Source organism: Atractosteus spatula, chromosome 12 (genome assembly GCF_055471065.1).
Source record: "Atractosteus spatula isolate fAtrSpa1 chromosome 12, fAtrSpa1.hap1, whole genome shotgun sequence".
NCBI lineage: Eukaryota > Metazoa > Chordata > Actinopteri > Semionotiformes > Lepisosteidae > Atractosteus > Atractosteus spatula.
Genome location: NC_142717.1, coordinates 26,353,146 through 26,497,324, shown reverse-complemented (window position 1 = coordinate 26,497,324; position 144,179 = coordinate 26,353,146). Strand labels below are relative to the sequence as shown.

At 37.2% G+C, this 144,179-nt stretch overlaps 1 protein-coding gene across 1 annotated transcript; it reads left to right on the top strand.

Moving 5' to 3' along the window:
- Positions 1-38,419: 38,419 nt before the first annotated feature.
- adgrb1a (adhesion G protein-coupled receptor B1a) lies at positions 38,420-123,606 on the top strand. The gene is made up of 32 exons (XM_088929070.1): positions 38,420-39,297; positions 54,664-54,822; positions 56,101-56,205; positions 58,398-58,562; positions 60,474-60,653; positions 62,646-62,810; positions 63,215-63,379; positions 64,057-64,158; positions 64,684-64,790; positions 65,676-65,870; positions 66,496-66,564; positions 67,567-67,675; positions 70,488-70,631; positions 73,476-73,551; positions 74,168-74,270; positions 75,020-75,063; positions 85,328-85,454; positions 90,221-90,324; positions 92,791-92,893; positions 93,061-93,211; positions 93,645-93,714; positions 94,447-94,513; positions 94,936-95,021; positions 103,408-103,506; positions 109,819-109,990; positions 111,179-111,274; positions 111,671-111,710; positions 112,691-113,319; positions 119,822-119,857; positions 120,152-120,256; positions 120,568-120,621; positions 121,494-123,606. The coding sequence occupies exons 1-32, from the start codon at positions 38,553-38,555 to the stop codon at positions 121,686-121,688; spliced, it is 4,767 nt and encodes a 1,588-aa protein (XP_088785196.1). The 5' UTR covers positions 38,420-38,552; the 3' UTR covers positions 121,689-123,606.
- The last annotated feature ends 20,573 nt before the right edge of the window (positions 123,607-144,179 follow it).

Genomic DNA, 144,179 nt, shown 5'->3' with positions numbered 1-144,179 from the left:
TCATGATGTCATCCCCAGGTGACATGTTCCTCACTGGTGGATCACTCTAGACTGTCACGGATGTCGGAAAGGGCATGCCATGAAATGACCAGGAGAGCAAAAAAGACCCTATGCGTAGCGGTATCCGTATGTGGATCTCAGGAAGGCATACCACTAAATGACCCACTCACAGGCACAGAAGTCGGAAGTATCCTTCCGGGAACAAGAATAGAAGAGCCAGCTCAACATTCAATCACGGATGCTCAGGTATTGGTACGCAGATGTCAGGAAGGCATACCGCTGAATGACCTGCTCACAGGCATGGATGTCAGGAGAGGCATCCCATGATTAGAATAGGAGAACTGATAAAAAAAGGCCCAAAACGATGCAGGGAAACAAAAAATGCCACTCGCTGGGTCAAAGTATATCTCAGCATTCTGTCTCAGATGTCGGAAAGGGCATGTCATGGAATGGCCAGGAGAGCAAAAAACACCCTATGCATAGCAGCAAAACAGGGGTTAGCCTGGGCTCAGGAGGTCAGACGACGTCAGGTAGAAACCTATGCCCTCAGGTCGCGGAGGAGGCGGCTCTCAAGACATCTGAACCCTCAATGCTGAGCGAGGAGGAAAGGGTGACCCTGAAATATATAGCCCCCAACAAAGACACACCAGAAGGACAAGCAAAGCACAGGGAAACTAGGAACAGAACAGAGTAGTAGCACCCTCTAGCTTTAGAGGGTGTGACAAAGACATGCGTGTTGACATCCAGTCATGACTTAGTCCAGATGTGCTTCCCTTTCATGGACTAAAAAACATTGTTTTTGCTAGCTGCTCTGTCACTGACCGTGACTGGATGGGTCCAATTTATGATAATCTAAATTTGCAATAGAGATCCAGGACATCCTGCTCGACAAAGTCACATTTCAGCAGGATTCTTAAGAAGCTGACTCAAAGGAGTTAGCAGTTCCAGTAGGTTAGTTTTTTAGTTCAAGGTAAGAGAAAGATTATTATTCTAATCTTTCCACACTTAAATTCTAAGCATGGGTATAGGTACAAGGGTCCTGAACTACGCTTCGCAGCCGTAGCTCCCGTTACAGCTGTGTTGTATTTCTGAACTTTCACTCTATGAGAAGTATTGTGAATGAGAATAAGCTTAAGACTTTGAATGAGCAAGACCCTCTCTGATGATTCTTTTCTTTGTTTGTGTATTTGCACTAGTGTAGATGTACAGTCCTGTGAGGCTGAAAAGTTACTGTTTTCTTTCCACCTGAGCCATCAATTATTTAATTCAACTCATTATTTGCTTAAGTGGACAAATGGTAGTCTGTCCTTTTTCTTAGGAAGGTGGATATTTAGAGAGACCTGCTGGGTGGCAGGCCTTGAAGACTGGAGCTCCACTCCAGTCTTCCCCTAAACCCGTGTGTTACTGTACATTTTAGATGTTTTCCCTAAGATTAAACACACTGCTTTTTATTATTTACCCCTAAAATACATCACTTGTTTGTCAATTCTAGAAAGCTCAAACAAGGAAATGAAATGATTGAAAGAAATTGTTCATTCAGAAGCTCTTCTCATGGAAATAGCTTTCAAATTGTCTTACCAGCTCAACATTCAGCTGCTGTCCTCACTCCCCAATGCTTTGCTGCTCTTGAGAATAATAACTACTCTTATTGGCCTAGTAGCACTTTGTAGTATACAAGTGATTGTTCTTAGATTGTGCTCAGTAATAGCAGCTGAATGGCACTTCTTGCAAAGCTGCTTGATTCTTGATTTTTAACATCACAGACTCATGCATGTATGTGTATATGTCAGGAACCTGGCTAAGATAAATGACAGTAATTCCAGTCATCTCTTCCAAAGCTTCTTTGAAAATCTTGCATGACCACAAAATATCCCCTAAATTACTATATAGCTCTTCATTTGGTATAACAAACCACACGTTTACTAAACAACATCACAAAGTGTGTGATGGCAATAGTTAAATACTGTACATGTCTTTCATTGGACTGCTATTAATCGTACCAGTTGCAATGGGGGAGGGGGTTGGTGTGTAATATTTTGCCTCAATTCCCTGAGTATGTACAAAAAGGATTCAGCAAACACATAATTCTTGCAAAAAATTATCAATCATTTATAGTTAGATATAAAATACTAGTTAGCCATAGGAATAAAAGGATGGTTTAATATTAAAATGAGATTACTGTTACTCATTAATACAAAGAAGCAACTCAGCTTTATTTATTTTTATGTCAAGAGACAATACTTTGTTCTGCACAGTAAAATGCTGCAAGATTATTCACCTTGAAGAAATGCACAAAACAGGAGGTGAAAAACAGTCAGATACCAGCATATGTTCCTTAGCTATCACATTCCTTCCCTCTTAGAACCATATCCAGTTACCTATATGTTATTTGTAACATGTACAGTATGTTAAATCTAAACACCTACACTCTCATCCCCACTGCCAATGTACACAAAGGAAAAAAATCCTACAAACTTCCCTAGATGGGCTCAAAAAGAAATAATGTACTTCAAGATTCTCTACGAAAGATGGCAAAACATCTGCCCAATATGTGTTTATTTAACATGTACTGTATGTTTTCTATCTATCAGAGGAAAGAAAGGGGGCATTATCCACAAAGGCAATAAACCAGATAATAGAGTCTTCTATTACTTGCTCCATTGATGATTGTTTCTCCCCACCACCACCACCAATTAGTGCAGAATAATGAAAAGGTCCCACATTCTGCATCACAACCTCTTGGGGTTACCATAGGCACACAATGCAGAGTAGATGGAAGTAAAAAAGATGGGAAACCAAGGAGATAATAATAAGATTGTAGACCATGGAACAAACAAGACCATCCTAATAGAACAGATCAGCCAATCTACTGTAAATGAATGCTTACATTTCATAGCACTCTTACCAGATATGTTGTATCTGCATTATAAATTCAAGAGCTCTTTAGTTTTAAGGGGAAAAAAAGGTTAACTTTGATGTCCACACATGCTTTGATGTCTCTGTCTTTGGTTTTAATAACCCTTTCATTCCCAGTTGTATCCCCTTTACAAAGACCTCAACTTACTGGATTTAATAACTCATAAGCTCACTTATGAAAGCTGCTTGTGATAACACTAGCAATACAAAGTTCATTAAAAGTTGTTTTCTTTCTTTTGGATGTGCTTTTCATAGGTTTAATTTTGGAAGAAATATGGTGATGATCTTTTTGCTGGTGTGCTGCTTAACAATCTTGTTCTGGGAAGGCTTGAATTTCGAATTGTGATTACCGTGGGAATTTCTCTGCATTCCTTTCAGAATTTACAGATCCACAGTAGAACTGACACTATGAGAATGTGTGGACCTAATCCCGGAGCAGAAAAAGTTATTCCACCCCCAGGAAGGGAGAAAGGCAGTGCTCAACAGCATTATTAACGCCTGAGCCTTACTTTTATACTCATTTTTTTCTCTGTTTCTCCCTTTCTCAGCAGAAAATCTGTTGAGGCACTTTAAAGATATGATGTACTGTGAGATTGCGCTCTTGATTTATAACAGATTAGGCAGTGCCACATTTAAATTGCAGGAGATGGGTTTGGCATGAAGCCAAAGCAAGCTTTAAAGTAGAAACGAGGAAGCTAAAATGCAGATTACTGTGCATCTTTTAAGTCAGATATTACCCTGGGATCACAGTTTAAACACACATTAAAAATAAAGCATTAAAGACTTTTAGCAAATGTTTTAAAGACTTGTTAAGTTAATATGGGTATCCTATAGATACAGTATATTTTAACCTTTAAAATTTTTGCTCCTTTTTTTGTAGGGGGTGTGTGAAACAGGTAGTATGTAGGGGAGTATCAAATGTAAAAATTGTCTTCAATCATGTCTCTTGAGTAGTATGACACAACACTTTTTATCATTATCTTACCTGTTATACAGTATGTGTATTTAAACTTTTTAAGTAGGTCCTATGCCTGTACTATATACTAATATTAGTGTAAAGTACTAGTAAATACTAGTACTAGTAAAAATACTAGTAAAGTACATACTAGTATTAGTATGAAGTACTATACTAGTATACTATTATATACTAGAATACTAGAATATTAGTATATAGTATCTATATTAGACACTAATCATCTGGGTACTATATATATATAGAGGTTTTCCCCCATTTCCCAACCAATTAGGAGTTCACAGGAAAGAAAAATCATCACATTTTTGATCTGAGAGCTTGAATGTCTTTTATTCTACACTTCATAGTGATTTTGTCTGCCTTTTCTGGTACTCTCACTAAAGTTGATATCTGATTCCCAAATTTTATTTTAGACTTCATTTGTCTTTATTAGATTCTTTTTTATGGTCATGCCAGTCAGTTCTAAATGACAATAAAGTAATACCAGCCTTATTTTATGAAGAGCTTTATTTTGTGTCACTATGGTATAAACTGTGCGTGATAGTCTGTAATATAGATTTTTCCTGTGTTTGCTGGTTAGAGATTTAGGAGATGATCACTTGCCTAAGCTATCCTTTGATATCCTAACTGAAGCTGATTTATGCTTTAATTACTGCTTTGGAGGGTGAGCACATTGACCTTACAATGCACCATCTTAATTCCGCAGTGGCAAAATGAAGACACCACACGCTACATTTATTGTCGTGTGCTTTATGCTCTCCACTGTCCTCTGGCATGGGGATACAGACTTTGTTAGACAAAATGAAAGTTATGAACAGCAGTGCCTTAAAGTATTTTCATAATCAGTACTCAACATACTGCCAACCCATTGATGTCATACATGAAATATGAACAAAAGAAAATCCCAAAAAGTGCAAATGCCTTGCAGATGCCAGTATTCATTTGATGCATAAAGAGAACAATGGAACACCATCAATTCTAACACCCATTTAACATTAAAGGAAGAGATAACTGTAAGGAGGAATGCCTGGTCAACGGGCAATTAAATTCAGTATCCCTCACCAGAAAAAATGCATACAGTATAAGCACCCTGCATCTAAAGGGAATGGAGAACTAGTGAAACATTTTGCAGAGGCAATAGTTGACAAGACTCAACATAAAACAAAGTTTTTCAATTTCTAGAAGCTCACATGGAGACTAGGTGAAGGCATTATGCACAACCTTAAAGCACCATGTGTTACGATCACTACTCCTCCTCTTAAGGACGCTCCAGCCCTTCCTTGTTCTACCTCATGCCCCACACCTGTTCCTTATTCCAGCCCCTCCTTAGTTCCACCTTAAAAGCCAGACGTAGACATCACCCGAGGTTCCTCATTGAATCCCGTTTCGTGAGAACCCAGGGTCCTGCTGTGTCTGGCTCCATTATGGTTTTAACCCTTCGTTCCTGATCCCCCCACAGGTCCCGACCCGGCTCCTGGTTTTTAATTCCTTCGGATGGATCGTCTGGCATTGGACTACTCTTCTGTTTTGGATTCCCCCTTTTGGATTTCGTCTTTGATTGTTTGCCCCGGACTCACTTCCCCCGGACACCTGCTCACCTTGGACATGCCCCCCTGTCTCCATACCCTTCTTCTGCATGATTTTCTCCCTACTGTGTCCTCACCAACCAGATCGTTTTGTCTGCATAGGGCCCAGAAAGAACTGTAGGTGAGACCATGCTTCAGGAGCAGGCATCTGACACAAGGTGAAGGAATCTCTATCCTTTAAATATGTAACCAAGAAATACAGTAGATCACTGGAGACTGCCAATTCATACTTACATAACTCAAAGAAATGGCAGACAAGTACATTTTCAAGGTGAATGGTGACTATGCTTCATCCAAAATAACAGCAACTTTGCAATCAGGTCTTGACTGCAGTCCACTGATGAGAGCTGGTAAATTGGCCACTTATATGAATATACAGTAGTTGCCCTGTGGAAAGTAGTCCACCACTCTGGATAACACAAACAGTAGTGGTAAAAATGTTTGATCCATCAAATGTTCAGATTCAAAGCATATAGTTGCTAGAGCTTGTGACTTGACAGGCCATCCAGAATCTGCCACAGTTCTGCAAACTGAGACCTGAAAGACCAGGGTGAATACCAGGAACATTACCAGCTCCCTGATGTTATCCCCCAAGAAGATTGGAAGAAAGACTGCCAGAGGAAAGTTACAGTATATAGCTAACTACAAAATCAATTGTTTGCTAGGGAATCAGCACCCACCAGGCTGTTTAAGTCCTTTGTCAAGAACCAAAATGGACTTTGCATGATTAGGAACAAGAGATCCACTAATTAATTAGGGATCTATGGTTAAAGCAAAGTAGGGTTACAGTATGTGCCAGTCCTACAGTATATTCCCTCTGGAGAAGGGGCAGAGACAGAGTGTTGATATAAGATGCTCTGTACGCCACCATGGGGTGAAAATATCCTATTAAGAGGTAGCAACTCTTGAAAATGAAGAGTGGAATGAAATGGGACTTTCACACATTCTTCAGGTTATCAAAAACAAATCCTGTAGAAGAAGGAGAAAAGACATCTAAATTATACTTCTTAATAAGTTATTAAGTTCCTGTTGTTTGTGCAGTGTGAAACTGTCTGGTAGGTTCTGTTGTTCTCTTTGAGTCTCCTTTTTAAACTGTAAACTAGGGAACAGAACTTTTAAAATGTCCTGGAATAACATCTTTGCCTTGTGAAAAGAATGGCATTTGCCCATCAGGTCCAGACAGAAGTCAAACTATTCAATCTCTGCTGGTCCCCAGATAACCCAGAATCCACAAAGGAACCCAATGCAAAATAAAAGCTATTTAAACAAACTTTTTACTAGCATTTTCACATAAAAGTCACCTACAGTTTAAGCACTTATCACCAAACGATAATGTCTTTCACCCCTTCTCTTAATCTCAGAGCTCTAACCACTAGTCCATTGAGTTACATTTCTCTCTGCCATCTCACTCTTTTTCTCCAATTTCATATCACTTCAACCTCTAGCTGTTCCACAAAGGTAAATTCCTATCTTTTGTTATTTTACATAATCTTGCTTTGATCATATGAGTGTTTTACACTGTCTTTGGTAGACAGACTCTTGCTTAAGAGCAATATATTTTAACAACTCTTGGAACCTTGCTGTTCACATCAGTTGTAGTTTATTTCTTTTTGTTATGATGGGAACCCTTATCTTTGATAATCCAATTAGCCCTGTTTTCAAATCACACTCTTTTAGGTGATGCAGAAAACCTATTTCAGATGAGTTTATTAATTAAGATACAGAATCCCTTGGCTGTATTAGCTGGATAACTTGTCAAAATGACAAGTTATCACAGCTGACATGAAGGTGGAGATACTGGCCCAATTGCAGACATTGTTACTGCTGGCAAAAACGAAAATGCAGACTTTTAATTAAGGAGTTACATTGCCATAATTAAGTGGCTTTTTCCAACCTTAGACCGGAAGGATGACACTTGGCAGACATTATTAAATTGAGTATATTCTCCGCTTTAGCCTGTTTATAGATTGGGTTCTACCCCAGCCCAATTTAAATGACACAGAGGAGTATATATGAGTGCCAGTATTAATCTCAACAATGGGGCTTATTTTACACATTCATTTTTTCCACTTAAAATGGCACATGGAAAGTCCAGTCTTGCGTTCTCTTAATGTGTCTCATTGAACATACAATAGAGCCACATAGTCATCACATCTGTTTTCAGACTCTCAAGCATGCATTTTCCATCATGCCTGTCAGAGTCACACTTCCTGCCACTTTGTACTATGGAGGTAGCAAGGAGTACAAAAAGTGATGTGAACTTTAATACTTTCTTTAGGCATATTATTTCTCCTCACAAAATCATATGCAAATAGGCTCATACTGTAGGTTACTCTGCCATGATTAATAATTGGAAGGGCAGCTACATGCTGCTTTTTTGAGTTGCTTTGAAAACAGACTTTACTTTTGCTTAAAAACTATTTTCCATACTATTATGACACTTCTTTGTGACATATATTCTAGGGTGAGCTAATTGAAAATATGAACACAAGAGTACCAGACTTTAATGAAGTTCTGCCCCCCCAGTGGGGAAATGGTGATAATAGCTGGAAAACCTTTTTTCAAATTCTGTATTACGCAAAGGTGCTTGCTTAGTATGCCAGTATGCCTACAACTACAGCCATTCCTACAGTATATACAGTATTTCAAACAGCAGGCAGTAACTGGAGGAACATACATTCAAGGAAGAATTAATACATGTTCATGCCTGAATAGAAGTGGTTGGTTTTTCTGGTAAATTAAGTAATTAGACCAATTAAGCAGGGCTAAATTTGTGGAACAAAACCCAGTTCATCCAACCCTTCAGCAACTGAAGTTGAAATCCTTGAGATTAAATTAGATTAATTAGTTTGAGATACATTAGGTAATATCTAGATATATGAACAAATATCAAGGAACTTGTTTGTACAAAGTTGAGTCGTTTTATTTATAGAATTGACTATACTTTGTCTGGCTTCTGGCTAGTCCCATAGACAAACAGACTCTCTACTACTGTGGGTAGCTGTAGCACTTACAAATTCTTTTTAGTGTAAAAATTACTTTTTTGTGTTCTTGACACTTTTCCATGTTAATTTTTATATACATCTGTACACATGTCCCTTCTTTTTTTAATCTAATGGTTTCAATGCTTTTTCCTGCACACTAGCAAAGCAAACTACATCACCACAATTAGCTCTGAGAACACTCTAATATAATACATTTTTAATGAGGCAATAAGACTTATGACAACTGGCCTTTGCCTTAGGCATGTTATCCAAAACACATCCCACATAAAGAATGGGAATTTGGGAGTGTATATCAATAGGGCTGCAAAATGAGGGCTTGTTTTCTGCAGTGTTGTTGTTTCCAGACTGGTAGGAAGGCCTTTAGAACTCCCCAGGATTCAGATATAAAGGTTTGCCTAATGAAGAATTGCACAGCTTTACAGCCTCACCATGATATTCTAAAAACAGTTCCATTGAACTCTCTTTCTATCCAAATTAGACTGCCAGTGACAGGGCCATTTAAAGTGGAGGCGAAGGTAGGGAGCCCTAGGCTAATACTGTATCATGAAGGACTTGTTTTAGATTTAAAGACATTCACAAGGCAGAATGTGTGAGATATGAATATTGTCTATTAATGTAATCCGGAAAGCACTAATTATAGGACCAAATGAAAATCTGTTCCCTTTTCTTTATCACTTTCATGTGTCCCTCCTGTTTCAAGCAGGTGAGACTAGACAGTGCCTAGGCATATTTAGTAAAGAGTTTAGCAAACCAAAAGAGTTTAGATAATACCAAAAATGGGAGAATAAGTAAACATTGTGGAAACTGAAAAGGAAATTAAAAAATATGTTTATAATAATATAACATAATAAAAATAATCATTATTATTATCATTATTATTGTTGTTATTATTGTTGTTGTTGTTGTTGTTGTTGCTGTTGTTCATGATAATGATGTTGTTATTATTATATTAAGATAATAAAATGATATAATATAAAAATAATATAATTTATTTTATTAGGTTTTGTTGGAATGAGTGTTTGTGTAGCTGAGCTTGTGCTTATTGACTTATTTTACTTGCACTGACGACACCCAGGCTGAGAAAATTGCGGTGCTCCGTTATCCTGTTTAACAAATGGATTCAATGCAATGCAGATGAATTAATAAATTCATGTATTAATAGATGACGTCACAGAAATGGGCAAATGTGGTGTTAAAGCAGTCAAAACCTTATCACTTCTCATGTGAGTTTATTATAACAAAAGTTCCAACATCTCTCTCACGCAGTGCTTCCTCCGAAGTAATTTCGCCAAGAGGCCTCCCACTCCCCGCCTCCGCCGGGCTCCCCCTCTCACGCGCAACCTAGCCACAGCGGAGAGCACGCTACAGGCTCGCAGCATTCATATGGCCACCCACAGAACGGAAGCGGGAATGCTTCCCTGGCAGGTGCTGGTGTATATGACACAACTGCTTGTCTACCTGCCGATTCGTTAGAACGCACGGCGTTGGAAAATATACGAAGAAAGGTGTTGATTTTGCAAATAGTGGACATCTAAACTTCCTTGCTATGCTATAGCTAGGGTGGTTCCCTTACAGCACCTGTTGTGGTACTAAACTTAAACTGTGCAAGCAGAAAAAAGAGTATACAGTATGTCGGGGAAAGCAAGCATAGTCAGTTACAAGTCAGCAATGCCTTAAGGCATATAATGCAAAATGTGACTGTTTCAAAGGGGCGCTTTTAATAAAACCTAGTAAGTGGCTGATCATCTAGTGATTGATATGGCAGTACAATTGCGATGGCTCTCGTTACACATAACTTATTTTTTAATGTTTTTAATGAAAGGTTAGAACTTACCGGTGCCTGAGAAATAAAGACACGCGTATTGTAGCTATTTATCAGTCCCCGGTTAAATGTCTTAGAGAATCTTAGGAATTTACAGAACACGCATTACCAAATACGCGATCCTGATTTACTGATTTACCTGTTTTGTAATGTTTTTTAGTAGCATGATTCTGTTTAACTGCTCAGCCTTCTCTGCCTGCCTGTGGGTCTAGCTGGCTTTCCTGCAAACTCGGTAATTTCGTGTACGATCGAAGATGTTCCCGTTACCTTTGTCTTTGAATGCGCTCTCGGCTGCCATTGCAATTAGAAACGTACGTACAGTAGGTATTCCGTTCAGCTGAACCTGTCTTTCTATAATTCGGAAAAGAAACAACTCAAAAAGAAAATAAAGCGAAACAGCATAGAATAATCATACGGAGAAAAACGGTAATACAGAGAAAGTAGAAACTAATAAACTATTTGTAATACCCGCAAACAGCAACCGATGGAAACAGTACAAAGCCCCAGTAGCTCGTCTCTTCTTTTTAATGTTCTTTCTAATCTATCGCCTGTTTTATCCGAGTTTCCTTAGAAATACCCTATCCTAATTCTAAGCATCCTCCGAGTCGCGTGCAGTAATCGCTGAGGTCTTCTCCTCAGCTGTCTGCCTATGTATGTGAGGATCTGTGCGTGCTTACGCGTTTACATCCCTCTCTACCTCTCTCGTTCCCTCCCTCAACACACTTCTCCCCCGCTCCCCCTCCTTCTAAACCCCCCTTCTTCGCTGTGTCTCATTGACTTCAGTGTGTGATCCACACTCCTCTCCGACTCAGAGAAGGGGGGGGGGCTGCTGGATATATGCTTTTCTGATGAAGCCGCTGGCTACAAAGACTGAATCCAGTTTCAGCGCAAAGACACACAGCAAGGAGTCTCCGGAGCCGGGAGTAAAGTATCTCCAAAAAGTGCGCAAAGCGAACAGAGAAGCTCGAAGAGCAGAGAAGCTCGCCTTTGGTTCCTTCAGCCGTTCTGGACGTTCGACCACCTAAACCAGAAGAACTGCAAATTGCGAAAGAAAAGAGCATTAGTGCTGAAGTCTGTGGATTTTTGAAAATAATAGACATTCATTTAAAAAAAAGTATTATTTTCTGTCTTAGAGAAGATTTTAAAGACAATCGTTTCGGATCTGAGTGATTTTATTGCCGAGTATTTTGTGGATGTTGATGCTACAATTTATCTTGGAAATATTTAGCTAAAGATTCTTCTTTTATTTTCTTTATTTTTCCACATTTCTGCGATAAGTCTCCTTTTTTCTTCAGCATTTTTTCCATTACTCCTGTTTGTTCTTGGTGTAAAATGAAAACTTTGAACTTATTTGAATCTCGCCCGTGGAATTGCTGATCCTCTATCGAAGACGTTTTGATGGAGTACTTTAGCAGAGTATTTATGGAACACCCAACTTTTCCGAGGTAAGATTTTTAAAGCGTATTTTTTTGCGTATTAGCCTCCTTTAATTTGAAATATCCAAAAGCTTTAAGGTATCTATTGCATACACATCATTACAGTATAAACCATCCTTCTAATCTGCTAGGGTACTGCATATAGGGATTGTAGCCTACACGTGATTAGGAACAATATTTTGAGATTGAATAAAACCAAGCAGAGTGCACAACCATTCAGGGCTCAAATGCTTCATGATACATAACCCGCAAATGATCATAAGGTCAATTTTACCAGAAGTAAATTTGAAGAATTTACCATACCAACTTATTTCCAACAAAAAAAAAATCAGTTGTTGTGCAATTCTGTTATATGAATGCATAACAATGCAGTGATAAAACTTGCAACTAGCGGATTCTGTCATCTTTTGGAATGACACCGCTGGGAATAGGAAAAACATCAGTGTAGTTTCAGAGTCTGAGTATTTTAGTATGACATTTTGCTTTCATTGTATATTTATTATGCATTTCATGTGATAGTGAGGAGCTTGACTCCTGTGGTATTATCAGCTGCCTTTCATCCCCTGTCAAAATCGTTTAACGACTTCCCGTACACCGACTGCCCATTTCATTCGCCTCATTGAGGGCAGCAAGGGTAGAGCTGCGCAGTGCAAGGATAAAAGTGTTAAAAATGTAGTAGTGTCGAAAGGTACACTTCCCATGCGAGTTTCTTTTATTTTATAGACAGGGAGGAGATGGAAGATAAGGCGCTTCACTATTCGCATTTAACTGAAAGGTTATAATTGCACAAAATATTTCAAGTCAATTACGCAGAATTAAATTGTTCTTTTAATAAGAAATCCCGTCAGCACGTATTGTATGCACATACATGCAGTAATTGGCTTTTAACAGCAGTCCATTGTTTTCCTTGTTTTAGTGGAGCCCGTATTCTGAAAGTAAAAAGCTCAGTTTTGTCCTCTAAGTGTCGGAGTTGCTCTGCCCTGGGGTTGAGTCTAGTCTTAGCCCTCACTAGCATTGGGCTCTCTCGGTACACCAATGCTCTACGAACGTGTTTTCGAGTGTGCTATATTAGTGCTGTGAAATGAATAGAGCTTTCAATAAGAAAGTAGGCGAAAGTGCGCCTTGTGTTGTCATTTAGTATCCGATTTGCTGGCACTGTTGTTTAATACGATTTCTATTGTTAAAATACAAATAATTTTAACAAAATTACACTAACTGCATGTTTTAATGTTATCGTTCAGTGTGTTACAGTAGAACTGTAGTGTCAATAATAATAATATTAATAATTTACCTGGCTCTTCCTTCGTCAGGTTTCTTGAAACCTGCGGATAACTTGCAGTGGTAGCTGCAGAATTTCTGTAAGTCACCCTTACCTGCAGTGAGCCGTTAGCCCCGGGTGTTTTTAGCATGGTGAGGGACCGAAACGAATTTGACACTGTCATCTTAATGAAACGGACATCATTCCGTCACTTTAATTTCGTGTCTAAATTCTAACATCTTTATTGAATATACATGAATTAAATTAATTTACATTCAAGTGTAAAGTGTATCGACAAATACCGCTGAAACGCAACAGTGAAGTAACAAGTCTGTTAAGAAAATATTTAGAGATTTTACAATTTGTTAACACAAATCTGTTTTCTGTACTTTAATCCCAAATTGTATCGTTTTTACAGTACATTGTTCTTACCTGTTTCACACATAGGTGCAATCTCTGAATCCCATCACTGTTTTACATGTGTTAATCACATGTGTAGGAGGTTTGTACTACGTTTTTTTCTACTTTTCTTTTCAAGTGCAGTTGCTGTGCAGCGCACCAGCGTGTAGAAAAGTACTGAAGTACTGCTGCTAATCCGGTGTGTAGGAGGTCTCTGATGCATTAACATCGCGAACAATACATTGGTATAATCTAAGTGAGAAAACTGAAAATTCGGTAATAACATTTATCTTATTTAGTTCATTGCACAGTTGACATAGAGGGATGGATTAATGTCATTAAAGATAAAAAGCTGATGAAAAGCAAATAATTTATTAATAAAATAATGTTCAAAAACACGAAGTTACTATTCAGAAAAGTTAAACGTTTTTAACGTGCAGTATCTACAGCATACTCTGTAATAGTAATAGACATGAGGAAAATGATGCTAATTTATGAAGGTTTAAGGCACAGCGAAAAAAGACGAAATATTAGAAAGCTAATAGCCAATGCAAGTAAAAGAATAATATAAAACCTATAATTCATTAAAAGGAATTTGGCTCCATATAAGACTATGTCAAGTGAAAAAAAACGATGTTTCGATGAAAAGAAATTGCTTTATTAAAAGGTTATCTCGAACTGATGCAAAAGAGGGTTCTAATGAAGGAAATAAATCGGAGTTTGAATGTTTCTTTCGGGGTACGACAGGCTCTTCATTGTCAATTTTAATTATCCTTCTTAAAAAGCGAAGTGGGAATAACAAGAACGCTTGTGGTTAGTTGGGCAACAGCTATTCGGTTTATTAAAAATAATAAATTGTCCTTAAACAAATGAATACAAACATTGTACATAAAACAATATGCCATTTCAAGTAATAAGATTTGAGACTGCTAAGTCTTGATGCCTTGAGCTTCCAGAGCAAAGAAAGGAAGAGCTTCCCCTTTCTTACTGTAGGGGGGAGTCTGCAAACGTACAACTCCCTTCATGGCAAAAAGGGGCTGGAACGGAAGAGAGCGTCGCATGAGATGTCTCTGTGCGCACTGCTTACAACAGAAACGCGGAGAAACCAACCAACTCGGTGCTTTTTTTTCTGTGTAGAACGCATTCATTCCTCTGGCGTCTATTTCGCATTAAAAAAAAAAGAAAGGAGGGAGGGGAGACTGGGCACCTGAAAACACGCAGAGAAAAAGATGATATTCAACAAGTTGTATACGGCTAGTCTATTACAGTACCTTCACTGTTTCAAACTGCTTCAAACACACGTTTCTGGTAAACAATGCAAAACTCTAGTATCTAATCAGTCAGTCTACGTGATGCTATGCTTTTCATGTAAATTTCAGAATTATAAAATGTATTTTATTTTTTGTATCAAGTAATAACGACGTTCATGTGAACAATAGGGCGCAATCCGTTCACTAAGAAGTGGTTCTTAGACTATTGTTATCTGCTCGCTGCACGGGCGGGCAAAGAGCGTTAAAGTGTTAGTGTTCAGTTATCTTTTCTGTCTGTACTGATGTATAATGTACAGTAGGTGACTACCGTGTTCCAGCTACCCTTTTATGACAAAGAACAAAAAGGAACAATGTTTTTTTTTCGGTTGCTACATTGTAGATACAGTAACCAACCCAGAGAATTGAAACCTGCGTATTACTCCTTTCAATGGTGAGCTGCTGCACAGTGACCTAATGCTGACAAGAGAATGCAGTATAAGAAGTAATAAAGTAATAACAAACTCCACCTGTAGGCTTCTGCATGAGAGTGAAGCTTTAAAACATAGGATAGATAGGATAGTTGTTTGGCGCATAGCAGCTTTTAATGTGTCGTTCAATACACTTGTTCTCTTTTGTTTCTGGATATTTCCATCCTTATTTGCCAGTACTTTTCTGCAGCTTAGCAGATCTAGCCCACTTGCTTTTTTCCATGGATTCTTACAGCTACATTCATTTTGTGGGATTCTTTTGAATGCATTTCCATTCTGAGCCGATGACTTACAAAATAAAACTAGATAAACACTCCAGTTTTCATGAGTCCACATTAATCAGTTTGAATCTCTCCACATATTGACACAAAGGATAATGTACTTCTCTTTGTTCATCATTCATTCATAGATGTTGTTATAACAACCATTAATTGATTGGGGCAAATCTTAGAATTGATGTTGCTTTTTGTATTCTAAGCTAGCTTTGAAGTCAGTCCTGTAGCTAGATGGGCAGAAGACAGTGAGAGCATTCTGCTGCAGTAGTAGTCATGCTGCTATCTTTGTCTGCCAACACTCGCACTGTGTAGGAAGTCTGGTTTGTTATTTCTTACTCCATTGGCATTGACACTATCTGTTGAACATGCCTGAATAAAATAATATGTTCTTCATTATCCTTTATCATAAAACTGTTCAAAATTGCTATTATTTTGTGCTTTAGTGCTTCATAGAGGAGGAGCAATATCTAAAATTCTGCAAACAGCAAACAACAATTTGTGTAAGTGATGTATCACTTTGACTTTAGAAATCTTCTGTGCTAAAGTTCTTTGGGATATGTTTGATATAGAATGCTACTATAAAGCCCTTTTTTCTATATGTGACATACAGACCATTGTACTGTCAATAAGAAACTCTGCAATGATGTAGCATATTACTGTATATTCTTTGACCATAGTTCAGTTTCAGCAATGTTTGCTTTCTGTTTTTATGCAACAGTCCAGAGCTGACAGTCCAATACTTTCACAAAATTAAATCAAAATCTGTTATAGTAAGGAGAACATCATTAATCTTGCTATTTCTATGTTGTTCTTAGCACTCAGAAGACAAACGTGATATAAGGAAACATTCCAAAGCTTCAAAATGATATTTCTGCTACATATCTACTGTAAGCTGTTTCCTGTAAACTCTCAACAGTGGTAACTCAAAAACAGTGAACAAGCTGTCAATAAAGTCAAGCTTTGTACTCAGCAAGGTAATGCTGAGCAGAGACAGCAAACTCAAGAAAATAACATAAGACATATAAATTGGATATGAAAAATTAACCTTCTCAAGGTGATCCTGCACTTTAGAATGTCTGTCATTGGTTTTGAAAGCTTTAATCTGTTTTTTTTTTGTGCCTGTACTTCCAATCACTGCCTACTTGTTGCTACCAGCAGAATGAGAATCACTCAATCCATTTTATTAAGTGCTATTTCATGCCTTGTGTCTCGTGGAACTGTACCAGATTACATTAAAACTAAAGATAATACAAAAATATGAATTTTTGAAAATAAGAATATACCTTTGCATGAAGGTCAAACTGCACTGTTGTTCTCTGTCACAGCAGATGTCTTTTATTTCCTTACTTAATGGAAGTTTCACCAATTCCACAGCACATCACTGCCTAGGACTGTACAGACTTTACTGCACTGAGCTCCAGGCTACACTTAGGAGGCTTTGCCTCTTCCTTATTTTGACCTTTGTTGGAGGTATACAATTTGTGATACCCACACAATTCCGAACAGCCAATTGAGTGTTTTTACGTATCAGCTAAAATTTATGAACCATCTAAACCTAGGGTGAATTAGGAAGAATGAAAAAAACTTCTCAGATTTACCAACTTTATAGCCACTTTAAAATAAAATAGGCAATATACAGTACCAATTGTAGGAGAAGCATGTCCCTTACAGGCAGCTTTGAATGTCTGCAGACACTTGGGAGGTGTTGCTGAGACCCAGGAGAGTCAAGTAATACTACCCTACCCTTAGTGAGCCCGACTAATTCTGTGCTACAGCTTAGGCATTTTGACATCTTATATTCATTTATTTCAATGTTTATGTTCTTTTGTATTTGTTACACTTCTCTTTCATTTCAACTTGCAAACAAAATTTCCTGCTATATCACCTTGGATCACAATAAACATACAGTATATACTATATTTTAATTGTAAGTGGTTGTGCACACTGCAGATATGATTTTCACTGTACTAGTGAAGTCATCATTTATGTTCTATATTTCTTGTAAGTAATTCAGCCTTTACTAAGAACCAGAATTTCTTCTATCATAAAACAGTCTGCTTTTTGTTAATGTTCAACATTACTTGTGCTAAAGATATTCATTTTTCAGCTATTAGGAAGATAAATGTATGGTGATGTCAATTGCAAACTGCAGACAGTCCTATAATTATAACCTTTGCTGTTCATTAGAGACAAGCACCAATAAAAAATAACTTTATTAGGAAACACATTTTTTTTCTGAGATGTCCTGTGGCTCCAGGTTGTCTGGCTGAATGATATAGCTATGGAATAGTTAGGTCCTATAGCAGGGCGTATGCTGATTCATTAGTTAGATTGAAGTTAGATTCATTAAAGTGTTTTTGTCATTCTCCCCCCAGTACCAGAAAATGAGATTTACTTATTTAAAAAGCGAAGGAAGAGGTTCTCAGTGTTTCATAAAGCACACACAGCAATACATTAACAATATAGCAACTCACATGCTGAAATCTTCATTGCTTTCCTTTACTTTCAGCTTATTTAATCTTTTAGAACAAAATGTCTCTATACAGTACAATGGCCATTCCTGTTATTTCCCTCTTATAGTGAAAAAGCTTCTGTCCATAAGATCTGTAACTACTCTTGATTTTTCAGACAGGTCATTGTACATTTATTCAATGCAATAAGCAGATGAAAGTTAAAGTATGAGCTCTTATGCCCCCACATCCATAAAAGTGATGTGAAAGATTAGAGACGCCATACTAGGGTGTGAGATCATCCTTGGAATGTTCTTTCAGGTTTACATAATTTTTTTCTGTTATTATAAGCCTCAGTGGCTCTCACCTCTCTGTTTGAATATTTGACTTCAGTAACAATTTACTAACCCAAGATGGGATGATGATGTACAGGAAGACAAAAAAGCTAGAGAAATATGCAAATCCACACCCGTTTTCTGATATTTAGCTATTGCCTCCTCATAAATGCATCTATGGTCAGGGTCTCTGTTATCAGACTTCAGCATGTCTAGCTAAAGAGAAACGGTGTGGAGACAGCTCAGAGGAGGCAGCAGGTCACAGACAGCATCTGCCTTGTGGCCTGACTTTGTAAGTGCTCTGTGCTGTGGTGGGAGTGTGAAGATGTGATTGTGGGCCCATGGGGGTTAGGCAGTGTAGTGCATCAGACTGAGCAACGTTATGGATGATGTGATAGAATTGGGAGTGGGCTTCAACAGGCACAAACAGCATTGGCTCTGCCTTCCTGTCTAGCTCTTGTTCCCTTGTGAAAAAGGAAAACTGCAGCATTTAACTCTCATCAATAATGAAGAAGCTGTGGAGTTCTACTGTGAATGGTTCTTCTGCTGCTGCAGGTCAGAGTGATGTGTGATGCTTTTGGATGCTCTGCTGTTTTGAGCGTTACTTGTTTTTTCTGCTTGATGGTTGTTACTGTGTTTTACTTAGTCATATTGAAACTGAGGCAGTCTAGTTTATAAAAACCATTGTGATTCTTCATAGACTTTATCCTTGTTCATTTCTTTTCCTTTTTATAATAAGAAAGGACTGTAAATGTAAAGAAAAAAACTTGAATTTCTTAAAGTTGGTTGCACAGCAGTGTTCAAAATGACAGCAAAAGAAAAGGAAGGTTTTATGTTGTACACAAGGTTTATATGATTAAAAAAATCATTTGTGTTAGCACGTTTTAGAAATGCATCAACAATTTATTGTTCTAAGGAAAGTTTTATGTGGATCTTTATGTAATAATCACCTGGCTATAGTTTTTAAAAATATAGATAATGATTATATACTGAATAATGACTATAAAGTACATCACAGACCATAAGCATATACTGTATTATTGTGTAGTCTTTTGTTCGTGGATTTACAGTATGATGTACTTGCCAAATTGAATTTAGTGCTTTTTTTAAAAGATCAGGTATTCCTAGGTTTCACTAAGAAAACCTCATGGCAAAGGATTTGCTGGATGTCAGAATCTCTGGTGGGATAGATTGTTATCTCTAGGACCAACTCCTGTCTGTGTAAATGTATGAGGTTCATTACAGACTGTCTGTAGTCAGGGAGTTTTCTGAAATCTCCTGCCTTCAATAGTCACACCTTTAATTATCTGTCAGTAAACCATGTACATACAAAAGGGAGTTTTCATCTCGTTTCTTTGTGTTGTTTTGACGGTTTAGCAGGTTAATAAAACCCATGCTTCCTTAACTTGATTTTCCCAGTTCTTACATGGCTCAGGAGACGTCCTGTCTAACCCTCATATTAAATTGGTTCTCCACACTCCCCAACAGGGATTTCATTCCTAGAGTTCCACACATACGAAAATTTGCAGTGTCTGAGAATATGTTGCCCCTTCTTTATTTTTGATAATTAAATTCTTGATGAAGCTCCCTACGAGCACACACAAGCTGCAAGGTCTGGAAATTTCTTTCCCTCTCAATTCATTTTAATTATAAACTAATTTGCTTTTAAAGTCGCATTGGGGTACTTTCTGTTCCTGACAATATTCTCCCCAATTCCATTTTTGGTGTTTTTTTGTATTTCTTTAGCACTATCATTGCTCCCTTTCATTTTCTCCAGCTAGCTACAGTACATCCTCTGTACCTCTTTTAGAATACAGGATATTTTATGCACTGTAACACGTTTGCCTTTCCTTTTCTTTGAAAAGAGAATTTACATTTTCAGTTTTACAAGGAATTTGTAGGGGTTTTGCAGATGTTTCTGATCTAAACAAGGGACAGTGGAGGTGAACTTCATGACCCCTGGGTTTGATAGGGTTTAAAGTTTGATAGCAGGTAGAGAGGAGAGATGACGTGAAGAGAGTAATGAGACACACTCATGTATCTAAAATCCCCAAGCCAATGAAAATTGGAAGTATAGCTGCCACACGTTAGTTCCTTCTTTTCTCTTCATGGCTGTGACCTTATACTGCATTTACAGTGAAAGACGTAAATGTACATCCAGGTAGAACCTTTTAACATTCCAGAGAATCTGATGGTCTGATGGCATGATTTGCTCTAGTTAAAGTGGGCAATTATGCACAGGAGCCATTATGATCCATTTAATGTGCTGATAAGCCTGAAAGAAAAATGAGAGACTCTACAAACAGTAGAGAGAAGTTGGTAATTTGAGGTTTCCATTTTAACAACTGTTTTCATTAATATATATTTTTAAATCCCCATTGTCTTACCTTCAAATGTATGATCACCTACATTTTCAAAAACTTTGCTGGGACAAACCTGTAATGAGTTTGTGTTTCTTTGTTCATGGAGTACCTGCTACTAAATTCCCCAATAAAACTATACATTAAACCTTATTGTAAAAATAAGAAGTTGGATACATGATGTCAGCATGATTGTTTATATGGTCTAGTACATTTTCAATAGCCAGATTCTGCGGAGTCAGCGGCCACTTTTGCAGTCTTGGAGCTCTGGATTTGATCTTCTCCATTTCCTGTTTTCAATTATATGCATGAAATAATGCCTAAGGGAACATCTGCTTTCCTTTTTAAATTACCTATAGGCTTTATGAGCTTATTTCACAGCATCACAGTTCATGCTATAGATCTTGGTTGCTTGTTTCCTTTTGCTGAAACATTTTTTATAAACGTTTTTAAGGAAATGAGAAATGGAGCCTGTAACTTTTATAAGTACCTTATTCAGCAGCAGAATAATGGAGATTTACATGGTAGCCTTTCCTTTCCCTCCTATCTGTTAAAGATAATACAGTACATTTACTATTAATTTAACCACCTTTCAGTGACAGTGTCCAGTTTCCATTTGTGGCTTAATGCCAACTCTTTGTCCTTTGGGCATTGACTTGGAAGATTAGATCTATTTTATAAACTGCAGCAGGAATTTGGAAGCACTGTGTCTTACCTGTCACCCATCAGTGGCCACCCCAGAGCACATGTAGCACAGTACTGGGAGTGACATCTGCTTCCTTATCTCAGCTTGTTCATTCAGAATCTAATATGATTAATAATAATGAAATCACCTGTATCTAGTTTTCAAGGACAGAACATTTATTCCACAGAACATCTGAGGTAAGGTGTCTGCTCAGTCCTCAGAGGCCCAGGGTGACTGCTGGAGAATTTTTCACTGATTTATAGATCCAATGAGGTAGCTAGAGTAAGCAAAGAGTTAACTGTGAATGCAGCTGTGTTTGAACCCTGTGTATAGCTCTGCTCTTCTGTTAGTCATGCTGGCTGATGCTTTTCCATCTCTGAGTTTGCTTGAAGGCAATTTGTTTTCAGTGTACTTGCTGCAGAGCTTAAACCATGGGACATGCAAATTAACTGTTAAATGTTGTTTTTATTTTAAGTAGAAATTCCTTCTTGATTTAGCTTTTTTAGGTAAATCTATGAAACTTTATTTTTTAAAATATGTATGCCTATTGAATTTAATATGTGTCTATTCTGTTTCAGTGAATGATGTGTGCCCACTGCCTGCACACAATTCACTGCACAATAAATGCTCTAAAACAATTAGAACCTTATTTTTGTGGTGTAAAGCTTTTTGATATCCTCTTATGGATATTATTGATGTAGCCAAAACTAAAACATATACTCTGTTGTACAATTCAGTAAATACATCATGATGGTAATGTTTATTTCCTTTTTTTAGTTATTTTGTCCCTGAATTCTAAAGTCTTTTTTAGAATTAGTTTCCATAACAACTATGGCTCTAATCTACTGTTGCCAGCTTGTTGAAAATGCACATGAAAAAAAAAGCTTTGCAATTGATAGTCAGACCTTTTTAGTTTATGTGTATTTACCGCTTTAGGAATGCACAAGCAGCTGTTTGCTTTGTTTAGTGAATATGCCTGGATTTTCTAGCTTGGTTGTTGAGACCAGTATCGAGGCCTTGACCATCAATATTGTTTTATATATCTAAAACATTAGTGGGAGCCCATGAATTGTTTAGATAAAAGTGTTGATTCTGAAAACAAAAGGTAGAAAACAGAGAGACATGGCGATTTAAAGGACCCCATAGCCTGTCAGACAGTATTTCAGAAAAGCCCAGTAGTCACACTACAGTGCCACAATTCAGTACTCTTGCACCACACACACAACAGCCCCACTGGTGCCAATGCTAAAAATGTTATTTTAATTAAATGCTCCAACTGAATCCAGGAGCATTTGGATCGCAGCTCCAGTGGTGGTTAGTGCCCTTTTTGTTCTTCCTCAAGGTGAATTACTGGCACTCGCTTTGACTCAAAGTGGGATGTCAGCTCATCCTCCACCAATATTACCGCTCCACATGTGTGAACATCATTGATAGCAGTGTGGAGCTGAGGTCTGTGACTTTCTTTGATTGAGACTTATCATTTTCATCACATTTCTTTGGGATTAGCCACTCTTTCCCTGTTTTCAGCTTCCAGCTGAGCTCTTAGTACTGATCAGCCCTGCTGCTGAGAGTACTGAGAGGCAGAAAGAGAGAGAGAGATAATGACAGTGATGTCACCAAGCTTCCTGTCTTCCCAAACACAGCTGAAATGGAGTAATAGTGGTCCTTTCAGCTACTTAAAATATGAGCACAGTATAATCAGACACAGTAGAAGAGGAAAAACAATTGCTAACATTTAAAGTACTCCAAAGGTAATGGGGGACACATCCCATTTTTACCTTCAGCTGCTTATTCAAAAGCTCTGAAGCATAAATGGGTCAACAATAATTCTTCCTGTCTAATGCCGAAGAAAATTCACATGCTAACGTTTTGTGGATTTATATATAGCAAACATAATAGGTTATAGGCAGTGCTACAAAAACTATAGTTCTTCGTGTACTGCAACATAGAATATGACGCAATAGAGTATATGAAGGAAGAAAGGGGAATAAAAGAGAATACAAGATAGAGTATTGCTTCTGCAAGACATTTTAATGGGGATTCCAGTGGTGCACTAGGTACTGTTCAGCAGGATGGATGGATGGATATGCTGAGGGTTTTGAAGAGACAGCAAACGGAGGATATTTTGCACCACAAAACAAACAGTTTTATTACTTGTAATGAATAAAACCAAATTTGTAAAGAAAGCAATTTGCAATTATGAAGATTTGACTCACCGCTTCTGAGTGAAAAGATTTGTTTGTTTTTGTCATGATTCTTAATTTTTTATGAGTACTTTACTGTTGTATCTAGTAGTAGAATAGTTACACAGAAATGAGTAAGAGTTCACAGGGATCACTCAAATATATATAAAAAACAAAATCACACTAAATTTACATGAACATTTGTGTACACGAATTACCTGATTTAGCAGCTGAGCAGACAGAAGGCATGTCACTGTACTGAAGATGAAAGGTTACAGATGCTAGCTGCAGACAGTGCCCTCTAGAGGTCAGAAGAGTAATTGCCATTTTCTTTAGTAGGTGTTCAGCAGGTGTTGTGTAGCAGTACTGGGTGACAAAAGTGGAACCAGAGGTGTGCCCTTTTAATTAGGACTAACTTGTGGAATATGTTGTTTCTGTCCAAGCAGCCACAGGGGAAAACTTCAAAATAGTGTCTTATAGCTTGCGGCTTACTTTGGTTGTGGTCAAGTTAGTAGTTTAGGTTTATTGAAATGCATAACAGAACAGAGAGTATAAACTGATTTGCACCCCCACTTGTTTAGTGGTAATTAGAGTGATGTTAAATTTCAAGCTGTGTGCAGTTTGTAAGCAAATACCAAACAGCAGTAACCTCATTAGCACAGCTCCCCTAACGCGTTGCAGCCCTGCCATCTTCTCTCTTCTTGTTCTGCCATTTTTCTGATTGTTAAGGTTTGTTTACATCAATGCGCTCTTTCATTGTGGCTGTGCAGGTTCGCACAGCACCATAAAGTTTAAAAGCCACCCAGCATCATCTCAGATCTGCTCATGGCCTTGAATGATAATTGATAATAGCTGATAACATTTTCAGAGAGCCGCAGACATCATACATTTCTTGTCAGCCTGGATGAATCCCCTCTGCAAACAAACCCAAGAGGGAGACATTTATTTCTGCATTGTTTTTCTGTTCTGATCCCTTAATCCTCTTCATCTTGGAAATCCCAAAAAAAATGCTTACTTTCCATACTTCCATATAATTATTTTAAAATATCATTTTTTTAACATCAAATGCAAACGCCACATTTTTAAAAGGTTATGTGTGGTGTGTTTCAAGTACCTTCAGATTCAATGGGATATTGATGATCCCCACACACACTCTCTCCATCTTAGTCTTAGTATAAATGACCTTTTCTCCTACCCGCTGCACCTTGAGGTCTCATATTGTCAGACTAAAGAGCTCATTGTTAGATGTGAGACAGGTAAATAGCTTGCTTGAGCATTTAATGGCTACATTTGTCTTGCGCATCACATTCCACATCCTCTTTTTTTAATTAGCTCATGGTGTGGGTGAGGAGCCAATTCCCATCAAACACAAAGAAGAATGAACTGCTTTGGTGACCAGTGAACAGACAGTTTGCTGTTCCCACTAACAGGGTTAGATATAAGAGGTCTACAGTGTTTGTATTCAGCTCTTCATTACCATTACTGTGTGATTCCTGTTTCAATAGTGTGGTGAAGGAAGCCTAATTCTGTGTCCATACAACATTCATTTTCTAGGCATTTAACAGCACCCACCCTTTAGGTGTGTGTAATACATAGTCAAACGATTGATTGGAGATATGGATTTTTTAAGCTTTGGACAAAATAAGCTTTGTTTGATGAGTCAGTGCTGTAAGTTTATCTATGGCATTTTGATACCAAGAAGTATATCTTAGAGGCAAATATCATTAAACGAGCAGAAGATTAAAATGCCACTCAAGCTGTTATCATAAAATTAACCTACAATTTAATATTCAGTAGCAGGGTTTGAGCAGGAGTTTCTTAAATGTTTTTTAAGAAAAAAGGAGTAACTTGGGCCTTGACTATCGTTGTGCAATAGATGACTTTGTAAATAAGCAAATCACACATATTTAACTTGTCAAGGCAGAATGTCAACAATTCTCTCCATCTGTATGGTAATGAGAATCTGCTTCTGTGGTCAGACTTTTATCAATGGGTTCCTTCATTCTAGCTCAGCAAAGTCTTTATAAACTCACTTTAGGGCTTAACTGTTTGCACAAGATAGCTGATTTGAATTTGTGAACCTGTAACTGTGCCCCAGAATCTTGTAATAAGTGTGTGTCTTTTCCTTCTGGGAATGTAGTAATCATTCTTTGTTGTAGATAACCTCTATATATTATCTGTGGATGTCATGATGTTATAATCCTATTTATCCGGTGTTCCTTGTTGCCACTTCTTCAGACAGTTGCATGGTGACTTACTGTAAGCCACATTTGAGACTCCACCCTAATGCCCTTCATAACTAAACAAAGGTTTCCTCATATAGCTCAAGAAGCAAATTTTCACATATTCTGCTCTTATAGTCCAAACCTTAAATATCAGGACAAGCGAGAAAAGACATTTCTTTGCAGAGATGAATTTTGACATTTCTACAAATTGCGTCCATATAGAGGGAGGCTGACACTGAGCTCAAAAAGACAGTGTAGCCTGGCACTGGGTTTTGTGCCTGCAGCCTGCAAGCATTTCATGCTCAGATAGGTTCATAACAAGACAACAGCACATGACAGCGCCCACCCTGTCATTTATAGTCTAACTGCTTCAGTGTGCACTGCATTCACATGATAGGGTCACACAATCCCACACACTCCTCTCTCTCTGTAGGTCTAATGAACTTAGCATTGATTGTGTTCACTAATCAAGAGAGATAATACATCACCCCACTCCAACAGATTTGATGTGGGTGTTGGGCATGCATCAGTATTAAAGTTAAATGTTTGAAATGAAAATAACAGAATTCTATTTTTTCATGCTAAATCATGGACATTTCTCACGTGGCTGTAACAAATGGTCAGTTTTCCTTCTCACAGCTCACATAACATAATTAATTTTAACCTTAAATAGGATACATTGTATTTTTGTATATCTAGGAAATTTATTTTATGCATGCATTTCTGGCAGGGACAAAATAGGACCACTATTTAATAACTACTTTAATAACAGAAACTCATTTTATGTTGCATTTATATTGTACAAAAGTGTAAATGATAATTATGTGTGATTGTGATTGAAAGCCATCTACAGTATAATCTTTTATAAGACTACACTCCACCCCACCCCCCCAATAGCCTTAGTATATCATTTCTATAAAATCTTTTGGAAAGAAGAACATTTTCTGCTAAAGAATTAATCTGTTGTGAGTTGTAACAGTTTTGTGTTTCTTTGTTAGCCATCATTGGTAGCCACTGTGTTCTTCACAGAAGATCCTCTGTTTCTGAATTCACTGCCAAAAGACCTGATGAGTTAATGCCATTAATTGATTATTTTTTAAAGCATCCTTTACAGACCATGACTGTTGCAATAGTGTGCAGGCACAATACTTCTAGACTCTGCTCCCTTTCTCTCGGTGGACATACCACTCTGTCACTGGATCAGAAAAGGGTCAGACTGTATTGAGCACTGCCTTCACAGATCAATGACAAACCAAGCGAAAAAATCATCAAAGAAAGAAAATGCCTTTGCATCTGGAAACAGTAGAGCAGCCTGACCTCTGAGACAATCTAAATCTATAAAATAAATCTGTAAGTTATGTTAACTAACGTGCAAGTGGTGGAAGAAGAAAAGTAGCCAATATTTTATTTAGCAGTTGTTTTCTGGAACTGTTAAGCTCTTGGTTTAGTAAATGAAAATAGCCATTGAGCGACACAGAATGCAGTCACAAGGCAGTGACAGCATGCCTGGTATATTTTAAATCTTATAGGCCATGGCATCTTTCAGGTCAGCTTAATCAGCAGGAGCAGCACTGCTTCATCAGCTTTGTTGTGCTCCAGTAACTGCAAGCTGGAGTCCGCACTATAATGACGCTGGCTTGGACAGCATCACCCTCACACTCATCACCTCATTCTATTCAGCCGCCAATGGGTAGTAGGGACACTGAAATTGCTCCTGCTCTCCAGTCCCGTGCTGAAGGTTTCCCAGCAAACTCACTCTCTTCTCTGCTTGACTCACACAGTCGTAGGCGGAAGAGGTAGAGGACTATGTGAGAGAGTGAAGTCGTTGCACTGAAAAGTCCACCAAAATTTATAGAAAAGCACAAATGGGCGATAGAATTGTTAATTTCATGCCTTTCATTATAGCTCGGCAGTGTGCTGTTTTATGATAGAATTAAACCATAGCTGTCACTGTAATTCCTCACAAAAGCTAATGTCAGACTCTGTCATTTTCAGGAAGGACTGGGCTTCTGGACTGAATAAAGAGCTACATTAATTTGACATTACTGTGTCATCATGTGGCCTTTTAAATTGAAATAAAAAACTTAACAATACTTGGAAATACTGTACTGTCCTCAAAGGCTTTTTGTCTGGTACTGATATTCAAGATTAGGTGTGCCTTGGTATTAACTAGGTTATATTAGTACACAGCAACTAGAACACAATAACTAGACAACCTTGAAATACTCTCGATGTAGTTTTATGGAGACACTATTTTTGAAGTTGTTTTAATGTTATAAACTTATACACTATTCCATCAGACCATGGAAAAGAATAATTGCTGCTGCCTGATTATTCTGGTAATTAGTTACCAATAGGCAGTTAAATTAAGTACTACCATTATGTATTACTTAAACTTATTTTTAAAACCAGGGTTGAACCTTTTAATAAAAGTAGTCTCTTAAGTAAAAGCAAGTCACATTCTGTATCTTTCAGGTTTTGAGTCTTCTGAGAGGAAGATAAATGAGTTACAGGCAAGATCGCAAAAAGGTGCAACATCATTGATCTCTCCATTTTAAACAAATACTGTACGTCCGTTAAACTTGGGTGACTGATGGTCCTGGAGTCATCCTCACAGAAGGTCTTGCTGAGAGATGGGCATAGATGTGAACCCTGGCTCAACCTCCTCTCCCTTCTATCTGCTCTAGAACTAAGAGAAGAGGAGATACAGACCCCTGGCATTTATCCAAAATTGTCATTTAATAATGAGTATACAAGCAGCTTTACATACTGTACAATCCATGCAAATAATGTCTATCACAGCCATTCTTGGAAGATTCCCCTTCTTTGAGTTGGATTTGTTACTGCATTGCAATCAGTAAAAAGCTACATTTTCTATATATTAAAGGTCAGTTCAAGTGTTTTCTTCAGGATTATGTCCTGGGCTTAAATTATCTGACTGATACTTGAGCTAATTCAGGTTTCTTCAGATCAGTTAAAGATATACTGTAGACTGTCAAGAGGTTTTGTCTTTCTCAGAAATTAAAGTTTTATTTATTTAGCCACTTATGTATTATAATAACTGTTACATGAATTTCTTAAATATATTTGAGTTGTGACCCCAGGGACAGTGAATAAACTTCAGAGTAGCAACTCAATTAATCTGATTGTCAGGGAGCCTGTGTAAGAGCCTACAAAGTGTTTTCAAAGCAGCTTTTGTAATCTTCTTAGAAGATAGTACCCTTCATTATGGGGCATTATATATTCAGACAAAGAAACACTAAGAAATTTAGCTTAAATACTAAAGATGTAATTTTTGGGTTAAACTAAGGTATTGCAATTCTGATATTTTGTTACCAACAGGCATTGTTTTCTTATGGCTGTGGTTTTAAATACTGTTAAATACATGTAAGAACATTTAAAATGTGTAAGTGTGATCAGACAATCACATAAGTATGCCACAGAGTTAAAATTAGTAGCTTTTTTCTATTATAGAGAAAACAAGTTAGCTCATATTGAATTCCATTTCCATTCACAATGAAATCACCTAAATGAAATTCATATTTAACAAACTGATTTAATACCCTGATGCCCTGAAGTAATAGCCTCTCAAATTGACTTAAATCTATTTCTGAAATGAAGTTCAGCTCTTTCCCATGAACAGAATTATCAGGAGCATATCTTTAGTTATATTTTTTTTAGTTTCACGTTACAGTTTTTAATTTACAATAAAAAGGCTTGAATGTTTATGGCAATATTTGTTTCAAATATTGATTAATTGCTATTGTCAGGATAAATGTAATATTACGAACCTTCTTTACATGCATTCCATTGGTATCCTCAAGAGTTTGTTTTCAATGAGTGGCAACCAATAATAGTTCATATTCTACAAATCTCAAGAGTCCATGTGGTATCCCATTTACTAGCAAATGAGTAATTTATGTTGTTGTGAACAGTCTCCTGCTGTAGATCCTGGAAAGCAGCAGTAAGCCTATGAGATCTGACCTTTCCTTGCGTGCTTTGACCCAGCAGGGTTACAGGGGGATTGGTGTGAAGCAGACAGGAGGTGTGCTACACTGTGGGCTCTCTGTGCCCTGCAGGTTCAGTTGAGGTGATGAGACATCCGCTTTGCCCATGAGGTGGCTCAACTCTACTGCCCTGCTGAAGGAAAAGTCATAGGTTCACACTGCTCTTCTATTTCATTTCCCAGTACTCTATTCCTAGATTCCCCTGACCGACCCCCTGGCCATACTGGGCAGGGTTTCCACTTACATAAATCCCTTGAATCCTTGAAATCAACCAAAACATTTGTTTTAGCCTCCAACACCTTGATAGCTGTAAACAAGTGGCAAATAAACAAAAAGAAAGGTTAAGGGATCTGAGGAGTGTTAGCTCATAGCAGAGCATAACTTTAGTAAGGTTAATGTAAACTGTTCTGTAAATGAGCACTTGACAGAGAAATGATGATGAGATTACATTATAAACGTACAGTATAATTTGACAATAATTTTTAATTATTAACAGCACACTCTTAATCATCCTCTTCTCCTTCACAGTTATAGTGCCTCAGATAAATTAACTAATTTATGTTCCTCAACAAATACATCTTAAATTGGAATTAACTATAGTCTACACCCAGATAAACACTTGATTGTGTTGTATTTTCTTAGAAATGTAGGTGTTTGTGTTTACTAATCAGAACAAATAGCTCCTTCCATGGTCTGATAACTCCCTTCCTCTTTCACTTTACCTTGAACTATGAAGCTGGACTACACAGTGAAACAGAACTAGAAGAATCCTAGAAAAAACCTGCACAGAAGGAACAAGGTTGAAACATGTTGAAAAAAACCTGCCATGGTTTATTTTAGTCACTGGCAAAAATCATGACAGAAGCTTTGAGAGCTAAACAGACAACAGAGTAATAGAAGTAGCTGGCAACATAATTTTAGAAAAATACATCATTTTTTATGGTTTTTTATTTTTATTTTATTTTTCAAGGTTTATGTATTTTTACTATACAAATGTGTATCTGGCAACCATTTAAAATGGCTTATTCTATTCAACTTCTAGTCACAAAGCCTGTCTTTTTGTAATGTTAAAGGCATGTATTGTATACTATTACATTTATAGCATAGAATTCCTTTAGTTTTGTTAAAGAGTATTTGATGTTTCAGAAGATCTCAAGTTCATTTAGACCCTACATCGTTCAGCAGTGCAACTTCATTTGATATTCTTATGAATAATGTACCATTTATAGTCTCGTAAACTAAAATTATAATTTTTGATGACCTGTGGGATGGTCTGTAGTCTGTGAAAAATTGTATTGTATTGTTGTTTTTTCCATGCCCGCATCTCTAATATGTCTTTCTGTCCTTTCATTTAATTTTCTGTGTTTGCATTATCTTAGATTTTCTGGGGTAAAGATAAAGGATAAATTGCTTTCATCTGTTTTGTGTTTTGTGTTTTGAAATGAGGATGCCTTCCATTCTTTATTGAAAGAGGTTTCCAACTTCTGAACATCCACTGACTTTCAAAACAACAAACACATTTGTCATCAAAGACAGATAATTATTATCATAACTGTGCTGGTATATAGGAGTCTCCAGAGCATGCCTGGAAAATCATGGCTCCTACAACAAACTGCAGTGCATAAGTAATGTGTTAAAAAAGGAAAACAACCTTTTATTTATGAGAGCCACAATGCTCGAGTTAACAGTGGAGGCCAAGAATATAATAAACTTAAACGACCTAATAGCAAAAAGATTAAAAATCAATTAGCAGTATTATTGTCTTTTGTAAGAGAAGAAAACAGCTTAGACCTGATCACAAGCACAGAAATGTTTTAAAAAATTAAAGCCCTGTGTTCTCACAAATCCTCAGGGTGAAGAAAAGTAAGTAAGTTGTGGTGATGTTGGGTGGAGGACTAAACCAATGTACAGCCCTGTGTTGCACAGTGATGGTGATTTTGTGTCATGGATTGAAGAGGCTCTTGGTCCAGCCCTGCAGTGATGATAATGTAAGATGATGTGCTGCAACCAAGTGTCGTAGCCCATCTGTGCTTTACAGAGTGTGGCTCTATGGGGGTGCTGACACTTCTTTTCACATCCATTTCCTTATCAGAGCCTCAACTTGGGGGTCTGAGGTAGGGCAAGTTTTGTGGGTTATACAGTACAGTCATAGCACAATGTAGCCAATTGCTATTGCTATTTAAAGAAACAATAGCTACTATCCATTGGTCCAACAAAATATTTTAACAAAACTTTTCCAGCAGATACTCAACACAGAGGTATTGAGTCCAGTAAATGGCTATTGTTGCACTCATCTATATACAGTATGTGGTGACAGTCATGAGACAAGCAGGACAATAAGTATCCTCAGTTACAGTTGACCCAAGGATGAACTGTTTGGCAATAACGTTGTAGGGGATAGTGAGCATGGATTTTGAAAATGCAGGTTTCACTTTGCTAGTTTTTCTTGAGTTTTTTCAATGGCAATGGCAATAATTTGATATCTAAAGGTGGCAGGGCTTCAAGTTAGTGTGTGCACTTACATTTTGAACTACTGTAACTAATGGATAGAAGTCCAAATAACACTTGACTACTCAGATTGTGGTAAGAGTTAGTGTTGTAAAATTAGTAGAGTACCACAGGGATCGGAATTAGGATCACTTCTCCTAATTTATATAATTTATCTATATATATATCTATATAATTTATTTATATAGTTTTCAAGTGATCCTAAAATAAAAAGTTTGGATATGAACTTGAAAAAGATACTTGTGAAAATTATTTTAGTGTTTTAGTTTGATGCTGGGGAAGCAATAGAGAAAGCAAACTGCACATTATGATATACAGTTAAAACTGTATAATTTAAATAAAGAGATGTAATGATAAAATGTAGCTATGCACTAGTATGATTTTACATTATTATAGTATTAATCCGATCTTGAAGATCTCATTTTGTTGTTTCTTAAAAGTATCCAGGCTACTGACAACATGAATGGGTAGCTTCTACCAGACTCCCAAAACCTTTGTAAAAAAGAAGAGGTCTGAGTTTTTTAAAAGGTCTCAGTTTTAACTTCCTCAAAGTTTTCATAAGTCCACTGGTTTATTTTTCAGAAGTACAAAATAATCAGTTTGTTATATGTCCCTCTAAAGAGTCAGAACAGCTTTATCTGTTGTAAATGTAAAATAATATTATTAGCAATATCATTTAGTGGTATAGGATGGAAGCTCTGTGTGTAGCATTGCTGTCACATCACCATGTTTGTATGGTTTTCCTAATGGAGTTAAGGTTTTCTCCCACAGTCTAAAGACATACTGGTTAGTTAGTTGGTTACTGGGAAAACTGGTCCTGGTATGTGTGTGTCTATGTATCCCGTTCGACTGGACTCCTGGGTGTACCCTGCCTTGTGCCCATTGCTTGCCGGAATAGGCTCCAGCTCCCCTGTGACCCTACTGTATATTGGATAAAGTAGTTAGAAAATTGATGGAAGGAGTTGCATCAACTCCATGATTTGGTAATGCATTTAATTATTTCTTTTTAAACAACTTGTTTTTTCCCTCTGCCAAAATCTCTTGCATGGCCTGTTTTGCTCATGCACTGAGTATCAGTGCTTCACTTTTTGTTAAGGAGCTAGTTTGGATGTGTACATTGGAGGTGTACAAACCATACAGTATGGTGCAAAGTCCTTGCTGAAGCTTAAGCTTGCCTAATATGAGAGATCTCATGTGCCTAAGATTAATCATTCTACCTACGATATCAGGAAATAAAGACATAATATGTGCAATTTACCTTCCAGCTAATTGGAAATGTCAGGACCACAGACAGCAACAATAACAATTCAGATGTGTGGCCTAAATACTTAAAAGGGCTATGATCTCCTCTCTGTCTTTCCTGCGCTTCCCTACCTCCTGCATTAGGCCCTACCTGTGAAAACAACTTCAAAGCTGGCTAGTACTAACTGCAATGTCATCAGACAATCTTTTCTCATCAAGGTATCTGGAGTTTGGAACACATTGCATAAATTCCCCCCTTTGCTCAAGGATGTCTTTGAATAAAAGAATTGGCCCATTGATCAGCTTGTCCTTTTGAGGAAATGTCTTTTAGTAGGAAACTAGTGGGAAGTGGAGTGCTTGCAGACACTGGGTTAACACACCGTGTAAGCTCTCTCTCGACAAGTGCTATGGGAATACTGCGCACCTTGAACTCTTCCTCAGCTTGCAATGACTCATCACAGACCTGCTGGGGCATTTGGCAGCTTCACAATGCTTGCTCCTAAATGGTCTGCTGCTTTTTGTGTCGATCCTTATCTCAGTGCTCTTGTTTGTGTATCTAACAAACAACAAGAATATTTAATACATTATCTATGTATCTGCCAAATGTGTCAGGCAGGATCTCATTCAATGATTTCCTAAAGACCCATGACTTCAACCCAATATTCAAAGTATTTGACTTGGTTTTCAGTGAGTAGTAAAAAGTAGTATAAAAAGTAATATTTCTGTCTCATTCCAGGGTATAAAGTGTAAAGTGTATAAAGTGAGGCATAATGAGTATCAGTGCTTCACTGTGTGCTGTCTGTTGCTGCATCTTCACCTGGAATCCAAAATAAAAACAATGGCACAGTGGTTCAGCAATTAAAAATTTGAGCCTTTTGGTGGTAGAATATATGTAGTCTTCATCTGACAACAACAACAATAATAATCAGCATAACTTACAAAAGCTTTAGTTGTAATTTAAATTGTACTACCTTTGAAGCATATATAATCATCACATCACATTTTTACTGTATCATTAATCTTTTAATCAACTTTAAGTTGCTCCCATAATTAAATTTTAATCTTGGAATCTTGGCCACTGCCAATGAAATATAAATGTTGTGTCATTACTTCATCATTGACTTTGCAATGTACTTTGCACTGGGATTTGTAAAGCAGGACACCTAATGTTATATGTCAAAGCCAATTGTCATTGCATTTAGAAGAACAGGTGCTTCAACTGTATATCAATGTGACAAGCATTAATGCAGTCTTTCTCAGATAAGATACAAAGATACAAGACATGCAAAGAAAGATAAAATAGCTTAACATGGTGTTATCACCCTGTAATGTGATCTTATCTGACCTTAGAAGCCAAGCAAGACTGGTCCTGGTCAGTACTGGTAAGGGAGACCTTTGAGGAAACCCAGTGTGCTGTTGTACATAAAGAAGGTGGACTGGCAAGTGGTACCTATGACACCGTTCACTATTTACCAGAATTTCTTAAAAACAATGCCCAAGTATGGTAACCAGGGACACTGTTCTGTAAGAGGTGCCTTCCTTCAGATTAGAAGCCAAACCAATATCCTCACTGCTTTGTCATTAAATATCTGTCAGAATTGTTAACCCTGGTGTTCTAACTAGATTCAACTCTGGGTTCCACTATTTGACCTTACTAAAATTCACACTTCATTCAATCAGTGAAGCAATTTCACACTTTTCAACCTGCTCTACTGTAGATGCATAATGGCTAGTAGGTGCTGTAGCTCAGTAGCAGATGATGTGGATCACATCTTATATGGTATGTAAAGCACAAGTACTATGCACTGTAAATAAAATAATTATTATTTGTTATTTTCAACAAACAGGTCAGGTAGCATAAGAAAAGTGGAAAGGGTATGAATGTGAGGCCAGTGGGCATTTGATCCATTGAGATTTCAGGAACAAAGATGAACTATAAGACAGTTAATGGGATATAAAAGCTGATTTTCCTTTGTTGGAGAAAGCAGACAGTGTAATGGGAGGTGTGTAAAGCTAACTGGTGTATTTACAAATATTTTCAGTCTTCCACTTTTCAGCATGTTGCATTAAATATCAAGTGTTTCTTTTATTGAGACTTCCAGTTGCAAGTTATAAAATGATGCACTTAATCAATAACATTGAGAAATAAATAGTTTTAATTATTGCACATGTGCAAGAGATCTTGTGAAATAAGGCTTTATGTAATGGCTATCATACTAAAGATACCTCCACCAGAGTGACTGGAATGGCAGAGTATATTAGATATCTAAGCCAGCTTCTCACATCAAGCCTAATTCAGGTTCTGGTGAAGGAGCCAGCAACAGTGCACTGTTGATCACGTGTGTTTCCAATTATCCATGCAACATGAGTTTAGACTCACCAAGGTTATTCTAACAAGAGAGACACATTCTTACCCTCCTGTCACAATGCACAGCTGCCAGGTGAAAAAATAAGGAATCAAGAATCAAGGGCAGCACTTATAGCACATTGGGAGCTAATTTCTCACAGCAGCCTTTTGCCAAAGTAAAACTTATATGGTATAAGAAAGTAAATATTATTCACAATTTTACCTGAAAGCACTGTCAAAGGTATTTTCAATTAATAAGGAAAGTTATATCATTATACAGTGTGTAGAAATGAAATCTTTTGCACCGCATTGTTCTGCTCTTCATTTCACATGAGCTTTCCATTGTTGGATTCTTTTAAATTATTTAATTAATGTGACAATGGGAGATTTTTTTTCAAACTCCCAGGCAAGCAGCTCCCTTGGATTGAAATGTTGAACATTTAGTAATTGCTTTAAAGAATATAAAAATTCAATTTTATCAATAGGTAGTCAGCTGCAGTATATTTGGAAACTGTAAACTGTAAAGTTTTGAAACTTTATCTGAAAATGGGAATTGAACCAGGACTGACTAGTCTCCTGTCTGACTTACTAGTCCTTGCTGGAATGATAAGTAAAGGCAATGTAGCTCTGGAGAGGAGTAACCACGTATATACTGGACAGCATGTTACTATGTCATCTATATTGTTTTGATTCAGAGAATAACTAGCTGTTATTGTTCTTTAATACATGATTCAGAGCATTGAACAAAGAGTTTTCCATTTCAAAGACAGTTTCACAAAAATTGCATTGATTATGCAGCAGGCTTGTGTGAGTCCAGCTCAGTTATACCAAAGTTCAAAGACTCTCATGGAAAGAGGAAATAAAAAAAGACAAATAGAAATCTTTAATTTAGGTTTAATGAACCTCACATAACCTAGGCTTTAGCAGTTCTAGCAACTGAGCATGTAACTAATGAAGGCATCCACAACAATGCTACCTGCAATGAAACTGGTCTCTTATATGGATCAGAAATATACAGTAGCTGAGCTACAAAGTTAGGTTGGTAAACACGGGCAGCACATTGAAATGCTATCTTGTGAAACAACAGATCTCCTTTAAATGACAAAATTAGATTTAGATAGGTTAGCATGCTGTACAGCATTGGGGCCCTGGGTTCAATTCCTGGGGTGCTATCTGCATGGAGGTTGTTTGTTCTCCCCATGTTCCTGTGCGTTTCCTACGGGTGTTCCTGCTTCCTCCCGCAATCCAAAGGCATACTGGTAGGTTAATTGGCTTCTGGAAAAATTGGCCCTGCTGTGAGTGTGTGCCCTGCGATGGGCTGGTGTCCCATACAGGGTGTATCCTGTCTTGATCCCTTGCGACCCTGTATTGGATGAAGCGGTTAGAAAATGGATAGATGTACAGTATAGATCATCACTACTATCACCTTAGGAGTGTAAGAAGTGCCCAGTTAAGGAAACCTCTTGTTCTTGTCTCCAAACAATGCCAGACATGCATCTCTATTACCCATTCTCAACATTGGTATACTACAGAGCTGAGTTTGATCTAAAGTCCAATTTATAGAATTTCCTCAGTACTATGTCAGTTTCTGTTTATATAATCCACACTTTCTGCAATGTTGCTGCTAGGATGCTTTTTTTTTTCTCTGACATTGAACACTCCTCCCTCTGCAGCAGGTCTGTACAGTACTATGTTAGAAAATTGATTATGTGCTAGTTCCTTTCATGTCAAAAGAAAATTAAAGAAATGAGAAACTCTGAAATAGAATGTTTAGATTAGGATAATTGATGAAGAGCATTTTTTTATTCTGCTGATATGTAGATTGTGCCTCTTCTAGTTTTGCTCATGATCTAAAAATCATATGCTGTAGTCAGTGAAACAGGCTGTTTAATGTCACCTCCTGATTAATTATTGAATATTAAAGAGGGGGTCATAACTGTGCAATATAGATTTTACATCAGAACTGTGTTAGGAAATATCAATACTCACAAATAAAGTAAAAGAAAACGTACAGAAAATCAGAAAGAATGAGCTGCACAAGGATTTTTAAAAATATTTGCTGTATTACAGTGTTCTAAAACTCAGCATGTGTTAAGGTTCACAGGACCTCCCAAAAAAAGTACTTTTTAAACTAAAAGTGAAAGTAAATTTAATGGAACAAATTAGAAAAAATAAACCCATCTTAACTTCTCAGTATTTCAAAAGCATCAGTATTATTATGTAATACTGTATATTCTTTTAGCAAATAGCAATTGTATTAGCTTTGTATTATTATATTAGTTTTGTGATCTGCTTCATATTTCCAGGGATTACTTTTTTTCTTCATCATTGTAGTTTGTGTTGTTGTACTATTTTACTACACTGAAGTTTTAATTTTTGTAGTCTATTTTAATATATTATGTACCTTAGTTTATGTTTTAAATCATTTTCATTATTAAAAATGGTGTTAAAAAACATATCTCACTTAACAGGGTGGCTGCAGGTACAGGTTATCTACAACAGGGCCTTAGAAATCTTGTGTAATATGTAATTTTTCATAAAAGCTATTTTTTTAACCCACAGATACATCTAATCACCCAAGAAATCCTTTTCAAGGACATGGACAGGTATCATCACCAGTAAAAGATACAAGGTTTCTTGCTGGTTCTTTTCCATCTCCAAGAAAAACGATCATTTTGCACTACTGAAGCAGACACACAAAAGTAAAGGGACAAAAGGTAAATCAAGCAGAGAGAAAAGAAAGAGGAAACAGCTACAAAAGGTGTGGTGTATTCCTCACCTCTCCTCTTGCCTTTGCCATTTATGAAAATGCCTTCAAGTTTCTACGGAAACGGGCCAAGGATGAATGCAGGCGCTGTCCTGTCGCTGTGGCTGGCGTTAGCCCGTCCAGCGCTGCTGCTCCTCACCGTCACATCTGCTGCACCTTCAGGCCCGGCCTCTGACACCTGCGTCACCCTGGTCCAGGGGCGTTTCTTCGGGTTCTTCTCTTCGTCTTCAGTCTTTCCATCGCTGCCCTGCTCCTGGACCCTGCAGAATCCCGATCCTCGCCGCTACACTATCTTCATGAAGGTCACCAAGCCCACTGACGCCTGCGTGCCACGCCAACTGAAGACCTTCCAATTCGACTCTTTCTTGGAGACCACCCGCACCTACCTGGGCATGGAGAGCTTTGATGAGGTGCTGAAGGTCTGTGACTCCTCCACCCGCGTGGCCTTCCTCCAGGCTGGGAAGCAGTTCCTGCAGATGCGCAAGATGGCACCAAGAGAGGGCACCTCAGGGAGCCTGGAGGATGACGGAGAGTTCAAGGCTGAATACTTGGTTGTAGGCAACAGAAACCCCAGCATGCCAGCTTGCCAGATGTTGTGCCAGTGGCTAGAAGATTGCCTAACCTCCAGCACACCCACCCGTCCCTGTGGCATCATGCATACCCCCTGCCAGTGCTGGGAGCCTGCTCCACGAAAAGCTGATGGCTGCTTCCGAGGTGGAATCTTCCTGGAGAACTGCATAACGAGCCTGAAGGAGATTACCAGAGATGCAGAGATCATGGGTGAGTCTATGTTAAACAACAACCTTTATTTCTCTCATTTCTTTTTTTCCTGTATATTCTAGTTACACTAGAAACATTTAGTATAAGAGAAAATAAAACACTTATTTATTCAAGTATGTTTAGACTTTGTTATGTTTAGGTTTCTTAAAGCCCAACCCCTTTTCAATTTACCACAAAAGCTGAATGATATGAACACAATTTAAGATCTGGATAAGTTCTGTGGACAAACATGGAAGCAGAGAGGATAGTGGATAATGATTTACTGGATGGCAAGGAAGACATTTTACTTGTTATAAATGAGCCTTGTTAGAATTAAGGGTCTGGAGGGGACTGTTGTCTAATTTTTTTGGTCTGAGGCAAGATGATTTAGTGGTTTGCTAAATGACTAGCAGGGGAGTTAGGTTTCTAACACTTTCTACAAAAACCTATAAGGCAGGAAAATGAGGTGTTGAATTTCAGCTCATTTTTATTGATTACGTGACCTTGCAAAACTTTCTCTTAGTCAAAATGTCTCCATCAGCAGGGCTTCACATCAGGGATATTTGATAGCCATGCTACTGTGTCGCTTGGTCTGCATTTCCGTTGAAGTGGTTTATCATCATTCCCAATGGCCCTGCAGCTTCTCTCTTGTAATTTAACCCCCAGATGAAGTATCTGCTACCCTAGCCATGGGCCAGCTCAGCCAGTGCTTGGCTGCTGAGATAGGGAAGCTACACTCCAGTATGCAACCACAGAAGCTCCTTTGCACCCTGCTCCCTAACCTACAGTATGATGCACAGTACATCTCTGTTCCTACAAGTACCAGACACACTCCTGCTTTTTTCTCGGTCATTCCTCTTTACTTTCAGCCACACTGCAACTATAAATTTGCAACATCGCTGTAGAAAAACCATTGTGGCCAAAACTCTGCCCATTCAGTGCAGGTAATGAGAATATGTGATAATAATGAAGGATAGTGTTGAATGATAATTTGGAATATCTTAAATTGAAGAAAAACAGTAAAGAAATAAATATTTGAGAAATACACAAAAATCACAGAATTGGATTTCAGAATCATCAGAATCATGTTCAGGATATTTTGTTCTCATTGATAATAATACAGTCCATGATTGAGGCTGATAATGGTTTAATGAGCTGAGAATGAGGCACTCTCATCATGGTTTCATACAGATACCCCTCTGTACACAAATCCAAGTGACTGAAAACGATAGAATTCAGACTAATAGTGCAACATTTTAATTCTGTTTGCTTTATCGATAAATTACTCTTTCACATGTGTTCTAGAATTTTGTTTGCATTGATTGGGCACAATTTATTTTTGTAACTAACAGGCCTAGAGGAAGGGGATGATTTCTTTCTACAACCCCAAGCTGCAGACACAAAGAATCAAATCATTTTAATGAGTCATATAAAAGACTGGTGGTTAATTTGCCTCCTGAAACTCTTAAGCAGAAATTTCAGCTGTAATTTGGGGAATTTTGGTTGATGGAATCTCAGATATTAGTTTCAGCATTGATTTTCAGTGACAACCTGTTTTATCTCTGGATCCGAGCCACGTTTCACGTATAGTTTGTTTCCTACATAAACACAGCCTACAGGATTCTGTCAGGGAGAAAAGAGAAATTCCTATCATCTGCAACATAAAACAATTGCTGCTAAAACTGCTTTTAAATCACATGTAATTCCATCAACAATAGGGGCTTTCCATCACACTGTGACCCAGTATGGTTTCTAATTTAGCATTGCCCATGAAGAAAATGGAGATATTCCATCAACACAGTGAAAATTGCAATAAAATCCCTCAATCCTTTTTCTGCTTCAATAGCTAGTCTGGGTCTTTCTTTCAGTTCCTGCATATGGCTGTTTAACTTGGTTATTTTAAATCTGTCTGCATATTTGGAGCAGCAAATATTGGAAACTCGTCTACTAGAAAAAAGTAGATTTTTTTAGTAAATCTGATGTCCGGTAGACAACTCTTGATGTAAAGGTCACTGAATGTGGAACTTCTTTTTCACTAAAAGAAGAAATTCACCACCTGTGAATCAAATCTGTGAATATCTGATTATCTGTCACTTTACATAGTGTCAGTTTGTATAGTGACTTTCACTGTAGAATTTTAAATTACTTCCCCCTTTATTTTGAAGAGATTCAGAGACATGAAAAATGGAAAACTCCTCATCAAACATGAACAGATTAATTTTAAGACAGATGTGATTTTGTATGCTTAGTGATATAAAAATGAAACTGTCTACACAAAGCATAACATAATCAGTTAATGCATGTAAAAGGCCATTTACATTTATTAAATTTAATATAAGCTGATATTCAATGTGGAATAATTTAAACTCTACAGTGACTGAAGAAATGGGAAGAAAGATCACAGCAGGAGTGGACAGGTACTATGTTGCACTCAGTGCTCACTTTAAAAAAATAGTAGGAAAATTTAGATGGTGCTGAAATACTGTAAAAGATGGCTTTTGGGAAGGCAATGTGTTATAGGATTATTTAGTAGAAGTTGCTTTCTCTGTTCAAACATTTATAGATTTATGGATTTTTGTCTGTCTCAGACACACTTTGTCTCTAGGCGCAGCTCACAGTCACTTCTAATACCCATTATGTGAGTAGGAGCACTGAACTTCATTGAAGTTTGCAGCTGTAGATCCACTTAAACAAGCAGATAATAAAACCATGCATATGTCAAGAGAAGTTTATCTTCAGATTCATGTAAATGTTCAAATGCTATTTCTTTTAACTTCTCAGTGTCCCACTGCTAAGAATGAGCAATGATGATTTTAGCTGAACTGATTCATTTTTCCAAATATTCTGCTTCACTAGAGGATAGAATCTTTGTAATACTGAGACAAATTCAGGCTCCTGTCTGTACAGTATGTCTGGAACACAGATAGGGGAACAAGGGACAGGGCAGGGCAGAGGAATCAATCCGGACAGGAGGGACCAGCTCTGACAGAACACTGCAGCTGAGAAGTGACACTGAGATTGAAAGCAAAGCCCATGATAAAGCAGCGTTACATAGTCAAGTGACTTACAAAAGGTCACCAAGAGAGCTTAATATGCACTGTTTCTTACAATAGTCTTTAAAAAGGCAGAAAAGGGCAAAACATTCACTTCTGACACCAAAGGGTTTTCTGATACATCTAGGACTTTCTAACCATGTACTGCCTGAATGCAGGGAGCACAGTAGCATTCAGAGATGATAATTTTGCTTGTCCCTAATGCATGTGGTGTTTCTGTGTCATTGGGCAGACAACCTAGTTGACTCAGTAATTTTAAAGAAATTAACAGAAAGTAAGTACCCAAGACTGCAATTTATAAAGGAAAACTAGATATTCTGTGTGGGTGGTGCAGTGGTTAGAATTGAACATCACAGCACTGGAGCCATGTGTTCAATTGCAGACCTAGGGTGCTATTTGCATGGAATTTGCATATTCTCCCATTGTTCTCATGGGTTTCCTCTGGGTGCTCCTTTTCCTCCCACAGTCCAAAGACATATTGATAGGTTAATTGGCTTCTGGGAAAAAATGGCCCTGGTGTTTGTGTGTGTCTGTGTGTACCCTCCTATGGACTGGCATCCTGTGCAGGGTGTATTCTGTCTGGCTGATTCAGTCCTGGTTGATTTCAACAATGTTCAAGAAAAAGAAAAACTACATGTAAAAAAAACACAATTTGCATTGTATCCCACCCATAATTCAAGGACATGGCTTCAATTGTAAAAATATGAAAAGTTATGGAAGATTTTGCTATAGTATAAAATGTCTCATCTTTACATACAGTCACTCCCTGCTAATTGTTGATTCTTTATCTGCTGTTTAGTTTCAGCGCTGACATGCTTAAATCTCATTATTCGTCAGTAATGCTTCTCAAAAAGTTCATATCGATGCTGCACAATTAAAGTCTGACAGCATGCAGACAATAGTAAGGAACTACCATAATTCAAATTGTACAGTCAGTGCATTCTGCATTTTACAAACCTATAATACTTTTAATATATCTTTAAACATATTCTACAGATTAAATAAATGTGCATATGCAGTACTAGAATCTAAACAAATATTTATAATATATCTCAAATATTTTAACAATATAATTGGTTACTGTACAGATCACACTGTTTTCCTACACAACAATATCCAATGTCCAACTCTTTCCCTCCTAACTATCTGTTGTTCATATGTCATTGTAGCATCACAGGTAATGAACTGTATCTCATAATATCTGTGTATATGCACTTTAGCACAATGGGAAAGTGTTCTTAAAGCATTAGTGACAAACCTAGTGTGAGGAAAAAGCAATGCAAAAGCTGCAGCTCAGAGTTTAAAGTAGATGTGTTTCAGTGGTACACTGCAGCTAATTCAAAGTGCCAAAAATGGATGTTTATTGGATTACCAAAAAGTCCAACGCTAGACATAATCCTCTGGTGGGCACATCCTTGCTAATAATTACTTCATTATCTGTCATTTTGTTACCTGTTGCACTTTTCAAGAATGTAACAAATAACAGTGTTATAATCAAACTGTGACCAAATACCCTCCAGAACTGCAGAGAATACAAATACACTTTGCTTTGCATCATACAAAGTCATATAATGCATATATCATATAATGCATAAGGTCTCCAGCAGGAAGCTGGTATTTATACCATGGGTACAGAAGTAATTGGGAATGATTGGCCATCAGTGTTAAATTGAGTTAGTTGGCAGATTTCTGCAGTTAACCTATACAGATATACCCATAACATATGACACTCCCAGTGATCTAGATGTGCAGGACATGATGTTCGATGGAACAGGTTCTTTGAGCACAATCAATGACACCAGAAGGCAAATTCTTCATACATCTGTACAAGAATATTACTATGAGGGATCATATACTACATGTCACTGCTCATAAAGCAGTGTTAAGAAGGAATTTAAAGATATTCTTAAATATATTAATGCTATGTTGCCTGTAGAAAAAGTAATGCATGCCAATGGTACTAATCTTCAAATGAAGCTACCAGTAACTGAATGGCCATTCTTTTCTGTGTAAAGCAGTAACGTGGAAGAAGAAAAATAAGCTGAATTGTTTTCCAGGGCCCTGGAGTGAGAGCTTTAAATACACCAGAGTTCTCCCTCCATCCTAATCTATTCTCTTCTGCAGATTTTAATTAGAATGAAGGTTACTCTTCTCCTCACTGCCTCCCTCTCTCTGTCACTGCTACAGTGAAACATCTAGTGTAAACTTGGAGATGTGAAACTCTTTGGTCCAATTAAATAATCGAGATAGTTTCAAAGGGAAATGAGTGGTCTCCAGCCAGTAGACCTGTTGGAAATACCCAGCCAATCCCGTGCTTTATCAAGGTGCTGGCAGGCTGATTAAAAATTCATGTTTTAATTAAGCTGTTTTATTATACCTACTTTATGAGCGATAATAAAAGACTGCTTGGAGTAGGAGATACATTAATTTCAGCGATAAAGACTCGAAGGAAAAAGATTTCAACTTCCATTTTTTTACTTTTTTTCTCAAGTAGTTCATAATTCACCTTTGATTTACGGTAGCTTTGCAGCTGTTGTCATACAGACCTGTGTTTCAGTGGATGTGCCAGTGTCATAGCGTAAAGACTAAGTGAGAATACTTCTTGTGGAAGCAGCCTCTCATTTTAATTCTGCCCAGTTATCTGAACTTCATCCCTTCCTCCACTGTTTCAGACAAGTTTTCAGAAGGCAAGATTTTAACTTCTTTTAAAGTGAGGGAAATATTTAAAGTAGCATTACTTTAAGAAAGAAATAGAAATAGTAGATGTCCTTATTGTAGGGCAGCATGGTGCACAATGGTTAGCATTGCTGCCTTGCAGTGCTGGGGCCATGTGTTCAACTCCTAGAGTGCTTTCTGTTTGCATTTTGTATGTTTTTCCCTCATTTGCATTGGTTTCCTCCAGGTGCTCTGGTTTTCTCCCACAGTCCAAAGACACACTGGTATGAGCTTCTGGGAAAATTGGCTCTGGAAATAGTGTGTGTGTGTTTGTGTCTGTGTGTGCCCTGCGATGGATTGGTATGCCTTGTGACTGTTGGTGGTCAGGATAAAACGGTTAGCAAACAAATGGATGTTCTTATTGTAAAATGATGTAGAGAGTACCTCAGTACCCTCCCTCCCAATGCCAAGCAATATTATTCTGCACCGGCCTTTTTATTATTTCCTTATAAATAAAACAGACTAATGAAGAGAATATCAAAATGTGCTGTAACTCAGTTACTCACTCCATTCTATGTTTAATACTCATGCAAGTCTTGTTCTAAAAATGCTGTATGACTGTGACTTTTACATTTACACAGATTGCACACCACTGCACATTCACTTAAAAAGATAAAAAACAAAACTGGCAACAACAAATAGGAATAGCAATTTAGCTCATAGTCTTTTCAGTCCTGTCTTTTTCTGTGTGCCTTCTCTATTTCACAATGTACAGTATTTATTTTATTAACAGTAAAACTGGTGCACATTATTTTCTGATCTCAAATGTAGTGTATTATTCTTAATGTTGTATCTCTGCCTATTCCAAACGGACATATTTCAAGTTCAAAATAGTTTAATTTAATTAAACCCAGAAATGATATACGGTCCCATGCATTTTTATTCACGTAGATTTAAAATATGACATTCCTGAAAATTAGGTTATACAAAGCCTTGCTTTTCAAAGCTTCATTAACCAAAAGGGGCAATTGTTGAACATTCTGAGAACATTGAATTATCCTGAATTAGTTAAATATCTGTGAATTGATTTAGTTACTGAATAGGTAAAAAAAACACATTACATTTAGGTATCAATACAGAACCCTATAACATATTACAATATTTAAAAAAGGCTGTGTAGCCTTAATTATAATCATACATTATCGGCATTTAGCATCTGAAATAACTATAATTAATAGACAGCATATTGAAAAAAATCATATCCATTATTTATCATCTATTATTAGGGAAAGCCAAGAGCCATTTTTCACAACAACAAAGAAATGTAACATTTTCTGAACTGTAACATTTATTGTTCCTCTAATTCCTTACATTCCTTACATACATGTATGTTTGATCGTTTGGGATTGATAGGGAAAGAGTTAAATCAGTGCATCTGTCATGTGATGTGGAGGTCTGTAAACAGCACTCATGAAGGAACCTTCAGCACACTAACTGCAGTGTGTCTTACTCTCTCAGCATCCATTGCTGGGAATGGTCTTGGCTCTTGGGGGTGGAGGTGGGGTTTGTCAGAGGGGGGTGGTAGAATGAGGGTTTGGAGGGTCTCTCCTCCCAGGCTGGGGAACACAAAGGGCCCTCACAGAGGACGGTGCACAGTGGGAGGCTCCAGCCAGATGCCATGACAGTGAGGTATTGGTGGGAAGGAAACAGCCTTCTTGGAAATAGAAACACAGCTATTGTAGTTACTATAGGAACACATTCACCTAACAGCCTGTCAGGAGGCATGAAACATTCTGCTTGCAAGAAAGTAAAGAGCTGGTTTTCTCTCACATGGAAAATTCTTTTTAACTACTTGAAGGAGAGCCATTCAACATGAAGTATACATTTACCTTCCCTCTACTTATTTGTTCATGTAACAGTGCAATTTCTGATTTAATGTGTAACTGAGACTGATAAACTGCACTGTTGCACTATTTATCAAACACTTAGGTTGTACTAATAAAGCAACATACAAATAATTTGTTTTCTCAATGTAGAATTATAGAGATATTATGTTGCAATTTATGTTGTTTTTCAATGTGGTGATTTTAATTTAAATGCTGATGTATGATCTATCAATGTTCAATAACCTTTTCATCTCTTCAGCCGTCTAATGTTGCAGATCCTAAAGTCCAGAAGACTCAGTCGCTGTATCCTAACAGCCGCTTCCTTTTCTATACAGTGCTCCCTGCAGGGACAGAGTCTATGAATACAGTACCGTTCACACTTGTGGCTTTAAAACAATAATGCTCCAATACTTATTCTTTTGTGGAAGGTGAATCAATCAATAGGCCCAGATAGTCGATGTGTGGCTGGTAAAATATTTATTCAGTATGAAATATTGACTGCCAGCTGTCGTCAGGCAAGCAGTGGATTAGCTCTGTTGGTTTAAGCGCACAGGATTTTTTCACTCAGTAAGATAATGGCTAATGCAAATGCACAGCTGAGCCGCACAGAACTCCTTGAAGAACTGGAGTGACTTCAGACATGTGAAGCAATCCTTTGTGCTCAAGTCAAATTGCAAAGAACGGTACTTTCAATATTCTCAGGAGTCTTCTGTCAGTTTGGAAGAATTCCCGAGATATTCTCATCTGCTTTAGATTATATGCCATTTCAACTTTCTAATTCTAACTAAAACACATCTGACTGCCAAAAATGAAGAGCAAACTCTTTTTTTTCACAAATATGGTATTAAAATATACCTGATCAGTTTTTGCTAAAGTTTTACAAATCTTTCCTCTATTGCTATTAGAGATATTGATATATTTTCTTGATATTTTGTCTCTCCATTAACGTTTTCACATTTTTCACATTTTTCACATTTTTGAAGTGAGATAGAATATGTTGTGTTTTATTTACCATGCCAGAATTCCATATTCACTCATACATTTTGGTGAGTCATGAAATTCTGAGCATAGTAAAATTTTAGAGCTCTTTAACAAAATACAGAAGATATAATGAAAATGTTTTTAATCAGCAAACAAATCTGTAAAGTATCATAAAACTACTATAGATGGCTTAATATTTTTTCTGACACTGGATTAATCCGTTATTTTTTTCCATCTCTCATACTGCTGAAAATCATTCAATTGACTTCATCTGTCCTCTGGGTGTCAGCACTAACATGTTATGGAGAGTGCTGTTTAGTCATGAAATCATAGCCAGAAACTTATGGGCATTCATTGGGGCTAATTTGGTCAGTGCAGCTGTCCCTTTAATGCAGCCATCATCTCTGGTCAATGAATGGTAAACCATGGAGGATAACTACAGTATCTTGGCAAGTTCTTTCAGGAAAAAAACAATGCAAAGAAAAAGATTCAGAAACTGATTCAGAATGGACATTGGATATACAGTACTGTATAGTTACTCTCTATCACAGTGCAGTACAGTGGAGGAATTTGTAACTGAATTTCAGTCTTTGCACAAAGACTAGGCAAAATTAAGAACTCACTGTAATCGGTATCCTCTCATGCATGCCTAGTAAGAATGACCAGGGAAGTCTTTCTAAGGGCAAGAGCATTTGGATTGACAAGTACATGAGAGCTGGGGGAAGGAAGGGGCTGCTGAATAATGTAGGAGAGAGAGAAAGGAGTTTGTGTGTGTTTATGGTACAGAACATCTGTGCCTCATAGAGGAGTGGCACAGTGAGAGAAAGAGGCATGCAGAAGAGCCACAGTCGAAAGCGTAAGCAAAGTAGCACCTGGGAATCTAGCAGGACAACAAGCTACCTGCTGAATCTGCCCAGCCGTCAGCTGGCTTTTTGAGGTGCTGAGATGTTGCAGTTCATTACATTTCATTATATTTTAATCAGCTCTGCAAAAAATAAATAAAATAATAAGCTCTTATCAACAATTACATTTTCCACTCAAAATGAATCTATGATATTGACGGGTAATGAAGCAGCATGTGGGCAAGATTGTGCAGGTGTGAGGGGATCCCAAGTGGCTCAATCAGTAAAGGTGCTTGCCTGGGCAAAGGTGGACCTCTGTGGCACTCCAGGATGATAGGACTAATTAACCCAGGTGGCTATATGCTGTATAATTGACTGAGCACCAAAGGAAGAATTGGGTTTAGGTATCAGGGCTTTGTCAGAGTCCGTTGACACCAGGGCCTCTGCAGGTGTTTGTATGCTTTCAGTGATGTCTGTGAAGTAAAGAGCCTCTCCTCTGGTTACTGCTACTGCTGGATTATCATTGACCTTGTAAAGAGATTTAAAAGAAAGCAAAGGCCACTCACGGGACTCGACAAGATTTTAAGTAGTTATTATTTGGGAGGAGATAACAAAATGTACAAAGTGAGATGAGATGAAGGGAGAAAGGAGTTCCGTGCTCAGTAATGAGAAATTAACCACATGGGACAGAAGTCCCTTCCTTTGTTTGTACCCTAGTCTGTTTGTTGACCTCTGTCCTTGCAACTGCTCTTATCAATATCAGAGAGAGCACTGTCAGTAACTGCCACAAGCACATTCAGACAGGCCAATGTTTCCCTCCTCAAATCCCACAGTGAGATCATCCAAAACACATTGAGTGCTGGTCAAAGGTGCTGTAATTCCCAGATAATGGCAGGCCTACATTGGCTGAACAATTGTTTTCTCTCAGACATCTTGTGTCATATTGTTATCTATGCTGTTTCGCCTTCATACCCACCTCTTAACAGCAGACAGCCCAGAGGGCAAGAGTAATCACTGAGGCTACATTAATCAAGAGACTTTATATATTACTATATTTTAAACTGCAGGAGTAAATAATGGACAAGTTAAGGCACTAAACTTCCTTCATCTAAGCTTTTCTACCCTAGGGTACAATTTTTAGTGCTACATTGGTTTTCTTGTAAAAAGCCTCCCATTGACTTTCTGGTTCACATTTGAAGCCTGTATTAGATTAGATTAAAAAGGAAATATCAGAAAAACAGCTGCAATAATACAATTGATCTTGCAAGGAAGTTATATCTATCTATTATAAAAATACATAATAATTAGTTCTTGTTGTCTCACAATGATGAGGGAGGGTATTGTTGACTCTGTTTAAAATGTTTCTCTCAATCATCATTTTTGTCTTTTAACTGTTTATTTTTTATTAAACTTTTTATTATACTTGGATCTATCGGCCTCATCGTTGAAATGTGAAGTGTAACAGACCCACAGACATTGGGAAAACGCTGTGATACAGTTCCTTCTGACTGAGTGCAACCACTGTGACTCATCTACCGTTCACTGCAGTTAGGGTGCTTTTAATCTCAGTGCACTCTGTTGAGCACACTCACTTTCTGTCACTGCAGTTTAATGAAAACAAACTTTTGAAAGACATGCATGCTGACTACACCATCCCTCCTTTTTCCCCTTGATCTAATCTCCTCCTTGTCCATAGTGCAGCAAGAATGAATTCATAGGGTGCTTCTCATAAAAAATATCTTTAAATAAGCTAATTACTCAAGCCACCCCATGCTCCATTAGTGCCAGAGGTTGTGTTCTCTGTTGAAATGTAATCTAAAGCAGACAAGAGACAGGACTTTTCAAACGCCTTGCCTTTCCATCTCATGTGCTGTTAATTAAACCCTGCGGTCTCTCTGGTTACTCAGAGCCCATGACCGTTGAATCTGCCTTGTTTCTTCAGCTGTATTAATAGAGCAGTAAAAGGAGCCAGGAGTGATGAAAGACATACTGTCTTCTGCCTGGGGTCCAGTTACGGACACCCAATCGATTGCGGCGAGGTGACGGTTGGGTGGGGGTAGGAGCATTCTGCTGGTTGTCGATTGCTTCAGAGCTGCCTGAAATACAATACATCACCAGAGATTCAGCTCCCCATTACTGCATCCTTTTAGAGAGGAGCAAGGTGACTTTCCTCAAGTAAACTTCAGCAAGGTCACAAACTGGGGCTGAGAAGTACACTCACCAGCACAAATTGGGTCCCTCTTCAGTAATTCCAGCACCTGGTTGTCAGAATCTTTAACATCACAAGAACACTGTTTACCACTACAGTGGAGAGACAGTGAAACATTGTGATATTTAAAATGGCACCTTTGTTTTGTCTCCTACAAAGGAAGAAGCACATATTTAAGAACAATGTGTTCATTAAAACAAAGTAAGACAGAGCCAGGGGTTGGAGTCTGAAACATCCTCATGAGCCTGTTTCTTCAATTACTGGAGTGCTCTTTGGGTAGCTTTCTTATTTAAAGCAGTAGAATCATAAGGAATCAGTCAGAAGGGTCATAAATGGGTAGTAGTAGAAATTGACAGAACACAGGCTATACATGAATAACTAGGTTTCTTCTGGTTGTGATGAGGAACTGGCAGAGAGCTAAGGCTATGTCAGTTTGAGATATAGTCTTCGAAACACTGGAACAATAGAAGCATCCTGAATTATTGAAAACATTGTAAAATGTCCTTGGGGGAGAAAAAGAAAACACTGCATTATTCTTTTTTTCATTCAGGCCATGACCATTGAGTGGAAGAAGTTAATACACCCGTTTCATTTTTAAAAGGGAAAGGATGTTATCTGTAAATTGATTTTCCACTGGGCTTACTTTACTTGATTTTCGTGCCTTGTGTGGATATATTTATCCAGCTTAACCTTTCTAAGACCTTGTGTTTTAGCAGACATTCTATGGATGAATTCAAAATATGTCTTAAATTGTTTTAAGAATGATATCAATTAATAATGTATTATTTGAATGTAAGACACATGTTAGTCTTATAAATATCTCTATTGAGTGTTAAAGGCTTTCATGATCTACTGTGTCAAGACCAGAAGATCAGGGCTCAAAGTAGCTATGGACTAAAAGAGCCCGTCTTGTCTTCTACTGTAAGCTTTGCCTTTAACATAAGTGATTACTGGTGCAGTTGGGTTTTTTTAAATACAATTTAAAATATATTAAATTCAAAGGTAAAATTCATGACAAAAGCCATAAAATGTTTTAGAGTCTGCTAAGTATTGGGGGTTCATAATTAATTGTATAGATTAATGTTCTGTTGAACATCCAATTATTTTATGGTGCATATCTCAAAGACTTCAGTGGAGGCAAATTCACAATTAATATTTATCAACTATCACTAAATAGAACTTTAAAACAGTAATTAATATTGATTCTGTTTATTCGTGCTTGTTAAATATGTTTTTATTAAATACCAAATGGGACAATAAAATCATATTACATCTGAAAAACGGTTGCAGAAGTTGAAGCAATTTCAGTTCTTTGTAACTTGTGCTGTGGCCTTGTGTTTTGCTGCAATACTCAACATAAATCACATTTGAGTGTTTTTAAAAATGTTTATTAAGGTTTATTAAGTTTAATCATTGAACATGTCATGACTCATACAATAATGTTATTAAATGAGTCAAGTCAAAGGACGAAACTTTAAATGTTAACCAAATAAGTCTTTAATTGTGTTTAAGACAATAAGTCTTTCGAATGGTCTCATGTGATGTGGGGAAACAGATAATGAGATTATGTACACAATAAATAGTGTTATTTATTGGCTACCTAAAGATTCCTTCTTAAAAGATTTAAAACATTAATTGTATAAATGGTGTGATGTACAGGACTTCAGGACCTTGGACAGCACCCAGTAGTTCACTAGAGAGGGGCCTCACAGTTCTGAAATATCTACTTGTCATTCAGATTTTCTGGATTGCTTTGAAGCATGTTTTCTAGCTTTGATTATCTGGACTTTGTTTTTTTCTGATTTTCATTCCATATGAGCATGCAATCATTTCATTCAGCTCTCAATCAACGTAATAATTTGCCTCGTTAGGGCTCTTTAGTTGTTCCCTGTCCCTAATAGGTGAATGATTTGAAGATCCTCACAAAAAAAGCAGTAGGATGACATTTGCAACAGTTTTTGAAGTGAAAGCACCAAAAACAATCAGTCCGTTGAAGACATATCTAAGCTGAATCAAGGTGTCAATAAAAAAAAACCTTGAGAGAAAAATCTAACAAAACATATTGTTGCCAGGGATTAAATCCTCCAAACCTCAGTCAGTATTCTGACAGCTCTGGAGATGGGGAGAAAAGTTGGGGGGAGTTAGGAGGCTATTTCTATGAATGTTGTGTGTTTCCGACTATAATATTATTATTTCATATTATTATAGGACAACATTATAGCACTACTGTCCTGTGACAGTGAAGAGTAGAGTAGTCTTTTTAGCTCCATTACTGAAGCACTAAGGTAATTTGTACATGTGTTTTAAACTGTTACTGTTACAACTCAATGTTCAGGCTCAGAATCACAACCCAAATCAGTCTGGTTTTCAGCAGTCCTCTGTAAGTCCTACTCAGGCCCCAGTGATTTTTTTTTGGTTCCTCGTCTTTCAAATGTTGCACATACCCAACTAGAATTATTGTAGAAAACCCATTAAAACATGCTGGCCCTGTCTGACTGTGTTTAGAAATAATTATTTACAATAATAAACTCTTTAACAATTAATTACTACAAATCCTGGAATGAAGCAAGGGAAGTATATACTGCATTTGACCAGAGCAGTTAATGTCCTTACAACCACAGGGTTTCGCACAGCATTTTTAAGCTCTAATATACATTTTCATATATGTTTCTCTGTCACACTAATTTTAGTGTGTTTTGGAAAAGCAAACTGCTATTCTTACAAACTAGCACAGTTATATTTAAACTGCTTACTACCTAATAGAAACATATTGAAGTAACACTTTAAGTACTTCACTGTTAGGAAGAATCATGGATACTATGTTTTCATCATGGTAGTAAATGTTTTATGAAAATGGCTTAAGTGTCCTGTTGGTGATTAGAGAAAATCATTATTTTTCTTTTGAACAACAACAAAACTACAGTCTTATAGTCCAGCTGTCAGGTAAGATTTGTATCACTTAGTAATTGCTTTACAGTAATTAAAACATAAGTCCCTGGGTAGAAGCCATCCTAATGTTCTGCTCCTGCAGATTAACACATATTTGTCTGTGCCTTTGGGTTGAGATTGTCCTTTTATACTCACATTAAACATTCATGAGTGAAGAACTGAAGAGTAAAAGATCACATTCAAACATTATTTGGGATCTGATTTCCATTCCATTTCCAGATCATTCTTCCAAATATGTGGGTTTTATTACACCATATCTAATGTTATATAATTATTGTGTTTACATTCTAGTCTGTTAGTTAATCCTATATGCCATTTCTTTCCCAAATGGATGGAACCTCATCACTTCTTCCTCATTGTCGGTCTATTATCTTACCAGCTTTCCTTCCAAAATAACAATAAAATGAAACAGCAGATGCTGATTTCAGGATGTCTTTGGCTTACACCTAACCAAGCATTCTTTCCCCTTTTACTCTATAAATGACAAGCAACAGCTGAGTCATTTTTTGAAGCTCATAAGCTCAAAGTTTAAGAGACATGTTTTATTTAAACAGTGTAGGAGGGATACACATATTCTTCCTCATTAATGCATTTTTATCACATTTTCAGCTTGCCGGCTGGAAAAACATCACAGAAGTAACTATAATGCTAACTCTGAGCCAAACACTAACCCTAAGATGACATTTGCGAGTTGGTATGCTAAGGTTCAGCGAGGCAAGGATTTGTCTGGAGACTTTATGAGAGGATACACATGTGTATGAGGGAGGATGTCATTCCTTGCCCTTCTAACCCCAGTTCTGTCTGTTGTGCAGGAGGCTGGAGTGGCTGGGGGCGCTGGGCGGAGTGTACCAGTGAGTGCGGAGGAGGGATTCAGACACGCAGCCGCACCTGTCACTCCCCCCCAGAGGAAGCCTTCCTGTGTGAAGGTGTGCTGGAAGAAGGCCGGCCCTGCAACCAGCAGCCTTGTATTGGTAAGTCAACCATGGAGTGCATGCAGAGAAAGACCCAGCATGATATTCTGGATTTTCTTTTTTTTTTTCTTGCTTCTACACAGAAACAACATCTCTTTATTATGCTCTAACAATGCATGTATGGGTGAATCATTGCATGCTCCATTTACTCAATGGTGTCTACAAAAAAATAGGCTTGCTACAGTACATCACAAAAAGTGGCATATAAACCTTTTCCCAACAATACCACTTTAATGTACCTGATGATTTACTTAAATATTGTTCTAACCGTATGGTTTTTGAAATGTAGAATGAGAAAAGCAGAGCTTGAAGGAGGCATAATGTGAGTCTTCATTTCCCTTTCTAGACCAAATGTGAAATTAATACTTCACATTGCAGCTTTAAGGGCCTCCACATAGAGTGAATTTGACTTCTTTAGGGCACAGTAGTTTATTTCACAATGTGGCTGAACTACTAACTGTATTTTATCTATACAAAATCATCTTACTTCACAACATAACCCTGAAAAAACAGATTGAAGCTTGATTATTATTGTTGTTTATTTAGAATATCATTACGTTTTCTGAGATGAAGGCAAAAGATCATCATAATTTTGGTGTGTGGTTGTTGGGAAAACCTCTTTTGCTAATTGTATAGTCTGGTTAGCTTACTGTGGAATTTCAGCACTTGCTGACTAAATGTATGCTGTCGATTTTCTTACCAAACAATATTATCGCTTTCTGCATTGTACAGTTTCTCCTGATACACAGTATAAGCCATCTTTCCTATAGCACAAATCTCAGGTTTGGTAGCCCCTGAACATGCTGTGCATCTCCAGCTAATTCCAGCCTCGGTCCCTGCCTCTCAATGCAAATCACTCTGCATGTCTCACTTTTTGTTTATCTTTGGTACCATCTCAGGAAGTAGCTACAGTACTTTGTAAATCAACCTTCCTTCACCACTGCTAGCACACAAGCTAGCATATGGTGAGCTGACATACAGTACAAACGTCTACATGAACATAAACACTTTCACAAATGAAATATAATGTGAGTAAAAGCTAGCGCTTGAAGATTTAACAATGGGATTGTTGTTTTAGCAGATTTCTTCATTCACAAGAATGCAGTAAATTGCGACTGAAAGCAGCCTCATTCCACAAACATGACTGTTTGGTGTCTGGTGCAGTTTCCCTGAGACAATTCTAGTGCGGTACACAGCTGTTTCTTAGCTGTTGGAATGCAGCATTTTAAAGTCAAGTAGAACATGAGGTTGCTAACTCTGGATCTTATCCCGCTGTAGGTAAAGTGCGCTATACCTCCCGAAGCCAGTCACTGCGCTCCATTGACAGCCGCAGGAGAGATGACAATGAACAGCCCCGCTATGGGAACCTCTCCCCACAGACAGGTAAGCAATGGGTTGACTGTCTGTTCCTCCCAGGGAGGCATTGAACCGCATGATGATGATGTTGATGGTCAGGGACTCGGGTGCGCCAGAGTTTTCTTTACAAGAGACATTTTATACTGGATTTCTTTGAAAAACAGGGTTTTCAAAAAAAGTAGACATTAATTTTCTTCTTCCAATGGCACCATTGGTATAGTGAGATAATAGGCACACCCTAAGGTCAATGCTAATTGGAGATTCAGCATCCTTGCTAGTTTTTCAAGAGACAGAATGTTCTTAATTTTCTTAATAGCAGAAATAGTGTAATCATGCCATTGTGGGGTGGGCTGAAGACAAATAGAGCTTGCATGATAGATGTGAATTCATTGTGTACACATGGCTTCCCTGCCTGGGCATCTGGTTATGCATAAATACCTTCACATGGGTTCAGGTGCTTTGGTTTGAGTCTCAGTCTCAGAAAAATAAGAAGTACCTCAACCTGCATAACTTGTGTGACACTCAAATACAAATTACATTTAGGTTTTCAATTGCTTTGCCTTTGTTGATTTGGGCTCTCTGTTCAAAAATGTTTTTGACAAGAGTGTTTATCAGAGTGTGAGGATATAATTTGGGAGAACACTGTGTTGAAAATTTTCTATACAAAGACTGGCACGTTACCTTGGATGATGCCCCAAACTACTCCAGAATTTGAGACAACCAGCCACTCACAGAAAAGGGTCAAATGTGTGTTCACTGAGGATAAGCTGTTGAATTAGACACCCATGGTACTCCATTGGCAAGTCTTAGTAGAGCCTGACCAGATATTTGGAAAATATAGTTTTGGACTTATATGGACAAAATAATGCCTTCGCCTATTCAGAAAAGTTGGCCCATACATCATTATGTTATTTATAGAATGATGTCTATGCATCTAATATCCTTTGCCATTTCATACTATAGAGAGTTTTGGTGAGACAGAGCATACGCTAGCAGAGGTGTAAAGTTGTAACTACAGATCAGTACATCCTGGATGGGATGTAAGTTCATTTCAGAGCAAAATTGCTTCATTTATATGCAGATATCATAAGGAATACCACAAATATGATATTGCAGTGAAGAACCCCAAGTACAAAATATACCTAAGAGGAAGACTGTTTTAATTTTCAGGAGACATTATGATTGAATATTAGAAGTTATAGGAATATTAGATGTCCACAAGAATGTATTCTATAAGCAATAAGATGGGATCTCTTTAAAATCCAGGATTATGGCTTTTAAAATAAAGTGAAATAAAGTGAAAGACCTGTTCTGCACTGCTGAGACAAACCACATAAATGCTGATGCTAGCTAGTGGTGGAAAACTTCACTCTGCCAGGGATCAGTGGGTGAAGTAAGTTTGTATCAGCTGACTGAATTTTGGATCCACCCTGCCCAGACCTGATGTCTGCTATCTTTCTTCAACAAGTTGAGTTGATGCATTAGGAAGACCTGCATTAAGTCAGTAGTATAATTTGGATTGTGTTGGCAGAAGCCCTCTGTGTGATGTTTGCATGCTCTCCCTATGTCTGAAGAGGTTTTCCCTGGCTGCTGTAATTCCTTCCAAAGGCTTTTAACCATGACATCCCTCTACAGTTGGAAATATTTTTTTCTTCATTTGTTTAATTGTCAATTTTGCACCTCAATGATTAAACACCTCTTAACTGAGATCACAGATAGAAGTCTTTGTTACTGTGACAGTAGCGAGAGCGAGTAACTTTCCGTTTGACTGTTAAAAGATACAATTGGTTTATCAAGATAACAGATGGGAAATACAGTCAATAGTTTTCTATTTAGCATCAGAGAGGTGCAATGGAACTGCCGCATTTTCATTTGTGAAAAGAAAATTATAATTTGTCAAACAATTAATTTTACTAACCTGCTTCACTGATTTCTGTCCAGAAACCTTTATTGAAACTTCCCTATTATTGCTCAGCTTAATTATGTAGCATTTTTCTTCCTGTGCTTTAAAAAAAACAAATTGTAATTGACCTCTGAAGTTTCTTGTATGAAGTTTTAAAGAAGAAGTAGTACATTTGGCTGGGTTTCATGTGGTTGTAGTGTGGGACTGTCTCGTTTCCTAGGTTTAGTTTAGGACAACCCTGCATGCTAACAGTGTATGCCTGGCTCTCCCGTTCCTCCCTTTCCCCTCCCCTTATCCCTGCCCTTCCCCACGTTAGACACGGCAGCGGCGGAGGAGTGGTCTCCCTGGAGCGTGTGCTCTACCACGTGTGGTGAGGGCTGGCAGAGTCGCACACGTTTCTGCGTGTCATCTTCCTACAGCACACAGTGCAGCGGGCCCCTGCGTGAGCAGAGGCAGTGCAACAACTCCGCCGTCTGTCCAGGTAGGTCAGCACATCCAGTCCCCTGCCCAATCCCTACACCCTTCTGCTCCTATCTCCAGCCCTACCTCCACCTTCTGTCTCTGAGGCTCAGTGCATTACATGAGAGACAACGCTGTTAGCCAGCAACATTTCAAGCCTTTCATGTTCGGCAGCCTCGAATGAGATGTCTCTCCTCTGTTCTTTCGACTGAATTATCCCATGTACTGTATGAAAGGCTTAACAGCCAAGACGATCCTTCTGCTGTGTGTTCAGAGATTTCCTATCAGATCAACAGCAAAAGACATGGATTTCAATTCAAACTTCTGTGGTGATCAGCTCAGTCATGGGAAAACACGCTTGCCTCTTTCATGTTCCAATGTACTTTACAACACTTACTGTTGTTACCAGAGACTTACAGATTTTTTCAGTTAGTCTCAGTTGTTAAAACTCAATTCAGATGACTGTCAATGTACAGTATACAGATGGCAAATAATTGGGGCAATAACTTGTACTGTGCATTCCTGGATAGTTTCTATTTTTTTTCTCCTGTCTGTGCTTTTTAGGTAATTGTGAAACAAAACATGTGGTTAATTTTCACTGTGTAAACAGTGCATGGTTCCCATCATCATGTGTTTAGAAGTTCTCAGAAAACAGCTGAAGTTTATGAACTGCTGGCCTTTGCTCTATAGAATAAATATCTTACTAATTAGCTGTAATTCTGCAGGAAACTAAATATCCTACATTTTTCTGATAATAGGAGTGACCAGTGCAAGATTTTTGCCAGCTTTGCACAAAGCAAAAACCCTTCCTTTTCCTCTTTTTCATGGCAATTAACTCTGACCTAGAGCATGTCCTACTAGAACAGACAAACATCCACTAGTTTGAGCCTTTTGTGTGTAAGAAAATGACATTGGATTTTGTTCTCACCAATTTCTCTTATCACTTCCACATCAACTTCTCTATCACTTCTATATTGGACACTCAGGAAGGAATTCTTGTCCATATTTGACAAATCCTACTCAGCTTCCAATAATGACTGAAAATACCTTGCAAAATATGTGTGAGTTTCTGTCAATACTCAAAATATTTTAACCTTGTTCTGACGTCTTTTCTACAACATTAATAAGATATAAAGAAGCAAATTTGATTAAGTTTTTTTATTTAAAAGTATGTATCTTTAAGAAATAAATGTGCACAATTTTGTGCATAATTTTTTTAATTGTAATCTTTTTTTCATTTTTAATTGTACACTAAAACTCAGATGTTGCTTTATTTTGACTGAAGGCTCCAAATGTACAATGGAACAATGAATTTGGATCAAAAATACTTTTGAGATGTACAGTATCATAGCTATAGAGAATCAACTCTTGTGCAATTGAGGCAGAACAGGAACTTTCTGATTTATTGTTTTGTAACAGGAAGCACATGGTTAAATTCAAAGTAAACACAAAGTCCAATCTAGAATGAAATGTGGGGCTTAGGAAAGGCTATATCTTAAGGGGTTTGAATTAGACTGGTTTCTGACAAGTATGAAGAAGTGAAAATACACTGAGCACTTGAGTACATTTGGCCCTGTTTGTCTGTGTGAGAACAAACACTAAGATAGGATGATCAGATTTGCACTGGCCTTGAGTGTGGGTTTTTCAGAGCACTCTATCTTTGGGGTATAACTAACTGAACTGATCTAGTATAGATCTAGATCTACCACTGAAAGGCTAATTAATTTGATGGCTTAAATGTATCTTCAATGACAATCAATTTTAAAAACTTGATAAAGTTATTATATTTACAAATCAGCACTCAAGAATAAGAATTAAGAATCATAATGCACTGCAGTTTTTGTAATCTTTACAATGGCCCTGAACATTTTGCCAAAAAGAGACGTCTGCAGGGTGCGCTGTGTTTCTTTCTCCTCTATAAATCACACCCTAGCTGCTTTGATTGCAGTGCATGGTGCCTGGGATGAGTGGTCTCCATGGAGCCTGTGCTCCTCCACATGTGGACGGGGATACCGGGACCGAACACGCACCTGCAGGCCACCACAGTACGGAGGGAACCCATGTGATGGCCCTGAGAAACAGACCAAGTTCTGCAATATCGCCGTCTGTCCAGGTATGCTGCTTTGTCTGCTGTTCTGCCTGTCTGTTCCTCTACAATAGCACCATAACCTTACTATGTGCAAATTTTACACCTTTTATCCGTCCATTTTATAACAACATTTATCCACTACATGGTCACGGGGGAGTAGGAGCCTAACCTGGCAAGCAATGGGAGCACACTAGATGTGACACCAGTCCATTGCAGGACAGACACATTTTTCCCAGAAACCATTTAACCTACCAGTATGTGATTGGACTGTGGGATTAAACTGAAGTTCTTGAAGGAAATCTATGCAAACATAGGGAGAACATACAAACTCCACACAGATAGTAGCCAAGGTCTGGAATTAAAATCAGGGCCCCAGTGCTGTAAGTCAGCAATGCTAACACTGCACCACCATGCCACCCTAAACTGATTGTGCTAACTTCAAATCAAACCCAATTTCATTATACCTATTTACATTTCAAACCTTTACAATCATTTTCAAGAAGAGAAGAAGCTGTTTTTAATCTGAAGTACAAAGGTATTAATACTGTAAATCTATGTAGTTCCCATGTCATTCCTCAATCTTTTCAATAGGTCTGCAACCACTCCCAGTGCTCTGATGTTTATTCCTATCTCTGTCTCTGTTTCTCCGTCTCTCCTCTGTCTATATCTCTGTCACTTCTAGTTCTTTACATTTTTTATTCATGGCCCAAAGATGTGTAATGCTCATTTACAGCCCAGCTAGATGTTTGAATGCAAATAAATGAAAAAGATTTCAGAAGAAAATGCATATGGCAGCTTTAAATGTTAATCCAATTTCTCTGATGCTCGTGTTCTAAATATCTTTTAGTTAACAAAAGCTTCATTTGTCATTGGACAAAAAGACACCAGTTATCTCATGTAAATTCAATCAATTTTAATGAGGTTGAATTTGCAAGGAATTAAATTGGAATTACTCAAGGACCTGCCAATTAGTCTTGCTGTGTTTTTGTTTTCATTCAAGTTTGGCAACACATACAAGCACCTTACTGTTCAGTTAAGGATAATACAGGTCAAGATCTTCACAGGAACTTAATTAAAAAGAGGATAAAAGAAAATTAAAAAATGGAAAAGTTGGAGTTTAACACCAAGCCTGCCTGTAGAAACATTCTGTACCTCGGTTAAATGTGAAAGAGGAGCACTTAATGAAAGAACAGAAAGTCTGTTCAGTGTGTGAGTCTGAATAAGTGTGAAAGGAAGGATGAGCACACTTATCAGCTGGGCGTCCATGTGATACCCCCCTGCCATTCCGAGACAATAGGGTGGTTACACTGACAGAGCAAGGCAGCTATCGTAGTTCCACTGGTGCTTAATGAGTTTTTGTCAAATTCGAATCCCTGTGTAACGTCCTATTTACAAGTACAAATTGTAGGGGTGAGGTGCGAGGCACTTTGCACTAATTAAATGTAATTTAACCATATCACTAATCAAAAACTAATGTAATCCAAATCATGGATATATTTAAGCATTTTGAAGTTAGTGTTTTGAAGTTGCAGTAGCACATAGTCACAATATGCAATATCGCATTGTAGAGTTTTTTAGACAATTATTAATTCCTAATGTGTTGGACACTTTTGCCCAGAAAACCTTAAATTTGAACCCAATTATGCAGTTTGGCATTTTAGTGAAAGACCTTTCATTGGGTGAAAAATCTTGTTTAAGGGTACAGTAGCAGTATGGGATTTGAACCCCCAGACTATTAAATAGAATGCTAGAACCTTAACCACCGCTACTCTCTGCGTCCCACTGCAGTTTGAAAGCTTCTCATCATCACCTTACTCAGCACATGTTCTACATTGTACGTCAATTGCCATGGTCAACACTGCCTTCCCATGTTATGTTTGTTTATTAGCTTTTTATAGTCCATATTTTTTGTAATGGTCACAGTAGTAGCAGTGCTAGAAGCAGCAGTGTCATACTATTGGTAGCAGCTTATCTCTGGTGTGAATCTGTCCCTTATGAGTCTTTCTCTGCCTACAGTGGATGGGAACTGGAATGAATGGTCTAGCTGGAGCTCCTGCTCTGCTTCCTGTTCCAATGGCACCATGCAGCGCACACGTGAATGTAATGGTCCTTCCTATGGTGGCTCTGAGTGCCGTGGTGACTGGCTGGAAACCCGAGACTGCTTCCTGAGAGAATGCCCAGGTTGGCACTGTGATCTTACCCCCATACTCAGCACCCAGACTTGTAGCTGTTAACCACCATGATTCAACTTCAAGAACAATGTTTCTAATGCCTCTTTAGCTGCATTTAATTGCTTTTTAGCCCCCAAACAGGTGTTTTTAGGCTTCTTTTTGTTCCTGTTGTGTTTCAAGGTGAAGTTCACTACACTCAATTTAAAATAAGACAGTGTAGTATAAGAATTTCAATTTGAATGGGATACTCTGCATTTCTCTTATAGCCAAATCAGCTCATCACAGAAAGATTTGGTGATTAACTCTTTGCATTTTGCTTCTTATTATGAGTCTAGTTTCTGTCTTTAGAACATATTAGACTACTGTATGTGCCTTTTCAGTCATGTCTTATGCTGTAACACGTTTGGCCTGCAGAGAATGGGAAGTGGCAGCCGTGGAGCCAGTGGAGCACATGCAGCAAAACATGTGATAGTGGCAACCAGAAGAGACAGAGGATATGCTTTGGACCCTTTTTTGGGGGAGAGCCATGCCCAGGGGACCGCGAGGAAGTGCGACGTTGTAATGAGAAGAGATGCCCAGGTTAGCTTCCTACCAAAAATCTGGCAGACATTCAGCTATGATTTCAGCTTTTCTACAAGCTCTTAGAGTCTTCACAGGAAATTAGGTTCAGCTAAAAATAATTATACTATCGAACAGCTTCAAGCCCTTTCTTTGACACAAAAAACTAAGGATGAAGGATGGTTGCATTGGAGAGGTAGTCATGTATATGGCTTTCCTGCCAAACAGGTGTGTAGTGTAATGTATTGAGTGTGGTGTGTAATGCCAACCCGGAAATACATCACTTCTAATATCGATAGTCTGGATAGCTTCATGACAGAAAGGGGCAAAGGAATTGAATTTCTTAAGGGGAGACAATAGGGGGATTTGATTCAAGTGTTAAAAGGCAACCCATTGGGCTTACTAAAAGCTCAATGATAAAGTAAACTGAAGTTGCAAGTGGAATTTAAATATAGCTGCTTTCAGGATTCAAATGTAATTACTGGTTGTTTAGAGCTAATAGTCCAGCATATTGTTGAAACTGATTTCCTTGAGTCATATTAAAAATCAAAAACACAAAAGAGTCTAAATAACCTTAAGATTTTAGTCTGTAGCTTTTACTGAGCATAATGTAATAAAAAGACTTAAGAATAGTAGTGCCTTTTTTCAATGAGTTGTATGACTTTTTGAACTCACCATTCTGTGTTCTTTTCCTGCAGAACCTCATGAGATCTGTGAGGAGGAAAACTATGCCAAGGTAGTGTGGAAGAAGACCCCAGCAGGAGAGACTGCTGCAGTGAACTGCCCACCTAATGCCTCAGGTGAGAGCTCACACTGACACAGGCACAGCTTCATCTGCCAAAGCAGTGCCAAGGCTGTCACAAACACCCTTGTGCCCATTAATAAAACACAGTCTCTTCATTGTAGCAGAAGGCCAACTAAGCAGTGCCCAGATGCTAAGCTCTTCTGGCTAGGGTTTCCAGTTTAAAGCGGTTGCTTTCAAAAAGGACCTCTTTCTTTTAAATGATCATAAAAATACATTTTAAACTAGTAGTTACAGTATAAATCCAGTAATTCCTCAACTCAGGTTATACAGACAATTTTTTATCACTATAAAAAAAACAGGTACTAATTAAGAATATTGATATGACTTCCTTGTATTAAGTGGCCAGGACTTGCAGGAGACCCCCTACTAATATACATATATACTGCCAGTAATATACTGTATAATATATCACAATCACATGTACCTATCCCGGTACTGTACATGACCTTAGTTGGTACACCTGGCGTCAAGAGGTCCTGAGCTATAGCAGTTGTAGTGATCCTCCTTTGGGTTTTTCTAGGACTGATTCTCCGCCGCTGCACCCTAGACGAAGAGGGAATTGCTTACTGGGAACCACCAACCTACATCAAGTGTGTCTCCAACGATTACCAGTCCCTCCAGAAGATGGTGAGTGGTGTGTCTGCATATGCATGATGAAATTTGTTTGAGTAGAGAGTAGAGAAGTTTATAGCCATATGTACAGTACATGTAGAATTCTTATTCGCTGATCTCTTGGGACATACACAGTACAGCAGACAATAGACAACACCCCACAGTGCAGACAGTATATTACAAACATAATAATTGTATTGGAGAACAATAAATATATAGTAGCAAAATAAAAAACGGTAGACCAAGCAAAAAGTGCATAGTGTAGGCATAGTGTATGTTGAGTCTGAGAAATTGCACTTAGCTCTTAAGGATGAGTACTGGAGTAGGGTAGAAGCTTTTCTTAAGTCTAGTGGTCTGTGCTTTAATAGTGCAGTATCAGAGCCAATGCTTGCCAGAGTGCAGGGGGGTGAACAGTTTGTAACCAGGATGGTTGTGATCCTGGTTGGAGGCCTGCCTGCTGAGTGAAAGATTAAACAGTGGAGTAGTGCTGAATGTAAATCTAACTGAACCACTGTGTCTGTATACAGTACAGTATATTGTAGCAGTAAGTAGTAACTGAAAACAATGCATGACAAGACTTCACAAGCACACCTTTTTCTTAAATTTCACTAACAAAACCACCTCAAGTTTTTTTTCAAAGGAATGATGCACGTTCCAAAATTGTAGCTAATTTTTCCCTCTAATATTATGGATATTCAAACATGCAAAGGCTTTATAGATAATAAGACAGTGTTTTGCAAATCAGACATGCAAAAGGGTTTTACTTTTGACATGCCATTAATGGTGCCCATGTTAATAGTTATGTGTTTTGGGATTTTTAAGTTACTGAACTCTTGTTCTTAGGATTTACGCTGTGAAATAGAGTACAAGAAGTGTCATGTGTGTAATTCTCTACTGCAGACACGGGACCTCCTCTCAATGGCACAGCGAGGGCGGCTGGGTGAAGGGGTGTCAGAGGTCATTGCCAAGCTGACAGAGACCTCTCAAGATGGAACAAGTTACAGTGGTGACATCCTGGCCATCATGGATGTGCTAAAGAATATGACAGAGATCTTCAGAAGAACTTATTATAGCCCCAGAACAGAAGATATGCAGGTCAGTACCTCTCCGCTTGTGTATGCGGCTCTGTTGTAATCTAAGAGTACATGCACCTCTTTAAAAAAGTACCCTCCTGCCTGTCTTTTCCTATGATTGTTTATCTGTGTGGATCTCTGTGATTGTCAGCCTGTGTTGATGTGTGCTTTCTGTTTCAGAGACTGTTTGGTTGTGTTTATTTGTTTTAGCATTTGTAAGGTATCTGCTAGATGGTTTGCATAATTTCACTGTCAGCTTGGTGACCTATACTGTATAATGACCAAAAGTATAATGACAGTACTGTAAATATTGCAAGATTAATGCAGACATTCATAGAACTCTGTATTTTCCATACCAGTATAAATGTATGTGCATCTTCCACTCTCAGTATGTAACAACAGTATGCAAGACAAGAAAGAAAGAGCAGGTGACTGAAGACCTTCAGACATATAGGCATTCCTTTTCCAGGCATTAACCAGAAATATTTAGAAATGCATTATCCTTCGACATCCTTCATAAAGGGCACTGGATGACTACAACCATAATACAAGCAACAGTTTCTAAATTAATCTAATTATATCTCTATCTGTAAAATGGTGTCCCAGCTGAACTTCATGATAACCCTGCATTATTTCCTGAATTGCAGAACTTTGTTCAGACTGTGAGCAACTTGCTGTCAGAAGAGAACAGGGAGAGATGGGAGGAAGCTCAACTAGTAAGTATCTCTCTGTGTAATTCAGTCTGTTAACAATCAAACAGCTCATAAAATCATAACTCCTCCAAGTGTACTGATCTATACACCGTATTCAATTTAAAATAAGCAGAATTGATATGATTCATCCCATTTTTTGCTCTGTAAATACTCCCTTTAATAGCTCATGTAGAGAAACATATTTCTGATTAGAAACCATTAGAGTAGCAATTTTCAAGAATTATGGCAATTCTCCAGAATTGAATATGCAACATAATTCAAAGGTGTGTTAGCACTTTACATATTTTCTTATGCATTTATCTCATTTGTCTTTATCCCCCCTTCTTGATCCTGTAATGTACATTATTATATGAATCAACCTTATGATTATAAAAAAGAAAGGGAATTGTATCAGAATTGAAGGACTGCAGTATGTTATCATTAAAAGTGATCATTATAATACAGAAACAATCCATGATATTAAAGCTAATATAAAGGTTTTGATTGATCACTTTCCCAGATTCTCCAAATCTTGTACAATGGAGGTACAGGGAATTGAAAACTGCCCCCATCCAGACAGCTAATGGTTCACAAGCCTCATTAGCTTCGGCCATTGGGCAGAACAATGGCCACAAATGGAAAATATTGCAGGAGTCGGTTAATATTGAAGAGAATGATAAACACCCACCCACCTGTTGAACCTCAAAGATCACTTGCTTCTGATAACACTCATAGGACCATTTTCAAAGCTTTGCTTCAGCACTAGTATTTGTCAATACTGTGCTTGGAAAAGATAAAATAAGAAAAAGCATAAACAGCGAAATAACTTCAATCAGTATCTGGAAAATATTTTGCTGAAGGTTTTTAGTTTTAATAGGTTATTATAGGCAGGCTATAATAATTTGCATTATAAAATGCTCAGCACATCCAGCAAATTTTTAAATATTTGTCAAGATACACTGTACGTGAAAATATTTCAAACAGCCCTTTGTGGACTTTTTTGGATAACATTCTTTTAATTTCCAGATGGGTCCCAATGTCAAAGAGCTCTTCCGCCTGGTAGAGGACTTCATCGAAGTCATTGGTTTCCGTATGAAGGATTTCAGAGACTCGTATCAGGTCACAGAAAACTTGGGTACGTGTGCTTTCTCTTTGGAGAAGCAGATTGTGTTCCTATAAATGTTCATAAACTTTATTATCTAGTAATCCTATTGCAGATCTCAGATAGCAACTTATGCAGAGTCAACAATTTGTGCTTAAATGCCTGACATTTGTCCATTTGCAAAGTATAAGCAGGAAAACACAGTAGGATAACAACTTGAATAATTACAAGTTGCTTCCCATAAGCCCTTTAATCATACTAAATATTATTCACTGAAGTCCTTAGTGTTACAGAAAATGGTTCTGAGTTTTTGTAGACTCTGGCAGTGTGTGAGCAGTGTTGAGTGCAGGATAGATTATCTTTGATGTGGTGAACATGTACTAAGCTCTTTGAGGGAGGTACAGCTCTGCAAACACTTGTACTGCCTTGTCATTGAATTGCTGTAAAAAGCCTCTTCTTTGTGGTCTGTCAATACTTTTCTTGTTTTTATTTCAGTTATATTGGTATTTTTCTGTGTTTTTTGTCTGTTCTGAAACATTCTGATTCTGACAGATCTAAAATTCTCCGTATCCATGAATGGACCACTCTTTATTGATTGGAGTAATCAGTTATATTACACAGATATGGAAACAGTATAGCATTCGCAATACAAATTGGCAATTTAAGAACAGTATGTTTATATTAAGAAGCTCCTGTTCATTAATTCTTTTAATCATTCCTGTATTGTGTATTGTGTATTTGTAAGGAAGGATTAGGGGAAAGGGAGCACTTGTTTGTTACTGAGGTAGGGAGTCAGCAGATGGACCACTCCTGTAGTTCAACCAGAACACCTGGGTGCTGTCCAGAGGTTTTCTCCACATGAATGCTGCATACTGAGTAGAAACTGGATTTCACATGGCTGGGGAAAAGGCCCCTACAGCCCGTTTCCCCAATGCCCGTTTAATAACACGTCTTGTCTGAAAATAGAAAATATTTCTGAATTCCCCAAAAGTTAATTTTTAAAATAATACTCTTAAATCTTTGTTACAAATCCTGTAACACAGTGAGAGCGTACTCTAGACCTGGCTTTGTTTAGTGTTAAAATTAGACAGATAACAGGCAGGAAAGGTTGAGTGATTCTAGGACTGCTGATTATGCACTTTTTAGAGTTGCTGGTGGAAAAAAAAAACATTATTCATTTTTATACCTCACTGAGCATTCAGCTGATATTGTTTCAGTCAGGAGAGAGAATAATATTGATCCCACTTTCTTCAGGGGTGCAGTCTCAGACATACACAGCCCCTGGGAGAGGGCTATCAGGGTGGCCTTTCACTTTCGTGGCCAGTTACACTACAGAAAACATATTGCTGCATGTGTGCCAACACCACATTGCCTGACCCAGATAAGGCTATGATAATGGCAATGCTTGTCCTGGGCATAAAGAAATGTCTTAAGGTTCTTAAATGTGCAGAAAGGCTCTATATGAATGTATTTGAAATGTGATTACCAGAATATGTCAATCGACTGATTCAATACTTTAGTTATTCAGTTAAATTACAACCTTTTGTGATAGTACATATTTGCTCTTTTGAATACCAGCCAGTGGCCAAAGTACAACTGAGAAAATAACAGAAAAAAATGGTCCATTAATTCAATGACCTTGTAATACTAAACCTGCTGCATTGTCTATTGCAATATATTTATTTTTTAATTTTTTAATCATTGTGATTATGTCAAATTTCACTTAATATGATATATGAAGTCCTTTTGTATTTCTACATTCTTTGTTTCAATTTGTTTTACATATGATATGAAATGTCATCTAAAAGATCTACTGTAGATTCCTCATAATTTAAAAGAAACCTGTAAAAGTTTGCTGTACAAATTGGATTTCAACAGACACAAAGATGGAACTTATCTTTCCTGTGGAAACTTATCTTCCTCTGTAAAACATCTTCCTCTGTAAGGAAGAAAACCTTTAAAGCATAGGAACAAACTCCTCAAAACCTCACATTTCCAGTGTAAAAGACTGAAAAGTTAGTAAACTTTAATTATGCTGCATATAATTTAGGAAATAAAGATACGTGAATGATGTGAAAGTGTTAGGAGTTGAAATCACTCCTGCTAGTTAGTTTGAGTGACACTGAGAGCGTGTCACATTGCTCTATCTTCTGCACGTGGACTGTGGGGGAGGCACCAATGGAGACTCCTGTTGGTTTTCAAAATGGTGGTAAAAAGTAAATGCTCTGCATCATCCATGCAGATTACCTTTAGGGCAAAACAACACGTGTAGTGATAGCGCTGAAACCCACACAGCAGATGCCTCCTCTGCAGATCACCAGTGCCATCCTGGATACAGTGTCTGTGATGTAGGCTGTGGGTGCAGAGGGAAACAGGCAGCAGGGAAACACTTTCTTTCATTGCCTTTTTCAGTGCAGCCAGCGATTGATTATTATGAAATTAAGTTTAAAAATGTATCCCTGAATCTAGAACTTTTTGACAACCCTTTCTTCTTTAATGCCTCCTCCTATAAAAGTATGTTTTCCATTGCAATTTCTGCACTGAAACCCTCAGATATTACATTTCTAATGTGCCGAACAATGATTTTGATAGAAGGACTTTAGCACAGGCTCCAGTGGTTCAATAAAAACAAAAGAGAAACCAGAGGAAAGATGCCAGATTGATCTGGCAGCCCTATTCTGACACCTATAGTGGTGAGGCATTGCTATGCAGCGGGTGGCATATTGGGGAACCTTGGCATCATTGTGTGGCATTCTCACAAGGATGCTGGGAAGGTTGTTTGTGGTATCCATGGTGATAGAAATCAGCCTCACTCATCTCCCACTGTTTCCTTTCTCTGACTCAGTGCTCAGCATCCACAAGAGGCCAGCTAGTGGGGCCACTGATATCAACTTTCCCATGAAGGGCTGGAGAGGAATGGTAGAGTGGGCACGGAACGCAGAAGATAAGGTCATTGTCTCCCGGAATGCTCTGTCCTTGGGCAAACCAGGTAAGGCCAAAATGACAACACACATGGGTTACAGGCATATTATAGTCATAAGTTAACATTTGTTTTAGAAATCTGCTGTGCTAATTAACTTTACGTGCCCTGTGAAGTGTTAATTAATTTCATTTACCCTGTTACGAAATCAGAATTAACCTACAGTATATCTGGAAATGTCTTTTGTATTGTTTTCTAATTTTCATAAGCCCTTGAATGATATATAATGTAGAATATATACAAACTACATATACTGAATATATGCTGGTGATTTAGTTCCTTCCACACTGAAATTTAGAAAATACAGAGTCTCTATTTAGTTGTGATGGTTATCACCTTCAAACACCTTAGGGAACATTGTCAGGATCCTGACCTGTGTCTGGCTCACCTGTTATTTGGCTTTCTATCAGCCTCTTCAGTCTGTTTTGAATTTGCCAGTTTCCTTGCAGGGGAATGACTGTGATCACACCTGCTTTTCATAAAAAAAGTGTGGAACTCTTTGAGAGGCTGCTTCATCAACACCTGAACCTCATACAAGAAGCATGCACTTCATCACTAGAAAGCCATCTCACTTGATCTCACAAAGATCACAGTACCCACCACAAGTCTTCACACTCTTGGAGCAATTTTCAAAAACCTTTTTTGTTCCAGTGCACAATTAACTCAACTTTTTCCATTTCAGTTGCAAGCTCTAATTTTCTAAAAAGAGAATAAAAAATATCTTCAATTGTTCTTATATTTTACATCTACCTTAAAACAAATCACCCTGATTTTTGTTTTCTGTCTCGTGCTTGCATTTCAATTAGTTATTTTTTCTGTCCTGGTCTCTGCCACAGTTCCACAACCAGCTTTTGTCATTTCTGTTTCCATGTAAACCCTGGAGGAAACTAATCTTTCAGCACATACAGCCATAAGAAAGATTATTATGCATGATGTATTTCATAATATAATAGAATATCCATAAAATGGCACACTTTCTGAGGCACAATCTATCTAATATATGTATACATTTCCAGGTAGTGTATACATGGAAGAAGAAAGTGAAATTCTAGCCTCTTGCATATTATACCCCACAAGTGATGAATCTAATCTTACTGTAAAAACGAAAATCTCCCTCTAGCAAAGACTGTGACAATATATAAAAGGTTTTAAAGAAAATCACAGTCAGCTTCTTTCTGTATCATTGCATAAAGGGAGAGGAGATTTTCAAGACCTCTATACAGTATATCCACCAACTGCACCACTCTGTAATAAAGTGTAGAAATCAGGGCTTTATCTACTTGTATAGGTAAAGAAAGCCCAGCATGGTTACATGCTCCTAAAAGTCAAATGTCAGCAGCTGCCAATTGAGTGCATTTGAATCTTCCTGTGGTGGGTTTTCATAGTATAACTCTTATCCTGAAAGGTCTTATTCACAGTCAGTTCGGGAGCATGTCTTCATTCCATCTCCAGCCCCTTTTCTCCAGCAGGAAGCGCTGCCACTGATGGAAAGAGTATATAGTAATTTCCTTACCCGAAACGGATTACTTGAAATAATTTCAATTGCGACTTGGACTAATAGGACTTACTACTTTAGGCTTTCAGTTGAGCAGCTGAGATGGACAGGACTAGCCCTTTCTTTGTTACACAGAAGTTTGCTAGTTGCATCTGTTTGAAGAGTCTGCAAATCTGCAAATCTCAGGGTCTGAAGCAATGAAACAAAGAACCTGATTTCAGATTTTCTCACTAGCCAAAAAGACCACATACTGTACTGTTCCAGGTAGGGTTTCCCATTTGCCTCAGCTCAACCAGACACTTGGTGTTAGACAAGATGAGATTTTTCACCTGGCCTTTAGATTAAACCCCCTAAATTAAAAATGAATTATGAAACAAACCACTCAGAATGCCTTATCATTAGAAACCATCAAAATATGTTACTAGTATTGTTATATGAAAACTATCCTGAATGATTTGTATTTGTGCTATTTCTTTTATGCTATTGCTATGAATTTGCAGTTGGCCATATTATGAAGCTGCTAATTCATACATCTTCCTTACTCATTAATTATGTTGATCATCTGTTGACAAAAAAGATAATATACCAGAAATTTAAATTTCACTTAGTTTACATACTAATTTGTTTTAGTTAAGTGGCAGCATGCAGGTCCCATACAGTCTCAAAGACTTCTATTGAACGGAGGCCAGCAGACATTAGTTCCAAGAGTACGTGAATGGTGCTTCAGGACATAAAAAATAAATATACATACAAATATGAAATAATTATTCCCTCCACTCCTCTGCTACAGCCACATACCCATGAGAGCTCAGATACCTAGGATTGTCTAGGATTAATATTTCCAGCACTCTTCCTTCTTTGAAATACAATATGGGAGACTACATCATTTTTAGAAATGCTTTTTACTACATTATGGTGGAAGTGAGATAAAAAATAATTATTTTTAAAATAAGTATTATTTTATTTAAACACATTTATTCAAGTTGTGAGGGCTACACAAATGAGTACTACAGAGTATATATGTATCCATTACTTTTGATCCTGTGTACAGTCTGTTGTCTCCTTTCTCATGTGAAGCAGATCATCTGAGCCCCCACTGGCTATTGGATTTAGTCCTTGAGCTTGTGGATAAAGTTAATATCTTTAATGGTGTTTTTATTGATCTCATGGGTTAACTGCTTCAGGGTTGCACATCAGCAGACTGAGTGGTGTAATAATCTTATGTTAAAACTGTTGCTATAGTGCACTTCAAAGTACAGTGCACAGTACAGTGCATAAGATCATTTTAAACAGACCTAACCTCTTCTTCTTCTTAATATTATTAATAGTGATGATTATGATGATGTTACTCTTTGCAGATGTAGATGATTCCTCTGTGTTTGTGACGGGGATTGTTCTATACAGAAACCTGGGCAACATTCTTTCATTGCAACGGTAAGACTGGGTTTTATTCCGATCAACTAATTGAGCTTCAATATAAGAGTAGACTTTACTGTATCTTCTAAATAAGCAACTGATTGAGAATAATTGAATAATGTGGTTTGTAGATTTCATTTCATTGTTACTCATAAAATGTTATTAACATTTATGAATCCTTATGAAAAAAACAAAAACCTTCCTATAAAATACATGTATAAATATTGGCTTCTACAAAGAATTGTGACATTTTTATAGAGACTTATACAGTAGGTCACCTGTAAATTATTTTCATTAGAGAACTACTATTTTTGTTTATTTTGTATGTAAATTACATAAATATAAAACCAATATGATTCTTATCATCTAGAGAAAATAAAATCAGTGACAATCAGATTTCAGGTCCTGGGGCTGAGATAAAGCAACACGACACATTTAACTTGACTGATACCACACAGAAATATCAGAGAGATGCCACAGGACATCATGCAGAGTGCCCTGAGAGAAAAATTTGTGTTTTTGTGCAGATGAGGGAGAATTTCATTTGTGGTCTAAGCCACGGAGCAGATGTTGTTTGTGATTATGTCTGTTGTTATTGATGCTGTTGTGTGACCCAGCATTTTCTGATTTTCAGGAACAGCACTGTGCTCAACTCTAAGGTGATTTCAGTCACGATCAAGCCCAACCCTGGCTCTTTATCAGCTCCTGTTGAGATTGAGTTCTCTCACCTGTACAACGTGAGTACTTCCTTTCCCTTATGCACCTAAATCAGACAAGTTAATTCCTCCACAAGAACAGATGTGTCTTAGTCTGACCTGATACCAGGGAGGTGCCAACAGTGGTACAGATAGGTCTAAAATGTTGTTAATCACCGAGGCCCTTGCCAGCTGGCAAAGGCTGGCCAGTCGCAGATGTCCCCTGTTGAAGATATTGGTAAATTGGTTCCATAAATATTCTACAGGACTCAATAGAAGCAGAAGCTTGTCTTGGCAAAACCATTTTTCTTCCAAATTGTATCATTATAATTCTAGCACTTTGTGGTCCTGCACTATCCTGGTGGAAATCTACATTTCCAGCTTGACTTCTAAAAGATCCATCCAAGTTCTCTTCCATCTGGTCTATCAAGGACAAAACAGCCTTCATCAATTCAACAGTATTCAACATCTTACAATACTAAGAATAAGAATACATTTTTAATGAGACAAAGGTTACAAACATTTACAACAGTGCAGAATACTTTGCTGTATCGAAGAAATAATAATAGCATGATAAATGCTGGTTATTTTATTTCTTGATTAACCCTCCTGTTCTGGGTATCCCCAAAGCTTTTGAATCTCATCAGTCATTTACAGTTACCCAGAGAATTGTAGCAGTAGGAAGTTTTGATTGTGGAGTTCCTGCATGTGTGATGATAGTTGTAGTGACAGACATGAATTGTATGCCCTTCTTGTAACCCTCTTTGTGAACGTCTTCTCTCTCTACACAGGGCACCATCAACCAGACCTGCATCTCATGGGATGAGAGTGAAAGGTAAGCAGTGCATTTATGAGTTCACCCAATGCTGATCAAAGAAACTGAAATGGAAGCTTGAGCTTCAGAGAGAGTTGCTATATATTTGTTTTGGTATTCATGTTTACTTGTCTAAAATTAAATTGCATTACGACAAGCCTTTTCATGTTATATAAAAATGTCATTATCATGTTTTGGACACAGGCAGAGAGAGAACAAGAACACCCATGCATGGTCATCCCTGGAGTGGGGAATGTATTTGGTTTTGAGGGCTGATCAGGTAGCAGGCTCTGCCTTAGACTTCTATTGGGGTTCCAGAGCTCTAAGCTAAAAGACCCTTCTTCATGATGTTGCCTTAAATTAGTTTGCATTTCTTATCATTCATGTTACTTTTGGTTAACTTCAGACTCTCACAGGCACTGTAAGGAGTAGTAACAGGAAGGAAAAGCAAGGATTTATCTGCTATATACTAGGCAATGAGCTGTAATTGATTTGTGTTAATTTTTCATAATGCCTAACACTTACACTTTAAGATAAAGTTATTTTGGATGGGATCTAGTGCAGTGTGAAGTGCTTTCATAAATGCTAATTCTTATATGTCCCTGAAAAAAGATAGATCACCTATAGTTTTATTGTGCCCTTTCAACACAATGCAGATGGGATATTTGCATTTAGATAGATACGTACCACTTGTGTTATAGGGATGAAACGTGAAATGCATTTTCCACTTCTTGGATTACAAATTGTGATGAAAAAATGAAAAAAAAGAAATCCAATTTGGCTTTGTGCTTTGAAAAAATGATCCAAGTAAAATTAAAATTTATTTTGGATGGAGTGTATGATTAATGAGTTAATACTTTGTGGATGAATTGAAAACTAAAGAGCCCAGTTATTTGGCTTAGCTGCTGTGTTTCTCTTCAAGGGCATTGTTCTAGAAAGAAATCTACCCTAGATTATCCAGGCTATTTGAGGATATACAGTAGCATAGGGATTAGTAACACTGTGGCATAATGGAGTGTAAGAGATTGTTACACTTCTGATAAAATATTATGGTTGTAGGTATGATACTGTAAAAATATGTACTTCTATGTTTCTCAACTTTTGGAATTAGGTAAATTTGAATTAAGATTTTGTTAAGTAATATTATTAGCTGTCTGTTGGTCTCCTACACATTCTGTCATTAGATCCTTACTTCAACCTAACAATTTAACCAAGATATATCCATGTACCATTTAATGAAATCTATAAATAAAAAATTTTGAGGGATAATTAAGTAGAATAAATGATATGCTTCTCACTTACATATAAAGATCTACTGTACATGATTTTCAAGTGGTAGTGCACTTGGATTGCAAATGAAATTGCCAGCAGTTCCAATTTGGGAATCTGGATAAACCTTTTTATACTAGCTACAATGGCACTTGAGGAGAAAAAAAACATTTGATCAAGTAAGAGATGAGTAAGTTATGTTCCTGACCTCTTTGTACCCTCAGGAAATCAGGTCAACTTATTACTTGCAAGTTATATGTTTTCCTTGCACTCACATGCTTTTATAACAGAAAACCGAAAGACACGGCATGTACTGTAAGTTGACAACTGATTGAATGAAGTTTCTACTTTACTCTTCCAGTCCAAATATGTTTTTTTTTTCTGGCCAAATTCACCATGCTATGGAAAGCTAGCAGTTGTTCCGATGGAATTTGCATACAAAATTAAAGTTGGATGTTATTTTTTTTCAGAAATATTTGTTTTCACATACACTTTCATTTTATTTTTTCTAGTGACATCTTGATTTCTAAACAACGTCTCAAAAAATGCTTTCACTCATTGAAAGGAAATGTAAAAATCAGTTTTTCAATAATGCTCGCATTATTGACGCAGACATAATGTCAGAAATTGCACTTGGAGTCTCAGGTAGCTACAGATAGTTAATATGAAGCTGCAAATACAGTAGGTCTAAGTTTTGACTGATAACTTTTGCCATGATTTATTTTAAATTAAAAAAAACAGTTTCTGCTAGTAGATGACATTCAGATATTTATTTGAATTATGTTGCTACAGTTGGCTCAATATCAGGCAGACTGCAGAGATTAAAATACATTAAAAACTGGATTTATATTGGGGCCATACAAGCGGGTTAAGTCATAAGTTAACATTGGGTGCAGTCACATCCCTCACACACTCTCTGACACCTTGACCATGAAGCATCTTAATGAACTCTGAGTGAGCTCTGTCTGAGCTAGTAAAACGCCTGTTTTCTGTCCCAGTGAGTCATCAGTCACTATAAGTTTGAGCTACTGAAACTTAGTTTTAATTCATTTATTTTAACATGAAATTCCAACTGACCCTGTGAAGGAGTGATGTCCCATCCAGCGCGTATCTCACCTTGCTCCCATTGCTTGTCGAGTTAGGCTTTGGCTCCCTTGCGCGAACCTGTACTGGATAAGCGGATTTAAAAAAACGAATGGGTGGATAAAATTCCAATTTTTGTAGTAAAGCTAGATGGTATTGAATGCCATTATAAGCATACTGGTGCTTAGAAATGAGTCAGACCTAAGTAAGATCTAAAAAAAAAACGTTAGATGAAGGGACTCCAGTGAAGTCCAAAACTCATCTAGTAATGGATTTCAGGTAGGCCAGAAAGTAGCTCACTACCCACTCTCTCTGAAGTTTGAAAACCATTTCTTTCCATATCAGACAAGAAGTCTGAGAGGGGCCCTTGAAAACTCAAGTAAAGTGCATTGTTGATTGACTCTCCTGTGCCTTGAACTCTGTCTGAACAGTTGTGTCTCTAGAAGCAAGTGGCTGTGTGAGTGATTGCAGAGATGAGGTCGGCAGGGTTCCGGATCACACTTGGTGTGAATTTATTGGAAGAGTTTCTGTTAAATAGTTCAGGATCAATTTGTTATCACCACAGTTCAAGTACGATGAATTAGCTGCCCTATCCCTAGGGTGCTGCTTTTACTGGATTTTGTTAAAATATCAATTGCCTGAAAGGAATGCATTTAGAAATCTAACTCCCTGCTTCCTGACAAATTGATCTGTCTAGGTCTACCACTGTAATATCACATAATGACACGGCAAATGAATGGCTTAAGTTTTTCATTGAAAGTAAATGTCCAGCAAGCTTATATACATGTATATTCTTCAGTTTCAATAAAGTCTAAAGTTCACTATCACTCAGGAAACTGTTTTTTCAGAGCGTATCAAATGTGACCTTTCAGACGGAAAAGAAAATATTTATTTACTACTCTAAGAACACAGCCTTTATTTTTTGCTCTTCTTGGACTTCTGTGGAATTAAGACTGAGTGTTTTCCTCACTGTGGTGCTGTTCACCACTGGGGGAATTCAATGAAATTCAGAGATTACCCCCTGATCAGGACACAAATCAATAAACCTCACTGAGTGTAGTCACTGAGTAGTCACTGTGCTTCACTATGATAAATGTAGAATAAAATCATGATACCTACTGTACAATAAAGTATTCAAAAACATTGTTAAACCCTATTTAGTTAACTAAATAACTAGCAGAAAGATGGGGAGGGCTGGAAAACACAAGTAATTACAGATTTAGCATGAGGATTTTTTATAAGTGTTCTACCCACCCCTGCTGGATGCAGAGACAAAGGGCAGTTACTGTCACTGCCCAATTTATTAATTTAGCTCAGTACCCAGAAAAAGCTAATAAGATGTTTACCTGAGGTGTGCAGACAGGTCAGAGCAGCTCAGTACCAACTATTGTAACTATCTCTGAAAGCACTCTGCATGCTAGTGCTGCCAGGAGATCACACTTAGAAAGACAAAGAAAAGATCAACAACAAAGCAACATGAACAAGAGGAATAAGGGACAGAACAAATACTGGTATATCAAGGAGGACAAGGAGGAGTTATCAGTGACTGAAGCAGAATGGGTACACATAACTAGATATTTAAGTGAAGAAAGAAAGCTCATTACCATGACTGTTTTCGCATTCTGCTCTTTGCCACACTGCCTCTGCACTAATAACTCTTCAAAGCTTTGAGGAGTGATTACACAAGCATGACAAGAAAGGGAGCTCAAGAGAAAGAGTAATAATAAAGCCTAGTTTTTATGTATGGGAGTGTCTCTACACATTTTCTGGGGTGAGTATAGTGCTGTGTGTCTGGCTAGCTCTGTGTGGTACCTGGTGTGTGCTGCCTAGCCTTAGCCTTAGAGAAGGGAGTCTTTGTCAAAGGAGACAGCTCGAACAGGAACAGGAGAAGGGATCCAAGCTGACACAATGTCTTAATGAGCTTTTTTGTTATATCAAATTCCCTAAGGCTTATTTGTATTCTGCATACATTTTTTACAGCTGCGTATTCTAGTGTCTAGTGCATAGCTTTAGGAAGTTCCAAATTTTTTATTACATATTTTTTATTAGTGGTATCTTGTTACTCAGCATTTGTACATAAAAATCCAATTTTACAACAATTTCCCTGTAATAGTGAATACTTCAATACAGTGTGTATAGATTTGACAAAAATCTTTTTTTAAAAATGATTGATTCTACAGAATAATATAACAATGTACAAAACATCTTAAATAAAAAAATGGAGGAAGGAGTCTTGTACTAATAATAGTTGATGGACGGGTCGTGGTGAACTGACTGTCTTTTTAGTTGCTTACTGTCATCTCTTAGTAGTGAGACACTGCAGTGTTCCTCTTTGTCCAGCATATTCTTTTGTATTGTTTATGTTGTTTTTATGTTGGGATGTTATATTGGGCACTAACACCTTTAAAATGTGCCTGATGTATTTGTGCAGACATTCGCTTTCCATTTTATTGCAAATGTTGTTGTTTTAATATTAGAGCCACTACTGCCTGGCAAGGATACGGGGTTTTAATTTGAAGGTCAAGCAAAAATGTATGCTACAGTAAAAGGCGGGTATCCAGTAAACACCTTTACAACTAGCTACACAGCTATATTACTGTCGTTAATGGCAGCCAGGGAGTGAGTATGGATATTTTAAGACCTAAAGAAGGCCAGAAGATGTGCAAAGGAATGATGCTCTGTGATGATATGGGACTGAGCATGCACAATTGGACCTCTGCATACATATTTCAGCAGTGATATTGAATACCTGTGTGATAAACTGTGTATGATTGCAGGTGATTTTAGGAACCTAAGAGACTCAATGACAAGTGGAGTTAAATTGAAGGAAGGAGTGTAAAGCACAGACCCATGAAATAGTAGACCACATTAGCAGCATGAGGCATTTTTAATTTGCCAGCAGCCACTTTCTTTTTCTACGAAAAACCCTCTAGAACGAAGTCCATTCTGTTGCTTAGCAACTGCATGTTAAACTTAATCTTATGTAAGACCCTGAAAGTTCTGCTGTATGCAACAGTGTCATCACAAAGGCTTACATTGGACCATTTTAACTGAGTTTTAGCTACGTCTGAGTTAAGTCAAGGCATTTTTTTTCATTCAGCTGTATTGGAAGTGATATTGTTGTGGTCTATGCAAAAAGTGTTTTAAGTACCTGGTTAATTCTGCAGATGCATGTAAATTGGAGGTATGTTTTCAGAATATTAAGATGTATAACAGGAGTCTCCAACCTGGTCTTTAGGAACCACAGTCCTATTAGTCTTTTAGGGTCCCCTGAATTGCCTCTTTGTTAAATACTGGGAATACGTGGAAGTTATGAATCAATTAAACAAGTGTTTTTTTTCAGTTAAGGAACTGGTCCATGAGGGTTGAAAGATATACTGATTTCTGTTCCAAATGATCTCTAAATACTTAATTGAACACATCAGCTGCTTAATTGACCACAGTTAAATTGTACTGGGCCTTTAGGAATTGATGATATAGGGGTTACCCTATTAAACACGCTGCATTCAAGGTCCTGCAGGACCAGGGCTAGAGACAGTTCTGTTGTAACTGACTACATGCTTTATGCAAATTTGGGACAAGGAAGAAACACTGGTTTTCAAGGCTGTTTCAAGCTGCCTTCTTCTGTCTCTGACGATAAGTTATCCCCAAGTTTCTCCCAAGTCTGGAATTTTGGGAATGAAATGCAAGGTTTTGATTCTAGTGATGACATCCTCGCCAATATACTGACAACATAAGGCCATAATTGTAGAAATAAGAAATACATTAAATTTATGGTTATGGATTTGGCAAAGCAATGTTTTCAAATTTAGCAGTAAGATTAATAGCATTTAGGATTAAACTTCCAGAAAGGGCTGTTAAGAAAAAGCGGTAGCTGATGTACAGAATAGATGAGAGAATATGTAATTACTTAATTACAAATAGCTAGACTGACTGAGTTCTCTGTTCTGCCTCTGAGAGTGATCTGATCTGTTACCATGCACTGGGAAAAGGGCAGGCCTTGGAACTGGACAGTGTGCAGAGAGGACTGTCTACCGCCTTAGCTAAGTGGTGTCAGATTGCACAGCTGTGTGACTGTGTTCTGCAGACAAGTACAGGTTGAAATGTATGATGACGATTGCTGCTATCATTTTTTTTTGCTAAATGTGCATAGCTTTAAGTTTAGGAATTTATTATTTTTGATAGTAAAGAAAGGAATTGAACAGGAATTTAAAAGAAAAAAAGATTGAAATTCCTTGAATTTGATTTACAATAGGATACCTAAATTATGGATATTACGACAGCAATCCTACTTCTTCTCACAGTCACCATCCACAGACTCCCACACCTGACACTCTCTAGTGAGGATACAATGTCATGGCATTTGTAATGCTTGTGTGAATTCCATATCATTAAACTAAAAAAGTGACACTTGCAGGGCAGTGGAACTTGAAGGCTTTTGGAATGAATCATTCTTGTTGTGAAAAAGAAATAGAAGAACATTTGTTAACTACATCTGTGAACAAAAAATTAGTATATGGACTGTGCATGCAAAAGAAATAGAGCAGTTCATTAAATAATGTACCTTTTACATTTTACACTGTATACGGAGTCATGCATTTCCCTCAGGAAATTCATATGCGATATCTGATAACAAGTAATTCAAAAAGGTTCCATTTAAATAAAACAGGTGCCTTAAGTAACCCGCCCTTGACATTTCATGTAACAACTATTATAATTATTTTATGAGATAAAGAATAAAAAAATACAACCACCAGTTAGAGCACATTTGACATCTAATTACGGAGATTCAGCTCAATTGTTATGTATATTCAATGAATATTTGCCTCAGGCACTAATGCTAATTTGTTTTAAAAATCTTTCAAGGCAAAATGTCTGGAATCCAAGGGCAAGTTGTTTCCCTTTCTCCAGGCCACAGGCCAGACCTTTCTGGGTCTATCTCTGTTCGACTGTCCTTAGCTTTCAGCTCCAGAGTTTTCTCATGGCTTTCAGATCACGGCTTTGCTGATAACTCCACAGATTCATAAACTGCAGTGTATGAGGCTTGTAGCCAGACATTCAGCATACAAGTAACTTCTGCCGAGAGGAAAAGATTCAACAATGTGGAATCATGCATTTCCCAGCTGAGCACTTTAGTTCCACTTTCAGACTGCGAATGTAGTAAATGAGATGAGAAGAGGGGGAGTGAGGAAAAGCAAAAGAGAGGCTCACTTTGCTAAATGGCCCATTTAAAACCTTTCTACCCAAGATCCCAGATCAGTGCCAGGAGCTGAGCCTGATTGCCCAGAGGGGGCTCCCTCTGTCAGCATGCCTTTACTTTGTATTCTTCAGCCAGACTGCAAGCTCACTGAATACTGCCCTGCCATACCACTGATCCTGACTCCAGTGTACCATGAAGTTAGTGGAGATACTCCTGCAGTTCACCAAGCTTTAGATATAAATCTTTATATAAGAAAGACTGCTACGAATTATAGTACCATGTGCAAAGACCAGTGGCATTGAAAGCATGCTGAATGCAAAAGTGACATTGCATTACACACTGACAGAAGGACAGGGGTTATTTAAAAAGAAACTTGTCCACCCACTCACAAGACATTCCTTACCTACTGTATTTTCTCACATTCATTCTAATAGGTTTTCTAGAGACACAACAATCATTTTTAAACATTTCTTGATTTCATCCATTTTTATATTGCTGCTATACATAACCAAGCAATGCATGGTGTGACTTAAATTGTGATGCCAAAAACCTTGTAGTTATTGAATAATGACTATATATATATTTTTTTACGATGACAGCATACAGGGTCTCCCATCTCATGTTCCTTAAAGTGGTCTGAACTTAGAGACTGAAATTATTCAAATATATTTCACACTGGTGCCATTGATGAGACAATATACTGTATAGAGCCAGCATATGCTACCCACAGGTAAAGTAGGATTATGAACAAAGCCATTATTCTATCAATAACAGTCATTCTTTGGTATTAACCTTTGCTTTGTTTAACATTAAAATGTTTTTGTTTCTAAAATCATACAACTCAGTAGCTGTGGATGCTTATGGAGATCTACTGTAAATTCCATATTTGTATTCACTTCAGCGAACTTTGATTCCTTGTCTGCCATTACTTTACCTTGATACTATTTTTAAGGATCTACCTGAAAGTTTTAATAGCAGAGACATTACTCAGCCTGTGACAGAAACTGTGCGTATTGGGCAGACAGCAGAATGTGTGGGAGTGACGAACTCACAGCACACAGTGGCTGTCATCCACCAACAACTTCACTGGCTTTGCTGCTTATGGCCCTATACTGTACATAAGGGTAATGAGCTCACCTCCTCCATCCTGCTGCTGAGATGGTAGCTGTAGCGGAGGTTGTCTGTAAGAGCCATAGCAGTTGTGACATTAAGTGTAAGTTTAGCTGTCACACTAGCTGTGTGCGTAATTGGTTCTGTAGTCATATGAGGAATTAGGTTTGCATAACAGTAGGTGTGATGTTAGTTGTAACAAACTTGTATTTATTGTTGGGACCGCTGTGGAATTAGAGCTTGTACTTGTGGCTGGAAAAACTATTTCTGCTGTTGTAAAACAAAGCTGTACATGAGATACTTTAAAGCTACAAATTCCAATATTGTCAGGACAAACAAAGGGCAGTTGACATTAACCTCTCCTAACAAACACTGTATTGCGTATTGCATGCTCACAAATATGTTAAGGACAAGATGAGGTCACCAAAAGGCACTTGCATTTCTAACCTGAACTGTCTCAAGATCTCTGAAAGAGTGTGGCAGATCCAAATACTTACAGTAGTTCAGTAAATCCTAATGAATGTGATATAGAGACAGTATGTATTAGAGGATATTTATCATACAATAACTTACATAACTAAGGGAACCGCATCCTCCCCATAAGGATGAGGCCGTGATCAAACCCTGCCTCACTTCTGTGAAAAAAGAGCCAGGGAAGGGTGAAGATGAGGTGGAGGAATGGTTGCAAGAGAGGTGTGCAAAGACAAGCTCGGTAGACGTGATAAAAATACATAGGAGAGCAGAAGTGGACAAGATTAGGACAGTCCTAATGGACTTTTTAAAAAGATGCTCTGGACAGATGTTTCCTCCAGAGCATCTTTTAAAAAGTCCATTAGGCGACACCCATAACTCTCAGAAATTAAGTGGTTTCTTGCTATACATTAACTGTTTATGAAGAACAATGGCTGTTAAATGATGTTAAATGATAAAATTGATGAAGGAAGTAGTCAGATACAACTGCAAGACTTGAATATTTAAAGAGGTCTTAGACTGAGCTTTAATTCTACAATCCACAATCTGGACTTACTTTTATTTTCCATATAACATAGCAGAAATAAAAACACGTGCACAGAAATGTCTCCGAATGTTTTATTGGATGTCCTGAGTCACTTTCTGTAGCTGTCTCACTAGGGATTTTTGTACAATGGAGTATACGATAATGATTAGTTTAATCTTATCCCTGTAGTCCGCTTACATAGTGTGTCTGATACAGCCTCATTTCCCCTATTTCGGGTAATGACCCACTTTAATTAGGGGTGCTTAAATACATTTTCACTTGATCAAATTTGTTCACTTTTTAACACTCTTTTTAATACTCAGAGTAGACATTTAAAAATGTTCACATTACATTGATACATTATATGTGGATTTAAGTTTTTTTCTGGTTTTAGAATAATTAACAGATTTGTTTCGCTTGTATTGGAATAACCTGTACGAGGAGAAACCTTGCAGTGTATGCGGCTTCAGCTAGACCTCTCTTCACAATTCCCAGCCTGTTTTTATACAGCTGTGTGTGATGCAGTGGAGAGTGTAAAGGATTAAGAAAGAGCTAGCTAATTTGAGGATTGGATTCGGTTTTCTCTGTCTAATTCGCCGTGTTCTATCTTCTCTCTCCCCGTGTAGCTCCTCTCTGCTTGGATCGTGGTCTGGCAGAGGATGCAGAGCGGTCCCAGTCGATTCATTCAGAACTAAATGTGTCTGTGACAGACTCTCCACCTTCGCCATTTTAGCACGGCTAAATCCTGATATGGTAAGTCGAACACTTCCATTTCTTTCAGCCCTACTAGCGTAGCTTTTGTTTAATTTAAAAACGAAAAATATCGTTTGTGTCATTCTGTATCAACAGATCATTCTAGCTCGCTTGCTCTCAGTCTCTCTCGCCAGCGTGTCAGTGGTATTCAGCAATATCTTAATTTCATGTCAGTTTATGTGATGTGTTGCAAATAGGTGAAGAACACTTTATAGATTCTTTGACTGATAAAATGTCGTCCATTTCATAGTTATCTTATTACTGATCTTGTAACCATAATAAAGGTTGCTCGTCCAGTTTTAAAGCAACAAGCTTGATTATCGTGTTGCTGTTGATTAATCTAGATTTGATTAGCATACATTATCAAAAGCATGGAATAAAGATACGGTACGCAATTGTGCTATGGCAACAAAATGAGGTTTGCATTCGCGGGAATAACAATTATGGTTGAAATGCATTTAAATAATTAAAAAAAAACATTTTCTGTTTGCAACGTCGTTTTATTTTTTTTTATACAGCCAAAACTGCAAAGCAGTTGAAAGCGAACCCTTTTCAACGTGTACATAATTTGTCTCCATAAGTATTCAAAAAAAGAGTTTTAATCCTCACAGGAAGGTTATCCTAAAAATTAAGTACTTGCAGGTTTCTTCAAATGTATTTTTTATAAAAGGCCATGCTCTCCTAATACTCATATGCATTGGATACACACTGTTTAAATTGGGGATGTGAAGGTTAATACCAGGCATTTTTCTGTATTTCTGTAGAAAAGGGCAGTGTCTTTGTGCAAAATTTTCATTGAGTAAGATTGGTTATTATTAGAGTGGAAACTGCCTCTAAAGCATTTTGTTCACTAGTTGCCCTGGTAACAACATCTGCACTGGAGGCTCTTAAAGCTATAGAAGACGGTATAACAGGGCCTTTTGTGTGGGTTGGCCCAGATAGTGGGAAAAGGAGAAAAAAAATAACCTGGCCAGAATCTTTTCCACCTTCTGGATTTAATGATTGCCTGCTACTTGCACTTGCTGCATCAAACCTGATGGTTATTTTATGTGATTGAGTTTAACTAGTAAAGCTTATGTGTATTAATAAAGAAAACGTCTAATAAATAATCAATATAATATGCTACACTAAAATAAATATTGCTTTCAGATTGAATGTTGGTTTTCTTCTGTAAATGCTACATTAACATCCCTGTTTGCAATCAATTTCAGGTATAAATCTGTATTCTACAAAAAATATATATTTTTTCTGAAATATATCCTTGTAGTGCTGAATTAAGGTTCATCATTAGGTTACACTGAACACTGTGCCTTGTTTGCATTAGAGCAGATTCTGCTGTTTTAATTTTGGCCTGTTGCTACCCCACTGTCAATGAAAATGCATTACATTCTAAATTTCTGTTCTTTTCTACCTGGACAGATGTGCTGTGTTTTTCAGCTCAGTGCAGTGTTTTGTCAGCTGCATGTATATTTTTGGTGATGTGATTGTTTCCTTTTCGCCAGTTTGCCAAATGAGAAGGACAGATGAAATGCCCTTGTGTCTGTAGGCTCCAGGCACAGTGGTAATAATTTCTCTTGCAGTTGCCAATATCTGAACATTTTCTGTCCAGCAGCCATGTCTGCAGCTAGTCTTGAACAGCCTGTGAATAGCAAAGAAGCTAACCAATGAGAGACAGACATCTGGTTGCCAAGCAGACATTTTCACTCTCGCTAATGTACCTTCTACACTTCTTGAATACCACGCGCTGCAAAGTGATGGGCTGTAGAAAAAGAGAAAAGGCAATCATTTTAAACAATCATTCCTGATTTCTGTAGATTTAACTCCAAAAAGAAACTGAGACTGGTAACAGACAAAAACCACACCTGCCATCCTAAATGTTAATTATAAGCTTCATAGAAATATGTGGTACACAAGGGAGAATGACGGCCATACTAGAGGCTGCCATACTAGAGATCATGATAGGGATATTTCAAGAAACACCTAAACACTTCTTATCTCAAGATTCAGATGGCACTAAGGCCTCTTCTGAAATCACTTTTTTATTGAATTCTGTGCCAGTGATGCAGTTGGAAAGATTTAGATGCAAAGCTGTTGCACTGATTTTGTAGACAGCTGCTGGCTGTGCTGTCTATTGGTTTGGGCCAACTGTGCCCCTGACCGCAAAATGGGTTTTAGCCTGTTCAAACAGTTGTACAATTTCTGGTGGACAGGACAATCAAAATTTTTGTACAATGTAAATTACCTAAATGTATGCACTTCTGTGTTATGACAACATTGTCTAACATTGCTTTACTTTCCAGTCTTTCTACAAAATCAAAAATAGATAAGATTGTTCAATAATGCTTAAGAATAGACCTCTTCTCACAATTTTTTTAGTTTAATTAAACCATTTAAAATTAGCTTTAGCGCTATTTTGAACATATTACACAATTAAATGCGAACATAATGACACTTATGTTACTGTTGTTGTTAGTTACTATGAGCTGAAGGTAAATTAATATGCAGTCTTTGTCTTCTCCCTGGTGCACTAAATATTAAAGTATTATTAACAACTGAATGCCTGCTTAAATCATGATACTTTGGTTTATGCATCAACCTACAGTTTGCAGATTTGGAATTATGAACATGCATGAAGGATCTGATGCTATTAAACACAAATCCATATTCCAGTTTCAGTGGGATTTGGAGCTAAATTGGCACTTGCAATATTGGCATAGCAATCTTGCTATGCCAGATATGCCAGTTATGAACACTGTAGCCAAACAGTGTTCATAACTCTGTCTGCTGATTTGAACACAGCAGTATTTATTCATCTAAGACCATGAATCTTTTTAAACTGTAATGGATTTGTTTTTGCATCTGAATGTAAATGGTCTTTCTATACCATCTTGTCCCAATGTCTGTCTCAAGACATCACTTAACCAAAACGAAATACTGAACAGAGCTTGGCTCTCATTTTCTCTGAACTGTTTCTGTAGCAATGGCATGGGTAAACCATGAAAAATACATTTCAGTAGAAGTTTGTGCTTTTATATTGGACATTTCGGATTGATATGTACTGTATACTTGCTTAAATCTGGGTCCTGTTGAACTACACACAGCTGCAGAGTTGGGATGTGAAATATTCAAATGGGTTTTAATTAATGGTATTCTAATTATACTGTTTAGTTTTCCTGCATTACATGATTATTACTTTATGAGTATCTTGCATTTTATAATCGGACAGCACTGTTTCTGGAATGTCAAGATTAAATGTTCATAATCCATTGTGTGATAGCAGTTAACGTTTGTCAATTTCCCCTGTGTTCCATTCCAGTGCACTTTTAATCACAGTCTCCTTGCTTTTTGTGGGACTGCTGTAGTGCAGGTTAATCAAATGAATTTAATTAACTTGGCCCAGTATAAGAATCAAACCTGGAGACAAGGCGTGCTATAAACTGTACCAATTATCTCCTCAGTGAGGCTTGGGTAGGGAGCATTTCATTATCAGGCCTCCTGTACATTCATAGTAAAGCTACAGTAAAGAGTACACACAGCAGTACTGTGAGCTCAAACAGTTCTAGCCTTGGTCTGTACTGGAAGATTCCAGGCCAGTGGGCATGTTAAAGGCAAGATGGTGCCTGTGGTGTAAGCAGAGACTAACATGCTAAGAATAACATCCTAATAAGCCCCAGTTGACTGTACTTGCATACTTTTGTCAAAAACCTTAAGCAAGTATAAGAAAGGGAATATATTTTGTTTAGTGTAGGCAGCCAAAGTTTCTTAACTGTAGTTGTATTTTGTTTAATACATTTTCCTTTAATTTGGGAATTAGTATCCACATTTGTGTCCATCATGGCATTTTTGAGTCATTCATTTTGCCTGATGGTTTTTGTTTTTTGTTTTAAAGAAAAAAAAAAAGAGAAACTAGAAAAGAAAGCAGAGTCCTGAGATATTGAAAAGCTTTTCTAGTTCATTCATAACCTCCCAAGAAGCATTATTGTATTTGACAGTACCTGTCACTACGGTGTTGCTGCTGGAGTGTTAAACATAGTTTGCACGCAAAGAAAAGCTTGCTCAGCAGCATGTTTCACCTTCACTTGGGTGAGCATTATTATTGGCATACTAACCTGAGTTAATGAGTATCTTAGTATAGGAGGTGCAGGTTGATTAGTGAACACCTGTCTGTCCCAGCAGGGTGGATACAGGTAATGCTGCATAGGCAGCTGCTGTCTCTAGCCTCCTCCTTGCCTCCACTATCCTTCCCAGTGTGTTCAATTGAATGTCCCACTGACTCCTGCCCTAGCAAAAACACTGCACAAATTCATAACATTAGCAGATTGATTACTGCACACTGTCTGACAGAAGAATACATCACCATCAACAATTGTAATCACTGCAAGAATATGACCATGGGAATGTATTGTATTAGTCTGGTAAAAAAGTATTTGTTTTTTTCATTAAACAGATTCTCTATATTAATCAGGTTTGTCAGATAGGAGTGTTTCCATTAGAAGTAATGATTGTATTTATTTTTATGCAACACTGTGCTGTTCTTTATTGGTTTGTCTTTATCTGCTATTTCCCCAGCAGTACACCTTTTACTGTCTCACCTTGAATTCACCTTGGCTGACAGTCCTAGCCCAATTATGTCATTAAGTAGGCTGGGTTTGGATTAGCAACTGCAAAAATCTGACCAGGATTTAGAGACTTCATCAAGATGTTAATTGATTTTGGAGGCTTCTCTGTCCTGTTTTCTGATGGGGCTCTTTTTCTTCTTTTTGCAGAACATGGACAAAGTCCTTCTGCCCTCGGTGACTCTGATTGTGGGCTGCGGAGTGTCCTCTCTCACTCTGCTCCTCCTCATCATCATCTATGTGTCTGTGTGGAAGTAAGAACTTGAGTTCTAAAATTCATCAAATGCCAACTGAATGCATAGTTTCCTATTTTTTTCAATGGCAAGAAATAAGGCTTTTATCCATCACAGGCTGATTTACTTTAGGTTTTGTCTGCTGATGGCTCTTGTGCAGACTGTACGGAACTGTACCAATCCACCTATATGCACTGTTTCACACATGCCTGTGTACCTAACATAATGTGACACATAATTGCTTATTTTCTCATTTATTCAGCTCTGGTTTTTGACACCTCCGAATTGAGACTGCTTTGTCCTAAAATCCCCCTTGCTTCATAACAGTTTAAAAAGACAACAGTCTTTCAGTATTACTGCATTCTTACAGTAGCTGAGAGAACAGAACAATGACATGTTTTTGTTTTGTACCATTAGAGGTCTCTCATTTCCCAGCAAATGTAAATGTTGTATCTATTCTTTAATCAACCTTTTTTTTAGTTCTGCCTCACTGTTCTTAATTGACAAAGCATGATTGGTTAATATCAGCCTTAAAGATGTCCTAGTTTATGGTTCAGTAGATCTCACTTTCATAAAAAAATAACAACTACAACAACAACAACAGTTATGTAACACAAATGTAATAGATCTATTTTAAAGTGTTGACAAAGGTCCCACAGTTTGTGAAAATAAAAGATAAACGGTTCCTGAACATCCTTGTAACCTCACAAGAATCCCACCACAATCTGCAGTGGAGGCATGTTGGGGTTTTGAGTGCACAGCGATTCATTAAACCTCCTCTGTCTCTGCTACCACAGGGAAGCCTCTGCCATCTTGCAGTCCTAGTGTCTTACGTGACTGAGCAAGCAGATGAAGCCATATCTGCTGAGAGGAATGCTTTGCATTCTGAAAAGACAGCTTGTCATTTAGAAATCAAACATTAATCTGAAAGATTTAAATTGCCATTTATTTGACAAACAGCCAAGAGCACAGTCTGCCTGCTATCTTGTAAACAGAAACACACAACAGTGTTTGCCCACCTTAATTGAGGGATAATGGAGAATAAACCTGTCCCAGTGCTCAGGTTACTGTGTGCTAGGAGTCTGGCTCTCTTGTAAGTATTTCCAGCTGGCACTACAGTAAGCTCAGGCTCTAGTCCTCTTGGCCGGGTTGAGTTTGTTTTTTCAACACTGTGCTGTGCACGTGTAATGCAGTAGCACATGGTAGCACATAATGCTACCATGCAGTAGCACTTAAGTTCATTTGAGGGTTATCAATGTACCTTAGCTTCTGACTGTTGTAGTATCGTGCACTGTTATTGATGCACAAGATCTATACCTTTTTAGAGAGACAGACCCTTTAATATTAGAGTTCTCTTTATTTGTTTTTGTTAGATAGAAATGTAGACTGAAACCCATTAAGAGCAACAGAATGCCTCTTTTGCTTATTGACTTCAGCTGATTTGACTTCACTGGGAGTTTAATTGGGCTGACCTGATCCTGTGGCCTCTAGGATGTGTCCAATTGAGATTAGATATGGATAATTAATTAAGATCTCTCTAAAGCCTGGAAGGGATTAAGAAGATATGCATCAGCAGTCTGATCTGATAGTTTCAAACAACACCGAAGGAAATTACTTCCGCATGAGATTATGTGCTTGTTTTCTTAGTTTATACTGCTGAAATAAATAGCAAATAAATAAAAATACATTTGATTTCAAAACTGAACAGATGCAATTTAAAAAAAATAGATGTTAGCAATACAACAAAAGAAAACTATTCTGCAGTAAATACTTATCAAATCTTCTCTAGGCTGACAATAATACAGCAGGTCTTTCAGATCAGGGTGAATATACTGTACAAGAATAGTGTTCTATGTTATTTATTTTAAATTTAGATTGATAGAATTCTTCTTTTAAAGCAAATCAACCCCATTCTTTATTATCATTTGTTGTTCTAAGAAAAAAACTAAAGAATTGTGAGGTGCTGTTCATTACCATTGATCCAGGGCTATCAAAAATGGGCTGGCGGGTGGCTTGCTCGCATTCAGTCATCCACTGAACAATGTCTCAGAAAGATTCTTGTGTTACAAAAGACTTGAACATTCTGAAACACTTTGAGAATAATGTAGTATTAATGGAGGGATGAAAGAAAGTAAATGTGAATCTTCTTTAACCAGTTTGAAATTCAACAGAAATTAGTTGGAATTTACATCAGAAATAAGAAAAAATGTGTAAAAGTCCTTGGGCTTTTATTGTTTTTTTATAGGTGAATGACATTGAACATATTCTTAATGAATATCACAACGTGGATTTTTACATTGAATAGAAGCATAGTTGCTATTCCTATTTACCTTCTGACTATTATTTTGATTTTTATAGGTATTGGTATCTGGGGACTCTTGTTCCCCTTAACCCCCTCTCTCTACTGAGGGTGTTCCCTCCTATTGTTCAGATGGCCTTTTGTTACCCTTCCTCACTGTTGTTTCTATCCCTGTGCTTGTCTTTCAGGTATATCCGTTCAGAGCGCTCAGTCATCCTAATCAACTTCTGCCTGTCTATCATATCATCCAATGCCCTAATCCTAATTGGACAAACACAGACCCGGAACAAGGTATGAGAAGCCCCCAATGTTTATTACTGCAAGACTCATAGGTGTTTGGTTCAAAATGAGACATGGCTGAGGAAATGTTCTTTATTTTGCCTCCTTGTTGTCTCTCTCTCAGTCTTAAATGCAGTGGGCATATTAAGACTCCCTCTCTGTTTCTCTCCCTCTCCAAGGTGGTGTGCACTCTGGTTGCTGCATTCCTGCACTTCTTCTTCCTGTCCTCATTCTGCTGGGTGCTGACAGAGGCATGGCAGTCCTACATGGCAGTCACAGGCCGCCTGAGAAACCGCATCATCCGCAAGCGCTTCCTCTGCTTGGGTTGGGGTGAGTCGATCTGCGCACTCCTCCTTATTTTACACATCTCCTAGGATCTCTGTCTCTGGACTGGATAAGGTTTGCCTGTGAGTGTGTCAGTACCCCAGAATAAATCAGAAATGGCCTTCACACATGGTCTTCTGTGTTTAAGTGACTTTGCTTGAGGAAAGTCAGTCCATTATTTCTGTGCTCTCTGATGAGCCAGAGAGGAGTCTTGTTTGGTGAATGACAACTAAGCTCCTTCCTATTTACTTATCAAAAAAACGTTCTGAATTAAGACTATTGTTTCTCCTAGCTGTTTTCAGAGCTTGTGTACACCTCTTTTTATTACTATACCAAGATTTATTATCTCATAGAACCTTATTTTTCTAATTTTTCACTTGTGGCCTCTATCTATATCCACTGCTCAATGTTCTAACGATTTTTGTGTCCTGTCTTCCAGGTCTCCCTGCTCTGGTTGTTGCCGTGTCTGTGGGATTCACCAAAGCTAAAGGATATGGCACTGTCAACTAGTGAGTGTTCATCTTACAATTTCTGCAGCATCACAGAAACTGGCTCTTTGGTTCTGAGTGACTTTTACATGCAGTGCCATTGCAAAATGTATTGAAATTGGTTTAGCACCTGTTTTTATTTCAAAATACAGAAGAAACCAGAAAAGACATAATTTATTGGAGGTGTATTCGCGAAGGAGCGGTATATCCTTTTTGAATGAGACAGAAACTAATAACTGCTGAAAACAGTTTCAGTTTTCCATCAGATATTTGTAGACCTTATTTTTTTACATCTTTATATGTACAGTTGATTCTAGACAGGTACACTGGCAGTAAATGAAAATGCTGATATTATCTTGCTAATCTCCCTGACAAACTAATATTGCATTTATTAATAATTACACTTAAAAGTGTGATTCTTAAATATATTTACAGAAGTATTAACCAGTAACATAGGAGTCTTTTGGAGAAAGAAGATCCAATTACATAATCAGACAGGGAATGATTTGCAGCATAAGAGTAGTCACTGACATGTCTCTGTTCATTTTTAATGACAGTATTAACTGCCAATCTTATTAGTATTGCAGTAGAATGTATGTTTCAATGTATGTAGTGTTCCTTGACTGTTTTACCTTTTTTTACGTATACCCTTCTGTCTTTCTTGATTGTTTACTATCCAGTCTGCTTCCCAGGTTATCTGTGTGTCTGTGGGTGTCAGACTGCAAACTGTAAGCCTTTCTGTCTCTCTTGTAGTTGCTGGCTTTCTCTGGAAGGAGGTCTCCTTTATGCCTTCGTGGGACCAGCTGCTGCTGTCGTTTTGGTATTGCACTGCATTTCAGGCTCAGTTCCTTATGCACTATCCACTATTCTTTTATATAGTGATATTTTGCATGTACAGAATGAAAAACTTTAGTTTAGCCTGAAGATGCTAGATTGACATCTTGTGTGCCTAAGAAAAATATCACAAAAAACACATAGGTAGGAATGTGTATTTAGAGTCATGTAAAACGTATAGTAATATACTGTATAACAGTCATTTATTTGAGCAGCAATATTAGTTTTGTGTTGGTTATATTAAAACAAGTTGAGAAATATTTCTAATTCTGCATAAAGTCTGTGCTAAGGACCTTTCCTGTGAGTTTTATATCAACAATAATTCATACATAGACACTCTGAATGCAGAAGACAGAAGATTAAATGCAGATGTTGGTGTTTTACCATGTCTGTTTCTGTTTTTAACAGGTGAACATGGTTATTGGGATTCTGGTTTTTAACAAACTTGTATCCAAAGATGGGATTACAGATAAGAAACTGAAGGAGCGGGCAGGGTATGCCTTATCAATACATAACCATCCATTTGTGGATTCCTAACCAGCCTGTCTACAGGGGGGGGAGAGAGATGGCTTTTCCACAGGCACTTCTACTAAAGAGCTTAGTGAGACTCCTATAACTAGGGCCTAATGCAGAAAGCAGTTGGCTTACTGCAGAGAGGCTGAGCAAAGGAACTGCAAGGGACAGAGCAAAGGAACTGGAAGAAAGGGTGACATTTAAAATTGGCAATTAGCTACATGGGAAAAAGGTGGCCAGTCATGGTTTCCAAGGGAAGCAGGAAAGGGTATATTTGTAAGGTAGGGTAGAGTGGACAGGAGAAGCATTTTGGGCTAGCTCGTCTGAATTCAGAAACTGGGAGTATGACAGAGTAGTAATAAGGTACCAGCTAAATGAGATTTGATTAAAGCAATATATTAAATATTATTTTATGTTCTGTTTTAGATGTGTAGATAGCTGTAGGTGAAGAGTAAACATAATGAGCTAGTTTAATGATGTTGCTCTTTTCTCTATATTTCCATAGTGTTTTATTTTATTTTAAGATCTAGATACATGCAGTTCTGTACTTACTCTTTGGGTTTTCCAGAGTAAATAATTTGTGGAAAATATCTAATGTTATATTTTCATTGAAAGAATTCATCGCAAGCTTGTATGATTCTGTAAAGATCAAGAAAGTCTGATAGTTCTACAATATGTTTATAAGTAGCCAGTTCAAGGCTTTGGACATCAGGAGGGACAACTGGTTATTAATCCAAATGTTTGTGTTCACCTCATTGCATCTTTTTTATGGTTTTGTATATCATATGTGCTTCTGTACATTGCTGCAGCTTTCTTTTTGCAGATGTAGCTATTGATATGTACCTGTGTATATACTGTGTTAAGATAATATCCATTTATTTTTCTTCTTTAATTGAAGGGAATCGGAAAGCCAAGAAGGGAGGCAGAACAAAGTCACAAATTAGATAATTAACTGGGCTGCCTCAGTGCGGTTAATAACACTGCTAAGTGCAGAACAAACTGTTCACATCTTATGTTATTTGTGATTTAGAACATTTATGAACATATTGCACAACAGTATTTATAAAAAAATGTATCTTTACAGCGTACAGTAATGTTTATGAAGCCCACAGCTCTTTTTATCTTGAATGCTGGGCATTGATAGTTGTTTTTAAACTGTGCCAATGAGTCAGTGTGCTCCATGCAGCCATACTAGAGAAGGCATTTGTGGTATCACACTATAAATGTGTTCTGAAAGGTGTAGAGACAGTGCATGCAGTTTTTGGCCTGCTGACCCTTGATGTAAAACTGGGCTGACTCCCTCCCTGGTTTCTGTATCCCTTAGCAACCAGACAGGTCTCCACTTTGGCATTTTATTGCATCCAGCTGCTCTTTATTGAAACAATGTGATGCCTCTATAATTGCCTCTCTGATAAATTCTATTTGTTGTTAATTTGTTGTGTTCAAATTCTGCAGCATCCCCTTGCCACAGTAAGGACCCTCACACTCAGGAGATTTGCATTCACAAGTAAACCTATTTGGTCCCCAGCTCCCCCTGTCATTCATGTTGACTTTAGGGAAATTAAAAAGAGAAAATTTATCTATAAGATAAATAGACGATTCTCTGTGGACTCTTAACCCTTAACCCCTACATGATAATGACAATAACAACAACAATAATAACAACAACAACAATAATAATAATAATAATAATAACAACAATAAAAATATCATAATAATAATATTGGGGCAGGCTTGCATAATGAGAGATGACAACAAATCTATTTCTAAAAAAATATATTTCCAATAGGGCACAATTTCTGAAGAGCATGACCTTTAAGGTAAATAGGTCATATTTCACTGAACTTATCTCTTTATTGATCAACATTTAGTTAGCAGTTAACAACTACTACACAACATTTAGTAGTTATCACAATAAATAGTAATGTTAATATAAACCATTTTAAAAATAATGCATTTGGATCAAAATAATTTGCACAAAGCTCCCTTTGTTTCAGTACAGTCTAAATATTAAGAAATGTATTTTGATTTTTCTGATATTTATATTAAAATACAATGGTCATTCCACATTTGAAAAACTTAAAACTTTTTGAGGATTGTCAAGCCCATTCTCCTTGTTTATTAAGAGAAACCACTCCTCTGATTCTTTGCTAGTCAGCATGGACTCTCAAATTTGTGTTTGCATCTTTGGCCTTTCCTTTTATGAACTGTGCCACATTTCCAAAGCATCCTCAAATCTGTGAAGCTTTGACCTGCTTCTTTAAATCCCCTTGGGTATGTGTATGTGCAGATACAGCGAGAAACAGATGGATATGGATTATGAACAACTGAGTTGGATGTTAGGGGTAGGAGAGATAACACAGGACAGACAGTATGTCATCTGTGATAATCTTCTCTATCTGGGAAAGAGACAGATAGATAAAGATGATGCTGGACCTTGTAGTTTGACTGTGTATCAGTCATCAACAATTTAACTAGAAAAGCTGGTAGATTCAATAAATGACTTGTTCAACGCCTATTGAAGAAGTAACTGGCATAGTTGCAGAAACAGAGTGCGGTAGATATGTTGGGCCATGCATAGCACTCAAGTGGGAGAACAATGAATTGAGCTAGTGTTCAGTTCTGGTGGTCTGCATTTAACATCAGGATGTACTTTCCAATGATGTGATAACAATTTGCTATGCAGTGCGATAACTGCAGCAAGTTTAATATATCTGCAAGGAGAAGTGATAATAGTTAATAGAACTCTTTTAAAACCTGGCCGGTCTTTCCTGTTCACTGGTCATGGGATCCCATTCAGATTTGTTAATTTTTCTCTCATTTGGCTCCAAGTGGTCGATAGGTAATGAATTTAATGAAACTAAATGAACTGGGCTATTTCTCGATGGACACATTATAATATCTGAAGGACACAATCCCACAATGCCATTTGGGACTTGTTCCCAACAGTTACCATAATGTGATTCCTGAGAAAACATTCTCGACAAACAGAAGTTTGTGATGTAAACTTCAGTATTTGTGCTTGACAATCTGGACTTAAACATTTGCAATTAGAGCCACCCATTCTTGACATTGATTTTTGTGCTTGTTGTCAGCCTTTAAAGCTGTAATTATCGTTGTTAAGCCTTTTCTGTTGCTCTGTGCAATGACAAGTATGGGCCAATGATAAAATAAGCTCAGATGTTTAAGTGTAAATTCCTTGACACAAATTGCTCTACTTACACTGTCAGGAGAATATAACCAGTGCATGGCAGAGCAATGAGCACTCCGACTAGCATGAGCTTTTGTCTGCGCATTTTTGGCTGGAGTGAAAAGAAAGGCTTATTCAAATCAATATTTTTCTTTAATCAATCTATTTTGAGATAGATTTGTGCTGTTACATTTCATAAGTCTGTACAACCAAAATGTGAAGGTGAGTAATTTTGAGAGGAGTAAATACAGTCTAGATTAGGACTGAAAGGGTTAGCCAAGCAGGTCATATTCATTAACAATTTATACTGTAGATGGTCATAATTGTACACTTTTATATTTCTCTCCGGACCTGTTGCTTATCATATATTGAAGTTGTATGAAGTTCAAATTTGGACTGGAATTAGTAGCGTTTTTCTTAAAAATATGTTCAGCCAGCTTTAATACAATTTTCATTTAAATATCATATTATATACTAAGCAAGACTTAATTAATGAAGAATAAATAGACATATGTTTTCTATATATCACTGTATTCCCCCATTTATTGATTGTTGCCTTCTTGTGTAGTTCCATAATATTTAATTCACAGAATCCATCAGGCACAGATGAGATTGTTTAGTAGGATGTTTTAAAATGAACTGCTTACGTATTTTAATGACATTGCCTTCAGGAGGTAATGTATTGGTCATGTTGCCCTTCCAAAGAAATTGAAAGTTATACATATATACAATATAAACCTGTGATGTGTTTTATATTAGTTGTTAAAAGCTGTATATTAATGCAGCTCTGATTGCACAGTGTCAGGTTGCGGTGTAACAGGCTGTTCATACTGCAGTAGTACAGCCTTAAGGCAAAGCACTGAGATACTAAAGGGACATTATGATAAGAGCCAGCTGTTCTTCCGAGAAGTACAAAAAACAGAACATAAAGGCCTTAAGTATCTAAGCGGCGTGCTTACATTCCTAATTGAAAGCCAGAAATTAGCATCAGATAGTCAAAATAGGCACTGAAATGGATCCTGCTGGACCATAGTAAGACAGTAGTCTTGAAATGGAGGTGGAAGATTAAGGCATACACCTGTCCTCAGTAAATAAAAAAATGATAGACAGTTCTAAGGCTTTTCACTGTGTCCTAGTCTGTTCTGAGAAAGAAGGAGACAGTCAAGGGCTAGTCTGTGATCAGTGCAATCCTATCTGTAGCTGCCTTTCAAATCCTCTATAATACATTAGCAAGGTGAAACACAGATGCCTAGCAGCACTGCAGTACCCTTTTTTGCAGGTCAGAAGAAAAATGCCAGCTTGATAGAAGTGCATTATATGACTTCTCCAGGCAACATTTATTAATGCCTAAATATTGTAATGTTATTTCCTGGATTTTTACATGGACAATAGTTGTACAAATTTGTTTTCTGTGTGTGCTTGTTTGTTGAATTTGTTTTCATATCAATGTTAGTATTTTTTTAGGTGCCAGGTTTTAACTGTGTACAGTTGACTGTAATTTACAAGTCAAAGTATGTAAAAATATGGCAATGCACAGAGAAAGGAAAGTGCAGTTTATATGGATATACTGTATACCCTGTTTAAGACAAATTATGCGCTTTGTGTGTACATAATAACATGATTATCAGTACTGCAATTGCTTTAGACGTTGAAACATAAAATCAAAGAATTAATGCTTAGTATTGGTACTACATTTGTTCACCCTGTTTAGTAGGTTGGTGAGTGATAGGTCTGTTATATCATATTATTGCAATAGATTTGGCAGGTGAGCTTTATTTTCAAGTAAAAAGCCCAAACATCTGTTTAAAAGAGGATCCTAAGAAAACATGATACTGTATATTAATGGATGACAGCATTTCGATATATTTATCTTTTAAGGTTGAATATATTTACATTGTATATCACCTATAGCTACTGTTTCCAGTATACACTACAGTGTAGGAAGGATAACTATTCATTAGCTGGTTTGGATGTCACCACTCTTAGTTTTGTACTTCGACCCACAGCCCATGACTTTTGGATTGCGGATTCTTGCAATGTTTCAGTTGTCCTGTGGTTGTATTTTCTTCTATGCTCACAGGGTTTTGTGAACTCTTTGAGCCTGCACATCTTTGCATGCCATCCCTAGCCTTCTGTGCTTCAGACATTGTGTCATGTTTTCTCTAGAACCAACCCTGAGCTCCTCTGTTGTTCTGTGTATGGTAGGCACTCTCTCTTATCCCCTTTGGGATTACGGATCACCACTGGGCTGCTCCCAAGGAACCTCAAATTATGGTAGAGTTTTTTCTATACCCCTACTCGTCCAAGCATGCATATCTCTTCCCATATATTGATTGCCTCCTCAGCACAGGTTATGCCTCAGACTATATATTTTATGCTGCCTCCATCACAGTAGGTTTTACATTTCCAAATCCACTTTATTGCTGCTTCCCTCTCAGTAGGATTTAAGATTACAGGATGTTCTGGATAGCTGCCTCTATGCCAGTAGCTCTTACGCTCTATGTGTTCCTTAATTTCTCATCTCTTGGGGTGCTCTTGCGAATCTATCATCTTTCCTTCCCTTCTGGGATTGACTCTTCTCCTGAGTTCCCTTCTTCAGCAGATATCTTTTGTAGATCTCCAGGCAGACCCAATAACTACAATTGAAATCCTCTCTGGGATTATTGCCTTTGTCCCAGTACACCCTCTTTTGTGGAAGAGACCTCTTCTTCTCTTCCTTTCCCCCATTTGTATTAGGGGTTTGGAGAAAGGAAAAGACTCCACCTTTCTGTCAGGTTGCTGCACAATCCTAGAGCTTTCTGCCTTCTTCCTTTCACCAGTGCCCCTTCGAAGGGTACTTCAGGAAGTCTTCCATCAGAGGTGGCTCGTTTCAGGGAGTACTTCCATCCATCAGAGCTAGTCCTGGGAATGGCCATTCTTTCATCTTTTGCAAAACCCCTCCATCAGCAGTGGTTTAGGGCACGGCCACTTCATTTTGGCATTACCTTCCTCGGTCAGCACTGATTCTGAGAATGATCAAACTGTTCTTCAGTGGAACATTTGATGTCTTTCTCCTGCTGATGCCTAGAGCAGACAGCTGCACTCTTCTCTGAACTGTTCCTTTGTATATCTTCCTAGTGGCCACATACCTGCAGCTAATTTCATGTGAGTATTCTCCAGTTGAGGTTTTTATTCTTACGTAAAATGGCACAGTGCTATCTGAGCCTCTTGCAATTTAGGGAGGTGTTTTTCTACCGTGCCCAACCTTCCGCAATATGTACAACTCAGGATTTGCAAAAGATTGTTTTAGGTATAGTAAAATTAAACGAATGCCAAATCGCTCAATTTTCTTTCTGTGACTGATGCTGACACGCACTTATTCCTGTGACTTCTCATCATGGAATAGTTATTTTGCTGCGCTCAGTGTCCAGGCTTGCATTAGAAACAACATGACCTTGCAATTTCTGTTTTAAAAGCCCTAAGTAGCACAGTAAGTACTTGGCTAAAATGTCTTAGCTTTAAATACAATGGTTCTGAGACAAATTAAATGTCAGTTAAGTAACAAGATCGTAAACGGGTATCAGGAGGCTATAAATTATCCAGGACACAATGCCAAGCTTCTGCATTTTAAAATGCGTATATAAGTGTGGTCTTTTGTAAACGAAATCACTGAAAGACCAGCGGTCCCTGCTCCTGGACTTCTCAGCATATTTAGGAATGTAAAGGATTTGGGGTGTTATAAACTGGAAAGCTACAGTTTGGATGCCAGCCCACTTTGCTGACAGATTTTCTTTACCGTATTTCTTGCAGAAAAGAGGTTTTGTTATGTCGAGACCTAGAATCAACATATAGTATTATACATGGCAGAACATGTCCCAAAGTCATTAATGACGTCACCCTCTCTGCTCTTAGTATGGAAATGGCATTCTATTTCCAATTGAGACCTCATAAGGGGGCCAAGCTTGGACCAATTCTAATTTGGGCTGATAATGATGGGTCCAAACACAAGGAAACTATCTTTAAAAAATCAAAGCATTTTTATTACTTTTGTAGCTATTCTAGTTTTATTAGAGTAATTAATCAACTTACCCTTTTAATGAAGTAACTGTTTTGTGTACACAGGTTAAAATAAATACCAACTTCTTTTTTTTCAATAAATTAGTGTCATATGCAACAGCCTTTGGATTGGTGAAACTGCTAATTCTTAAAAAGTTTAATAGCATATGTGCCGTACAGTACATGAAGGGATAGATATTGGATAAGGGTCAAAGCTGACTAAATATAACACAATGTTGAAAATATAACTTCAAGAACACAGTATGTCTTTTCAAAAAGGAAGCAGTTTTTATTTGTAATTTGTTTTGTGAAACAAAATATAAATATAATAGCAACTTTTTTTTCTGGAGATTATTGTATTTTAACTAAATGTATATTGTGTATATTGTATATTTACTGCACTTAAATATAATTTTATGTGCTCAATTTCTTAATGAATGTTCTTACTTTAAATAATGTTATACAATATTTTAAAGAGTGTTTAGAAATGTAATTATGCAAATTAATTTCAGTGCTTCCAGAAGGTGCTCAGAAAGTAACAGAGCATCACTCTGCATTAAGTTAAGATAGTCTTGAAAAATTAAAGGTGTTAACTAACTAATGAAAGAGCAATAAGGCTTCATGGGAAAAAACTCAGACCTCTTTATCAAAACTAAATACACACATAGTTATAACATAAAACCAACACAGAATGAGTTGTAACTTAAGAAGAAATTCTGAAAGGTTGAACCTTTATCTATTATCTATTTAAAATAAATATATTAATGTATAATTTTAGTAATGCTTAGGTTTTTTTTTTAGATTTCTTTAGATTTTTTCATAGCTTAGATTCTGGAATAACCACAATCATGTTTTCAGAATTCACTAAGGATCATATCTTCCTTTGGATACCAGTCAGAGCTCCCTCTCTCTACAGAGCAGTGGTTTTCCCTACAGTTGTCAATATTGTAGTCCAGATGAACATACCACTATTCTCTATGCAATGCCTGCCTCCCCCCCAGCTCCCCCCCTCCAGATACGCCATCCCCTTTCTGACTCCTCCCCCTGCCCTGAGTGAAGGCCCTTCATAGGAAAGGGGATACTGCAGCAGCTGTGTTTGGTGGCTGGCTCTGTGTGTTTCAGTGTGTTGATTTGAATTGCAGTCAGATGACAGTGCCTCTGTACAGTATGACGCTCAAATGTGCCAAGTGCGGAGTAATCTCGTCGGCTGACGTTTCCACCACAGCCACCAGTAACGCCATGTTAGTCCCGCTAATTATTTCAAACTATTATTCTGATGCTTTATTTTTTACAAATTTCCTTTTTTTCTGTCTTTTTTTCTTCACTTTTTTGTAAAGATTTTTATTACTTTCCTTTCATTTTTTTTCACATACCCGTTGTGCTTTTCTAGCAGGCTAGCTCTTGCAGTAGAAGTATGAAGAAGCACAGCGCATGCTGTTCATACTGTCTCAATGTGGTGCACTGCAACTGAGCGATTGCGAAAGGCGTGCAGTAAGCAGCAGACTACCAAAATGCCAATTGCAGCAGTAATGCAAATCATTCACAAAAGCAGTACTTTATGCTTGAAAGCATTCAGGCTTCCATGGCAGTACAACTGTCATATAGTGCCTTTTGATACACTTTTTTTAGTTTGTTTTTGTCAAGCATGTTTATACAGGAAAGCTAGTAGAGTTTGCATGCTCTTTGTACACCTTAGTAAGTTCTGGGGTAGTTTGAGCTTTTAGTTAAGCAAGACAGCATCAAGTGGTAATACTATGCTTTGGTGCTCTGGGAGGAGAAGAGTCCCCAAGGCTAGAGGCATCAGCTTGACACAAAGTAGAGAAAAGCAGTGTTAATGCTTTTGATGTTTATTGAAACCCCAGGTGTTTTACTTTCCCGCCTTCCAATGCTATGCTAGTGTCAGTACAGTTCCATATTGTGACTAGCTGGAGTGAAGATAATTGCTTTAACCTTTTGCTAAATTTCTACAATACCCCCATTATCTGGATATTACAGTATATTGCTTAGCACCATTTGATATTGGCACTAACAGTAAAAAGATATGATTATGCATATCAGTAACTGAAAGACACTGATCAGCTCAAGTCTGTTGGTAGACATAGTAGTATTATTGTTTTGAGATCTCAGTATAATCAGTTAACTGTTGTTTATTTTCAGTTGCATGAAATATACAACATACTGTAGGAATTGAAAACGCTGTTTTCAAGACCCCTGTATTCTTTCTAAGCTTGATGTTTACATAGTTATACACATAGGTGTGTTGCAGTTTTTTTTCTTGAAAGCAACAAAAAAGACATTGGGTGATTAGTGAGTTACTTTTAGAGTCAGATGGCAGCTGTATTTTCCCTCAACAGTGAAATAACTTCTTCAGAAAAAAATCAATTTACATTCCTTTAATTGTGTTTAGTACCTATTGATGTCTTCTTATCATTAGTCATTTGTCTAGTCATGAGTTCCTTTGTCTTTGAAGTACAATAGCTGTAAAGGGAACAGATTAGAGCTGTACCCTTGCTGGTATGAGGTGATAAAAAAGAAAAGATGCCCTTTTCAGATCTTTCATTTTAAAAATAAGTACAATTGGACTATAAATCATTGTATAACTGATACAGCTAGAATAGGTTTTCTTTGGTCTTATTTATTCATTGATTCATAAGACCACAAAATTATACTGTAGACACATGACTTGCTGTCTTCTAACCAGTCTCAACAACGTTAATTACTTTTGTTAATTTATTAATTGGGCATTCAATCTCTCAAAACAAAGCTTTAAAGAGACCATAGCCACCAGCTTTTGTTTTGCCTGCTTTGCACATATTTTTCTTTACCTTATCAGACTATATGTGCATGGCCAGATTTGCCAGAAACAGTAATTTAATCTTGAAAATTGACCTCTGAAATTCTGTTAATCTCAGACACAATGTACTCAGACAAGTGACCTGCTCTTCCAAAGCCAGTGAAAGTACTTGAGATGAGCACATTCTTGTTTCCCCTTTGTGGTACCGAGAAGGACATTTCTGTTGATGGACTATATGAGCCATGATAACCCCTAACACACTGCCTGCAGTTCTGCAGCTTTTTTGCAAGTGGGTTTTGTTCACTGAGGGACACAGCTTGAAATGTTTGGTAGTAATCTGATTTTTCTTTGGTCCCTGTTTTTGGTCCAGTAGTGGAGAACACAAGCAGAATATGTTGACAGCTTTGACAGATTAATTCTTAATTGAGGACCTCAAACTCTACTGTATACAGAGTTCTCTAGATGCTGGTCATACCTTCCCTATGTTTAGGTGAACAGGCAGTTTGTCTTGCACTGGGCACATTGAAAAGACCTGTTTCAAGTTCCACTTTTTAATGGCAATAATTAAAAAGACTAGAACCGACAATAGCCAGACACTATTTTTATCATCACATATATTCTATTGATTTAGTGGCTGAAATTACAGTCTACACACTTGAATAAAGGAGCTTTTAGAGGAAATATTTTACTGTAATTCAGTTGTCACAGATGCGGTTTAGTACTCTGGACCAGATGCATTGAAGATGCCACATTTGAAATTATATGATAGGTGTCTTTAAGGGATTAAGAGCACCAGACATAGGAAGGTTCTAGTTCTGAAACATCTCTAATGCTGTAAAGTTAATGCCATGCTTTAAAATTCTGATTTGGTGTGGATAAGGATAGATATCCGTGCTCTTCAAACACTGAAGCCAACCTCTCTCTCTGGTCTCCCATTGCTCATATTGTGCAGTGATGAGAGAAGGCTTTACAACCAAGAGAATATCTACAGTAGTAAATTACTTTTATTGTTTTAAATTTCCAAATTTTATTGTCTAACATTTTGTACAAAATTGATATCAAGGTAATTACACTGTAGTTTCCAGTGACAGAACTATTAACTTTCTGCTTGTGATGTCACAATAACACTGCAAGCACTGAAACACAAAGGAGGCTTTAATTCACTTTCAATATTCAGATTAGAAGTTTTACATCTCCAGTCTAATATGTAGTATTTGTTTTTGAAAGTTTCATTTTCTCAGCTAAGGTCTGTGTTTGCTTTGAAAGCTTAATATGACACATTCTTGTTACGAAGCTCTGTATCATCTCAATAAGGGTTTATAGATAGTCATCCACTGTGTTGGGTAATACCATTGTTATATTATAGGAGTTCATGAGTTTAAATGGTCTCAAATTTCTAAATGATTGATAACTTGAAAATTTTACGAATACAATGACTGGAAAAAATAGAAAGAACTGTTTGTGACTTTATATTCATAACCGAGTATTCATTCTGAAAGTTGTGTATTTATTATTGTCTATTTCTAATAGTCCTCTTTGGCAATAGAGATAAAGAGGTGATATAAATGGCATACAATGTCCCAGTCCTGAAACCTGAACATAGATATCAAAATCACAGAAAATGTTAAATAAATATGCTTTATAAAAGTGCTTCTTTAGCATGAAATGTAACACTGCCAACATGAAAACCTTTCCAACTTTGTACAGAGTGTGGCTTTCTTGAGGGTTAACATAATCAGCCTTTGGATAGACTGTGGATTCTACAGAGGTTCCACACAAGGTTCTTATTTCTCTCTAGTTAGCTAGTGAACGTTGTCTTTTGTTAATGACATTGGAGTCCAATGTTGGTCCCACAGACGTCCTGTTGGTCAGGTTAACATCTATCATTGTCTTTACTGTCTCTTCAGATGTTCCCAGGCCATCAATGTGCCTTTTTTGAGCAGCTTCTGAGCATGTAGTTTATTTACATGCAGATGGTAAACTACAGTCATTTTGCGGTTTTGCTGGTCATATCTTTTTGGAAATTTCTGCCCCGTAGTCCTGCAGTATGACAACGATCCACAGTTTGAGGATGTAGCGTGTCCCTCAGAGAGCAGGCTTTTTGGTATCTCTAGACTTGTCTGCTGATTGTTGAAGCAGAACATCTTCTTCTCCAGGCGAGATTTCACAAACATGCCACCTTCTATCATGCTGATCACAACCAAGTGATTTTTATATCTCAGTGCTGTTCTTGCATTAATTTAAATTACTGTATGTCTTTTTGAATGGCTGTTTGTACAGATTCTTAATTGAATCATTTTGGCAATTTTAACTCAACTAAGATATTATACCAAATACTGCAAGCCTGGCAGTTTTATAAATCACATACAGTAATTTGAACTCAGTGTTTTGTTATCCAATATAAAATACTACTCACAAAAATACACACTTATGTAGTATTTAAAATTGAAATGCGATACAACGGTTGTGCCCAAGAAATACTGATGAGAGACTGTTAGAATTGCCATTGTGTCAATGTAGAGTACTGTATATATAACTTCTGATAGATTACTATAACTTAAGAACTCATTATAGTAATATTAACGTTTCAGTAATATTTTCAGCAATAGTTATTTCAGTAATATTAACTTTTTTTGTGAATCAAGCAAAGGGTGTATTATTGTAGAAAAACCTTTTATACATTTTCCATATATAGTCTTTTGTATGAAGTGAAGATTCAAACATTCTTTCAGGCACAGGAATTATAGTTGAAATGAATGGTAAAAACTGTTTGCTGGATAGAAATTCGCTTATATTTTTCATTTTGGCTATGATGGACAAAATAATACATTTTGCTCTTGTGTTGTTGATTTAGAACTGTCCCAAATCAGTTTTACTCTTGTTAGGTCAGCTCCCAGGAGACACTAGTCCACATTACAAAACCGTCATCCAGTCTGGCACAATGTGACTAGGTCAAGAGGGGATCCTGTTTGCAGAATGCTTAAAATGTTATAATGAGGACAATCAGTGCTTAGCTCTGTGAGGGAGTTTGGATTATTAGGTTAATATTGATCTTGTATCTGATTGAAGACAAACTTGGAGACCATAACAACAATTCAAAAACAAGGAAAATTTAGCTGATTGTATGTCTGTCTTTGTGGATAGCTCAGTTCAACCTTCAGATATCCTCTTTAACATATCGCTATCAGATGGCAGTGTGATTTGAGAAGAGGCTATTAAATGCTTGTTAAAATAATACCTCATAGTTCACCATCATAAAAAATCTGTCCTTTCCGGATTAGTATACCATGTCTAGTCGTTTGTAATAATTTATTGCTGTTGTAAATGTAATGGATTTCATTTTGTTGAACCACCCTTTATGTCTGGTCTGCCTTGTAAAACAGATTTTAATCTCAACCTGACTGACCAGATAATTAGCTTCTAAATAAAACATATTTTTTCAGCATTTATAATGGGGAATGTTCAATTAATTTTTAAATTTGAAAAAATGAATGAATGGGCCCTATAACATGTCAAAGTAGGTGAGTAAATATTCATTGATGGTATGTGAGCTTTCCCTCCATAATATTCAAGTACAGGTCTAGGAAATGAGTTAAAGCTAAAGATCAATATTTTTTTGCTAATAAAAGGTAATTGCTAGGGCATGGAAAATGTACTGAGAATGCAGCAAGACAAACTAAGCAGTGCAGCAATTTCTGGTAGAAACTTTATCAAGTACGAGACAAACCAACAAAGAAAAGAATAAAACTATTACAAAACCTGATATTAATACAGGATCTTGTTTTGCAAGCATGGCAGGAATACTTCTGTAACAAATGTTAGAGAGTCATTGAAACCCATTTCAAAGGACAGTAAAAGCACTTGAAGCAGAACAAAGGTGATTGCATGTTGTTATTGTGTGTTAATAATTACTGCAGAATTTTTTCAGTGTGAAGTACATATATAACACATAGAAGTCTACTTGGATTGTGTTGAAAAGAAAAAGGCTATTCTGGGTTTATACTGTGATGATCACTGTTGCAGAAGCTCTTCTTAGTTCTCTCTCTGTGCAGTGTGAGAGGGCAGGCTGTTTCTCAAGACTGTAGATGTATCCAGGAAAGAAGCCCTTTACTGTCATTGCTCTGTCTTCACTTTTTTTGTTGACTTTTTGTTTTCCCACACCTGTGCTACCTGTGCTCTTTTTGATGTAAATTCTTGTTTATTTAATCAATTTTAAATGGTATTTTATAAACAAAAAGGGCAATTCTACATAGGTGAATATGAAGTTATAAATTCATTTTGCAGTTTGGTTTTTCCATAATCAAATATTTTGTATCACCAAATGTATCATCAAATACTATATGCATCATTTTGTAATACTACATATTTTTGGAATTGTTTTACTGTTTATGCAACTACATATTGTAATTATCTGTAAATCTAATGTAAGTTTATGAACCGTAGATTGATATTTTTGAAGAATGGATTTTCACATAAAATGAAACATTTAATTCTAGTATATATTTATTAAAATACTTAGTGTTTAAATGAAGTTCAGAGTTAGTTTTAAGATTCTTTAGCCTTTCTTTTTAATTATTGTGGATAGTTGTTTCGTATCTCACTATAAAGGTGAACTCTTCCCCCATTTGTCAGAGTGGGTGTGTGGGTGTGTCCTTATTGCACCAAGCACCCTGCAGTGTAGTCTTGCCCTGTTTGTTCTGTTGTCTTGCCACTTTGCTGCCCAGACTGACAGAGCTGCTGTTCCCTGTCTCTCCTGCAGGGCGTCGCTGTGGAGCTCCTGTGTTGTTCTGCCCCTGCTGGCCCTGACCTGGATGTCAGCAGTACTGGCCATCACAGACCGCCGCTCAGCCCTCTTCCAGATTCTCTTCGCTGTTTTTGATTCATTGGAGGGCTTTGTGATTGTCATGGTGCACTGCATCTTGCGGCGAGAGGTACGGTCACTATTACATGCCGCTGAGACAGGGAGACACTTTGCAGACTGCACAGACAGATCTGCTCTGCACGGCACACAAGATCAGTTATATGCATTGCTCAGAGACACTAAAAAGAGAAGGCTACTTGAACAGACTGAGAAGAGAATTACTTTAATAAATGGAGCAGAGCACTGGTCATTTTAAGCTAGCAGACTTAGATTTCCTGTCACCCTGTGCTGCTCAGAGGAAGACAAAAGTGGTTCTCATTGTTGCAACACAAAAAAACTTGGCTTCCTAAACTGCACAGAAAAGAAAAAAAAAGATTCACAGCTCTGCATGCATTATGTCCTTTTTTTGTAGTGTACATGATTTTGTGAATAATTGCAACATAAGAACATGTTAGTGTCAATCACACCCTTATATTTAATGTGCTTCAGCAGTATTTCTCCCAAAGAAATTAGCATAATGCATATGAAAGTGCTAGGAAATTCAATGAATCCCAAGCACCACTTGACATCCCATTTCAGTTCCTGTTTGCCAGATGATATCAGACGTCTTTGTGCTATAATGTAGAAAGACAACATTCTCTGCAGCATGACCTTAGTTTGTCAGAGCAGCTCTTTTCCTCTTCGCAATGTCTTTTATTGGTGGGGCATCTCTTCCAGGCTGTATTGCAGCTGGTCATTGGGACATTTTTAGTTCCGCAGCCTGGATTTAAAATGCAGTGTGGTTTCCCATTAATTATAAAACAAGTTTATCAGTCATGAGTCATCTACTAGTATGCCAACCTATCCAGCCTTGCTCTGCTGACGGCATCACACAGCCTTGTGTTACCTCCTGTGATCGGAGACTCTCATATGACACAACAGGAAAGGAAGCTGTCTCTGACTGACAGATTGGGAGTTACAGGAGATGTGCTCGTGTTTATTTTTTGTTTGAGTGGGGGAGTGATAATTAGTTTTGAAATAACTTTCAGAAATTGGCCAGCCTGTTTTTTGTCTGCCTCCACCTGCTGAATAGAAAACTAAACCGACTATAGTAGAAAAACATGACATATGTGCTGTGGTGTTTTGTGTTCTGTTGTGCTTTGCATAATAGCCCTATGTTTGCTGTGTTGTGTTGTGCTTTGTGTAATGTCCCTCTGTGTGCTGCTTTGTGTTGTGCTGTGCTGTGTGTAACGTCCCTGTCTGTGTGCTGTTTTTGCAGGTGCAGGATGCCGTGAAGTGTCGTGTGGTGGATCGTCAGGATGAGGGAAATGGAGATTCTGGGGGGTCCTTCCAAAACGGACATGCACAGCTCATGGTAGGTTTAGGCGGAAGCTTGACGACTTGAAGAGTCGTGGAATGAGAGGTGACACTTTTTGGGACGGAAGAATAAGGGCTATATACCGGTGCTTAAACCTGGGCAGCACAGAGAGAGGTAGAGTCTGTAATAGTAGCTTGAGCTGAAGAACTAGAAGGGAGAATGTGATAAATTAACCTGGAAAAACAGTATATGGTTTATTTTATGGTCTGAGACCTGCAGTAAAGGCAGTAACAAGGCATTTGCCTTATTTGGAAGGCCCAGGAGTAAGGTAGTGGCCTAGTTCAGAGCTGAAAGAGGTGCTGCAGTAACATTTAATGTATTTGCCGTGAATAACATGCTTTAATATTTACCGATTAACTAAATTAAATATGGTGAATAACTTTGTTTTGACAGACGGATTTTGAGAAAGATGTCGACATGGCTTGCCGATCAGGTGAGTTTCTTTTTTGTTTCTGTATGCCCTCAGTGTTTCATCAGCATTGTTATTTAATGGCTATGGGTAGCTGCTCCCCCTTACACTTCTCCAGTAGGTTGGTCCATTGTGTTTCTGCACCATGACTTCACATTCTGCAGCAGCTCCAGGCAAATCATGTCTCGCTGGCTTCCATCTTACATGTAGCTGAAAAAAGCTTCCTTTGAATTTATCCACCTGACTGTCTCCCTGGATAAAAATACAAAAAGGTGCTGCATACTGTACAGGCATGTAAAATTTAAATGAAAAAAAATGTTATGAATGGTGCAGGATAAATTGATTAATTTTAAAAGGTATAGAAATAAAGTCTTCTCAGGCAATGCCATGTAGATATATGGTAACTGGGTACATCTTTTCATTCCTTTTGTGTGAATCTGGTTGTTTCAGGCTTCATAACAAAACTGTCTTTAGCCAAAATACACCATTTCTGCCAGATATTAGAAAAATTAGTCATCTCAAATAATTTCCTCTGAAGTCATACAACATTTCATTCTTTTGTTGGTTTTCACTTCTCACATCCGATCAGTGTGTACATATCTATACCATGAATCAGTACTTACATAACTTATTTAACTTATATAACTTATATAACCTATTTCTCTGCTGAATTACAAAACATGCATAGTAAACAAGGATTGTGTCAGGTATGAAGAATTCATTCAGGTAATTTCACATCAGTATATATCCTTTATATCTTTATGAAAAGAAAATCTAAACCTGAGATTAAAAGTCTATTGCTTTTCTCTGGGCATTTAACTCCCACTGTGGTCCTTGAGCTCTTATACAGCATACTGTTTCTGCGTATCTTAGTCAGAGATGTATCATTGTCCTGGGGAGCTGTGGCACACATGGGTCATGAAGTCAAGGTGGCAAAAGTTTCAGAAAGATTTTTATAAAAGTACATCCAATTATGCTAAATGCTATTTGGACCTCTGTCCTAGGCACCCTTAAGCGGTCATCACTGCAAGGAGATGAAAAGATGGCACCCCAGCAGCTTACTCTCCAGAAAGGATCCAACTTCAATACTCTCCCAGCCAATATGACCAAAATGCACCTGCAGAATGTCGCAGACTATGCCAGCCATACCCTGACGCTGAAGAGGGACAAGAGTGGTATGGGAAGCGAGCTGCCCAGTGCCAAGTCCATATACATCTGTGATGGGGAGCTCTTCAAGCAGTTAGATGCAGACTTGACCCGCACACAGAGTGAATCCAGTGCTCCTGATGGAAGCAGCTATGTACTGTTGCCAAACAACACCTCAACTCTTCGTGCTAAACCCAAAGAAGACTCCGCCAAGTACAACATCAGCATCGAACAGCTTCCACAGACTCGGCTAATCCACCTCAGCACCCCAGCAGGAGAACCAATTCCTGGCTTTGGACTGAAGACATTGCCTGCAGACCGGGTCAGTGTGTCCTGCTCTGAAAGAGACTCCCCTGTGCAGAATCTGCAGAATATCTCCAGTGAGTCCCAGATGACCAACAGCCTGTGTGACGCTGGAGACTCAGGAAATTCAGGCATGATGTCCAAGAGCGAGACGGTCTCCACTCTGTCCATGAGCTCTTTAGAGGTAAGAATCCATATGCCTCTCATACAATAGAACAGATATTATTGTAAAGGTGAAATATATTTTACTAATTGCAGAGGGTTTGCACCTATCTCTTCTGAATGATAGTGTTTATATATGTTGTGACACATATACATAATAGTGAGGATTTTATGATAAGAGGGTTGTTGTAGTTTATTCTTCACCAAAACCTTTACTCAAAAGAAACAGTAGAGAAGGCCGATGCTCATTTTGACACCTGACATGCATGCAAAACACTGAAACCATTAAAGATTTTATACCAGCAACCAAATGAGCATCCACTGAGATTAATTATAGTTGAAGCAGCTCTAATGTTCTCTGTACAATTACCAACCATACCTGCAGCTACTGATGTGCCTGGCTTTTTTCTAGAGCAGTAAAAAAACAGCTGCTGAACAAAAATGTTGTATTTTCTCTTTGTTCATGGGGCAACATGCATATTTTAAACAGTACTTACTAGGTGATATATACTGTACAATGACTAAAATCACCTGACTTCAACATAATTGCCTTTAAATACCCTACAAAATATGGATAGCATGTATATTACATTAATCAGAAAGTGTACTTTGAGTTCCCTGTTGGAACATCATTGTGTCTAATCAATTATGAAGTATTAATTGAATTGGTTGTAAACATCATTCAGAATATAAGATTCACATAAAACATTTTACATTAGATAGGGCTAGAAATTATGCTATTTATGGTCTATGGATATCCTGCCAAGTCAGTACAGTAGCACATTGGTTATCATTGCTGCCTCACAGCACTGTGGCCCTGGGGTGCTATCTGTATGGAGTCTGTATGCTCTCCTCATGTTTTCATGGGTGTCTTCCTGGTGCTCTGGTTTCCTCCCACAGTCCAAAGATATACTGGTGGGTTGATTGAGTGTGTGTATGCCAGAATGGGAATCGGCTCCCCGTGACTGAATTGGTTAAAGCAGTTAGAAAAAAGATGTGCGGATAGATAATCTGCCTTCTTCTACACAAACTGTTCTGGCTCTGCAGCTTTTGCTCCTGTTTTCAACAGTGCTTATTTCCCCTTCTGTGCACTGGGAGAAACAGGTTCATACAACACAAATACCTAAAGGAGTGCAAGCAGATGGCAGTGCAGATTATGAAAGATCTGTTTTTTAACCCATATGAATGCATTTAATTATTCCCAATTACATGCATTAAATGAAGATGAGCTGTGCTTTGGTGTGCCCTGAATGAAATGCTGTCAGAGTGATTCATGGAAATGAAGACCTTGTAGTAGATGAGACAAGGCCTATGATAATTAAAAGGATTCATCTGATGTTTTATGTATTGCGTTTCAGAAAACAGTTCCCGTTTAGAAGTTCATTAAGGTGTGAATGAGAGGTTTTATTAAAGATTTTTTTTGTATGTGACGACTGTTGAATGGGGCAGATGCTTATGCAGAGGGGAAGGCATATTGTAGCTGTGCAAGAATACTCTGAATATGCAAATGCCAGCACAGTCACAAGACACAGACCCAGGCCAAATGTTGTCTTTGATTTTTCCTACAGAGCTCTATTTCTTGTTTACTTTCTTCAGAGTGTAAGTGACCATTTTCCAGGATGCACTGTTGATTTGAGTCTTGATTTGGTTCAGTCTTCTATAATTTTTTGTCTCTTCTTTGAGATTTAAATCTCACTGTTCATTTATTGTGAATTTCTAAACCCCTTGGGAAGTGCAAAAAAACAGCCAAGTCTTGCTGCTTAAAGAGTCTATTTGAGTTTTGCAATGACAGTTTGTTCAAAGAAAACACCCTAGCTACAGTATATGATGTTAAAAAAATTAAAAAATTATTTAAGTACCAAACCCCATCAAAAAGAATGTTTAATAAATGAATTATGCATAGCAGCTTTCTATTAATCAGACAAAGTAATTCACCTTATTTGGAATTGGGATACCACTTCCTGTAATTCAAAAATCACATTATTAAATTGTTATGTACATCATTGTTGTTCAAATGCAAATTTCAGACTAGATGCTGACCTGTGTGTCATCAGAATACTGAATGATTATGTAGGACTCTCTAGTAGCATTTGTCTGTATCTGACCTGTGCTGAATGTTCTGCCAGTGTTTCCCACAAAGAGCAATGACAGAAAGATCATGAAGCGAGAAAGGAATCTTCTCATTGGAATATTGATAGATTGATAGAAGCTCTGGAGGCAGTACACTATAGCAAAGATTCTAATTTTAGCTGTGAAATATAATAAGGAGATTGACCACTGCACTAGTAAAAAAAAATGTTGAATTAAGCAGTTTTAATCTTTTATGTTCATTACAGCCATACATTTTTCATGAGATAATGATCGTCCTGTGCAGCAGGGGAGAGCGAGAGCTTTGACTTCAGCTGGCAGTAAGACTGAACAAATTGGAAAGTAGTGAGGGACTGGGGGACTGTGCAGAATGGTGCACAAAACTGATAAAAGGCAAAAAGACCCACTTCGTGTTTAGTGCTGGGAGACTGGGAGTTAGTTTGAACTAGACAGTAAAACTGAGGGATAACAACGAGAGCTGAGGGACTGGAGATAAAAGTCTAAAAGATAGATGGCTTTCCTGTAGAATAAGTCACCCAACTGGTGTGTTGGATTTAATATAACAGTTATTTCAGCAGTGGAAGTTCCACATGATTTGCTCAGCGTAATTGGAAAAGTGACTTTTTTAGTACAGTTCTGAATCTCGGTCAAAAATTTGACCGTAGAAAAGTCAAGTTTCAATTGCTTTAATTCCTACAAACAGTTCGCAGGCAATGGTCAATAAACTGTATCATAAGCTTTTGTCATATTTCCAATAAAGGCCATAGCCAAGAGACAAAACCTGCTGAGTAAATTAAATCTTTTGTGCAAAGCAGGGATATTTTGAAGAGTTGGGTAGTTATTATGATAGTTTTTTTGCAAACTGTTTAATAGAGTACACATTATTGTTAAAATATCCATTTACCTAGGCTCCAGTCATATCTTTATATAACTAAAAACATTTATGGATGTATTGTAAAATTCTGTACAAGAACAAACTGTACAGCCTTGTGTAGTCAGTTATGTGAATAATTCTGAAATTTGCCCTCTCGCTTTACAAAGATAAAAGGAAACAATATACAAATACAGTCTACAAACTGAAAGCACAAAAACACAGTAGGATCTTACTGCTGTTGTATCTAAGCCGGCATATATACAGTAATTGTATTTAAAAGCATCTGTCCATCAAAATATAAAGGTTCATGTACATATAAACTGTATATATGTTTTTTCAGTCATGAGTATTATTTTTGTTGCTATAGAGAGGGAGAGAAGCAGTAATCATGGGTATTTGAATGCCACATCTAGGGATAAGACACATTATCTATGCTATAGTATAGAGTTGGGTGTTTAACATCTCGTGCTAGACTAGCTAAAATGGTGAACAATACTGGAGTGGATGAAAGTAATTATGTTGTGTTCTCTGTTGAATTCTGACTGATTTCAGTTTTAATATGTCCATAACAAATAAGATAATTTAGGAGAACACCTTTTTGTACATGTTTGTGTTTAATAAATAGATTCAAAAGAATTATGTTTAATTATAGAACCCTTTTCCATTCCTTCAATCTCATTCTGAATATTTCTAATTTCCTACAATCAAATCAATGCAATGATAAACAACGCTGCTGTTTATGGTAAAATGTTGAGAGCAGATTCACCCTGGACATTATCTTGGCTGATCCATTGTGAAAGATTTTACACACTACTCTTTTTTTGCATACCCTCTAGGCAGGCTGATAATGTTGAGTAGACTTATAACCTTTGGTGTAGGATGCCTTTGTATGTTTTAATTGTATAATGAGCAAAAATAGTCCTGGCACTCAGGCATTATAAGGGTAATTGAGGTAAGCTTTCCTGTTAAAGAGTCAGAAGACTTCAGTCAAGCCTCTTAATCAAAGAAAGCATCGAAGATCTCATTCTTGACCATGGAGATATATTTATTAAGCCTTTGTCTTATCAGGGTTCATGGCGTTAATGAGAGTGGTCAGTGATGAACTGTGAATACTAAGCTTGGGATGACATGTTGAACTGGAAAGAGTGAAGTGAGGTTAGCTAATAAAAAGCACTAAGCAGGCCATCAGTGAAGATTACTTTCTAGCAACAGGGTTTTTTTGGTCATTGAGTATAGTGGTACTGTACATCACAGGATTATTTGATTAATCTAATTCTATTTACTTAAAAATGATCAATTGGTGTTGTTTAGATGTAGTTTTTCCTCTATACCACTTGTCAGGTAATTCCAATTGTGCAACCAAGTGAAAATTGTTTTAATGAAGAAAAACGTTTTATATAATTAGAAACAATAAATAAAACATGAAAACACATTTGCTGTATATTAAGAATTATTTGCATCACTTGCTAAGAGGTTAACTTCCTTTATTTTTTTCCTCAAGGTGCCGAATAATTACTACAAGTTCTTGTAGCATTTCTTCAGTTTTAGGAATTTATACAATGAGTCTTGTTCTTACCCTCTCTCAGACAACAGAACCAAGTAATTTATGTTATTGTTTCCTGCAGTTTTAGAGGAGCATCATACTCATAAGGTACAAAAAGGCAATAGCAGTAAGATAAGTTTCTGCCCCTAAGCAATTCATAACAAAAGTACTTATATACTGTTTATGATGCTGAGTGGTCTGGACAATGACAATTGCTTTGTTATAAGGCAAAGTTACCACAGTAACTTATGTGCCAAGAGTTCTTGCTGGTTACGTACAGCAAAACATATTGACTTTTATATTTGATTTTATTCTTTTATGGTCAATGCTTTAGTATTAAATTAGTAAAAGGGAACTTTTATATTACTATGACAGTTAGCTGGTTCGCAAATACCACCCAAACCAGAAATCATTATAGAAATATGTTTTGGAGACAGTTATTTTAAGTTTTCTCCAAAGTACCAAGAGTAACATTTCTGTTTTACTTTGCCATTTACGCCTCGGCATCCTGATTTTCACTTAGGTAATGAATGTAAAAATGTTAATGAGGCTGTTCCTGAGCAGTGCAGTGTTGCAGTTTGCAGCTGTCTTGGCTCCTCATGACCTTGTATTTGGAATGGGTTTGCTGCAGCTTTAAAATGCTGTCTTCAGGAAGCCAAGCATGAGTCAGACTAATAAGACACATGAACGAGACCTCATTCTTGTTTTAAAGTCTGTTGATTTACAGATTTTATGGTGTGCTAGTGATAGGAGATGGTAAAGGTTTTCCCTGGCTGTGTTTTATTCCAATTTAATGAGGCTCAAGGCTGCTGAGTTGGCGTATTCCCAAGGAAAGATACAATATAAATGCTATGCATTCCTCCATAAAGATTTACTGCTCCCTACTGGCAGAGTCAGAGCATCTAGCTTCCCTAGGGAACATCGTTGTACTGCATACAGAATGTCCTCTTTTATAAGTGCTCTTCTCTTCAACAGTCTTTACAAAGTTTTTGCTCTGTGCCCCTTTTGATGTATTAAATATTTACTGTAGATTCTTCACTCACAGATATCTCAGTTTTCCTGTGTTTTTACTCATAAGTTCATGAACAGCCAAGCATTTACTTCAGGTTCAGACTGTTATAAAATCATCATAGAATTAAACCAGGTTTCAAACTCGGTGTTTAGAAAAAGTAGCACATAAACCGGCATTGGTGCTGTTCTTGAATCTACTACATTTTAATTGTTTGGTTAATGTTTAAGTGCACAGCCGGTAAATTTGCATATCCCCACAGTAACCGATTACACACTGCTCACTGTGAGCATACGCAAGTACCCTGATTTCTGTATTGTTAGGCACTTTCTGTGTAAGTAGAGAGGACAGATGCAGCAGTCTTTGTCCCTGTACTAATTTTACATGTAGGTAAAAGGAGCTCTTCAAAAGCAGTAGATGTGGAGAGAGGGAAAAAAAGTAATGTAGTAATGTTACATCTGTGAAATGAATATCCAGACTGATATAGGAACATTAAAGTGGTGTATTGCATGGGATGTGTTACCATTAGAATGATGGAAGAGCTTACTTCCTGTTTGTTCTTTATTTATTTTGCCCTTATGAACTCAGAAATCAGCAAAGTGTTATACCTCCATCCTCACTGGCGGTACTTTACTTTATAGCATTATTGCATTAAGTGCCCTTGGCATAAAAGAAAGTGTTTTATATATTAAAAACTGTTGCAGTCCACATCCTTAAACTAAGATTTTGAATCTAAATTTTCAAATGAAATAGCATTTCAGATTCAAAAACTGCCAAAAGACAGTAAACATTTTTGATAAATTCACTTACAACAAGGCTTGGGAACATTCTGATGAAAATTGGTCATTTTGAAATGCAGGTTTGACAGGGTAAGCAAGTAGGGGAATCAGTATATAAAATACATTTTTACGTACTGTAACATATCTGTAGGCTTTCTGAAAAAATAGATTCATTGTAAAACAGATGTACTGTATTATCTTTCTGAAAATGCATCTTTTTTTCTATTTCAGAGAAGAAAGTCCCGCTACGCAGAACTGGATTTTGAGGTGATTATACCATGTTTTTCACTCTGGTTAAATGAATTATTTTTTTTCTACACTCCTACTATCTTTTTAGTTGTGTGGTATCAAATACTTTAAAGATGAAGACTTAAAAAACAGGAAGACTGGAATCTTCTTTAGAAATATAAGTGAAGTGATACTACTTATTTTAAGAAAGATGTTTATAATTAGGAGAACTAATAACAACACAACATAATTATTTTTGTCAATTAATAATAAATGAAAGATAAAATTGCATGCCCTAAACCAGTGGGCTCCTCTTGTCTTTGTCCCCTGTAGAAGATCATGCACACACGGAAGAGACACCAGGACATGTTCCAGGATCTGAACAGGAAGCTTCAGCATGCTGAGAAAGACAGAGAGTCTCCACCTGTGGATGGCAAGGTAAGAGAATGTACTACTGATCTCCACACTGAACTAGACAGTCCTGCTGCCCTCCATATCCATACTGTAATGTTGATAAGCCAACAAATGTAGACTGTTCTAAACAAACACGTTGTATGATCTTTGGAGGGACATTCACCACGTAGTGCAAAATTAGTTAAGAATGGACAGGGAAACATACTGTGCTAATATGAGAAGTCCTAGTTCACTAGTTTCATGTGAACATTTACTCAGTGACCACTGTGATATGTACTGTATCCTGCCATAAACTCACAGAAATATTTATTTTTTTGTTTTTTTCTGTTGCTCAGTCTGTCAAGAGATGGAGTGTCTCATCAGGTGGCAGTGACAAAACAAACCTCAGTGTGAGTATCTTTCGCTGTCTTTCTGAATGCCAACTACACTGATAGGGCTTGTTTCCCCTTATTTCTCAACTTCCATTCTCCCTTCAGATGTGTCCCGGCATAGTAAAATAAGCACCTGTGTCAAATATAGTGTATATAACATGGCATCTATTTGGGCTGTTGGTATAAATATGATACAGCTTGCCCATTAAATATTTCTCATGGGTACGGTAGAAACAGAATTTTCATTTCAGAATATGCTCATTAAATATCTGGGACTATTCTTAAATCTCTTCCACTTTCAGACACACATGAAATATTTAATAAGCAAGCAATAACACAGTTGTAGCAGCAGTACCTATAGGTGTCCTGTGTTACACAGCTAAAAATGGGCATATATTATACAACATAAACGGAGTGAATTAAAAAAATAAAAAAATAATCTGTTTTTCCAAAAACAATTACCAAAGTTTAATGGTGGGAATATACAGTAGCAAGTGTTCTATAGGTTTGCAAATGGACATGAAATGATTTTTATCAGTTCATAATTGTTATTACTGTATAACTAAAAAAATAGCTAGAGGTAGAGAAACATTTACTCAAATACAAATGTTTTAAAATTAAGCCTTTTTAATTTAGTATTTAACAGAGAAATATAGGAAGACTACAGCATGTTCTTTGGCTCATGTAGACTCATTTGAAATCCTTTAAACACAAGTTAAAGCTGTGTAAAAAACTTGGAATCAACCTCTTGGTTGGAATGTTGCACTGCTAGTCATCTCTCAGCCCATATCAACCCATGACTTTTTCATTTTTCATCTGGTTTCCAGCAAGTACTTTTTCAAGTATCAGTGTCTACAGAAAATTACAGAATATTTTCTTTCCCACTGCAGGACAAACAGCAGACTCCTAGCAAGAGAGCATGGGAAGGAATACGCAAACCTCACTCTCCTCCTTCCTGGGTACGCAAAGATCTAGAGCCTCTGCAGGCCTCACCGCTAGAGCTGAAGTCAGTGGAATGGGAGAAGGCTGGAGCCACCATCCCCCTGGTAGGCCAAGAGATCATAGACCTGCAGACCGAAGTCTGAGAGACCAGAGACCAGTCACCACAACTCCTCTCCTCTTCATTTCACTTGGGTTTGAAACAGATGAACGCAGCAGAGCACATGATCAAACCGTAGAGAAAGCAGGAGGAAGCGTGTTGAATTCTTTTCTGTAATACCAGGGCAGGTATTTCTTAAAGAAATCAAAAAAAGAAAAGGAGAATTCAAAAGAAAAGCCTCCAGTTTATCTGAAAAGGATGACCTGTTCTGTGCCAGTGTGGGACATACCTCGCTCGTGATTAGGGCTTGAGAGAGCCTACCAGGCCTTTTCTGACATGTATGGAGACCGTGTGTTACTGCCGACAAGGAAGCAGGATTTCAATAACTGCTGGAGCTTGTCCAGGACTGACAATACATCTCCCAGCATTAACGGAAAGTGGAAATGTTATATGGAAAATACCCTTATCCATGGGGGAATCCTTGGACTGCAATTGTTTTGCTTTATTTTATGTTGCAGTAGATGGACACAATTCAAAAGTGACACTACTGAAGTACAGCCACCAAACTGTCAGTTCTACTTTGCCTTGAATTTTTTTTTACTAGAGGCATAGTTGGTCAATATGAACTCTCTTGTGGCTGACCTACGGAGGTGTCAGAATATTATGAAGCAATCTGATTAATGAAGCAATGTGAAAATGCCTCTTTTTGTGACAGATTTCCACTAAACAGAATTATTTCCCCCTACTTATTACACCACTAAGCCCTCAACCTCATCCTCGCTGATGGGAATTAAGACTGCTGGTAGCTTTATTCAAAAGAAATAATATAAATGGGTAGAACACAAAGTTACAAAACAAGAACAGGGTTCCAGACAGTGTTGTTCAAGCTCTCCATGAGTATCATCCAAAATGATGCTCATGGCCAGAGTTTCTCAACAATTAGGAAAAGAAAGCAGCTCCATGAGAGAGCCTCGGGTTTATCTTTAAGACGTCTCTTAGCCATAACCAGGTGGAGAGCCTCAACATGTCGATTCATAGAGCACTGAGCTTTGTCAACGAGCTGCTATCAGTGAGGTGGGGAGGAGGGCTGCACAGAGAAGTGAACTCTGGAACATCTGGGCGGGTGCTGACGAAAAACAGTAGGATAAGCTGACTGTTAAAAGTTCCACAGCCAAACCAGCCATGGCTAGTCTTTGCCTTGCAGTGCTTCAGGTTCTGATGACAGAAACTCAGACCCACTTTCTACTGCAGGCCCAGTCTTCAACTGAGAATTCTGACCTCACTGTCTTGGGGCCAGCTGATTAAAGAAAATCTTTCTGTATAATCAACATGAATGGAAAGCAATGATCTAATGGCTGCTTGATATGCAAGCATAATGGATAGATATAATGCATAGTTAATTTTCAGAATAATGGATTATTTTTGTTATTTAAATATATACCAGTATATATATATACAGCATATAGATACGCTATTTTTTACAAAAAAATAGCTCCAAACAGTATACAGAATATTTAAGTACTTAAAAAACAAGATTTCATATTTATAAAAACTGTGATTTAGTAGTCAGAGTTTTTGATTGCACATGATGTGAAAGCACAAGGCTCCTGGGAGCCGTGTTGTACAGTATGTAATTATACAGTTACACAGAATGAATTTTAGCCTATAAATATCTTTATACTGTGCTTCAGGATTTTTTTTCTGAATCCTCCTGTTGGGTTACTGGACAATATCAGTGTTCTGTAACTAATGTAATGATGTGTGTTTTAATATAATTGTCAATATTCCACCCCTCTCTGTCTTCCTCCCCTCTTTTCCTTCCTACTGCCCCTCACTTCCAACTGACAAGTTCTATTTGTCTGATACTTATTATCCTCCTTTTTATTTCATTTGGTTTTCTTTGTTTATGTACAGTTTTCAGAGCACAAGATGAATGTGTCTTATTTCTAATAAAAATGCTATAAACTAAATGTTTGTCCTTTAGTGGTGTGTGGAACATGTCACCATATGTGAGGATACATATCCAAATTAGAATTAACTGACAATTTCTTGTAATCTAAACAAGAAGGTACTAGTAAAAGAATGCTGTACTCCACAAATAAATACAAATATATATTTTGTACAAATAATACATCTGGTTAGAGAACTACTGAAATTCCTTTGGTTTGAAGTAAAATTGGGTTTTATTTAATTATTTCTATATGAATATTCCATTACATTGTACAGGAAATGTACCATATGCAGCATTACTGACATAGAGGTTAACAAATGGGAATGGCAAGCTGCAGATAAATATCTCACTGTATTTTAGTATTGCAATACTTTATAATTCTTTGATACTTTCAACATCAATACATTATACAACCAAATTCTGATCATGTTTAGTATTGTCAATGAATGATCAGCCTGTTTGATCTTGATAATATTCCCTTTTCTGCATGACTTTGCGTGACACAATTCTTCAGCTGCGCTGATTCCATATGACTGAACTTTCTGTGAACCATTAAGCACTCTCTTTCTGAAACAACTCACAATATTACAAGGTTTGCTGCTATGAACAAGGAGCTTTTTTGAGAACAAGCTATTTACCTTCATATAATGCGCAAAAAAATGGCATGCACCTAGAAAAAAGATAAAAGATACTGCTCACAAAAAGGTTACACATCACATGTCATAAATATGTGGAATTCATATAAGAATATAACTCAAGTACTGTTCTGCTCTGGGAATCCAGGATTTCTGCAAAATGCCTGTTTCCTAAATTCATAAAATGGTTCATAAAAAATTACTATGGAACTAGCAGAATGCAAATCGCTAGTTTGCAATTTGAACTACAGTAAAATAAAAATGTCTATCAGTGGATATAATGTAGGCTAAACTCTAGTCTGTTCTCAAATATTAGATTGTTAAAACATGGAATTCTGAAACACGTAATCAGACAGTTCTGATATGTTTGCAACAACATCCTATGGCTCTAATCAGTCAGAAATGATAATGTTTCCAAAACAACAACTAAAGGTCATGCTGAAATAATACAGTAGGTGTACCTCACAAAGAACTGTGGAAATGTTTATCAAACAGACTCAAGCACAGTTTCAGTGCCATCATGATGTGGGGCAGTTTTTTACTCGGGAGATGGACAGGTTTACACGAATGAAGGGAACAAATACAGACACCAGTTACTAAAACCCTGCCGACAGCCAGTGATGGAGTACTTGTTGAACAGCTTCACGCTGATAGACTGACAGCTACGTGAAGCAAAACAAGAAGAGGATTTTAAGAGGAAAATGATCAAATAGCTGGAAGAACCATTGAAATTGCTTGACTTAAAGCCAATTAAAATGTTACAGGTCAATCCCTAGGAAGCTGTAGCTCCTAGAAAATCAATTTGAATCTATTCCAGATTGCCTGCATCACAAAATGTAACATTTCAAAGGACAGAAGCCAACAATTCATTCAAGCTGAAAAAAATAAACAAAACTTTTCATTCTTAAAAGCCAAAGGTTTACAAACTTAGCAATGTATACTATTTTGTATTTTTTGGCCTCTAATTTAGCAGAGATTTTTCTTCCAGAATATTTTGGATGGTGATAGTAATCCCATTATTTGATGTATTATCTGAAGGACAGTGTGAAATATGAGTTTTGTAATGTTGGGCAGAAATTAAAATAAAAATAAGGTGAACAGCCCTGTGAACTCTCAACCAGTTCAGGAGGAGACAGGGTGCTCAGTAATAGTCCAGAAGCAGAGGATTCTCATGCTTCTCATCACACGAAGGAAACACCTTCTTTTTAACAGGTATGTTTTGTGTAAAAAGGGGAATATTTAGTTGACCACCTTTTAACAAGGAGAACAATGTTCCCCTTCAGTTCAAGCCCTGGTTTTGTTCCACTGTGATTGTAAATACCTAGCCTTCACTGAACAGGACACACAGTAGTTAATTCATTTCTAGTATATATTCCTCTACCACTTATATTCTTGGAGCTGCAAACCTGATGTAACAAAAATGTTTAAAAATGAGTCAAATTTTTAACCCCTCCTAAAATAAAAATCTATGTTCTTTTCCATCTTAAAAATACTCAGAATCACAAAAAACAAATGTCACGCTTTTACATTAAGAACAAGTCAATTTATGTATTTAACTAAAAAATACATGGACACCCATATCAGAAACACAGGACAGGTGAAAGGATCTTACAGAAAAAAAATTATCTTAGCACGAGACTGTCTCTTATCATTTTATGCAAAGGCTGTAGTCCCTTTGCTTTTGAGAATTAAACAGACATTTTTTCTGAAGAACTGATTTAGAGTTTCATTATTTACGGGTTGTTAAGCAGATTTGTGATAAAGCACATTAGAGTGCAGTGTTAAGTGTTACTTCTGTACTTAATACCCTTCTCTTTTTTTAAAAAGCTTGCAAGACAAGCAGTTTAAGTTGAATAATCTATGTCGGAAATTAGTGGGGTTTTACAGTACATTCATAATAAAACTGAGATGAAAATAAAAATAAGGTAGAATTACCTAATCAGAATTTTTTTTTGTTTTAACACGGTACATATGATTTGAACACAAACACACATAAGACTCATACTTTACATGCACTGTCTTTCAAATAATAAATCAAATTAGAAAATAATGTTTATAATCCTTGATTTATATTTTAAAGAAATAAAAATGATTCTGGAGAAATTACCTGCATTATGTCAGAATTCTATCAATATTAGATTTCAATATACCACGCATTTCAATATTAATACTGCATTTATATCACTGTTGCCATACAGATTTTAGTTTTAAATCCCAAAGGTTGATTGGTGCTAAAGGTAGCACTAGATACTGCATACAGTATATACAAATTGGTGGATTGGCGATGGAGAGTGGTATTTTAGTTTATGTCATAACTGAAGGAATATGTTTTTAATATTTATCAACCTATCTTGGAACATGAAACTGTCAATTATCCTTGCTATTTTTTTCAGTCTGAAATGTAGAATAATGCTGTTTAGTGAACTTTAAAATTCAGTAATCTTCAATGGTGTTTTCACTGTTAACTGCAGCTTAGTGATGCACCATCCAGACGCAATTTACAGTATGTCAAGGAGTAGGTTGATGTCTTAAATATAACATCATTCATTTAATTAAAAAATTTGGGGTAGATAAGGATGTCTGTGTGTCAAAAGGTACATGATGCATTTGGAAAGATTCTTTCATCAGAAATTGTTATTGTTATATACCCACCCAATTTGGAATAACCACCTGTTTAGGGATTATGTACAGCATTGACAGACAGCTGCAGGAGGTCCAGCCCTAATTGGAGGAGAGGTGTGTCCCTCAGTGAGGCCAGTGCAAGCCAGGAAAACCATAGGGTCCACTGTTTCACTAGGAGCTGAAAGATTCCTCACAAATTGAAACCCTACATGAGGCACTGCTGAGCCAGTTGTTCACCACTAATCATGTTCTCTTCTGAAAACACCAGCTTCTATACAACCGAATTATTGATCACACCACAACTGCTATTACTTAATTTCATATACATAAAACACATATACATATACATATAAAATTAATATACATTAACACAGGTATGAGTGAGTATTGTGGTGTGAATGGAAAGCGCTCTCTAAATGGATGATACTCACTGTTTGTTTGGTGTTGGTACTTCCAGGGAGGGTCAGCCTATGATGGCCTCAGAAGGCCAAACCTAACCCCACTTCTCAAGGTTTATTTATGTAGATGGAAAAAACCACATGCATGTGAAGAGAGGGAAATGTTATTGTTTGTATTGTTTATTTGAACCAGGATCAAAAGAACTGTGTTATTAAGATATGTGATGTTCTTTGGTTAGAAAGGAATTAATTATGAATGTATAATTTGTGAATTGGAGAAATGGTTTGTTCCAGAAGGGGAGGGGCTTACATGCTATTTAAGCTGGCTCCTCAGCCTAAGAGGGAGGAGTTGTTGTTGGTGGTTGGTGAGTCAGGTAGTGTGACTTAATTCAGAGAGAATGCAATAAGAAAAGGAGGATTTGTCTTTGTTTGAAGAATTATTTTTGTTCCTTTTGGGGTTTTTGTTTTTCTGGTGTGGGGGACTGAAAGCACTGTAAATAAACAGCACTTATTTTATTTGAGTGCTTTGCGGTGGAGCTATTCTTTTATAAAACAGGCCTACTTTGGCCTTCCTCAGGCCATTGTGTGACAAAGGACAATGTAGTGATGGAGAAAAAATGCAACAATGCTTTCTGTGGGGGGTTAATTTTGCTGGGGACATGTACATTATAGATTGGTAGCTCTGTTGTAAAAAAACATTATGCTCTGCAGAACCACAGTTTAAAAACTTGATTACACTAAGTGACCTTCACTACATTTTTGATGTGCACTGATATGCCAGGTACAAGGAGCCGGTTTCTGGGCATCACAGTCTGGCACTGTGTGAATAACATTCATACCCAAGCTTCAGTATCTTGTTTAACATATGTTTAACTTCCCCATTACTTTCATGTGTGAGTTAGCCAATTGTAAACTGAGGGATGAGTTTGTGAGGAAAACATTATTGGGTCATCATAAAATTTAAAATCGATCACCCTAGGTTACAGAACAAGTCCTCATTAAGCACGTACTTTGCTAAAAATTTCATAAGAGCACAGTCAGTGCACAGAGGTAAATATAAGGTTAAAAGATTCATCATCCATAAACATTTTTTTCTGTTAACTTCACATCTCAGATGTAAAATAAAAAAAATAAAACCTGCTATATTAAGAACAGCCATAAGGATCAGTTAAGGAATGTGATTAATTACTGTACTATACATTGCCATATACTGTACATACAGTATGTACACTAATTTTCAAATACATGTTTCAAAATTATTCCTATCCTGTCTATCAATTTTCTCATATCAATATGAGAAAATTATGATTATGTTAAAAATAACATCTATAAACATGGAAGTTTACCTGACAACAGGAAATCAAGATTTAATTTCTTAGAAAAATAAACATTTTTCACATTTTCTTACTTCACCGGTTTTTGCTGGAAATGTAACAATTGGTAAAAAGTCCAATCACATTTAAAAATTCGATATCATGTAATTCTTGCTTCAACGGTGAAGCAAGTACTAACAAGCAGAAAGTTAAACTGTAGAAAGTGAATTATGTGATTCATAGTATAAAAATGCTATTTAACATAAAAATGGAGTATCTTAGTTTAGCTATATTTAATTTAATGTATTTGTATGTAGATCATAATGATCCTTTATTCCTTCTAAAGCATCTACCTACTATTGATGCCATCTGTGTGTAATCTTGTAGTCTGTTTTGAGGGTTCTGTCTCTTGATCTCCTCTTCTAAAGCAGCACTCATCCATTGGAACCCAGATAAATTTTTGTTCTGAAGAGTTCAATTAAAATAATTTAAAACTCCTTTTCAAAGACATTAAGAAAGCATTTTTGAAGTGTATCCTCCTCCAGTGTGTCTGTAGAGTATTTTCATAACAGTTAGGACTAGGTTGTGGTTTGGTTAAGGGTTGTAATGCGGGTGAAAATATTTAAAAGCTCTAATGATGCTCTAGAGGAACAGGAATTGCCTGTGTTCTGTTTTTGTCTTTGTCTTAGCAAGGCAGTACTTATCTTTTCATATTTTCATTATAATTGGCCCAGTATATTAATACTTAAAATCTTCCATTGATTGCCTCTATACTTCACTGCCAAATCTGAAAACATTAAATGGACTCCTAACCATCATAAAGCTCTCAACACACTTCTCTACCCTTAATCCAGGCAACAATGTTTTTTGCAGTGTCAATTTCTAGCTATTTATTCACTGGTGTTGACAATGTCATGTGACAAATATTAGTGAGCTGATTGGACATTGCCTGGTACTTATCTCTTGGAATACACTTGCTCTCTCATCTGACAGATTGCATTGCCAGGCAGTTGCTAGAGCATTGAAAGTAAAATGCTAGTGGAATTACATGGGACAATACAGGATAGAGACAAAAAAATACGCCTATTATTCAACTTAACGTTTTGTAGCATACAATAATACTTTCTTGTCTGATTTGTTTTGCATCCAAGCAGCTATGTTTTTTATTTACAAATAGACAGACAAAAACACTACATCTAAAATACATATATATGTAACATTACATAAAATACATTAACCTATATACAGTATAGTTATGTGCCCCACAATCCCCTTAGCCCCTATAATTGCACAATACCCCTTAATTCTTGAACATAACCACTTATCTTACTTATGCATAACATCACAGTGCTTTATTGATTCACCTGAATGAGGAATAAGAGATTTTTTCATTTATGATACATCTGCATTATGGAACTCTGAAAATTCTGTTTGAAAAACTGAAAAATTCAGTTGTTATTCTTCATGTAGAATGTGTGAGAAATCAGAGGAGATTCTAATAACTAGTCTCAACATACTCTCATATTATTATGTACTGTACCTTAGTTTCCCTGTATTTTTTCCAACTTCTTTACCTATCACTCCTGCAATTTCTCTTACTATTTGATATATATAATTTTAAACATTTCTGTTTCTTCAGCCCTGATCACATAAAGCAGTCACTTTTTTGGCATCCAAATTGTCAGATGCTCCACACATGGCCTAGTTAGCCCACCTTAGTCCTCCTCTTTCCTGCTGGGATGCTGGGACCAGTGCAAGTCTGTATCTGGTCTGTCATTGTGCTAAGCTTACACTGTTTCCCATTCTTGCTCATCCATTTTCTAAACATTGGTTTTTCTTGTGATTGTTGCATTTCTCTGTTACTCTCACTGCATTTCACTAACCTTGCAACGTGTTCTTACTGATTTTATCTTCTTATACAGTATTTAGCCATGTCTTCATCCACAGAATTTCACCACAAGCTACTGCTTCAAACCTCATTACGATCTGCATACTGTATGGAAGAGCTCACCAGACACACTTAATTAAATCTTAAAGAAGGAACACTGACCACACACATCAAGGTTTATTGCTTTAATACTCAGTAATTTGCTACAACCTGAATTCAATTATACCTAAAGGATTTAAAGCAGATTTATACAAAGCCCTTGAACTTGGTCAATTGATAATCTGCTCTTCTACTATGGGTCTCTCTCCCATTTCCATTTTAGAGTGTTTTTATGACCCTACTGTATAAACAATGAACAACTACAAAAGTAATTGTAATTAAATGTAAACTTCTGCACAATCCTTTGTGAAGTGGTGTGCCTGCTACATTTTTATGTGACTTTAAATTAAAGACTTTTAGTTTTTGTCTTTTTTTGATTTGCTTGAAAAATGCAAGTGATGCTGATGTTATAAAAATACCTGAGTGGTAGCTTGTGTTTTCACTCAGGCACCATATACTGTATACTGGATTCAGTACTGAATATTCAGAACTATACTTTTACACAAACCTGATGTTTTTTTTTGTCTTTTGTGAGAGTGCTAGCACACACATAACCATTACTCAATACTGCCAGCATGTCATCTTAGGTTCCACATTTTAGGTGGTCTCTCATCTTTCAGACTGCCTCTGGGAACCTACAGTAGCTCTCTCATTGTTCTGCTGTCAGGTAAGACTACACAGTCCTCTTCCTTCTGAGTTGCTTTTTTTTAATTTGGTTGCACTATAAACCAACACTACTGCTTTTGTGTGCATTGAGTATACTTTTTTTTTCATATGTATGCTCTTAATCTTAACTCTTAATCTGATTCAATAAGTAGGTACTGAAGAATTCAACTCCATTAACTCCATGTCACCCATTTGTAATATTCACCAAAGTAAATCATTAATTCAAAGACACACTGGAGCATTAAACTCAGCATAACCCCCCCAATACCCAGTTCTCATTCTTCAAATCAATAAACACTACAACTTACTCTTCAAGCACCAAATATCCACCAATAACCTCTAATACCCCCACCCACCCATCACTAAAATTTTCAGTTGATCCTATGATCCTATAACTGGTGTTTGGCCTGGGAAACCACTCCTTAATTAAAACATGCACCCCTAACACAACAGCAGATGGTTTCTTGATTTTGTTAATAATATCTGACACCATCCTGATGGATATTCAGGATTCAGTCTATATCTAGACCAGTCCCTCTCTCTTATGGTAGAAAAGTATGTAGCTAAACTAAACTGCAATGCTCACGTCCTTAAGGTCCCAACACCACCAGTCAGAACTGGTTCAACTGGCTCACCCTGATCCGCAGCCTGGTGAACAATCTACCAAATGACTACCTTTCCAGCACGTGTGGCATCACTTAGTACATACCTAAACTGTACTTTCTCAAGTATCTCTAACAGCCCTATAAACCAGCTCAGTCCATTACTAATGAGCACCATAGTACAGCTCTTCTGCTTACTCTCCTAACAACCTGAAGCCTAGACACACCCTAAAACCTTTTTCCTCCTACAGGAGCTGTTTTTATAAACCTCTTATTAACCTAGGGGAGTGGCTAATCTCGCACAGAGTTTATCCTGTGAGATATTTTCTCTTATTTCCCTCAGAGGGAATTTTGCACTGAATGCTAATTACTCAATCAATTTTTTCCATTAACAGGTGCCTTTCTTCCAAAGCCATCTCTGACTACCACAGTTTGTTCATAATATAATTGCATTAGATATAAAACAGTATCCATCCATTAAAACCTAACCATTGAAATAGCTTATTATTATTCAAGTTAACTTCAAATGACTGTCTTGCATTTACCATGCACTTTTCATGACAACTTGCAGAAGTAAGCGATAGAAAAAGTCTTAGTTCTACTGAATATTTTGTCATTTCATTTTGATAAAGTGTAAAATGCAACAAGGTGAATTGCTCTTAAATTCTGGAGTTCTATCTTGGAGCTGCACAGCTCTTAGTAAAAGCCGAATTCTAACTATGTGACATCATTAAGGATAATCCTCTGACAAGAGCAGTCAGTCTCCTGCACAGAAGGTCCTCTCTGTGAAATTGCCATTCACTGTAGTCAATAAGGGACAAATAGGAGTTGTTCCTTGCTTATCTTTTAGTCAGGTAAACACACAGAGGAGACTCAAAATCTCATATTGATGGGAATCTGTGTATTTAAAAAGAAAAGACACCACAGCCTGTAATGTGTCAGAAATGAAGGAAGTAACAGATCCTCAGTATCAAGGTCTGTCCAGCAAAGGGTAATTATCCTTCTGCTGTACATAGAACTTAAATTATCACCATTATAACTGACAAAAGCAGTAGGACAATGAGCTATACTGTAGCTCATTGTAAAATTAGTTTTACAATTTATGTGTAACACCTGAGATGAAGTCGGGTTATGCAGGATTATCATTAGCCACTATCTAAATTTACTGCAAGCAAAACCTCTTCTACTGCCTCTATGCCAGGGTATGGGGAAACATGGCAAGATTTATTTTTCTAAATTGTAGGCTTAGTGAGGCAAAATTGAGGCTTAGTTTTCAGTAGTTTCAGATTGCAGTAAAATTGTAACTTCTTTGTATAGTAAGAAACACAAACAGTTTGTATTGTAAGATGCACAAACAGTGAGAGAACAGAGAAATACAATTAGTCACTAAAGAAGAATGTGGCTTTCCGGACTTACGTCTTTATCCATGTTTCTGATATTTCAAAGCCAACAATCTCTGTACTTTGTGCTTTTTCTATTATATCTACAGTATGTAGGATGCTTTTGTTTGGGGTAATAAACACAGCTCATGCTTGGGGTAATCGACTTTAACAAAAAGGAGGTTCATTCTGTTTTGTCTTTGAAAGTGTTAGTATTGACCTTCACCTGTGGAAAGTATGCTCAGCATAAAAAGGCATACGGGGTCCTTAATTAGATTTTCATTATAAAGTGGTAAAAGCTCCAGAAAAAGTTTAAAAGTTGTAACCTTACATGTTGGTTCTTTATCAGCACAATGTTTACTGTAAAACATCATTACAGTACCATACACTGTATGATGAAGATCCATCTTTGAGCAACTGTGTTATCTTCTAGAGCTCCACACAAAATATAGGTAAGATTTTTCTTCAACACTAAGACTGTGACATTAAAGAAAAGAATATCTACATTCATTCAACAAAAGGACAATTTTAACGGTGCATACACACTGAGAGGTTCTGAGTAAGAATTACAATCTTGTTTAATTTTTTTAAATATTATAGTCAATTTCATTATGTCTACATATCACTCATGCACTTTACTGTGCTGAATAATTTCCAAACTGTAGAAGTAACAATAGGATAATGATTTTGATTTTATCCCCACTACAGCAAACACCTTGTCAAATGAGGATGTACATCACAGCTTCTTCTCTAGTCCAGAACAATTCACATGCCAGAATTCACAAATGCTCCTGCAGGGACATGATTTTTAATTCCAATACCCCTGTGCTCATAAACTGTTCAATCTCACTATCTTGTAAAACAGCCCAGTTCTTTAGTAACTTTCTCCAAGGCTGGCAAATATCCATTTAAGGAATGTTTTGATTTATTTCATTAATAAAGAGAAGACTGCAACTTTTATGGTTTGCGTAGGCTTTAAAGTACTCATAAAATCCTATATCCTGATCCAAATGGAAATGAATTCTCATCATGTAAATACATCACCTGCAGTGAAGGTCATTACAGGTATATTTCTGAAGCAAAAGACTATACTTCAAGCCAAGATACTGTACAGCCAAAGTGTGCGGTACATTATTTTTTCTGTGTGTTTTCTTTTTTTATTTTGTGGATTTTTAACAAACTGAAATGAAAAAACAAATTCAAATACAAGACTGGTTTAATAAATATTTTCACACAAAGCTCTTACTTGTGAAAACCACAAATACAATCTTTTTTCCTGTTACTATAATGCCAACAGACAGGGTGCATGGGAGCTGAAGGAAGAATAAAGAGAGTTTGTCTTCAAACAACAGAGGTAATTCCCTCTATCATGAGCATTGCACAAAAAGGAGGGGAAAGAATATTGTTCAGGGACCTGGAAAACATGTTAAAAAGCTCCCAGAACATCCAGCATTTCATTTGATTTGAGCTATGCTGACTGGTGCCAATGACCTTGAGCAAATACCTACTGTATGACATGTGCTGAATGGATCTGTCAAGCAATCAGGCAAACAATTACACATGCGCATATATACTTATATACATATGTTATTTATCCCATCTGTATATTATAACTTCATGTGTTTCCTGGTGCTTTCTCTCCTAGTTTTCTTAATACTGTACGTTAGAGTCATGTTGTGGTTACTTATGATAGAGCAATGCTACTTTAATGGAATAGACTGCTCAGTCAGTATTCATATTGATTTGTACAGTATATGCAGCCTTGCTTGAGTCCTAGTAGAGAAAAGTGTGAGGAATACACACAATTCTGAGGTGAAATTCAGACTGCAGTTTTACAGTACTTCACTGAATTTCAGTCTAAAATGACTAATCTCTTGCCACAATAAAGAGATTATATAAATGATGGAAAAATTATATTTTTGACAAGGATTCTGTTATTGGAAACTTTGTGTTGAATGATGCTCTTAATGAGCATGGTTTAATGGTTAAATAGGCCAAGAGTTAGGAATATTCAATAAATTATGTCTTAATCTGTTAATATGCCAGTGCACTCAATGCCAAATGCAAGAGTTTTAAATGTAAAATAATTTTCCTTCAAATTACTGATTTCAGAAAGTTTTAAACAATAGAGCCTGTTAGGGAAATAATGTGTATAGAGCCATATATGCAAGATAAAAAGAAATATGAATATAACATTGAAATATCAAATTTCCTTGATTTCATTTCTGTCCTAAAACACAGCCATTCCATCAAAAAGTATCCACGTTTTCCTGGAATCCTAACCCTAACCCTGCTATGGTTTGCGCTAGGTTAGGGTTACGGTTCAGAATTTCTTAAAAGAATTCATGCAACCCTCTACTTATTTGAGTGCAAAATATACTTCACTGAAAGAAAATATTTGTCAGAAAGTGTTAAGCAAGCAAACCAAAATAAGGAGAATGTACCAACCAGGGTAAAGTTCAATTGTTGAACAAGCATTCTAGTATTGGAAATGTGTTGGATCATAATTTCGATAAGCATAGTTTCAGGCTTAACTGTGGTTAGAGTAGGAAAAAAACCCAAATGTGACTGCAAAATATACTTTACTGAAACAATATATATGTCAGAAATAGTTAAAGAAGGACACCAAAGTAAAGAGAATGTATCAACAGGGGTAAAATTATAGTTTTGAACTAGTATTATAGCATTGGAAACGTGTTGGATGGTGATCTCAATGAGCATAGTTTCAGGATTAACTGTGGTTAGAGTATGAAAACCCCCCAAATTTGGTCTTTCTATCTTAATATGCATGATCATTCAATGCTAAGAGTAACATTTTGAAAGGTATTAACAGTTTTTTTCTAACTGTTGCCTTAAGGGCAATTTTGGCAACATTCCCTTTTAGAGCAATGCTCTGTAGCAATACTGTATAAGGAAGAAAAAAATTCAGAAGATATAACTGAAATAACAGTTTTCCTAAATATCATTTCTGTCCTAAAACACAGCCATGCCACCAAAAAGTAACCGATTATTGCTGGAATCCTAAACCTAACCATAGATATGGTTTGCGCTAGGTTAGGGTTAGGGTTCAGAATTTCTTAAAAGAATTAATGCAACCTTCTTCTCATTTGAGTGCAAAATATACTTCACTGACAGAAAACATTTGTGACAAATGGTTAAGCAAGCACACCAAAAAAAACAAAACATACCAACAAGGGTAAAATCCTGTTTTGAACAAGTATTATAGTATTGAAAATGTTGTGTTAGACGGTGATCTCAGTGAGCATAGTTTCAAGATCAATTGTGGTTAGAGTAGGATAACCCCCTAAATTTGATCTTTCTATCTTAATGTGCAGGACCATTCAATATATAACTATAGATATATAAATATAATTCAAGGCATCAAAATATTAGTCTGAAATGACTTAGCAACCTTGAAACACCAAGCAAAATGTAACAACTGCGGTACAATTTCATTTCTTAACAAAAATTTGCTATTGGAAATTCTATAAGGAATGGTACACTCAATGAGTATGGTATTAGCATTAAATAGGTTAAGAGTCAGGAAAGCCCAATACATTTTAGCTAAAACTGTTAAAATGTCGGTGCATTCAAAGACAAATGAATGTCTTTCTACATTTAAGTAGAAAATATAACTCAGCGCATCAAAATATTAGTCTGAAAAGACTTTACAGCCTTGCCACACCAAGCAAAATGTATCAACTGTGGTACAATTTCATTTTTTGACAAGAATTCTGCTATTGGAAAAACTGCATTGAACGGTACACTACATGAGCATGGCATCAGCCTTAAATAGGTAAAAAGTCAGGAAAACCTAATAATTTTTAGCTACAACTGTTAAAATGTCGGTGCATTCAAAGACAAATGCAACAGATTGAGACATTTAACCACTTTCTTTCAAATCTTTTGCTTTTCGGGGATTTGAACAACATTCCCATTTAGGTCAATGCACTACATACAGCCATATACGCAAGAAACAAAAAGTGCAGAAAACATTAAAATATCACTTTTCCTGAATATCACTTCTGTTCTAAAACACAGCTATGCCATCAAACATCTTCTATGTTTTCTAATAATAAAACCCTAACCCTAGCTAAGGGTTTGGGGAGTTAGGGTTAGGGTTCAGATTTACGTCAATACAACCTAACACTCATTTAAGCAGAAAATATAACTCAGAGCATCAAAATATTAGTCTGAAAAGACTTTGCAGCCTTGCCACACCAAGCAAAATGTATCAACTGTGGTACAATTTCATTTTTTGACAAAAATTCTGCTATTGGAAAAATTGCATTGAATGGTACACTACATGAGCATGGCATCAGCGTTAAATAGCTTAAAAGTCAGGAAAACCTAAATTTTTTTAGCTACAACTGTTAAAATGTCGGTGCATTCAAAGACAAATGCAACAGATTGAGACATTTAACCACTGTCCTTCAAATCTTTTGCTTTTTTGGGATTTGGACAAAATTCCCATTTAGGTTAATGCAGTACATACAGCCATATACGCAAGAAACAAAAAGTGCAGAAAACATTAAAATATCACTTTTCCTGAATATCACTTCTGTCCTAAAACACAGCTATGCCATCAAACATCTTCTATGTTTTCTAATAATAAAACCCTAACCCTAGCTAAGGGTTTGGGGAGTTAGGGTTAGGGTTCAGATTTACGTCAATACAACCTAACACTCATTTAAGCAGAAAATATAACTCAGAGCATCAAAATATTAGTCTGAAAAGACTTTGCAGCCTTGCCACACCAAGCAAAATGTATCAACTGTGGTACAATTTCATTTTTTGACAAGAATTCTGCTATTGGAAAAATTGCATTGAATGGTACACTACATGAGCATGGCATCAGCGTTAAATAGGTTAAAAGTCAGGAAAACCTAATTTTTTTTAGCTACAACTGTTAAAATGTCAGTGCATTCAAAGACAAATGCAACAGATTGAGACATTTAACCACCTTCCTTCAAATCTTTTGCTTTTCGGGGATTTGGACAACATTCCCATTTAGGTCAATGCAGTACATACAGCCATATATGCAAGAAACAAAAAGTGCAGAAAACATTAAAATATCACTTTCCTGAATATCACTTCTGTCCTAAAACACAGCCATGCCATCAAACATCCTCTATGTTTTCTAATAATAAAACCCTAACCCTAGCTAAGGGTTGGGGGAGTTAGGGTTAGGGTTCAGATTTTCGTCAATGCAACCTAACACTCATTTAAGCAGAAAATATAACTCAGCGCATCAAAATATTAGTCTGAAAAGACTTTACAGCCTTACCACACCAAGCAAAATGTATCAACTGTGGTACAATTTCATTTGTTGACAAGAATTCTGCTATTGGAAAAACTGCATTGAACGGTACACTACATGAGCATGGCATCAGCGTTAAATAGCTTAAAAGTCAGGAAAACCTAAATTATTTTAGCTACAACTGTTAAAATGTCGGTGCATTCAAAGACAAATGCAACAGATTGAGACATTTAACCACTTTCTTTCAAATCTTTTGCTTTTCGGGGATTTGGACAACATTCCCATTTAGGTCAATGCACTACATACAGCCATATACGCAAGAAACAAAAAGTGCAGAAAACATTAAAATATCACTTTTCCTGAATATCACTTCTGTCCTAAAACACAGCTATGCCATCAAACATCTTCTATGTTTTCTAATAATAAAACCCTAACCCTAGCTAAGGGTTTGGGGAGTTAGGGTTAGGGTTCAGATTTACGTCAATACAACCTAACACTCATTTAAGCAGAAAATATAACTCAGAGCATCAAAATATTAGTCTGAAAAGACTTTGCAGCCTTGCCACACCAAGCAAAATGTATCAACTGTGGTACAATTTCATTTTTTGACAAAAATTCTGCTATTGGAAAAATTGCATTGAACAGTACACTACATGAGCATGGCATCAGCGTTAAATAGCTTAAAAGTCAGGAAAACCTAAATTATTTTAGCTACAACTGTTAAAATGTCGGTGCATTCAAAGACAAATGCAACAGATTGAGACATTTAACCACCTTCCTTCAAATCTTTTGCTTTTCGGGGATTTGGACAACATTCCCATTTAGGTCAATGCACTACATACAGCCATATACGCAAGAAACAAAAAGTGCAGAAAACATTAAAATATCACTTTTCCTGAATATCACTTCTGTCCTAAAACACAGCTATGCCATCAAACATCTTCTATGTTTTCTAATAATAAAACCCTAACCCTAGCTAAGGGTTTGGGGAGTTAGGGTTAGGGTTCAGATTTACGTCAATACAACCTAACACTCATTTAAGCAGAAAATATAACTCAGAGCATCAAAATATAAGTCTGAAAAGACTTTGCAGCCTTGCCACACCAAGCAAAATGTATCAACTGTGGTACAATTTCATTTTTTGACAAAAATTCTGCTATTGGAAAAATTGCATTGAATGGTACACTACAGATGCAGCCATTCAAAGTGCGCGTCACAGACACGTACCGCAGGTGACGTCGCTCAGTATGACGCAAGATGACGCGTGGCACCGCAGTAAGTGATTGGTTGACCAACAGGGGCACTCGTGGTTCGTTGGTCTGTCGTAGAAAGACTTACAGTAAACGTCTTTGCTGTGCCCGTTGTAGATATTGAATTTTACCACTGAAGGGAAATCTTAGTAGCTGAGCATAAAAAGAATAGGAGCATACTGCAACGCGTGTGAAGTCCATAAACGATATTAATTTTGGAACTTAAACATACAGTATATGGCTGGTATCGGTACTTTAAAGAAAACATACACACCAGTATTCCATTTCTCCCTAAACATTTTAAGCATCGAAGTCTTTAACTACCGCGATACCGGAGTCAACAAGCATACTTTTAGAATTTGATTAAAAGGGAATATAATATGGAATCGCGTATCTCAAGAAATTAATAACGATATAATTATATTCATGTTGCAAAAGAACTGCAACGGACATAAAAACTCCCTTGCTTTTAATAGAGCGTTCCATAATTTCTAACTACGAAAATGCCAGGTGAAAGGATTTGTAAACATATTTTGTTAAAGCAAGTCAGTTTTTTCCGCAACACATAAAAGACATTTTTCCAAGAAAGTTTAGCCTTTGTCACTAATGAAACCACTAAATAAAGACATAAGTATAGAAATCTTAAGATTTGTTTTATTTAATGTTGGTAGCAGGATGAACTGTCAGAGTGTATATTTTGTCGCAGAGTTGCTGCAAGATGTTAACAGTGAAAAAGGTATTTAGAAATGAGTTATTTCAAGATGAAAATTTTCAGAATAATTGCAAATCTAGCAGGATAGAGAAAGCACAGAAAACTGGCAGTTAGATTGATCAGATTAGTATGAAAAGTCATTTAGCAAAGGGAATTAGAAGAGTGACAAACTAGTATACTTTAGATCTTTTTTTTCTGAACCAGGGACAATCTGATCATGTTTCCCTATAACAATAATAAAAAACTTTATTTGATATATCACCATTAAAGGTGGCATCTCAAAGCAATACAGTAGATGTAAAAACAGATAAAAGGACCACAGATTACAAAGTAAATGCATATAAGAAAGACAAGCAGGTAGAGGTGCTACCAAAATTAGAAAATGAAGCAGATACAGACACTAAGTCTTCTGAAAAGAAAGGTTCTGAGGTTAGATTTAAACTGGCCCTGGTGTGTGTGTGTTTGTGTCTGTCCTGTGATGGACTGGCGCTATGTCCAGGGTGTATTCTGCCTTATGTCCGTCGCTTCATTCATGTGCATCCAACACACAGTTCAACGCTAGCAACTACACAAAATCTAAAATATGAGCTCTACTTGCCACTTACAGTACCAACAGTACCAGCTAACTTTAGTAGTGACATTTTCATGGATCTTTTTAACAATAAAATTTACAACATCAGACTTCAGACACAATTAAACAGGCCTCAAAAAAGTCTGGTACAAACATTTTCAGCATGGAATAAACCGTTACTTTAATGGTATAAACCTTAAATGGATTCATATTCTCAATAAGATTTGGTGCTCAGTAACATGACTTAGAAAATGACAGAAGACATACGTATCATGCTTATCCTTCTATTTTTCATAATCGTAAACTCCTTAAGGCAGTTACATTTTCTCTGTTCTGACCTGGAGTTACAGAGAAATTTAAATTCTAATAAGAGATTTGTAATGAGGAAAGTCATACCAATCACTCATACAGTACCAGGATTTGCAATTACAATACAAATACTTTCTTTCTGTATGTGTTTATTTTGCAGTTTGAGTCTATGGCATTCCTTTGGGGGTCTATACTCCAAGGCATGACTTTTTTATGTATAAACATCAGTATTTACTGCTATTAATTACTGTACGATTTATAGTTGAAATCTGAGCCTAGATATAAAGTTAGATATAAAGTTAAAATCTCGACAAAGCAATGTAGGAAATACAGAGAAAATAAATCCTTTCTGACATCTAAAATCAGTTTCGATCAAGGTCTCTAAAACGAACAAGAAAAAGAAGATTTTCGGAGGGCAATTACGCTGTGTTTATATAGAATAAGTGATTTATGAGCAATCTAATTTCTTGTTCGTTTAAAACAGTGAAATGTCAGCTGTAAAAGATCGCACCAGAAACAGCACTCTCTCTGCCTGTCATAGACGTTCAGGAAAGGCTGAATGAAGTCATGTCAAGTACAATAATTCGGAGATCAATAATACCAGTTGTAGGACAGTATATAAGGAGGATAAGGATTTTGAAGTTGACTCGAAATCTGATAGGTAACCAGTGCAAGGACTTGAAAACAGGTGTAATGCATCCCTGATAGGATTCTTGCTGTCATATTCTGAACATATTGAAGATTGCTCAGTGTGGATTTAATTTCCCCAGTGAACAGGATGTGCATTTATTAATTCTAGAAAAAAAGCCTTTCTTGATTTCTCTAGTTCTTAGTTTCTCTAGTTCCCTTTAAAATAAACTATTATTCCACAATGCAGAGTATTACATTGCCAGTATTTACACATGATATTTGTGATTTAAAGAAATTAACACAAGCAGCTTTTGGAGATTTAAGTGTTGGCTGAGTTATTGCAGGATAAAAGACTAGAGATGTTGGCAAGAAGAAGATAGTTTGGGGAAAGCTGAGGAATACACTTATAACAAGAACACTTCCTAATGGGGTTAGGCATACTTTTGATGAAGATGATGAAGTTAACAGACTATATGTTTACATAGATACTGAAATAAGGATTGTATTTTAGATTATGTGTAGTTGCTGGCATTGAACTGTGTGTTGGATGCACATGAATTGAAGGAATGGGCAAACATAGCTGATGCGGATCCACAGAGCCAGCATATTAAGATGTTTATAATTAGAGGCAATTTGTTTAAATAACTAGGTATGGATACTGATGTGCAAGAGAGGTGGAAAGGCTATTTCCTTAAGCCAGCAGTATAAAATATTTCATTCTCAGTGAGATGCTGCCATTTCATAGTGGGTTTCTAACACTGTGTATAGTTCCATCCACACAGTGCCTTTACTTCCATTTCTAATCTCTTTATCCAGTACAGAGGATTTGGAGCCTATCCCAGTAAGCAACGGACACAAGGCAGAATACACCCTGGACATAGCGCCAGTCCATCACAGGACAGACAGACACAAACACACACAGACCAGGGCCAGGTTTCCCATAAACTAATTAACTTACCAGTATGTTTTGGAGTGCGAGAGGGAGTCATATCACACATATGGAGAAAAACCATGTAACCCAGAGAGAACATGTAAACCCCACACACACAGGATGGCAGGAATTGAACCTAGGACCCCAGTGCTGCAAGATAGCAATGCTAACCACTTTGCCACCATTATAAATGGATGGATATCTTAGTTATCTTTCTAGTTCACAGGTTTGCATGCATAATTTAATTTTGAAAGCCACTGAGACATCAGGTACTACTGTTGTATTTATGAAAAAGAAACAAAACAAAAAACATACTAACAACTGTGCCATCCTACTCCTTAGCTAATACATTTTATTATTCATAAACAGTTAACATTGTTAGCAAAATATTTTGAATTATATTTAACCCTATTTTTTCTTTAGTTTTGTATTTAACTTATTATATGATAGTCAGACTTAATGTATATTTGAACAATGAAAATATATTTTTACAAGATTTTACATTAAGCACTTAAAATTAATATGGTTAATAATAGTAAACTGTAACATGCTGTAACAAGATCGGTTAAACAGCGAAGAAAATGCTTTCAGAGAAAATGTTTCAGGTGTGAAGAACATAGATCTCCAATGCAATTTCAACCAAACCTGTTCCCACACACCCTGCCCCCGCTACCATTAGAATATACACAAAGCACTCAAATCTTTCGAGCTAATGATCAGGTGACCCGAGAGAGAGCGAGAGAAACACCAAGGGGTGCGGAACCAGGGAACTATTTACATGGAAAACGGGCGATCTCCCCAGACTGTCCGCCCGTTTCACTGTTACCTGGATACCTCTTTATTTAGAACTCACTAACACTGATTTTTAGTTTAGAAGGATTCAAGTAGGGTTTTAGATGAAAGGCAGCGACCTTAATCAAGCCCAAATCACAATTGAACCCATTCAGAGCCTACATTACATTTTAGCGTTTCATTCTGAGCAGAAGACCCTCACACCTGAAGAAGGGGGAGGTGTTTTTCGCTGGAAATCTCGCCTGCTTCTACTTTACAACCGGAGTGCTGGCTGTGACGAATTAAACCGGTATTACAGGTTTCAATCACAGACCATGTGACATGGGAGTCAGGAAACTAACACCGCGCCACCGGATTTGATAACGCTATAAAAACGCTATAAAATAATGTGACTTGGCACAGAACAAGTTTACAGCACAGTACAAAAATGCTGACCATGACTTTAGAAGCATAAATTGCCTTACACTCAATTTAAACACAAGCTGTCTTTAGCCCTCTAAGCTGGTTCATACACAAATGTAGAGATCCA

What these genes read in the sequence shown, in the direction of transcription:
- adgrb1a (XM_088929070.1), top strand. Translation starts at nt 38,553, where the DNA reads ATGAAAATGCCTTCAAGTTTCTACGGAAACGGGCCAAGGATGAATGCA. An exon ending in AAACACAGACCCGGAACAAG is followed by an intron (nt 92,894 to 93,060) that starts GTATGAGAAGCC and finishes TCCCTCTCCAAG; the next exon opens with GTGGTGTGCACTCTGGTTGC. An exon ending in GGATATGGCACTGTCAACTA is followed by an intron (nt 93,715 to 94,446) that starts GTGAGTGTTCAT and finishes TCTCTCTTGTAG; the next exon opens with TTGCTGGCTTTCTCTGGAAG.